Here is a 123,989-nt window from a genome sequence, read left to right as displayed (position 1 = left end):
TTGAAGCCGGTAATTATTTTTCAAGTAATATGTTTTATGTACAAGAGAGGTTAAATTTGCCAAAAATATGATAGTTTGATAAGTGAACAATAAAATTGCTTTAGATTAGTTTTAAAATATTTATTTATGGACAAGTTTTGGGCAAATATTACTTTAAAAATGCCAAAATATTTTTTTTTTAAAATATAAAAAAATATCTGGCAACACTTTTACACTCCGATTGTCGGATTTCCAGCCGAGTTGGCGATCCCTATAGTATGAATCCCTGGTCCAATCTCCTCATCCCACGAAAGGAGGGGGGTCATGTGTCTTCCCCTAGCAATTGTTAGACTAAAATTGTCAATTTTCTTTGTAAAGTACATATCTTATAACCACACACCTATATATTATTGCATCATGTATAACCGAGTTATTGTAATAACTTATTACTTATGTTATTTTTGTCGTAAAGAGGGAAGTGTGTAACATGTTTTTAACTAACAAATTTAGATTTTAACATTTAACCGAAATCCATCATTATTGCAAAATGCATTTCAATGCTGCAAATTCAAAACCTAACGTTCTCACAGAACATAAGTCAAGCTTCCTGTAACAAACGCCACTCACACAGAATCTAGCTCAACACATCTGTATTTCTAAAGCGACATAACTATGAAACCGGTATAGCTTTTCCCTTGAGTCTTACGATAGCTGTTATTGATGAAAAGGCTCTACCGGTATATTAAGAAGAAAGCGGGAAATTGAAAAGGACAGGCATTCGAAATTTGACTAGCAAAACGAACGGACTGAATTTTAGAACAAGAAGGTAAAATTCACGACTGGGGAATGTCGCTCTTCTGACACCGGTCGCACTAAATTATATTGATTAGAGATATTTTTCAATTCCCGAATAGCAAATTTGAAACTTTGATTTAAATAAAAAATGATTCATTCTATTTAATTCGTTTGCTTTTTTTGTAGGAAGTCATACCCCTAGACTAGACAGCCAGAAGCCTAAATTATCCTTTTTTAATTAGAGACTTAGAGTCTCTCAATATTTTATTTTTATTAACAAAATTTACGACAACTAGACAGCCAAACCTTAAGCTGGGGTCGTAAGTTAAGCAAAACCCTACAGTTTCTTTTTTTTATTTTCCCTTTATATCTTAAATTTTTCTGAAGGTGTTGCGACCGTGCCAAATTTCTCAACTTAATAACTTACTTCGGTCACAAGCACGTTTTAACGTTCGCGTTTTGTCGCTTCTACCTTTTTCTCGACCTTTGCTATGTTGACGTGTATTGTTTTTCTGATATGATGGTCAGAAATAAAAAACAACTGAACTGGATCCGTACTATTAATCCAATTATACATTGTATCCAGTAAAACATCCCATGTGGGGGCACCTTGACTTAGATAACCGCATGGTTTTTTCGGTGCCTCCATGGTGTAGTTTCCATATCAAAAAAGCGATTTGTTATATCTCCTGATGTGTACATTGAAAATGAATGTGAATGTGGAGCTATGCCGAAATAAACTTGATTGATTGATGTCTTGGTGCAGATGCCTACCACTTATTTGTGTGAAGAAGGATTTTCCAGTCTTGTTGTTTGTTTGTTCGTTTTATTATCTTTATCCTGCATTGCGGGAAAGCGGACTTGAGCGCTATGCATCGGTGTACGCCTTCTGACGTACACCTGACCCAAGCTGCAGCCGACTGCAATGTCTGTTTCCGGTTGTCTACTCTACTTATGACTGAAATTTGGTACTACCCATTACTCGAAATCGATCACTGGGTAGAGGCAATTATCGTAAAGGTTCTTGCCCAGAGAAACAACAGCAAGTGCGGGTGGCTGGAGTCGAACATGCAGGCTCTCAACTGCGAGCCCAACGCGCTAACCACTCGGCCACGGCTGCTGTTGAGATCAAGTCAAACAAACGAAACTCGATACTTGACATTGATTCTTTAATGCGGGGAGGAATAGAGAAAGAGCTAACACCACGCTATGTCCAACTTGCCGAACAATGCAACAACAAGCTAGCCATTAAATCAACTTCAATTTTGACGTTTTTTGCACTTTTGCATGCGTAGTTTCTTGTGCCCAGTTCAAGACTACTATAAGCACTTTAACAAACAATTAATTAATTATTAGTTCTTTTACTTTTTGTGCACAATTAAACATTGCTATTTGTGAGGTATATGAAGTTATTAAAAATTGAAAAAAGGTGTACCACGGACAAAAAGGTTGAAGAGCACTGCCCTAGGATCAATTTGATGTGGCAGCCTATTCTCTATTTCTTCAATACAGAATATCTGCATTCTTGGTACGCTTTAGCGCATACGCATAGTTATGTGCACCAATCGAAATAATCACTTTCCCGTGTTTTACGACGATCCAAGACCAGAAAAACTGTTTGCGGCCACATTATTAACATATTTTAGTACAGTACGGTACCAAATAATGTTTGAACTTTAAATGCCATAAAAAAGTGACGTCAATGCAATACAAGTTAATTTTACAAAAAAAGTAATTTTCAGAATTACGGAGGTTTTTGGACCAAAAATTCAATTTTTTTTAGAGGTCTTAGAATGTCCTGTTGTATCCTAAAATCAGAGCTAAAGTTGGATTTGAAATTAACCCCTATCGCTATTTATAGTAACTTACATAACTATTTTTAAATTTTGTGACAGTTTCAGTACGAAAATCGAAGAAGTAAATTTTGAAAATACTTGCGACCCAAGACATGGTTTGTTTTATCCATTTCCGACTTAATCCTCACACATGACGAGTATCGTTGCTTCGAGAACGTCATAAGGAGCCATAACCGCGCATTTTATTTGGATTGAATTCAATTGTAGATTTTTTTAAAGTTTGCACTACGCCAGCTGTTTTAATGATGTCGACGTTCACGTGGCAAGCTTAAACTTTCCTTCACGCTTTTTCATTTCAGTTAACAGCCGATCGCGAACGTTGTATTGATTCGCGTATGCACGTGATGAATCAGAATTAATAAGATTTGATTGGCTTACTAAATTTTCGTAATCAACACGAGCTCGAAATTTGGTTCGGCAATGTTGTTGCCGACCCAGTTCATATTTTCTTCGACTACTTCGGCATTTACCTCGGCAATTTCCGACAACAAATTCGAAGGTTGCTGAAAACAATGTCATGAGTACGAAAAGCAAAAAAATGAATTTATTTCTGACAAAGTAAGCCGACTCAAGTTAATCACATGCATGTGTTGCTTTAAAGCAGGGGTCACCAACTGGCGGCCCGCGGGCGTTGTTCGACTAATTTTGTTGCTGCGGTATTCTAAGATAAATATTAACAACATGTAACGCTGGATACTGGGTACGTAATGCGCTCTTTTCTAGTATTATATAAGAGTCCACCTACCTAATATTTTATTAGTGCGGCCCGCCACAGCTCTTCATAGTGCCAAAGTGGCCCGCATGCAAAAAAGATTGGTGACCCCTGCTTTAAAGAATTGAAATCCACGTTGCAAAATTATTCCGTCATAACAGTAAAACATGAATAACTATCTATTCTTCCTGTAATGTTACAATGCATCATATATGCGACAGTTCACCGATATCAGTCGTAACACGAACATGAAAGTCGTTCAAAAAGCCAACGGCAACAACATTAAACAAGTAACTGGTGCTCACATAACGTGAAAGTAACGTTATATAACGCTATTAGCTTAACGTTAGTAAGCCAGAATGTCGCAACAACGTCTATAGCCACGTGGTATTAATGAGCTGTTTAGGAAAGCAACTGAAGGTTGACCCACTCATAAAGCAAACGTCATTGACCTGGACACGAAAATCCACCATCAGTGTAATGGCCTTCTTTTTCTTTAAGAAGTCATGGCCACCTAAGTCATGGCCATCTTCAGGTGGCCATGGAAGAAGTGTAATGGTGTTGGCAAATGTAAGTTCAGTTTGTCATGCTGATCATCACAAAACGATACATGTCATCATAGAAGAGTTCTAGTAAAAGGTAGATGCGACAAAACGCGAGCAATAAGACTTTTGTCGCATCCACCACCATTGGACAAAAGTCTCATTGCTCGAGTGATGATGATACGTACCGTTGATGCTGTAATGATCAGAATGACAAACTCAACTAAATGCTTTATGTGCTACATACATTTACTAACACCATTACATGATGTGGATTTTGGTCGTTTCAAGGTCAACCAATCAACACAGCGTTCAAATGCAAGAGTTGCCATGTTACTGAAGAGGCGGCGGCGAAAGTTTTATCAATGAATTACATAGGCCAACAAAACAATTTTGGCACAAAAGGTGAGAGTCATTTTAGAGTATTTTAAGGCAAACGAATTCATTTCGAAAATGCACTTAGTTTTTTCGAATTGGCTCTTGCTTTTGAGATATTGGAAAATGGAGGTATTTTTGAAATTGTTGCCCAAAAGCTTTTAATGCAAAGGAATTTATTCTCACACGAGTCAGTTCAATCATAAATAGCTGAAAATCGATTTCGATCAGCTAGTACCTAGATCATCTTCAGTTAAGCTTATTCAAATAGAAAGCTTTTATCAGCAAATTACTCATTTTTAGCCCTGTTCACTATTATGATGTCATAATTGCGTTTGTCTCGTTCAATTGCTGGACAGTAAAGGAAGTTTAAAACACAAGCAAGGGTTGTAAATCTGTACATCACAAAAAACAACCTGAAAATCACATGTTAATTTGTGCAGCCTTGTATTGAAAAGGTAGACATATTGAAATGATACTTTTACAAATGAAACTTTATTCTACAGAATCTATGCCATTGCTTATGTCTATGCTCTGCTGCAAGAATTTTTTTCTGATCTACAAGCTGATAAAATATGCCTTTAACATGTAAATAAAATATGCCTTTAACTCCAATCTAGCCTGGAAAAGACCTGCTCATACGTCGATGATGATCATGTGGGATGCTGTCCTAACGATTCGGATACATTTACTGCAACTGTGATAAGTATATATCACAAAGGAAAGGCGCTTCAGTCTGACTGATTATATTAAAAGAGGTTACTAAGCTTATTACTTTGACATGAAGCTGGGAGATTGAGATAAGTCCTATATTCATCATAAAGTATCAAACATTGTACCAAAGTCCGTTGCTAATATACTTGTCAGTTGTCACAGTTGCAGTAAATATATCTGGATCGTTGAGATAGCATCCTACATGCTGAAGGCATATTTTATCAGCTTATAGATCAGAAAAAAATTCTTGCAGCAAAGAGTTTGTCGTATCCAAGCTTACGCTCGGTGATTGAAGATTTAGTTTAAGTGGACGGAAAAGCAAGGAAGCCAATCTTCGTGACCACCTTCAGGCATGCCTTTAAGTGCCTTACCAAAGACACAGCCACATGCTCTTGAGCGGTGTTGAACCGGCGCCGTTTCGAACGTCGTTCCAGGGCTCTCACCACTCAGCAATGCAGCCGTACAAAGAGTAGACATTAGCAAAGGCTTAGAATAAAACTTTATTTGTAAAAATATCATTTCAATAGGTCTAACTTTTCAATACCAAGCTGCATTAATAAACACATGATTTTCAGGCTATTTTTCTTGTCATGTACAGATTCACAACCATTTTCCTCCACCCTTTCATAAATAACAGTTCATTTCAACCCTTGCTGGTGTCTTGAAGTTTCCTCACTGTCAACCAATTGAACTAGACAAGGTAAATATGACAATATAGTGGTAACCAGGGCTGAACATGAGCAATTTGCTGATTAAAAGCTTTTGAGAAACGATTTCAAAAATACATTCATTGTCGAATATCTCGAAAACTAGAGCCAATTTCTGGAATCAGAGCCCTTGAAATACTCTAAAATGACTCTCACATGCCGTGACTTTTAAGAAAAAAATGTTTTGTTGGTATGGGTTATAGAAGTTTTCGAACCTGACTGATTTTGTTTACTTGTTAAAGAAGGGAATTTACAGTAACCGTTCGTACAGTTGTATCCTAAATGAAGGATCCTGGTATAAATTTTCGTCTTCAATAATATAAAGGAACCAGAACAGAGGTTGAGTGGCATCAGCACCTACTTCATTACTTAGATTGTCTATTGTCAAGAGAGTAACTTACTTATGTTCATTGCAACTTGAAGATACGCACGGTGCTCATTCAATAATAGTCGCATCGAGTTAACGTTAGCGCACTCAAAGGTAGTCAAACTTCGGAGTGTGAAGTCAACTAATCCCCCGATAAGGAATGTCACCTCATTTAAGCAGCGCAAGGCCTGTACGATGTCACGAGCTTTTATTGTATTCTTCGGCACTATAAGGATTCCCGCTTTGAGCGTAGCTACTGCCGAGGCCGTACAGATAGCCGCACTGCTTCGGTAGATCCGTATCACTCTCAAAGAAAGCCTGAAATTACAACGGAGCTGAATGTAACAACAGCAAACATGAGCGATGTCAAAAAATGTGGTTAAATTAAGCTCCTTTTGAAATTGGATAATGTGGCGCAAACGGTTCGTAACCTATTAGTTGAAACTCTGATGCTGGGCGGTGTACAGTACTGGGCCAAATTATTAGCCATTTTTTCGTTTATACTTTTTTTCTTTTTTTCGTTTATAGTTATTAAATGCTCATGAAACGATTACAGCTTTTAATGCGCATTCTATGAACATTTAATAACTATCAGTTTGTGTAGACTTTAGTTTTAAAAATGGCTAATAATTTGGCAAGTACTGTGACTATTCAGAAGTGACATCAGCCCAGAAGTTACTGACAGTTCAGTGGAACCCCTATAAAAGAGGTCTGGCTACGGCTCCAGCACTGTTGAAAGTGAAAGCACAAAACCTCCAACTTTGGAATCATCGGTTAAATACTTTTTATGCCACGTGCCTTACAACAGTAAGGTTTAGTTTGAAAGTGATTTGCAGCAACAAAACGCATTAGCGAGTCAGGCATAGGACATTTTACTCTTTCACAAAGTTACCTTCTTTGCATCACCGCAAAATAATAGAACTGACCTCTCTCATCTTGATAAAAGTGAGTCCAGTGAGGAGACTGTCACTACCAGCCTGGTGTTGGGTTCCCACTCTCTCCACTTCTAATTGCATAGCCACTTCTTGAAGTCCCCCCTACAACAAATGGGGTGGTAACAATGCAAAATCACAGATTAAAAAGAAGAAATCTTTGAGCATTGAAAACATGACAAACTTTATAACTTTCATATGAAAAAAAAACGACAAAAACGTTCTTCTCCTAGAATCGACATAGTGGCCATGGAAAAGTAATGTACAGTTGCAGTTTAGCAGGCCATGGCCCTCAGAAGGGCCATAAGCATTATTCCCTGAAGCAGCATACTGTTCATAATCATGAGACAAATCAATTGCTATAAACAAAGGGGCATCGCTACACAATCGACGAAATGCTTTTAAGTGTCTTGCCAGACATGGCCACATACTCTTGAGCGGTGTCGACTTGGCGTTTTTTGGAACATTTAATTAGGTTTCTCACCACTTGACTATGCAGCAGGCAAAGTTAAGTATGGGTCATTTCATTATAATAGAAACAATGGTTGGCACCACCCAATTTTTTTATTGGCTTAAAACATGCTTCTCACTTTTCTGAGAAGAATGGTGCGAATTTGATGAAAATCAGATAAGCGGTTCTCGAGTTATAAGTGAAATAACCTTTGGCCACTAGGTGGCTTCATAGATAAGGAGCTATAGGAAAACGGCAATATCTCAAGAACCGCTCAACATATTTGGATAATTTTTAACTCTACCCCAATGTTTTATGGGGTGGGCTATCTGTTCATGAACACTAAAACAAGTTTTGGCTACAGCTTTTTGAGATAAAAAGAAACTGACCTCTTGGGGTTACTCACCAATAAAACCATGATGCGTAACTTTAAAAAAAAAGTTAATTGGGTAGAGGAAAGATTGACTAAAAGTTTGGCAAAAACAGAAAAGTGCTAAAGCCTTTAAGTCCTGCAAACTAGTCAAAATTAGATGGATTAAGTGCAACCATATTTCTATTAAAAATGTCTAAGATGACAGCACAATGGTGTGATTAAAAGAAAACAAACATGACTATGACATCACAAAGGAATATTGAACCTCTTCAGGGAACCATCTTTCACTACATTTAAATGTGATTTAGGCTAAAAGTTGGGACTTTAGCACTCCACTGTTTTTGCCAAACTTTTCATCAATCTTTCCTCTACCTAATTATTATTATTTTTTTTTTTGAAAAGTTACGCATCATGGTTTTATTGGTGCGTAACGACAAGAGGTCAATTTCTTTTTATCTTAAAAAGTAGGAGCCAAAACTTGTTTTAGTGTTCATAGACAGATAGCCCACCACATAAAACATTGGGGTAGAGCTAAAAATTATCCAAATATGTTGAGCGGTTCTTGAGATATTGCCGTGTTTCTATTGCTCCTTATCTATGAAGCCACCTAGTGGCTAATGTTATTTCACTTGTAGCTCGAGAGCCGCTTATTTGATTTTCATCAAATTTGCACCATTCTTCTCAAAAAAGTGAGAAGCATGTTTTAAGTCAATAAAAAAATTAGGTGGTGCCAAAATTTGAAAATTTTGTCTGTATTTAAAGAAATGACCTGTATGAGTGTTACAAAGAATTTGACGTTATTTAAAACAAAATTTTGGCTAAAAATATTGATTCCAAACAAAACTACAGTATGACAAAAAGCTGATGCCTAAGTCTGAAACGGATGCGAAGTATTAATATGGTTAGTGGGTTGACAACATTTAAGTGCAGATACTCAGCTGCAAAGCACAATTACAACAGTGAGCCACAAACAATATAGCAGTGGTTCTCAACCTTTTGTCTTGTCGAACCCCTTTTGGTGCTCTCAGAACAATCGCAGACACCAAAACATTGACGAAGTTATTTTATGAACTAGGCCTAAATCTTGGCATACAGAATCAAAAAGCAGGAATCTGTATGTTGATTTAAAGTTTTCCTAAAAATTTTACCAAAATTTATGAAATTTCTGCAACTTTTACCAAAATTTTCTCTTTTTTTCACTTGCAATCAACAATCGTTGTTATGAGTCATCACAAACTGTGAGTGCTAATAGGCTGCTGAAGAGCGTTTGCATTTCATATTGATAAACAATCTGCTGCCTCAAAAGAATTAAGTTGAACAATGAACAATTGAACAATGAACATATAAGTTTATAAAAATGTTAGACTAAAAAAGTATATGTTTGTAAGGAAACTGAACCGTTGTGCAACTCGCTTTGAAATTTCAAACAACGCATCAGGGCATTGCGATGCAATTTGAGAATCAATTTTTTGTGAATTTTTTTATGAGTGAATGTAAAAAAATTTCTTTGCGCCGTGTCGTTTATTTGTACCAGTGTTGATTCTAATTAAAAAGTTCATCATTGTCATACCTTTGTGTAACATTCACCCTTGAATAACAAACTTTTTCTCAGGCTTGCTAGTATTTTCACCTATCCAATATGTCATTACCAATCTTTGCTAGGATATGCTCAATGTTACACAAATGAAACGCTTCAATTCGTACATATGCCACTTGGCCTAACTGCTTTGCCTGTTTTTATTCTGGACATCACTCTCTTTACATAGGCTACTCTACTGTAATTTCTTCCACGGGCTCCATATTTTGCTTTAACTCGAGAGTGTTATCCCACTAGTTCTCTTGACTCGATAACATCTTTTTCATCATCATCATCATAATCCATCATCGGTTTGTTCCCCACTAGTGGGGGTGGCCGATTGTTTCCGCGCAGCAATTGTTTTAATCCCTTTTCTCCATTTCACCCTGTCCCTTGCATCTTCCTCCTTCAGTCCGACTTTTTTAAATTCATCCTTCACTTGTTGTTTCCACGTTCTTCTTGGACGACCGCGTTTCCTCTTCCCATCCACCTTTAGATCTAATGCCTTTCTAAGAAAACTTCCTTCCTCCCTCCTTATCACATGTCCATACCATCTTACTCCATTTGCCCTTGCCAGTTGGTCTATGGTCTCTCTCATCTCTAGCATATCCAACAATTCTTCAGTCCTTTTTTCCCTTCTCGTTTTCACCCCACACATTGCTCTCACCATTGACCTTTCCGTTTTTCTCAGGATTGCCAGTTCACTCTCTCTCAATACCCATGTCTCGCTACCATATAGCATTGCAGGCCGCACACAGCTCCGATATACTTTTCCTTTCATCCTTAGTGAAAATTTTCTGCCATACAACATTTCCCCACATTCCCTGAACTTTGCCCAGCCCAATCTTGCCCTTGTTGTCACCGCTGCTTCACATCCACCACTTCCATTTATCCGATCACCCAGATAACAGAAGTCTGTCACTGTTTCGATGCCATGGCAGAACTCATCATCATGGCCTTCCACTACATTCCTTCCTTTACTGCATTTCCCACAAACAAAACACTTCGCCAATCTTGTTGCGGCTCTCTTGACATTAGCACATCTTGCATGTACCCACTTTCCACATTCCTTGCATTGCATTGAATTTCTCATCACTCTCTTGTCACATATTCCACAGGGATCTACTTTGTTCTCAACAACTGTTCCTTCTGCTCCACTCACCATCACTTTTGTTTTTTCAAGATTCACCTTCATATCCTTGGTTTCAAATGCTTCTTTCCATTTCTCGAACTTTCTCTCCAGTCCCTCCATACTATTACTTGTCAAGACCAGGTCGTCTGCATAAAAAATTTCACTCAATAAGCCCTCCCTCACTCCTTCAGTTACAACGTCAACCACAATAGCAAATATCAGTGGTGACAAAACTGATCCTTGGTGTACACCAACCTTCACAGAAAACTCGTTTGAATAATTTGATCCAACTCTCACTTTTGTTCTTGCATCCTCATACATAGACATCACAGCTCTCACTAATACCTCTGGTATACCTCTTTTCCTCATTGCCCACTCCATCACTTTCCTTGGTACTCTGTCAAATGCCTTTTCTAAGTCGACAAAACACATATATAGTTTTCTCTGCTTCTCTCGGTATTCCTCCTGCATTCTTCTCAATATAAACAGAGCATCCACTGTACCTTTTCCTGGCATAAATCCAAACTGCATATCATTTAATTTCACCAATGTTCTCAACCTCTTTTCTAGTATTCGCTCCACAATTTTCATTCCATGCTCTAGTAGTTTTACACCTCTATATGCACTGCAACTTCTCACTTCAATTATTACATACATACAGCTCGAGAATTTGAAGCGCTTTAACTCGAAACTCTTTGTACCTCGAAGGAGGTTGACTGAAACCTGCAAAACGCCTATCAAATGCACACAAAAAAAATATCCCTACCTCAAGGCTCTAAAACTCGAACCTTTGGTTAACTCAAAGTGTTTTTGGTGGCCCCAAGGAAGGCATATGCAGCTCTCACTATTTCGACATGACTGAAAAACGAAAATAATTTTGAAACATTGCACAACGCTTGATGAAGCTTGGATAACAGTTGAGGTGAAAACAGTGAGCAATTGCTTTAGACATACCAATTTAATATCACTGCAAACATTGAAGTCACAACGGACATACTTGACGAAGATGACATCCCCATTGCTGAGCTCACCGAACGTGCAACAAATGCCAGTGTGATAATTGATGGGACGTACGATGACGCTATGCAATAGCGGATGACAGCATTGTAACCACTACCCCTCTCTGACTGACAACGCTATTCTTGAGGCTACTTAAGGCAGTAAAAAAAACACAAGATAGCTGACACTGCTGCAAGTGATGACGATGGGCTAAAAACCCATACGTATAGCAGGCCTCGAAATTCACGGCAGACACGGCGGTCATGTCCGCCGTCACAGCATGTGATGTCCGCGGGAAGTACCATCTAGATCGGTCATATTTGTCCGCCGAGAAAGAACACAGGAACTAGCGATACAAATCGTCATTGCATACCACGAACAATTGTTGCGAGAATATAATTTCCCTCGCATTCTAGCACGCATCTAGAAAATGTGAATATTGTATCGTAACCCTTAGTTTCCATTCAATCAGGAAAACTTTCGATTTTTACGTTGCTTCAACGATTGATGACATTGAATCAGCGTAACAAAGGTGAATTCTTCGCCAAGAATCGATGGGAGTACGGTACTTCCTAGTTCACGTCTTACGTCACAATCTCTGGCTTTGATCTCCGAGTAATATTGACAAGGCAAGGTTGGTTACAAAATTTTTTAAGCTTTGATATTACAGTAAGAAAGAAAAGGCCTAGGGAAAATTCACTTTCGCTCACATGACACGCAAAAATAATAAACTTAAATAAAAAGCCTAGTGAAACTTTGCACAGCAGAAAATAGTAGCGTTAGTGTAGAAGTTTTCCGATTCGTGCCCAGAGCATTGTGACGCAAGAAGCCACACGACGCTTTAGGGCGCTTTGGGCTCTTCAAGCGCAGGTCGTTGGTCTGATAAAAGCCTTTCAGAGTGACTTCACTGCAATTTTAACAAGCCTTCTAAACCGTAGCTATAGTTCTCAAATGGTGAAGAATTATCAAGATAAAGTGATTAAGCATGACGATCGACGCTAAAACTGGTGTGTCCGCCGTGAGACTTAATTTGTCCGCCGAGATAGCTGCTCAGACCGGACACGTTCGTCCGCCGTCAACAAAAACGAATTTCGAGGCCTGGTATAGCAACAAAAAGGCGTGATCAGTATCGTACATGGGAATACAAAACTTTTAGCAAATTTATGCAAGAAGATTCTGCTGAAGCGAAAGAACTTGAACACTGCAATGCTTGAAGAAAGTGAAGGCACTGAGACAAACTGCTGCTGACATTTGCGTATGTAAGTCTATCATATATACTGTAGGAGTGTACGATATGGTACTTGTTGTTGCGTCATTGTAACATGTTTTAAGCAAACTCTGGATCAACTCAAAGTAATTTGGTCGGTCTCTTCAACTTCGAGTGAACGAATTTTGACTGTATACTGTACAGTGTACAACTGTACCTGTATATACAATATACAATTATACATATATAATTTTTAAACTTAAAAAAAAAAGTTTCTGAAAGGGGAACTAAGCTAGAGCTGTGTACTGAGATAATAGAGGTAAATCAATTGAAAATGGAAACTTGATGAGCTCTACACCAAGCTGCTAAAACAAAAGTATGTATTTGTTTTCCATTAAAAGTCATAGCATAAAACAAACTTTATTACATTTCCTAGTTCCATACCTAAGAAATGCTAAGCAGTATTTTAGATGCCTTAAGTTACATTAGGGGCTGTTCATAAAAGATCTGCACTTCTGCAGCCAAGGGGAGGTTGCAAATTTTTGTGGACAAGGGGGAAAGGGTAGTTCTTGGGATGCGGGCATCCTTTTAACAGTACAAACAACAAAAATATTTTAAATGTATCAAGATGAGAATATTGTTTACACAAATAAGCGGTGCATAACTGGAGCAGGAATGGAAAATTTGCTTAATGAAAACTAGAAACTGAATAAATGAAAGGATGTCAAATTTATGATAATTGCGCTTTGCTAATGGAAAATAGTAATGTACATTATGGGTTATTCCATGTCCATTGTCCATGGCAGACAAATAAAACCTAACAACCAGACGGCATTTAACATAATAACAAGAAAACAAACTCAAAATTACAAACATTTTCGGCCATACTCATCTTAGCCCTTTTTAAGTCACCAACTGACTGCTGTTCTTCACAAATTGAAATTACAGTTGAACAAACCTATTTACACAGAAATCCTAACGTTTAACCATAGGTTCAAAGCAAATATCTATTATTTACTGTGTTAATTTTTACATTGCGATTCCTGCAACAAAACAAATTAATGCTGCCAAAACATCGTTACACTTTTTAACCAGAATTAAGGACATAAATATAAAGTAAGTATGTCGTTTGAAAGTTTTATCTTGCTACGTCATGCTGAAGTCTCACTTTCAAAGTTTTGCAGCTCTTCATCAGGTATTTGACGTCATAAATATTTGGGAAAAATAATTTGAGTAACTCGAAGAATGTGTTTTCGTCGGTTGGGAGGTTATTGTTTGTCAGCAACTTCAATAAATAGCCGAAGTCATAGCCACTGAAACATAAAGAATATTTAACAGGATGAACATAAAATGTTTAAACTACAGTTTATAGTACAGTTGATCCTTGAAGACCAACTCCACTTCCTCGTAGTAAGGATCGAGAAACGCTGGGGCAAAGTCCTAGTAGGCCAACGGAGCTCTGGCACTAGCAATGGCCTGTGCTAGTCAAATCATGGCTCAACATACCTCATGAATATTACAAAGATACTTCAGGCAAGGCAATTGAAGAAGAAGATAGTTATTACATAGAACTTTGCTAAAACCTCAACAGCCTGTTTTACCCTAAAAGGGTCAGAAGGTCTATCATCTATATGGGTCTATCATCAGAAGGTTCTGAAAAATATGCAAAAGCAATAAATCGGTAATATTAGAAAAGATATTAAATACTGTAACTGTAATTCAATCTGTAAAAAAACCCTCTGAATTCCAAAGGGCTCCCTCCATTATCATTGGTTTTCCAATTATGCAAACCTGGTTCGACTCCCGGCATCAGCTGGTTGTTGAAAACGCCGCTCACTTCTACCAAGAGTGTAATAAATTGGATGGGTGTTGTTGCTGAAGTTAAGGCAGCCGAGAGAAAGGAACTAGCCACCTAGGGATGGGCAATTCAGAATACCGAATCCAGAAGGATTCGGATCCTAAACTATCCGAATCCAAAACGGCAATAAAACCGGGTAATAAGATTCGGTTTTAAAGATATACATAAGTCTTGTGCGACCTGTCAGCTGGAGACAGTGAACTGGAAAAAAGTGTGGTTTAATCCCTTTTTTCTTTGCACTGACACCATCCGCAGTTCCGCACTTTCAAAAACATTGTGCACGCGTTGTGCGCGCACGGCTCATGCAACTCTACGTTACTCGCTCGCACGAGCAACCAAAGAAACTAAGCGCGCAATTTTCTTCACGCTTTGTTTACAATATGCACAATCGTGCAATGCTTTTTTTCAATCCACGTGCGTATGCGACTCTGCGATAGTTTGACTGGTGGGCGTAACAACATTGAGCAGATGCCCCTTGCTAAAGGAGTTGGCTCTGAAACACCTCAGCATCTTTCGAGCGATTCTTTTCGACTGCGGCTTGACGGAAGCTAAGCTGCGCTCCCGTTCAGCGTTGCCAGATGGGGAAATAGAATATCAAATTAAAAAATTCTGGTGAAATTTAGAGGTCTTTATTGCCAAGCTTTTTGACCTTGGAACCAGATAACTTTTTGGTGAAATCTGGTGAAATTTTTCCTACTCAATTTTTTTCAAGAAAGTTTTTTCAATTTTTTTAAACTTTTTAGCAAATAATCCCTGCTCGTATAGAAAACGTTTTGCAAGAGCTCTGCATATGGATGATGGCAGTGTCTTAAGTCTTAAAAACTATTTGTATTTAAGCGAAATTGCTTTATTTAGGGTCAGGGCCGTAGCCAGACCGCAGAGCAAGGGGGGGGGAAATTTTTTTTAGGGGGGGCCGACAATTTTTTTTGGGCAAAATCATTATAATTGCTGTTGCTCGATGATGTTGCTCGAGAATGTTGGGATTTTGCCAGGGAGGGGGGGGCGGAATTTTTTCCGGGCGGGGGCGATGCCCTCCCTGGCCCTCAGCTGGCTACGGGTTTGTTTAGGGTGTTTTAAATATCTGATGAAATTTTAGTTACTTTTTGTTGCCAAGCGGCTTCCATCATCTGGCAACACTGCTCCCATTTGGCTGGAAGTCATTTAGAATGCCTTAATGTGTTGCATTGCAACAAACATTTACTTTGATTGTGTAGCTTTTGTGTCTGAAATTTTTTACTTTTTGTGTTGCTGAAGCCTGGAAGTTAATAGGATTCAGTATTCTGGATTCGATTCTGGATTCGGTTTAGTATTCTGGAATAATTCTAGAATAGTGAATTATTCTGAATTGCCCATCCCTATAGCCACCCTACTCTTCTTAGTGGTGATGACTTCAAGTACAATGAGAACCTTATCGTCTCATACCCGACACAAAAATCAAGTATGGGACCACTTCTACCTTACCCTCCAGGCCTCCATTAGACACGGTACACGACAAGTGGGCGAGACAAAGTGGGCGATACCCACTTGGGCGAGACCAGGTGGGCGACGAGACAAGTGGGCGACGGACCAGGTGGGCGACGGACCAGGTGGGCGACGAGCCAAGTGGGCGACGGACCAAGTGGGCGACGAGCCAAGTGGGCGACGGCCAAAGTGGGCGACAAAATCGAAAGTTTAGCCGTTCGGAAAAAATATGACTTTTAATTTTTACTTTAAAATACAATGGTTGATTTGTGGAAGGGAGGCAATGAGACTTCTCACGCTGAGTTTCACGAAGCATGAGAAGCAACATTTTCATTATTTTTTGTGTAATAGCGCTTTGCATTGTGACATCATCTTGTCACATTATTTTGCAATTTGCGGCATCAGGGTTTATCGTGAAGCTTAAGAGAAACCTCTCACAAAAGAGACAAACAAATGGCCAAAGAGTGGTTGAAGTCAGTTATGAACATTCCCTAACCGTTATCAAAGCTTGTCAGTATAAAATATGACTTTTAATTTTTACTTTAAAATACAATGGTTGATTTGTGGAAGGGAAGCAATGAGAGTTCTCACGCTGAGTTTCACGAAGCATTGGAAGCAACATTTTCATTATTTTTTGTAGTCTAGCATAGTCTAGTAATAGCGCTTGCTGTTTGATGTTAATTTGCATTGTGACATCATCTTGACACATTATTTTGCAACACACAGTCCAGTCTCTGAATATTATAAACACTTGCAGTAGCCTAGTAGGTCACTAGGTCAGCCAGTGGTGAGATCGTAACTACTAAGTAGCTAGTTTGGTAGGTACATGCATTAGACATTTGAATGTTTGTAGTGATTTTCAAGCGAAACAGAAGTTTTTGTTAGTTGTTCGAGTGTGTTATTGTTTAAAATACATGTAAAAACTTACATACGAATCATTAACTACGGAGATTAGCATAAATTTGATGCTCTAAAAATAATCCATTAAAATAAAATTTTTGACAGAATATCTAAAACTAAAGTCATATTTTTCAATTTTTAGGTCATAAACAAAATGGCCCTAGTAGCCTAATGACTGTCAGTCACAATGTGTTCTGTAAACTGCTGATGCGGCTACGCAGCGTCTAGACTAGAGCATACAAATTAAAGTTTTATTGGTACTTTCACATATACAACATTGTAAATGTAAGTTAATGGCAAGTCTCTATGAGACATTGGATTTTCCGCGCACATACGATTTATAGCGTCAAGAACACTCATTGTGCGCTGTTTTTTTTTCGGTCATTGACCGATTTTTTAAAAAAATGTCCGAAAAAAATATAGCCAATTCGGTCAAAATGTGCAAACAAATATATAGTCAATTCGGCCAAGTGTTGCAAGGTTGAGTTTCGCTGATGAACGTTGAAAAAATGTTTGTCTGTTCCAACTTTTCTCAGGTAAAACACGACAACGTTTCTCAGCGAAACTTAATGTTGTAGCGAGTCAGGAAGTGCAAATTTTGGTTTGTATCAGCTACTTGAAAGGAAATATTTTCATCAGAAAAAATGACCGAAATAAATAAAAAATGACCGAATTTTTACAAGTAATTTCGGAAAAATGACCGAAAAGTCTCAGTGAAAAAAAAAAACAGATTGCCCGTGCTTTGTTGGTGGCTGTAGCGTTTTCATCAGCGTCGATGGTGACCGGAAGTTTTTGCAACATACTCCATCGATAAGGATGTTTGAAATTCTTGATGATACCTTGGTGTAAATGATGGACAGAAGAAGTTGTGTTTGCTGGAAATAAAACACAACTTCTACTTGCTGAAGGTGAGTTTTGTCGATGTTGTTGTTACAATGGTTGTTCAAGAGCTTTTCCCGTGCCTTCCATATCCGTGAAATTTGCGCCTGTGCCACATCAAATTTTGCTGCAACAACTCTCTGCGGCGTTTCCCTCTCTAACTCTTTGATTACAATTAGGCTACTCTTACTACCACTCTTTGACCTTTCGTTTGTTTCTTTTCTGAGGGGTTTCTCTTAAGCTTCACGATAAACCGTGACGCCGCAAATTGCAAAATAATGTGTCAAGATGATGTCACAATGCAAATTAACATCAAACAGCAAGCGCTATTACTAGACTACAAAAAATAATAAAAATGTTGCTTCCAATGCTTTGTGAAACTCAGCGTGAGAACTCTCATTGCCTCCCTTCCACAAATCAACCATTGTATTTTAAATTAAAAATTATATTTTATACTGACAAGCTTTGATTAACGGTTAGGGAACGTTCATAACTGACTTCAACCACTCTTTGGCCATTCGTTTGTCTCTTTTGTGAGGGGTTTCTCTTAAGCTTCACGATAAACCCTGACGCCGCAAATTGCAAATAATGTGTCAAGATGATGTCACAATGCAAATTAACATCACACAGCAAGCGCTATTAGTATTACTAGGCTACAAAAAATCATGAAAATGTTGCTTCCAATGCTTCGTGAAACTCAGCGTGAGAACTCTCATTGCCTCCCTTCCACAAATCAATCATTGTATTTTAAAATTAAATTAAAAGTCATATTTTTTCCGAACGGCTAAACTTTCGATTCCGTCGCCCACTTTGGCCGTCGCCCACTTGGCTCGTGGCCCACTTGGTCCGTCGCCCACTTGGCTCGTCGCCCACTTGACTCGTCGCCCACCTGGTCCGTCGCCCACTTGTCTCGTTGCCCACCTGGTCTCGCCCAAGTGGGTATCGCCCACTTTGTCTCGCCCAGTTGTCGTGTACCGCATTAGACACCACAAAAGCCTCAATTAAGACGTCCAAAAAGAAACCAAGCAGATTGATAACAACATTTGTGACATCATAGAGAGGCAAAATGCAATAAAATTAAGGTAACCTGTAGAAATCAAATTAAATTTATGTTATTTTGAAGTATATTTTTGTATATAGTTTAAATTTGTTGCAATGATGACATTTACCCACCATTCTTGACGACTTCAATGAAAGAGTCGGACAAGAATCTGAGATATGCAAAATTGCAAAAGGCTATTAGGGGGACATGATATTGGTAAATCCAGTCTTCAAAATTAGCATATTTTTACTTCAGCAACGTTGCCGAGGCCAAACGGCAAAAGTTGGAATTGCCTCGGCAATTGCTGTGAACGTTTATTGCAAAAAAATTGTACCAAAACATGTAAAACGAGAAGCAAAAAATATGCTCGAGTAGTCTATCACGATCGCACTGTTTGATTTGTTGTGATATAATAATACCAAAAGTAGCAATAAAGCAAGCAACGCGATACGCCAGCTGTTACGGCAATTCACCTTAAATAAGTCACGGGGAGGGGGGAACAAAGTTAATTTTGGGTTGATTCAACGCTCGAGTCAGCACAAATCGATTTAATTTTCCCAGCGGGGTATATTGCGTAACACAATGCCCAATGAAAAATTTACGTTTGTTTCACTTTAATTCGACATCTAGCGACGTTCAATTATCATAAAATAACGTTAATTGCTAAACCAGGTACCGGTAACAAATTAATAGCTCCCCGCGAAAGGATTGCGTCGATTTACGTATACACCAACATAATTTCGACAGTATTGGGATTCTGCAAGCAACACAAAGTTTGTTTGATAAAGAACTAGTTGTCAGAATCATCGGAGGGTGAGGTTGTCACGTCATCAATGGAATCAGACACATCAAGAGGTTCATCGCTTAGTTGTAAATCTACACTGTCTTCGCCGTTCGTAATGAAGCGTCCACGTTTTTCTGCATTCGTGCTTTGACACCCATCTACACGCCTCTTTCGCAGAGCTCCATCAGGGTGTTGATTAAGGATCAAATCAATTTTGTTTGTCGTATCCAGGTTTACACCTGGTGGTTGAAGATTTAGATTAAGTGGACGGGAAGGCAAGGAAGCCAATCTTCATGTCCACCTTCAGTCCTTCAGGCATGCCTTTAAGTGTCTTGCCAAAGACACAGTCGCATGCTCATGAGCGGTGTCGAACCGGCGCCCTTTCGATTGCCGTTCCAGTGCTCTCACCACTCGGCTATGCAACCGACATCAAATCAATGGCTGTGGCATAACGACTGGGAGAAATGTCTAACCGCAACCCCAACGTTACAACCGCTCGTGTGGCCTCGGCATTTTTATTGCCAACTCTAATGCGCCGTTCATGCATCTGCGTCGGCAATCACCTCGGCAATTGCCAAAGCTAATTTCGAAGACAGTAATCCAATGATAATGGATGTTGTTTGTTATGGGAGTTCTGTGCTGAACACCAACTCACCATAACAATGACTTTGTTCCAGCAGAAAGACAGGATAAAGACAACTTGGATCCACACTGCCATCTCATTGACTACTTCCTTGTGTGTCAATGTGATCATAGGGATGTTTTACACCGGAATGGCCCGTTTCGGTGAGTCCAATCCCTTAACGGCGGATTTTTTCAATTTTTTTTTTTAATTATCGGGTACCGTAGCCTAATTATCATTGCCGTTTTAAGGTTAGGGGTTAGGAGTTATGGTTAGGGGTTAGAGGTTAGGAACTCACCGAATCGGACTCACCGAATAGTAGCAGACCCGTTTTACACACACGTGTAATGCCTAGTGCAGAATGTTACACTGATCACTGTCTAGTTCGCTGTAAACCAAAGCTCCATCTCAAGAAAACTTCCCAAGAAAAAAATACAACATTAGCAGGTTGCAATCAACTATATTAAATGCAAAATTTCAAGAGAGTTTGCAATCAAAGTTTGCAGAACCCAAACTTCCTCTCACTTTATCATCTCCTGACCACTTTTGGAAACATTTAAAGACAGGTGTGCAATGTGCATTTGTGCAACAGTCATATTATGAATAAATACTTGGATTTACCTCTAAAAAGAACCAAGACTGGTTTGACAAAAACAATCACTTCATCAAAATGTTATTAACAAAGAAAAGATCTGCATACCTAGCACATTTATTCAAACCAACTTGCTCCATAAAGGAAGCAACCTTCTGCTCATGGTGTGGCAAACTTCAAAGCAAACACAAAAAAATAAAAAATATTTGGTGGACAAACTAGGCAAAGAAAATAGAACTGTCAGCTAACACTGGAAACATCAAACAGTTCTACACCATGTTAAAATTTGTACATGGCCCATCTAGCCAAACCCTCAGCTCTTTGTGTAGTTCCGATGGTCACCCCTGATAACAGATAAAACATCCATTCTGAATTGATGGTCAGAACACTTCCAATCCCTGTTTAATACCGATCGCATAGTTTGAGGACACAGTTATCTGTCGTATTCTAATTAGAACTGAGCTGGACAATGTCATCACGTTAGACGAAACAATCAAAGCAAACAACATGGCAATGATCTACTGTATTTGCATGTTTTAACATATCAAATGGTGTTTAGCACCAATATTATTTTTAGCATCTTCTTAACTCCAATGCTCCAAGAAGCTTTTAAACGTCTTTCAAATGAGAATGGCATCTACATACACTACCGTACTGATGGCTCTCTGTTCGACCTTCGGCGTCTTAGAGCATGTACAAAAACACAACATCCATGAATTGCTGTTAGCTGATGATGCAGTCTTGCTTGCACACACAGAAGACACACTGCAACGATTAACTTCTTGTTTTGCAGAAGCTGCCAAAATGTTCGAGTTATTGATTAGCCTAAAAAAGACGGAAGAACTACATGAGCTTGCACCTCAGGAAGTATTCTTCCATCCTCAATTCCTCACGTCTTTGTCGACCAATCGGAGCTCAATGTACCGGTAGTGAAGCAGTTTCCATACCTAGGATGCACCATATCTTCAGATGCCAAGATTGATATGGAAATAGAGTGCAGAGTGGCCAAAGCAAACTCTGCCTTCAGAACTTGGAACAGTCATGACGTAGAAAAGGAAACAAAAGCGACGGTATATGAGGCAGTCGTTTTAACATCTCTCCTCTATGGATCAGAATGCTGGGTAATATATTGCCAGCATGCATGACTCCTGAAACGTTTTACCAGCGTTGCCTCAAATTTATTCTGAACATTCACTGGAGCAAACATGTCCCAGACACTGAAGTCCTTCAACAGGCATCGATCTCTCGCATTGAATTATGTCTTTTAAAAGGCTACGTTGGGTCAACCAAGTTTCAAAGATGGACAGTCACAGACTACCCAGTCCCACAAGATCACCTTATAAAGAGAGCTTTCTACAAGCCACTGCAATGTTGGTGCACGTAGGAAGCACTTTAAAGACACTCTAAAAAACACTGAAATTATGCAACTTAAACATTCAACATTGGATTAACCTTGCAGAAGGTAGAGATGCGCGGAGGCTCGCTAAGCATGAGACCGTCTCCAAGTATGAAGAACACATATCACCAGCCAAGAGTAAAAGTGTCACAATTGACAAAAATATCGGAATTTGCCCATCACCAGTCACCACCAGCCAGTTACGCATTGGACTTTTTAATCATAGGATTGCTTGCAAATGACATGATTTTTCAACTGCGTTCCGACTTCCGAAGTACTGCCATATCCACCAGCAACACTGTACAATACTTGTTGTTGCGTCATTGCAACGTGTGTTTTTAGAACTACGCATAAATCGAAGCAATTTGGTCGGTCTCTTTAACTTTGAGTTAACAAACTTTGACTGTATTTAAAAAAACATTTGAGGGGGCAATGACTCTCCTAAGCCCCCCCCCCAGTGGTTACGTCCCTTATCTAAGATATTTCATCCCAAGTGTGGCTAAGTTTCATCTCAAGTTAAAGTAAATATGTTTGCAAATTAAATGTCCTCAAGTGTGTTTTTTTTTACTACTGTACAGTGTACATAAATGCAAAAAACAACATAATACACTCAAAATTAGGCATGATATGAATATTTGATCCCCGGGTGAGATTTTTTGAAACAACGTTAAAACAAGGGTGAATCTTTTGTTTTGAAACAAAAGTTCACTGAATGATACCAGAATGTGAGGTTGTGATGTCATACAAGATGTTATATATACTGTCAGTGACCCTAGTGTTCATGTCAAAATTTCATTTTAAAACTGTCACGATTTCTTTCTATCTCTTACCAGGAAAGAGACTTGGAAAGGTTCAATAACGTAGTTTAATGGGATATAACCGAATAGCAGTCAATCAAATGGTCAGAAAGTTCTACTAATAAAATGATAAGGAAAATTCTTGAAGAACTTTAAGTCTTTAACGAATGGCTCAACACAGCTTCTCATGTAACTCTAATTTCGATCACAATTTATATAACCACCAATTCTCATCTACTCGTATTCAATTACTTCAACTCTCAATCGGCAATAATCTCTGCATCTATTACCCACTACCACAACAACAACAATCTGCAACTCATAATAATCATAATAAATCATTTACGCAAATTACACCACTATTTATAGCAGGTTGTTTGGTCTAGTAACTTCGAGAAGGTTACGTAATGTGACAGAACTCATTGTTCTGTTAAGTTGTACTACACATAAAGCAAGTTAAAGAAGCAAGTTTGCACGTAGCAGTAGAATGTTCTTGAAATACGTCACATAATAAAGATTTCGCAATCAGGGGTTACTACAGGACAGTATATAACCGATAATAACATATCGCTCAAGAATTCCACAATCAAAACAGCACGTTCGGTAAAGATACAAAGCAGCCCGTCACGAGACCTCGCACATTGATTGTGTCAAAAACAAAATAGCAACATCCATAAAATTATTAACCATCAGCAACTGCATTATACCTGTGGAATGAGACCCATTTCACATTTTCCATCAACACAACTCCAGATGTCATGAGTAACTCCGCAAAGTACAAGGGTTCAATTCCATCGGTTTCATGTTCACGAAACTTAATGCCGGAACTTTGTAGAAGATCAATGGAGTCTTGAGCATACATGTCCTCACTAGTGTTGAAAATAAATAATAATATTGCATACAAGTACCAGTAGTCAAAAACTACAGTAATTAAGTGCGGTGATGATGATGAACGAACCAATTTAAAACAGTTTTGTTTGGGAAAAAACATTTGTTACCATGATACAGCCATGATAGCCTACTAGAGATGTACCGATACCACTATTTTGGCCGATACCAATATCACTTTTTTAGGCCGATACCGATATTTTGGCCGATACTTTAATGTTACAAAAAGAAGCAATTTTGGTATTTGCAAGTAGGCTAATTATACCAAATGCTAAGTTTTACCTTATTTGCATAAAACTATTAAAAAAAGCTTTGAATTGGCATAATATGCCAACTCAAAGCTTTTTTTATTAGTTTTATGCAAATAAGGTTAAATTTAAAGCACAAGAGCACAAGATCAAAAGTAAAACTACAAGATTTTGTGCTAAAACACAAGCCGTGGCATCAGTGCCGGATTAACCAAGTGCGGGCCTGTAGCAGATTGATTTGGTGTACAGATAATGACTGGGAAGTAATTGAATATTTTATAGATTTGATATTTTGTGATTATAGTGTAGCCGCTCATGCCCCATCGTGTTTCGCAGATAGGCTAGTTTTAATCAACTTTAATTTTGAAAATGATCTCTCTCTAGTACAATTAGTTACCATCATACATAGATAAATGCATAACAAATTGTCAATGTTAGGAAACGTGGTGTCAATATTGTTTTCTTTAATCGAAGTGAAATAGTTGAGTTCTGGAGAGGAGCAATCAATAGCAATGTGCTTTACGAATTGGTGTATGCCTTGATACGTTGCTCCAGCGCAGATTGTAGGCTGTCCAATACCGCAAGGAAAACTTCCACCGGGAATCTGTCTTTGGTTGATATCCATTGCATCTGAAACTGAACGGCCACTGCCTACATTCTCATCGTGCGTTCGATTTTGGACAATTCTTCTTGTGCTTGTTGGTCGGTAACCTGGCACTTGAGTCAGCTTCTGTGCCTCTGACTCAAACTTAAGCGAATTGTTCTCTGAAACACTATAAGGATCCTGCCAAAGAGGCACACAACGCTGAAGCAATGTTGAGATTTTGCCGCTATGTTTGAAGAGAGGCTTGACTTTTCTGGAAGCAATCGGGTAGCTATTTCAAAAAATCACTAAGATTCCAATTTCGAGCAACTCCATTTTCTCGAGGAGTCCATTTGCCTGCTGTCGACATTCTGCCTTTTGCACTTGGTCATTTGCAAGTTTCTCCAGTGCCTCCTTTTTGAAAAGAAAACGTTCTTTAATTACGTTAATGACATCAGCTCTTCCGGACCATCATGTTTCAGAGAGCTTCTTTAGCACTCCACCACCTGAACACTCCAGAACGGACCACCGGTGTGTTGAAGCAGCAAAGAATAGCCTACATAGATATTTTCAAAGAAGTCAAAGAACTGAATTGTTTCTGGGCACGATTGTGCAGCGCATACACCAACTAAATTCAACGAATGAGCATAGCACGGAACATATATTCTGCAATGGCACCATTTTTTTTTTGACAAGTGCCTTGTAGGCCTACTCCGTTACATTTTCCGCTCATGTTGGACCCGTTGTAATCACTCTGTCCAGGGCAATCGGCAAGATTGATACTCTTCTCACTGGTGTACAGTACAGTCGAATAATCTTTCAAACAACTAGTATGGTGGGCTCGTGGCACTCGGTCAGGCAGTTGCCTCCAGCGGAAATTACCGGTTTTTAAAGTTTATAATAATTAGGAAGGGATAAGACGTTGGGACTAAGTAATTTAATCCTACAACTATAATATTCTCCATGTCATTCCAGTTTGCAAGTTGTTTGTAGTTTGCAGTCACTCATTATGAGTGACAATGGACGGATTTGGAAGTCCTTGGCACTTGAAAATTCAAGAATCTAATCCTAACTCATTGTTGTGTCATAATAGTAGGTTTTAGTAATGAAAGGCCACCGTGATTGAGGACTAGGGTATAAGGGAAAAAACATTACATCATGATTGGGGTGTCTGAAAAATTTATAAAGGGTTTGCTCAAACTCTCCAAATAGGCTATCATAATTGATAATAAGATGTAAAATGTAAACCAAGTCATTTGTGTAGTCGTACAAACACTATTCGACAAGTAATGTGCAACCTAAGGGCGGTAGGCACATTGACATACTGATATCCCATTGAACCACAAACCATCAACCAATCAGAAGCTATGCTGTCCATGACGTCATCAAGGTTGCGTTTCTCGGAACAAAGGAAAAATGCAACTTCCCACCACTGCTATTGCTCTCGTTTGTTGTATAATTACCAAAAAAAGTTTAAAGTAATAATCAACTCTCTGGCTAAATGCTGAAATGGTCACAATTGGACGGACAACCTAACATCTGATGGTTCGGGTTTGTTCAATTGGATATCAGTATGTCAAAGGTCCTACCCTTAAGGGCGCATGTCGTTTGGTTGAGAAGCTTTTGCCAGGCCAAGACTACCCAGGTAGCAAAAATGTATAATTTTGCATCGTTTTTACGTTGCTAAACGTTTAAAAAACCCATGTAACTTGGTTGTTTTTGAGTAAGCTGGTTCTATCAGTTTGTGATTTAATTTCAACCTTTCGTTGTAATAAACTCATCAAGCTTAAACAATGTCAGAGTAAGCAGGCTGCGCAACGAACTCCCACAGGCAGCCACAGCTATCACCACTTGTTGCTGACAAGTCAAAGAACATCTATGTTTTTTGATGTTGCCTATTTGCGTTACACTTTTGTATTTTTTTTTATAGTGATACTTGTTCTTCACTATTTCTATTACGTTTAGATGATGTCACGTCATTATGCCGATTTGAGATATAATAATTTAATTCATGATGTTGTGTGGATGAAACACTTTTACAAGTTTTATACTCTGCTGAGAGTAAAAAAGAAACACAAATGATAAATATAAGAAAATTGAGTCTCCTTACACAACTTAAGAATCGAACAACGCAAAACTGCTGAAACAAAACGTTTTGTTTAAGTGAAAGAATCACTGTAAGCAACCAATGTTAAAACGTGCGCACAAAAAGTCATGGGAGTGTGACGTATCAAAAATTTGAACAGGTTGTTATTTTTCTACATCAATGTGAGGTTAGTTACTACTTTAAAAAATTTAAATCTTTGCTTCTGTAGAAAATCCGCAGCAAACGCCTTTTTTAGGTGTTTAGTATCAGCCAAATTTTGCCGATACCGATACTAAAAAATGGCCGATATCACCGATACCAATATATCGGTACATCTCTACACAATACATAGAAAATTATCAAAAAATTAAAAGAAAATTAACAAACCACTTTTAATGCAGACATTCTTTGGATTATTGCCTGACAGGCTTACAGTTTAAGACCTAGCATAGACAACCTTATTGTTCTTTCATATTGTTTCATGTCCACCCCTGGCAAGACGGGAACAAAAGACAAAAAACTGTAAAGTAGTTGTTGATGCCTGTGAAGGTGCATGATCGCAATAATTTCATGCACGCTGAAGCTCCATGCCAAAGGTCATATAAGTTAGTTAATAAAAACTGTATGCAGACCGTAAAGAAAAATGCTGCAATCCTGGATAGGCCATGTGACACATTTACAGTAGGATGGTCCTGAAAAAAACTTTTTAGAATTTTTCTGGTGCCAGACGGTGGTCAGTACTCCTATTAACCCCTATAATTTAAAAACAAAGAAATGGGATGTTAGGAAAATCATGTCATATCTGTAAAAGTATATCATAGAGTATACTATACAGACAATAGAAACGTCATTTAAAGCGAAAGACATATCTGAATAATTTTTAGGAAAAGTCAAAACTCAAAAGATTTCAAAGATGTTGATCGCATAAGCTTTTAATGATATTGCTTTGAAATGTAGAAAGCCTCCACCGACCCTAAAGGACAAACGGTTAAACAACTGGCACTAGACCTGTTCAAAATCTTTTAAATTTTTAAGCCTTTTACATTGTTTCTCATGATTTTGATGAAAAATCTAAAAATAACAACCATTTTGTTCCAAGATGATGGGATACCCTAAACCTAAACATCCAGAGGCCTAAACACTTCCATTTTTGCCAAAATCACCAATTTTTGACCTGTTCAGCCATGATAATGACAGAAGTCTTTATTTCAATTCAAAATATTTTCATCTAATGCATTACTTCTTCTTCTTCGGAATGCTTTACTGATCACTCACAATTGAAAATCAATTTTTGGATATTTGGCATCATTTTGAGAAGTGTGGTGGGAATAAAAATATTAAGAAGCATCACTTAGCATCACTAGTTGTGAAAAAGCATTTTGCTTATTTCAAGCAACCTATACACATCTTTTGAAATTTTTTGATGGGTCTGGTCTGACATAAAGAGATCTCATATTTATTTTTGACAATGACATCAAAATTTCATCATAAAAGTCATGATAACGTCATTTGAAATTTACACTTGCGCTATAATGGTCTACTAGAGAGTATGAGAATAGTTTATTACTCTGTAAGACAAGACAGATAGAGATTTGACTGATAACTGCCATGATGACAAGAATGTTATAGAATGCAACTCTCACACAATACTCGCCAATCATCCAGTAGTAACTATTTTGTATCAAGGGTGCGTACTGAATTGGGTAAAAAGCAGATGTTAATCAGGGGTCCTAAAATATGGCATGAGGTTCCAGGTGATCTCAAAGGTCTTTCTCCAACTTCTTTTAAAAGAAAATTTAAAAGCTACCTTCTTGATTTAAACGACACTGTATAAATAATAACTGTTTTGTCTATATATAATTACATTATTCTATTTGCTCAATGCTCACCTCTTTGGTATACGTTACTTTTGATTTTTTACTGATTAAACTTGTCAATTGATATCTCTTAAACTCCACAATTAATTCATGCAGTTGCCTAGCACGGTAGTAAACCTGCTTAGTTTTTTTTTTGCCTAATAAAAACATGTGTATCTATATCAGCAAATGCTTGATTTTTTGTATGATTGTTTGTGTATTTATTGTGTATCATGTTATTTAGACCTACATCACCTAGCTTGAGGTGGCTGCTGACTAGATGACCGCTTGGTCTTTTCGCAGTCTCCTCATCATATGACACACAGCAGATTATTGCATATTTTGTATTCTTTTCATGTTTGTGTTTGTGACAAATAAATAAACTGACTGCAAGCCATCAACTAGTTCAGAAACAATTGTAATGGCATTCCCAAAAGCAAGTATCCAATCGCCAACAGAAAAGTTTGCACCACAGCTGATCGTCTTTCGATGTCAGACAATCAAACCATACGCGCCCTTACGGGGGGGCTGGGGGGCGCCCCCGTAGATGTATGGTTGAGGGGCAACAAAAATGGCTATTACAAGTGATATTTTAAAGATAAAATACTTTGCGAAAGAGATTTAGATCATTTAAACGAACTTGCACGAAAGAATGTCGAAAGCAAAAAACAGCCTACATTACTCTTGCCTGCAAAACAGCAGCTGATAGCAGGGCATTCTCTAGAACGTAAATTACTACTGAGATGCGTAGGGCACGCACGCTCACAGTCACACACTGCTTATCTCCCCGAGAGTGAGGAGCAACATCAAAGTCGAAACGCGAAGTAGCGAAAAAGTGAATGCGAGGTTGAATGTTTAATTGTTTATTCTCATTTCACGATTTATCCAAACGTCCGATAGTTTAGAGTTTTTATGCATTCAAACATGAAATCGTTTTAGAAAACTTTATCAAGTTGAAACTACGACACAATGAACAATTACGTGAATACAGCTTAAAGAAATAATGCATTTTTCAAAACTGTCATCCGTGTTTTGCTTTGCAATAAGCACTGTATTGATGTATATATTGTGAAAATGTATAGGCTACATCTCATACACTCTTGCACTACCGTATTCGATAAAAGACTATAAAGACTTTTGATAAAAAAAACAGAAGAGAAAACACTTCGCTGTTAAAACTTTGAAGGTAGCTAATTAGCAAAACGAGGTTAATAAAACTGATGGCGGGTTTCCACTCTGCTTGAGATCATAGTTTTCTTTGCGTTTTATTTCGATAACCTCACTGTCTTGATCGTTGCTATCAGGGCTTTGGAGCAGGCGGAAATATTAAGTTGCTCCAGCTCCGGAGCTCTCTTCTATCATAAATTAGCTCCAGCTCCGGAGCTTATTGATACCACTGCTCCGCTCCAGGCTCCGAAAAGCGCTTTCATTAAAATAATGGCAACATATCAATTTAATTTCTAAAGCTTAAAATTGCTTGCAGTCGACTGTTTCTAAAAAATGGCACAACTTTATGAAACTTAAGGTACTTACATGCATAGGCGCTTAAGCCGTGGGGGCCTGGCCCCCACGCATATTTCTGTGTGGGGGCAACTTTTTATGCTGTATTGATACATAAAACAATAGATGAACTAGCGATCGGCAGCAGGACAACATTTTTTGAATGCAAACCGCAACAGCTTCGCGATAATCACTACAGTCCTCGAAATTAGCGGCGGCACGCGGCAATTGCTGTGGTAAATGCTGCCGCAAACGTCATAATGGCCATTCTGCTACGGCAATAAAAATGCCGTCGCAAAATGAACACTTAATTAGGACACAAATTGTTCAAAATTTCTCCCTGTGTTATTTACTCGCAGCGGGAGTTTAATCAAAAGAAACATCGCACCAAGACCTCACCTCGGACTATTTTACTTGCTGTGAACACTCGCGCAGTGTTTGAAATTAGCATATTTTTACTTAGCAAAAACGTTGCCGAGGCCAAACGGCAAAGGTTGAAATTGCCTCGGCAATTGCTGTGAACGTTTATTACAAAAAAATTGTACTAAAACATGTAAAAGGAGAAGCGAAAAATATACTAGAGTAGTGTTAATTTTATAATTGACATGAATATCATGTCAAGTAGTCTATGTATCAGCCGAACAAGCAATTCTTTGTTGTTTTAAGAAAATCTCTGAAGCGTCAATCATGTTTGTGTGTTGATGGAATTATTACGTTACTTTTACAGAGATAATGCTTGTGTCTACTTAAATCCTTATATCTCTTTCCACGGAGTTGGTGATCTATCGAATTGTACGAAAACAATTACATTTTTAGCAATTCTTTATTCGTTTTAAAAAACAAGTTTAAAAATTGCTGTCAGTTTTTAGACGAGAAACTGAAGTTTGCAAGGGATTGACTCATGAAACGGCACCAGAGTATCTGTGGTGTGTTGTTTTAAAGCACTATTTTTACCTTCTATTGCTCTAAAAAACAATTTATGTCATCTTGTGGGCTGAAAATTAATCGGTGTTTTTCATCATCCATTTAAATGTTGGCATAGCATGGCCAACGTTAATTCAACGTATAAATGCCGTGGGTCTGTATGTGACTATAAATATTGGCTAAGCGCGTTATTTCTTCGAAGCCTTTCGCCGCATCTTGAAAGATGTTGTATCAACGTTGGCGAACGATTGTTATCTGCTTGCTTGCTTTAACCAAGGCATATTATTGAAGCTATTTTTTCTCCTCGTTGTCTTTATATAACACATCTTCTCTGTGTTTTGCTGCATTCAGCATAAAAGCTTAGCAAGGCGAAGTCTGTTTACTTGTGAAAGCATAGACGAGCAATTCTCTTTGAGTTTGTACTAGCTGCATTCTGTAAACGAGCTGTTTAATGTTAATTCTTAAGCATAAATTGAGAAACTTTATGTTAAATATTTCTTGACCATTTACTAATTGTAAATTTTGTGTTCTATTCTATTTGAATAAGATGCACTAGTAGAATCAATTGCCGTATGACTGTTGCGACTTATTATTATTTGGATTATTGTTTGTACGGATTATCACTTCAAGCCCTGCTTCTGCTGCATCGGTGAGTCGACTAAACTGTCCCCCATCAGCTCTGTATAGGATTGAAGTAGCCCATATCTGCGGACTAAATTTGTAAAACAAACTTGCGACCTGCAAACTTGTGGCTGAACTTGCGACCTGCAACCCCATAAACTTGCGACCTGCAAACTTGTGGCTAAACTTGCGACCTGCAAACTTGTGGCTAAACTTGCGACCTGCAACTTGTGATCCTGTGACTTTGTGACCTTCTGATCTTGCAACCTTTCTGCCACAATAAACTAACAGAATTCAAGACCGTGTTCAGGTTCAATCTACTTGGCTTGTTTCTCTGTCTGTTGTAGGCGCATAACCGTATTAACTAAGCGACGCATATAATAATCCAATCCACTGTTTGGCGCCAGTGAGAAAGATATTCTTTAACAAAAAATTCGCGTCAAAATTCTACGGAGTAGTCTATCACGACCGCACTGTTTGATTTGTTATGATGTGATAATATCAAAAGTAGCGATAAAGCGAGCAACGCTGTTGCGGTAACTCACATTAAATAACTTACCGGGGGAAAAGTAGGCTAAGTTAATTTTGGGTTGATTCAATGTTCGAGTCAACACAAATCGATTTAATTTTCCCGGCGGGTAATATTGCGTTACAACAATGCCCAATAAGAAATTTACGTTTGTTTTACATTAATTCGACATCTAGCGACTTTGAAATATCATGAAATAATGTTAATTGCTCAACCAGATACCGGTAACAAATTAATAGCTCTCTGCGAGAAGATTGCCTCGATTTACGTATAAGCTAACAGAATTTCGGCACAATTGGGATACTGCGAGCAACACAAAGTCTGTTGGATAAAGAACTAGTCAGAATCGAAATCATCAGATGCTGTATCGGAGGATGAGGTTGACGCATTACCACTGGAATACTTGAAGACGCAACACTGCCCGTTCATGAACGCGCGATGCCATATGATCGGAAGCATTAGTTTTCTTTACTACCGAAGAACCATTTATCCAATTTTGTAATACTTTTTTAAATACTTTTTCGTTTGATTAAAGCATACGGCAACTGCCGCCGCAATTCAAGGTTTGTTGATTTGGCGACGGCAGTGTTTTTGCTGTTGTAGATGGAAGCTAATTTCGAGGGCCTGCCACTAGAACGAGTAGGATGCTACATCCCACACCAGACAACAAAATCTGTCATTTTTACATTGATTTAACGTCTGTAGACGTTGAATCAATGACGTCTGTAGACGTTGAATCAATGTAAAAATGACTGATTTTGCTGCCTGGGACATAGCAAAAATCTACCATTTTGTGTCGATTCAATGTCATCAGATGTTGAATGCACCCAAAAACAACATAATTTGCTACGTAGACGGAGCATGCGTTTAGCTTTATGCGCTTGCAAACAGACTCGATGTCGCTTTCGAAAGTCGAAACCTTTGCAGTGAATTGTCGCGGCAGTGAATCACTCCCTGTGAAAATGAACTTGAAGTCTCGGCCCGAGGTAACCACTAACCAACGCAACAAGGGCTGGTACAATCCGCATTGCGCATACGCGGCATAATCAACACAACAACGGACTTGCGCAAACTGCAGGCGCACACACGACCGTTGCCATAAAAACTCGATCAAAGGCGGGAATATGTGCATCTTTTGTTTCATCTGCAACACGAAAACGGGCGTTTCACCGCGAATTGAAAGCAGGTCAGTCATAAGTTGCGATATTGTAGTGAAAAGGGAGCAATGTCAAGTCGAAAACTCAATCAAACGTCTCCGTAACTATTTCTCAAGGGCTGTTTAGTGTTCATGGATGTCAGCAACTTTTAAATTTATTCAAGGTGACGTGCTGTTGAATTGATGTAAACATGAATGATTTTACTTTCAGCAGGTATATTTTCAAGCGTATGATCATTGATTAAGTTAGTAGCCTATTTGTATTCCATTTTCAAAACATTGTCATTCCATTTACAGTATACCTTTTAGTAAACCTTTTCGTCTCTTGCTTTATGCCAATAAATCTAGTTCGTTGCTAAACTTTATGTTGTGCTTTGCTTAAAGAGTCGCAGTCCATCAACCGCTAGCCAACGCAGACGCATGGCATGTGTTTGCTGAACCGAATTGGTCGAGTTTTGTTTATAATAATTAAGGGTAGGTCGAACGTAGCGATAACTCCGAGTGTGGCAATAAAAGCAATCCTATTGTGACGACATAATGGTGTCATCCATCTGCGTGACATTTTCCTGAATTTACGTTGCTGCTGATGAAACACGCTTTCACCCCCACGGCCGAAAAAATAGTTAGGCGCCTATGCTTACATGGCTACCTAAAGATACGACCTGATTTGTCACATTTTGCAGAAATTTCCAGATTTTGCTAGCGTTGGGCAAATTGTTAAATAAATTTTTCTAAAAATTAGATTTTTACGCTTTCTTTACTGTTTTCCCCAGATGACACAATAGGTTTTAACATCCTCACATGTTGAAAAACAAAGAACATTTGATTTGTTAGTTTTTCAATAACAGTCTGATTCAGCGTTTTTCAACTTACTTTTTCTCATTTGCTATTGCCTCTCCAAGGTCACAGAAAGCTTTTATATCATTAGGAGACACCAAAATGCAAAAAAAAATCTTAGAAAATGTCAAACACTAGCAGTACCGTAGCTGTAATCAAAATCTGCAAAATGTGGCAAATAAGGCCGCATTTCCAGGTGGCCGTGGTACTTACATCAAAATGTCATGCGGAACTGCGTTTCAAAACAAATATTATATATTTGTTAATTCGACGTCTGATTACACCAATAATTTCTTAATTTTGTCCAGGATTGCTGTTAAATTATATGAATTCAGCCAATAGTAGTAGCATCTTATGAAATACATCGGAGCCGGAGCTATTTTTCAAATAACTGGCTCCTGCTCCGAAAATGCACTGCTCTGGCGCTCCGGCTCCAAAGCCTTGGTTGCTATTCACTCGCACGAAAAAGAAATGAATCGGCTTGTTTTCCAACAGCTCCAATTATGAGCTAACAGTAGGCCTATCAAAATTGTAAATTTTGTGTTCTATTCTATTTGAATAAGATGCACTAGTAGAATCAATTGCCGTATGACTGTTGCGACTTATTATTATTTGGATTATTGTTTGTACGGATTATCACTTCAAGCCCTCCTTCTGCTGCATCGGTGAGTCGACTAAACTGTCTCCCACCAGCTCTGTATGGGATTGAAGTAGCCCATATCTGCGGACTAAATTTGTTAAACAAACTTGCGACCTGCAAACTTGCAGGCCTATCAAAATTTTTACGACTTGGCATACTGCATGCATAAAAATAATCGTTTCAAGCAGCGGTTCTTATAAATTTGGTTTGCGATCTAGGCGTCAATATAAACCAGACAGTAAGCTTAATCAAAGACTATTTTAATTGAGTAAATTAGAGTTATGGTTATTGGTTATGACGTCATCACCTTTCTCGCCCCCCCCAAGGTTTTTTGAAAAGTCGGCGTCTATGAATCAAACCTATGTATGCCAGACAATCAAACCACTGCCACAGTCGCTGCTGTATTGAAGGCTGGTGGTAAAACCTTGACAAATTTCAAATCTCAACATTGACCGCAAGAAGAAAGCAAATCAGTTTAAGGCAACGCTCCAATCGAACACACATGAACCAATTTGGAGAGGAGCAAGCATGAAAGCATTGTGTTCTTTATTGGGTGGCAAACTTTTGGAAGATATATTAGGTTGAAAGCCAGGTCAGGCTTTAGAAACTTTGGCAGTATCAGTGTCTGAGACACTACGATATGAAGAAAGGAAACTCAGAGATTGGAATGAAAACATTTGCACCATACCTGATCATCTTTCGATGTCAAACAATGAAGCCACTGCCATAGCCGCACTACTGTATTGAAGGCTGGTGGTGCAGCCTCGGCGCGTTTTAAATCTCATTATCGACCAGAAGCAGAGAATCAGCTTAAGGTGCCACTTAAGCCTACTTCATGAACCAATTTCAAGAGCAAGTAGGCCTAGTAAGCACCAAAACATTGTGTTCTTCATTGAGTGGCAAACTCCATGGACTGGAGGTAATTGTTGGTGCAGTGTGAGATATCAGGCCTAGAAATTCGTTTTTGTTGACGGCGGACAAACGTGTCCGGTCTGAGCAGCTATCTGGGCGGACACACCAGTTTCAGAGTCGATCGTCATGCTTAGTCACTTGATTTTGATAATTCTTCGTCATTTGAAAACAATAGCTACGGTTTAGAAGGCTTTTTAAAATTTCAGCTAAGTCACTCTGAAAGGCTTTTCTCTGCTGCGCAAAATTTCACTAGGCTTTTTTCTTTAGGTTTATTTTTGCGTGTCGAGTGAGCGAAAGTGAATTTTTTCTGGGCTTTTTCTTTCTTACTGCAATACAAAAACTTAACCTTGCCTTATCAATATTACTCAGAGATCAAAGCCAGACATTGTGACATAAGACTTGAACTAAGTTACCCTTGATTAGCGTAGAAGTACCGGTGTTCACATCGATTCTTAGCGAAGAATTCACCTTTGTTACGCTGATTCAATGCCATCAATCGTTAAAGTAACGTAAAAATCGAAATTTTTCCTGCTTTAATGGAAGCTAAGGGATACAGTATTCACATTTTCTAGATGCGAGCTAGCATGCGCGGAAAATTATATTTTTGCAACAATTGTTCGTGCTATGCAATGACGATTTGTATCGCTAGTTCCTGTGTTATTTCTTGGCGGACAGATATGACCGATCTGGATGGTACTTCCCGCGGACATCACATGCTGTGACGACGGACATGTCCGCCGTGAATTTCAAGGCCTGGATATTGTTTTTGATAGAGTAAAGGGTCCTGAAAATCCATGGTGTAAAGAACTTGCAAATGATCAAAAACCTACAAAGAATGCCCACAGTTAATGAAAGTCATATTTAACGAAGCTTATGGCTCAGTAAAAAAAGAAAAGAAACACCATCTCGTCTGCCTGTAGGGATGGGCAATTCAGAATACCGAATCCAGAAGGATTCGGATCCTAAACTATCCGAATCCAAACGGCAATAAAACTGGGTAATAAGATTCGGTTTTAAAGATATGCATAAGTCTTGTGCAAGCTGTCAGCTGAAGACAGTGAACTGAAAAAAATGTGGTTTACCCACACAAACGTTCGAAAACATTGTGCACGCGTTGTGCGCGCACGGCGCATGCAACTCTACGTCACTCGCTCGCATGAGCAATCAAAGAAACTAAGCGTGCAATTTTCTTCACGCTTTGTACACAACTACACATGCACAATGCTTTTTTTCAATCCACGTGCGTATGCGACTCTGCGATAGTTTGACCGGTGGGCGTAACAACATTAAGCAGATGCCCCTGCTAAAGGAGTTGGCTCTGAAACACCTCAGCATACCTGCCACATCAGCATCTTCCGAGCGATTCTTTTCGACCGCGGCTTGACGGAAACTAAGCTGAGCTCCCGTTCAGCGTTGCCAGATGGGGAAATAGAATATCAAATTAAAAAATTCTGGTGAAATTTACAGGTCTTTATTGCCAAGCTTTTTGACATTGGAACCAGATAACTTTTTGGTGAAATCTGGTGAAATTTTCCCTACTCAATTTTTTTCAAGAAAGTTTTTTCTATTTTTTTAAACTTTTTAGCAAATAATCCCTGCTCGTATAGAAAACGTTTTGCAAGAGCTCTGCATATGGATGATGGCAGTGTCTTATGTCTTAAAAACTATTTGTATTTAAGCGAAATTGCTTTATTTAGGGTCAGGGCCGTAGCCAGACCGCAGAGCAAGGGGGGGCCGAAAAATTTTTTTGGGCAAAATCATTATAATTGTAGCTGTTGCTCGAGAATGTTGGGATTTTGCCAGGGGGGCGAATTTTTTTCAGGGGCGGGGGGCGATGCCCCCCTGGCCCCCGGCTGGTTACGGGCCTGTTTAGGGTGTTTTAAATATCTGGTGAAATTTTAGTTACTTTTTGTTGCCAAGCGGCTTCCATCATCTGGCAACACTGCTCCCATTTGGCTGGAAGTCATTTAGAATGCCTTAATGTGTTGCATTGCAACAAACATTTACTTTGATTGTGTAGCTTTTGTGTCTGAAATTTTTTACTTTTTGTGTTGCTGGAGCCTGGAAGTTAATAGGATTCAGTATTCTGGATTCGATTCTGGATTCGGTTTAGTATTCCGGAATAATTCTGAAATAGTGAATTATTCTGAATTGCCCATCCCTATCTGCCTGACATTTTGCAGAAGCCCTCATCCCCAAGAACAGCAGGGATGTGGCAGAAACAACCATGATTCTGCTGGGTGAAAATTTAACAAGAGTTGTCCTCTAAAAGATATTCCTAGCCTATTTGCCTAAGCTACTTGTTTGTAGATCCCATACGCTGAGCAACTTAAGTGATGCTTTTGAAAAGTTGATTGGTGGTACAGAACTTACAAATACCACGTACCTGGAAGGTTGGTCATAGCTCGTGTCGTGCAAAGGTTTCGATTTACAACAGTTGGTATGGATTCCGTAACACAGTCATCACGATGGTTACCAGTCAAATCTCTATCTTTTCTCACGAAAAATTCAACGGCCTTATCTTCAATCATGTTTCCGTGCACCAACTTACAAAGCAATTTACAAGTTTGAAGCAGTAACACAGTGTAGCATTGCATATCATTGTTTTTGTATTTTAGTAATGTTCAGCTGCAATTTATTTTCTGAGCTTTATTTATATGCAGGAAATTTGGGTCTGCTACTATTCGGTGAGTCCGATTCGGTGAGTTCCTCACCTCTAACCCCTAACCATAACTCCTAACCCCTAACCCTAAAACGGCAATGATAATTAGGCTACGGTAACCAATTAAAAAAAAAATTGAAAAAATTCCCCGTTAAGGGATCGGACTCACCGAATCGGATTCACCGAATCGGACTCACCGAAACGGCCCATTCCGAGGAAATTTAGTCTGTTTTGAAAAACAGCAGTAGGCTATCAGTATTATAGCAACAGTTTTGTTTCTGAATGAGGATTCTCATTTGCGCAGTACAATTATTTTTACTCTTGCAATGTGACAGGGACAGGAAGTAGCAATTACACAATAGGGAGGGCCGTCAATGCACTTTTTTTGTCAAATCACTTACCAACTCAGCTCAGATAGGAGGCTTAGGTCACAAACAAATAATCTGTAAACATTTTTTAGATCGGGGCGCGGGAAAACGCCGCAACAAAAAAGTCAATATTACTCCAAAAAAGTAAAAATACATAAAAATAGAAAATACGCAAAACGACGAAAACAATCACAGAACGTAAGCTTTTTCTGACTCAAAACGTGAACGATGTGAGCGAGCAGCAGTTCGTGTCAGCTAGTTCATGTCTGTTGTCATGGCCGATGGCTTCATCGCTTACTTCGGTGACGAGTTTGATTTCGCGCTCAACTGCTTGTGTGCCGGACGGAAAACTGTCAATCGATGTAGGAGCATCGGTCTCGACGAAAAGCTCTGTGAGCTGTTCCATGCTGAAATCGTGTAGAATTAGTGGCTCAGTGAGTTTCCGCTCGTTCCACCGGAGCAACGAGTTTGTTGTCAAATCTGTGTACTCAAAGTTTAGTTTAGGAATTTCGTAGCGACGTATCCCACAGGTGTACTCGTTCCTTGCTTTCTGGATCCGATTTAGGCTACGCATTGGTTTAGAATCGTCATGCAGAAGGGCCAACACTACATTCTCCGAATGCGCAGCGAAGGCGTTTAATTGTAGGCCACTGTCAACGACTTTTTTAATTGGCCTGTCAGATAGCGAGTCAGCTTAACCAACCGAAGGAAGGACCGAGCAGCAAAGTGACCTTCTTGTTTTGCTTGGTAGTAAACCAGATGGGAGCGTAAACTTTAACGATGTACGTCGTCATTTCTATCAGCGCCTCTGTTGGTTCTGGCTCCGAGATATAAAGTCGGCATATCCTTGAAGCGAGATTAAGCCATCGTGCATGACCCTGTTTTCCTGGATCACGGAATCAAATGCTTTCTGGAGGCAGACTTCCCTCGATGACCAACACATCGAGCAGATACTTTTGATCGCCACTAATTCCCATCACCACATCGACTTCTGTCAGATTGGATTTTATCTTCTCGAACTCGACGACTGCAAATTCTCCCATTTTGCACTTATCATTAACGACGACACGGTCGATAAATCCTTTGAAGGTTTGCGGTCCTGATGATTTCCCTTCCAGCTCGGCAAAGAGATGCCGAAGCAGGAGTTCATTGAGATGAAACTGGCAAATCGATCATTGTACCGTACTTCCAATATGTTGCTCAATGGTGGTGATGGCTCCTGTGTGCATACCTGCATTGAGGGCAGTTCCGTCGCATCCAACGACCCAAATGCCTTTTACGTTAGTCCCTTGACTCCAAGAGCAGCCAACATCGTTTTGGCAATGTTCTTCCCAGTTGAACACCCTTAAATGGAAACGTGGTCGATATATTCAGATCCTGGGTATTTCAGCATCTCGTTGCCTAGTGGGCTTCGATTTATTTTCGACGATAGCTAGTTATGCCATTCAATTTAAGGTTTTTTTCCTTTCTGTCGTCAAAGTAAAGGCTTTCAATTATTGTGTCGAGCAAACTGGAAGTGAAGTGACTCGTCTCTAAACGGAGGCGTTTTCGTGCACGAACGAGCTTGTTTTTGTCGACTATCATCATCAGATTGAAATCATCTTTTGTGTCCAGTAATGTTGCGGTTGCGAGGGCAGCTGCTGCTCGACTTAGAATTCCATACCTTTCCATCTCACGCGCATCTGTACGAAGATCGAAAGTACATCACTCTTGCTCTTCTTCGAGTTCTTCTCTGCCGATCGAGCACTCTAAAAGGGAAGCGCCTTCTGGGAGTTTCTTCTGTATTGTAGTCATCCGAGCCGTGAGTACATTCTTTGCGTTCTTTCACTCGTTTTCTCGCGAAAGCAGTTGCTCCTTCCCTCGTCCCTCTTCTTTTCAGATTTTGCGCGTCCGAATCGACGTTTTTAATGAAACCAATGCGTGCTCCACGTTGGTCGATAACGAAATCAACTTCATGTGAGTACAGCAATTTGTCGTCAACGACGTCAAAAAGCATGTGGAGGCAAAGACTGGCATTCAATGAAGTTTTCCATTCAGCCTTCTTTCTCGCCGTGGGGATTTTTTTCTTCATCTTAACCATGGCCCATTCCTTCAAAATCTTCTTGATCACTCCCTCATACGTAATAATCGCCACTGTGGCGAAACCGTAGATACTTTTTTAGTCGCCACTGCTTCCGCCAATTCGTGCAGCTCCATTTCCTTCTTTTAATCTCCGGTGTCCTTATTCTTCATGATTTTATTTTTTTCACTAGGGCGCTTTTGCGGAGAACGTCAGCACTGGTGGGGGGTAATATCCATGAAATGGGGTGATTTACTGATTATTTGGACCGTGTTCTACACAAGCCCGGATTTTAGGGGGGCAGAGGGTGCATTTGCCCTGGGACAACCTTTTGAAGGGCCTCTCGACGTGGAAAATGTGATTTTGTGTTATTATTATTATTTTCTCTCAGCCTTTGAAGTTTCTGCAAAATGCCTCCTTTTTCAAGGTTAATTTTAGTCACAAGGTGGCGACTGAGCTTGGTGTAAAGGCATTAGCAACCGTGTGGGTGACTTTCAAGTTATTTTGTAAAGTTTTTCGCGCCCTACGCGCAAAAGTTTTTTTTGCACGGACCCCCGGTCTAAGAGTTTCCCGAGCCCCTATCAGCTAAACTCGCCCCTGATTGTGCGCCGTCTTCCTGGCGTTCAATTAAAAAATTGTTTTCGATTTCGCCATTTACTCGACAAACCTCCTAAGAAACTCGAGTTGCTAAGCGATCTGTTTCCGACGGCCCTCCCTATTACACAATGTAGCCTACTAATTTCGTTGTCTTGTCTTATAGAAGAATGAGCAAATCTCATGCCCTTTAATAGATCATTATAGCGCAGTCAAAAATAAATCTGAGGTCTCTTTATGTCAGACTAGACCCATTGAAAAATTTCAAAAGATGTGTATAGGTTGCTTGAAATAAGCAAAATGCTTTTTCACCACTAGTGATGCTAAGTGATGCTTCTTAATCTTCTTATTCCCACCACAGTTCCCAAAATGATGCCAAATATCCAAAAGTTGATTTTCAATTGTGAGTGATCAGTGAAAGCATTAGATGAAAACATGTTCAGTTGAAATAGCCTTCTGTCATTATCATGGCTGAACAGTGAACAGGTCAAACATGGGTGATTTTGGCAAAAATGGAAATGTTTGGGCATCTTGAAGCACGGTATCCCATCATCTAAGAGCAAAATGATGGTCAATTTCTGATTTCTTGTCAAAATCATGTGAAACAATGGGAAAAGCTCAATAACTTAAAAGTTTTACATTTTTGAACAGGTCTAGTGCCATCCCCGGGGTCAGTGGAGGTTTGGTAGTTTTCAAAAGTGTTTTTTTCATGATTTGGACAATCTTGATTATCGCCTCATTTGAAATCCTTTTGAGGTTGCTTCCAAACTTTTCCCAGATGGCTTTCACAACGATTTTTGAAACTTCTGAATGGTTTAACAGCTAAAGTTTTGAAGTCTCTTCCATACAAACGTTTTGGTCTTCCATGGCAAAGTTACACTAAGCAGTATCAAAAAAATGTTTCGACAATCTTTTGCTCTTCCCATCCAGTTACAATTATAAGTAGAGATGTACCGATACCAATATTTTGGCCGATACCGATCCCGATATCACTTTTTTAGGCCGATACCGATACTGATACCGATATTTTGGCCGATACTTTGGTGTTACAAAAGAAGCAATTTTGGTATTTGCAAGGAATTATATCAAATGCTAAGTTTTACCTTATTTGCATAAAACTATTAAAAAAAGCTTTAAATTGGCATAATTTATTAAAGATTCAAGAATCCAATCTCAACCGCATTGTTGTGTCATAATAGTAGGTTTTAGTAATGAAAAGCCACCGTAATTGATGATTGGGGTATAAGGGAAGAAACATTACATCATAATTGGGGTTTCTGAAAAATTAATAAAGTGTTTGCGCAAACTCTCCAAATAGGCTATCATAATTGATCATAAGATGTAAAATGTAAACCAAGTGATTTGTGTATTCGTACAAAAAACTATTCGACAAGTAATGTGCAACCTAAGGGCGCTTGTCGTTTGGTTGAAAAGCTTTTGCCAGGCCAAGACTACCCAGGTAGCAAAAATGCACAATTCTGCATCGCTCCCACCCCGCCAAATGCTCAAAAAACCCGTGCAACTTGGCTGCCCCCAGCAAGCCGGCTCCACCAGTCGGCGATTCAACTTCCACCCTTAGCCGCAACAAACTCACCAAGCCCAAACAATGTCACGGCAGAATAAGTAGGCCCAAAAAGAAAGCAATGGGACCACGAATCCTCACCAAACCAATCAAAATGGTCTTGTTGCGCCCAAGATGACAACCTCATTGCGAAGAAAGGAGCGTCCCCCCGGCACAAGGCTGAGCACTCACCAGCACAGCGAGCTGCCGCGACCCCCCAACCACAACGGTGGAGCTTCCACACTAGCCATTTCAATTCTTGTCGATGTCAATTCTTGCTACAAAACGGCTGCCGAGAAACATGTAGTTGATTGGATGGTCTAAATGGCTAGCGTGGAAGCTACACCTTTATGGCCAGCGAATCGCAACAGCCCGCCGCACCAGTGAGCGCCCAGCCCCGTGCCGACAGCAGCGAAGGAAACTCCCCCCCCCCCCACAATGAGGCCGCCATCCCAGGTGCAACAAGACTACTTATTGATTAGTTCAGTGAGGATTTGCAGTCCCACCGCCCCACCCCGAGCCCACCCACTCCGCCACAACATTGTTCAAGCCTGGTGAGTCCACCACAACGAAAGGCGGAAACCAAATCACAAACTGACAGAACCAGCCCACCAAAAAACAACCAAGCCACACGGGTCCCTCAAACGTCCAGCAACGCAAAAACGATGCAAAACTACACATTCCCGCCACCTGGGTAGTCTTGGCCTGGTTTTATCCTCTGCTGAGAGTAAAAAAAAACACAAATGATAAATATTGGAGAAATTGAGTCTCCTTCACAACTTAAGAATCGAACAACGCAAAACTGCTGAAACAAAACGTTTAGTTTGAGTGAAAGAATCACTGTAAGCAAACAATGCCAAAAGGTGCGCGCATGATGTCATGGGACTGTGAGGTATCAAAAATTTGAACAGGTTATTTTTCTACTTCAATGTGACGTTAGTTACTACTTTAAAAAATCTATATCTTTGTTTCTGCAGAAAATCCGCAGCAAACGCCTTTTTTTACATGTTTAGTATCGGCCAAATTTTGCCGATACCGATGCCGATACCGATACTCAAAAAATGGCCGATATCACCGATACCGATGCCGATACCGATATATCAGTACATCTCTAATTATAAGCAATGTAATGTAAGCAACTAAGCATAGTAAGCAAGGTTTTTCAAGCATGTGTAATGTGTATAATGATGAACAAATCTCATGTTATACTTTCAGTTGAGCTTAATTTACGCATTTGACTTTCCAAAACACTTCCCTAGAGTAAATTTACTTGTCGAGAAACACCAACCTCATCCATCGCATAAAGTGTTTGAAATGATGGTTGTAAGTGCAAACAGGTAGTTTGTTATGTTTTGTCTTTTTAGTAGGATAGGCTACATAAATTTTAGAGGTATATACGCCATACATGCAGAAAAATCCAAAGGGTCTTATTGCATTACATCTAATGATAATCATTATGCTATTATGAACTAGGATCAACTTACGTCAGGTTGAACTTGAAGTTGAATTGCCAGGTTGAGATGCCAGTTGGTGTTTCACCTTTTTCATTCATGAATGTCAACCCAAGCTGAATAATCTTCAACATGTCGACATTGCAACGAAGAAGTTGATACTGATAGTCTGAGTTTGTACGAAACTCTCCTATCGGTCTGGCCACTACACCAGGAAATTCTGTGTCCTTCAAAAAGAACAATCATATGAAGTTCTTCAAAAGGAAATAACAAAGCTCCACTACGGTACTACTACTACACATAATATTTACAAAAATAGTAAAATGTTGTTACAGCACCATTGTCCATTACCAACATCAGACAATAACAATAAATTACTACAATAGACGAAATCGGTGTAGCGCATGCTGCTTAAACGTATCAATCGATAAACGGATAATTCCATTTATAACCAAACACCCCACTAGTCACAAATTTTGCTGATTGTTACATATTTTATACATAGGCTACCGTACTAAAAAAATAGCAAAATAATTTTTGAAATATTTTCATCAGGGGCCGAGATAAAGCACTTTGAATTTTTGGCCACTAGTTGGATTTTGGGAGCTGAGCACAGCAATTTTTTCATTTTGCGCCTTTATTTTTTGGCAATTCTTTATCTTGAACAATTTTCATAATGAAACCAATTTAGGACTCAAAGAAGTCATTTTTGCACCTAAAATTATACTAAGTTAAACATTTCAACTTGGTAAATTAGGTTTAAACTTAGTTTTTTTATTTTACTTTTTACGTGCCACCTGTGGGGAAAATTTTGGGGCATTGCCAAAAACAAAGTATTGACCTAGAGAAGGCATATGATCGGGTGCCAAGACAGAGACTTGGAACTGCCTTAGAATAAAAGAAGTGAAGAAGAAGTATGTGCGTCTGATTCAAGACACGTGGTACCAAGGAAGTAGGACGCGAGTGAAGAATGAGGCAGGAATCAAGGATGGATCCAGGGGTGCGGGGGGTTGCGCATAGGGATGGGCAACATAGAATACCGAATATAGAATAACCGGTTGTGAAGCCTAACCGGTTTCAAAATGCATATGAAATCGGATAATTGAAACCGCTTTAACGATCGACTCTGTACCACTCCGTCTGGTCGCAACGAATTCGCTGCAGCGAAAGTAGAATTGTTTATCGATTTAGTGCAATCCGGCATAGGAAAAACGTACGATTTTCGTTGTTCGCATTAAAGAGATCTTTCTTGTCAAGCGCAATAATTTTGTGTAACTGCCACATCTGCTTCTTCAGAGAGATGTTTTTCAAGTGCAGGTTGAACTGCCACTAGTGTTGGGCGACATTGAAAAAAACAAAACGATACGATATTTGAAAAAATACTCGATATTTCGATACTTTTGTTCTAATTACGAAAAGAGTTTCTCAGTCTTTGAAATTAGCGTCAGCAATAAAAATGCCGAGGCCACACGAGCGCTTGTAAGGTTAGGGTTAGAAATTCCTGCCAGTCGTTATGACACAGCCATAGATTTGTTCCTTAGTCAATACCCTGATGGAGCTCTGCGAAAGAGGCGTGTGGATAGGTATCAAAGCACGAAAGCCGCAAAACGTGGACGCTTCATTGCGAACGGCAAAGACGGTATAGATTTACAGCCAAACGATGAGCCTCTTGATGTGTCTGATTCCAGTGATGACGCGACAACCTCATCCTCCGATACAGCATCTGATGATTCCGATTCTGACAGCTAGTTCTTTATCAAATAGACTTTGTGTTGCTAGCAGTATCCCAAATGTGCCGAAACTATGTAATTGTAAGTGCATACGTAAATCGAGGCAATCTTCTCGCAGGGAGCTTTAATTTGTTACCGGTACCTGGTTGAGCAATTAACGTTATTATATGATAATTCAACGTCGCTAGATGTCGAATTAATGTAAAACAAACGTAAATTTCTTTTTGGGCATTGTTGTTATGCAATATAACCCGCTGGGAAAATTAAATCAATGTGTGCTGACTCAAACGTTGAATCAACCCAAAATTAACTTACTTTTCCTCCCCGTGAGTTATTTAACGTGAATTACCGTAACAGCGTGCGTATCGCGTTGCTCGCTTTATCGCTACTTTTGGTATTATTACATCACAACAAATCAAACAATGCGGTCATGATGGACTACTCTAGTATATTTTTCGTTTTACATATTTTGGTACAATTTTTTTCGTAATAAACATTCAAAGCAATTGCCGAGGCAATTTAACTTTTGCCGTTTGGCCTCGGCAACGTTTTTGTAAGGGTTTGCAGTTACGAGTTAGGGCTGTGATAGTTAAAACATCGGACAAAATTGAAATAAATATCGATATTGAAAAGATATTGTATCGTAAATTTTAATTCGATATATCGCCCAACACAAACTGCCACCAAGATGAGATCCCGTTTGACTGGTGAACATTTAAAAAGCCTAAATTTGTTACACTGCAATAAGCAATTTTGTGATGTTTATTGTTTTTGTAAAATCATTAAAATGTGTTGATGGTAAAAACGGTCAATTATTCTAGAATAGATATCTGTATTCTATATTCGGTTTCAGTATTCTAGAATATTCTAGAATAGCTAATTATTCTATTTTGCCCATCCCTAGTTGCGCACCCCCCCCCCAACAAATTTCAAACTGCTATTATATTACTTTATATTTTGATAGATCATAGCATTTTATATCAGCATGTAACGAATTGATGCTGTGTAGATTATGGAACGTGTACCAATGGAAATAATAATGTGTTTTATACTGCTCATGTTTTTAAACTTAACAATATTTCCCAAAATTTCATCACGTTCTTGAATTTTGTTATACCATAAGTGTTTTTTATTCATGCTTGTTTTTAAGACTTGATTTTTCATGCACACTTTCTCCGTTTTCAGGTCTTTATTAATTAAACAAAAACATCTGTACATATTAACAACATGAATGCTTATCAGTATGCCAAATATAGCCGAGACACATTTTGACAGTGCCACACTGATGGACCTCCTTGAATGAAAATAGATTTCAGCAGCACCCCCCAAAAATTAGAGGCTGGATCCATCCCTGGCTGGATCCATCACCCAGAATTTTGAGGTAAGGATCGAGTTGCATCAAGGATCTGCACTTAGCCCGTTCCTCTTTTCTGTTACCATGGATTGCTTAACAGAAAACATCTAGAGAAAAGCACTATGGGATATGCTGTTTGCAGACGACGTTGTGGAAATAAAATACAGTGACATAACAAACAAAAGACAAAGGTGGAATAGCCGTTATGGTTTAAGACATAAGTGGCAAATCTGGCAATCGCTTCCTTAAAATGTAATAAATTAATTTTATTAGCCCAGGCAAGCTTGTGGCTGGTGGACAGCTTAACAGAAGGTAAATGTGTACCTACTTTTTGCATATGAAGCAAAATTTTTTTTTGATGTTCAATCAACCTCGCCTTGAAGTAATGATCTAGCACTCACATTTGTTGTAGTCGCTCTGGCCAGCTATGCTAAAAATGGGTCTGCTACTATTCGGCTAGCCCGATTCGGCTAGTTTCCTATTCGGCTACAACCCAATTCGGCTAGTCTGATTCGGAAAATCCGATTAGTCCCTATTTTAGATCATAAAATATGACTTCATTTTTACTTTAAAATACAAAGATTGAACCCGAGTAACTTTGTAAATGCAGTTCAAACAGCTGCTGTAGACATTAAAATTTGATAATTTATCAATAAGGTAGAAAGATATATGTTCATTGGCTGCTGCGAAAAAAAATATACAATAATTCAAAACACAATGTATTATACATTAGTAAAACCATACGCGCCGACTTCCGGGGGGGCCGGCGCCCCCCATAAATTCATGTTTGAGGGACAACAAAAATGGTTATTACAAGTGGTGTTTCAAAGATAAAACACTTTGCAAAAGAGATTTAGATCATTTAATTTTAAACGGACGTAAAGAATGCCAAAAGCGAAAAATAGCCTATTTTGCTCTTGCCCGCAAAACAGCAGTTGATCACATGGCTTTCTCATACGGTATGAAAATTTCAAAGTAGATGGTAGAGTAACTTACGCTGCTGGAATAGTCACGTAACTATTCACTGCAATATTTAGCAAACCAGCTAAATTAGACATGCTATTTTCAACGATGTCTTCCCACTGTGAGGTCAATATGATTCAACAGAACGCATTGTTTTGTTCGCAATGTGTGAGAATTAAATCGAAGACCGATAAAAGAAAAGGTGTTTAATGGTCTTGGTATATTGCCTGCATTAACGACGTCTTTTACCGCTATTATCATCTAGCCAACCTGACATCATTGTTTTATGCGGCCGCTAAGGTTTGACATCGACTTCAACGATCATGGAATGTTACATACTGGTAATAAGAACAATTATATCCTACACTCAAAAATAAAAAAAATAATTTCTTTAAACAGCTCTTTTTGCTGTTTTGTCTCGTGAGCTTTAAATATTGCTCAAGAAGTGTGTAAAGTTTAGAGTTGACAAGAAATCATTAAATTTGAAAATTAAGTTTAAATCACTGCAAATAAACGTTTGTAAAACTTTTACTTCGGCCGACGCCACTTCACACTCTGTAATCTACGTCGGCAATGATTTTGCCGCAACAAAAATGCATTCATTTTGAAAACTTTCGAGCTGGAGACAACAGCTTGTCCTATGTATAAGTTGAACCTGTCTTTTTGAGGTGAAAATCACTTGCGAACATCTCCACCTATACTCGAGTATTTATACGGTATTTGATAAAAGACATAAGAGAAAACACTTGGCCGTTGTTAACGCTTTGAAGGTAATTAATTAGCAAAACGAGCGAAACGAGGTTAATAAAACTGATAGCCGGTTTTCACTCTGCTTGAGATCATGATTTTTTGCGTTTTATGTCGATAACTTCACTGTCTTGATCGTTGTTATTCACTCGCACAAAAAGGAAATTAATCGACTTGTTTTCCAACTGTTCCAATTATGAGCTAACAATATCAAAATTTTTACGACTAGGCTTACTGCATGCGTAAAATTAATCGTTTCAAGCAGCGGTTCTAATAAATAAGGTTTGCGACCTAGGTGTCAATATAAACATGACAGTATGCTTAATCAAAGACTATTTTAATTGAGTAGAATAGCGTGATGGTTATGAGTATGACGTCATCACCTTTCTCGCCCCCCAAGGTTTTTTGAAAAGTCGGCGCCTATGAGTAAAACTGTTAAAACTGTTATGAATCATAACACATGACTAGGGAACTGTGTTCCGAAAGCTTGCGCAACTTACTAATATTGCCACAGCAAACTCGCAGCATCAGGCTAAGACAGATCGTTTAAATCTACCTTGTGAAGTAAGCTACGATCATGCTGCTAAAAGCGAAACTCAATCAATTGCATAGTAATCTAGGTTGGTCGAGTTTCGAGTAGTAAAGTTGTGAATTTCGTTGCATTTTTAAAGTAGTTTTGAAAAGTACCGGGTACGGTAATGAGTTAAAACTAAACTGGTACATAAATTTAGCAATATCAAAGCTGTACAGATCTTTTAACTTTAATAGGATATTGAGTTGTTTATAAAAGGGTGTGACATGAATAGCCCATTTGACTTTTGTAACAGCTTTGACTGCCTTATTTTGCAAAACACTACGCTTTTCAATATGTGTTTTGTATGACGACCCCCAAATTGTCAGTCCGTATATTAGGTAAGGATGCACGAGAGAATAGTAAAGCTGAAGCATAGCTTTGGTTGATAAACAATGTTTCAATTTAGAAAGTATGCCAACAGATTTGGAGAGTTTGAAAGATAGAGCTTCAATATGAGGAAGAAAAGAGAGATTCTTGTCAATTAAAATACCAAGGTATTTAGCAGTGTGACCGTTTTTTAGTTGGGTATTGCCGTAAAATACTTCAACAATAATTGATGTTTGGTTGGTCTTGGGTGCAGTTATTAAAAAGTTAGACTTAGAAGCATTTATCGTGAGTGAATTGGCAGTGATCCAACGTTTGATTTCTTTCAGTTCAAGATTAATTAAATTTTGAAGACTTAATAAATTATCGGCTTTAATGACAAGACAAGTGTCATCAGCAAATAATCTAGGAACAGAAGAAACACAGTTAGATATATCGTATGCGTATATGTATAGCAAAAAGAGAAGTGGTCCTAATATGGACCCTTGAGGGACACCAAATTTTATTTCTTTTAATGTAGAATTTTCTTGTCCTATAGATACAAATTGTTTACGATTTTTCAAGTAGGAAGTAAGTAAGGCATTGGCAACTCCTCGAATGCCATAATGATCAAGTTTATGTAAGAGATTTCCATGATGAACTGGGTCAAATGCTTTTTTAAGATCTAGTAAAACAAGTCCAGTCAATTCATTGTTCTCCATGTGCTCATAATGCGGATGTAATAATGTCCAGAGCAGCATGACTCGTGACCAAGGGAGGTAATGAGAGTTCTTACGCTGAGTCTCACGAAGCATTGGAAGCAACATTTTTATTATGTACTTTCTGTAGCCTAGTATTAGCCTTGTTGTTTGATGTTAATTTGCATTGTGACATCATCTTGACACATTATTTTGCAACACACAATCCAACGCAATAGTTTGCGTTGCATACTAATCGATTCCTCTGACATGATAAAGTAACAAGTAACGCCAAAACCCAGGTTTATTCTAAACTGCCACTTAGGTTTTAACTTCATCTTTTATGTCTAACACTATTTGGTAACTGTCTTATTTTCATTGACACGTTTTCGCTGAGACTTTATCTCATTAACCTCTATTGTTAATCATGAAAAATGTTATTTTGATGTAAAACACTTATTTTGAACGAACCCAGACAACAAAATTTGTCATTTTTACATTGATTCAACGTCTGCAGACGTTGAATCTATGTAAAATGGGTTGTCTGGGAAGGCACTCAAAGGTAAACACTGGATAAAATGCAAGAATGCAAAAGAAATGATATGTGGAATTAAATACAACATTCTCTAAATAAACAGAAGGCGTCGTTGGATTTTGAATTTTGTAATAGTTGAGGATTCTAATATATTCTAAGTTTGCATACAGACGGTGACGTAGGATACATGTCGATTTTATGTGGGCAAGCATTTCAATTTAATAGTTCAAACATTTTGCGCTAAATTTCATTTCAATTTATCTTTCTTTGCCGGAATGCAAAAGAAACGATATTGTGGAATAAAATACAAAATACAATTCAAAACAGTAGCCGAATAGAGAACTAGCCGAAATGGGCTATTCCGCTAATAATAGTGCAGTTTAGAAGGCAATGCTAACATGTTTCAGGGCCTTGTTCCGGGTCCACGTCTATTAGGCGCTGGTCAAATAGGCACGCACACTGTGGCGGCAGGATATTTTAGTGCGGAGCACTGTGGCGCTCGTTCATTTAGGTGCTATTTGTAGTAAAGTTTGCAGATTGTATCAGCTCAACTTTGGCAAAACCTAGTCGGGGGTTTGATGGAAAACTAAGTTACTCTTCACTCAAGCCTACCACCCGCTTGAATATAGGCTACAGTATATTTTTTACTGATGTTTAGTGCAAGTATTATTTGACTTATATAACTAAAAGCGAACTCAGACTTTATGTTCGGAAACTTGAATAGTTTATTGATAAAGCTTTCGCCAACGCAAACCTGGACTCACAACAAACAAATGCCGAACACGCCCATTGAAAAACAATATATTCTTCTGTTCAATATAAGATTTTGTGTGAAAAGCATTGCCGGTTTAAGCAGCTTCACTCACGGTACTCACCGATGCCATGACATATCTTTCTGTTCAATACAACATTTTGGGTGAAAAGCATTGCCAGATAAAGCAGCTTCACTCACTGAAGCCATGACTAACAACAAATAAATGCACGCGCATTAACAAAACAACATATTTTTCTGTTTAATATAACATTTTGTGTGAAAAGCATTGTCCTACCTGCCAAGCTGATACAAACTGCAGACTTTACTAGGATTAGCACTTAAATGAACGAGCGCCACAGTGCTCCGCACCAAAATATCCTGATGCCACAGTGTGCGCGCCTATTTGACCGGCACCTAACTGTCTGCACCTAAAGGACTTGCTCCCTTTGTTCCTACCTGACCAGAATTCAAAATTAGCATATTTTTGCTGCGGCAAAATCATTGCCAATGTAAAATTACGAATTGTGATATGGCATTGGTAATTGCCTAAGTAAAAATTATAACGTTTATTTGACGTAATTCAAACTGCATTTTCAAATTTGATGATTTTTTTATGGATTTTAATAATTAATTTATGCGTTTGCTAAGCAGTACACAAAGCTCACGAGACAAAATAAAGGGAGCAAGTCTTTTAGGAGCAGACAGTTAGGCGCCGGTCAATCCGGTCAAATAGGCGCGCACACTATGGCATCAGGATATTTTGGTGCGGAGCACTGTGGCGCTCGTTCATTTAAGTGCTAATCCTAGTAAAGTCTGCAGTTTGTATCAGCTTGGCAGGTAGGACAATGCTTTTCACACAAAATGTTATATTGAACAGATAAGTATGTTGTTTTGTTAATGCGCGTGCATTTATTTGTTGTTAGTCATGGCTTCAGTGAGTGAAGCTGCTTCATCCAACAATGCTTTTCACACAAAATGTTATATTGAACAGAAAAATATGTCATGGCTTCCGTGAGTGAAGCTGCTTAAACCGGCAATGCTTTTCAAGCAAAATATTATATTGAACAGAAAAATATATTGTTTTTTTAATGCGCGTGTTCGACATTTATTTGTTGTTAGTCTAGGTTTGCGTCGCCGAAAGCTTTATAAATAAATTATTCAAGTTTCCGAACATGACTGAGTTCACTTTTAGTAAAGTCAAATAATAGCTACACTAAACATCAGTAAAAAAATATACCATAGCCTATATTCAAGGGGGTAGTAGGCTTGAGTGAAGAGTAACTTAGTTTTCTGTCAAAACCCCGACTAGGTTTTGCCAAAGCTGAGCTGATACAATCTGAAGACTTTACAAGGAATAGCACCTAATCTTATCTTACATTTTTTCGATTTAATTCTCACATATTACAGGTATCTTTGCTTCAATGACGTCATGGGGAATCTTAAATACACATTTTACTGGCTTAGTTCTATTTCAGCAAAATCTGTGACTAGTGGTTTCAAAATTAAAACATCTGATAATTATAAACAGGGCTGCGATTTTTCCTTTCTTGTGGAACGACCAAAAATTCTGCGTTTGTTTGTTGAATAGTAATATGACGTCACAAGAGTCAGATAAGCGTTTGGCCACGAATTACCGCACAAGTAGTGTGGATGTACGTCAGAGTCACGTAAGTTTTTAATCACATGCTGATTGAGTGATTGCACAGGAGTATCAAGCACTAAGTTGTCTACCATGTATATTATTTGTTTTGCTCCGGGAAGAGAACTGTTTTAAACGCGAAACTGAGGATTGCAAAAGAAAAAAGCCCTTAGGCTATACCGCTAACGAAACCTACTGCGTGACAGAGATTGAGATTTTTCTTTGGCATCTTTTTAGTCTCGCAGTCTCGCTTAGTTCGTAAATAGTTATGTACGTACCCGGTCCCGCACGCAAACCCACTTAGAAGCAAAATATGCAAGTTACGAAGAAACACAGCGAAGATAAAGCGAAAAATGAACTACAGATAAAAGAAAACAGAACAATACTATGATAATAAGAAACAACGGCGTAATGTTACAGCACTTTAGGTGTGCCGAGATGGCAGACAAGCCTCTTCGTACAACAATGCAACAAACTAAATGCAATCACGTACGAATCACGAAATTAAATGCACACAAGAACGAATTAATTAATAACAGTGAAAGGAACGAACATTCGTAACAAGACAAGCATTAATACCAGGGCATGGTTGCTACTAGATCTTGATTTTGCTGCCTCTACATGACTTTAGACCGAAGATTTGCGTTAAATGCCAATCGTTTCGAAACAGACAGTCAAGTGCTTTTCGCAACAATGGTTTCGCCAGTGAATTCGGTGGGCCGCACATGCCAACGATCTTGAATAGCTTCGTCAGACAGCGGCCCTAATCGCGAGTCGTGCAGTGCGTAGCTGGACCAGAAAGACTCGACGATACATTCGTTACAACAGCGCAACAGGTACTTCAAGCAGAAGTGCACGATAGGGTGGAGTGAAAAAAGTTTTTTGTTTAAATAAAAACGAGGTTCTTAAATCCCGACAAATGACCTAAAACTTCATTAAAAATTGACTTTAGGGAGTTGCCCCTATTTTCCAGCCGGCAACCCCCCAATTTCTGCGGGCGAGGGGGTAAAATTGTCTATCTCAGTAACCACTAGTTGTAGAGTCATGATACATAGCTCAAAAGCTGCCAAAACATCATGTTTCTATCTGTCCTAAGAAGAAAGTTTGCTCTATTGTGAATACAAAACGAGTTATAGCCAAAAAACCAAAATATACACACATTTTTGTTAAAATTCAGCATTTTTTCTGACAAATTGTGATCTCATAAGTTTTTTGAAAAAAAAATCTGATATGTTGCACAAGATATAGTAACACACTGATAATACCGAAGATTGGGCCCATAATCCAAAAATATTTACAACATAGTCCTTTTAACATCAGTTCAAAACATCATAATGAAGCACTCACATTAAGCATAATGTTAATTGCAGCAGTGCAAAAATATCACAAGTGTTTGGTGATGAACTTCAAAGAACTCATATTCATTTTGCAAAACCAAGTTGCTTTGCCTGGTGTGACATGTTAGCGACATGGCCGAGCGGAACTGCTCGTGGTTTTCAATACTGCAACAGCAAAGCACGAGTTTGATTACGGCTGGAGGCAGATTGTGTTTGACATATATTTGGGGGGCTGGAGACTTGAAGAGTGGTAAACTCATATCCCAGTCGCCCCCAAACTTAATGTTTTTTCATAATTTCGTTGATTTGTAATTCTTCAGTTGAAATATTTCAAGTGTAAGCTTTGCTAATCCTAAAAGGCTCTGTTTTTAAAACGACAATTCAGGCTTTCTGATGGCACAATAATCACAAAAAAAATTGAATAGGTATGTCAATTGGATTAAAACGGCTTATGTAAAATGCATTTTTGTGTCAAATTTTTTCATCAGTTTACGAGACTTAACTTTTTGGCGAATGAGTCCATCTCGTCTTTCAAATCCTGAAACTTGTGCTGATGCTTCTGTTACGAGCTTCACATGTCGTTCCACTGTTTGATTGTGGCATGGATAAAACAAAATCAGAGGCTTCTCGCGGCATTCTTCCAACTCTGCATCGGTTAAGTGCTCAATTGCTGGAGAAAGTTGTTGATAAGGTTCAATATCAACTAACTCGTGGTATGCCTTTGCTTTCAAGTTCAACTTTGGAACAAAGAACAAACGAATTGGACTGCAGTTCAATGGGTTGGAACTGCTATGACTTTCAATGTCCATAAGTGAATTTGTTTCAGCGGCATGTTTGCGAATTGCAAGCACCTTGGTCACACCCTTATTTCGTATGTCTTCATTATCATCCCCCAGCATTGCAATCAGAATATTTTCGGGCTGTGCGAAATAACCGTTTCTTGTCACCACATTCAAAGCAATTTTCCGAACGTTCTGGTCAGAAAAATTCAAAACTTGTTAAATCAAGTTGAAAAAGTTTATGGATCCATTTGTTATATGGTTGTTTAGCTTGATTTCAAACCAAGTCGGAAAATATTCTTCAAGGCAAAAACAAACCAGAATCTCCAGGTTCAAAGGCGGTTCATCCACTGTCACATAATAACGTAAAATTCTGCATCCCAAAGTTAGCCATCTTGAATGCACAACTGGTCCAACCTCCAAATAAGCCATCTTGAATGCACAACTGGTCCAACCTCCAAATAAGCCAGATCATCATCAATGTTTCCTTCAATAATTGCCCAGCAAATTTTATAAGCATAGAACTGGTCCGTACTCAAGTCATTCACAACTTCGGATGGGAGCTTTGGAAAGGCCAAAAGTGGTGGCGAGAGCTCTTTGGATTGAGTAACTGGCCAACAGGATACAGTTCCATGTAGTTTTTTCCAATTGGACCTGCAAATGTGTCTGGGCCACTTGTAGCACCATCGAGACCTGCAAACACATGTCCCAAAGGCAATTCATTAGTAGCCTATGTAGCAGACATACGATCCATTGAAATGGCTTATTCAGCAACTCTTCCAGGCCTCGAATGCATCCGTTGTGTTTTCCTGTCATTGATACAGTGCCATCAGTACCAACAACTGCCAGTTTATTTTGCAATTCTGTACCTTGTAATGAATTGAATAGGTGTTGAGCTATGGTTCTGCCCTTGCCATCTTCAGGTGAAAAGTGGGTGAGGTAGTAACTCCTCGGCTCGCCAACTGCAGTATAGTGTTCTTCCAATTGAACAGATCTGTAGTGCTTTTCGTTTGGACCTTGCACAACCGTTTGTGTTGTATCTTTACGTCCATCAAAGTATAGACCATTCACTATACTGAAATTTTGTTGCTCTTCTTGCCATAGTTCCTCCCTGCATCTTTCACATTCGGTATTATCAGTGTGTTACTATATCGTGTGCAACATATCAGATTTTTTTTTCAAAATACTGATGACAGATAACAATTTGTCAGAAAAAATGCTGAATTTTAACAAAAATATGTGTATATTTTGGTTTTTTGGCTATAACTCGTTTTGTATTCACAATAGAGCAAACTTTCTTCTTAGGACAGATAGAAACATGATGTTTTGGCAGCTTTTGAGCTATATATCATGACTCTACGACCAGTGGTTACTGAGATAGGCAATTTTACCCCCTCGTGCGCATAAATTGGAGGGTTGCCGGCTGGAAAATGGGGGCAACCCCCTAAAGTCCGATGTATTATAAACTCCTAAACTACGATGCACTTTAGTTCAGCTTTGTAAGGTTGCTGTTGTGACACGAAATTGAATAGTAACAATTAAACGGCCTCAGATAATTTGGACTTACCCAAGATGGGCTTAGGATGTGGATGGCTCTAAGGCAGGAGTCACCAATTATTTAGATGCAGTGTGGATTTATGCCTGGGAAGGGAACGACAGATGCTATTTTTATTTTGAGAAGGTTGCAAGAGGAATATCGGGACAAGGGTAAGAACTTGTACATGTGTTTCGTGGACATGGAAAAGGCGTTTGATAGAGTTCCAAGAAGAGTGATGGAATGGGCAATGAGAAAAAAAGTAATGCCAGAAGCTCTCGTTCAAGCCGTAATGGGTCTTTACGACGGTGCAAGGACGAGAGTTCGCGTTGGATCTGCCCTCTCAGGTGAGTTTTCGGTGAAGGTCGGTGTACACCAGGGTTCTGTCCTCTCTCCTCTAATCTTTGCCATTGTGATTGATGTGATTACCGAATGTGTAAGAGAAGATTCATTAATGGAGATACTGTACGCCGATGATTTGGTTTTGTTGAGTGACACAATGGAAGATCTGAGAGGGAAATTTGAGAAGTGGAAGGAGTCGTTTGAATGTAAAGGTATGCGTGTGAACATCAAAAAGACAAAGGTCGTAATAAGCGGAACGGAAGGGGAAATCACAATGAGCAAAATTGACCCATGTGGCGTCTGCGGAAGAAGAGTGATGGCAAATTCTGTTACATGTACGAAATGCAAGAAATGGGTGCATGGAAGATGTGCAAAGATGAAGAGAGTGACATGCAGATCTGGAGATGGTTTTGAATGTGAAAGATGCAAGAAGATTGAGGAAGGAATGATTGGTCCTGTTGAAAAGCTGAATGATGAAGTTGAATCAGTAAATGCCTTTTGCTATCTAGGAGATAGATTGAATGCCAGTGGTGGTTGTGAAGCGGCAGTGACTGCAAGAGGAAGGTTTGGTTGGGTGAAATTCAGAGAGTGTCGAGAGTTGTTATGTGGTAGAAGATTTCCGTTGAAAATGAGAGGAAGAATTTATACTAGTTGTGTGAGATCTGCAATGCTGTACGGAAGTGAGACATGGTGCTTACGGGAAAACGAATTGGCGATTTTAAGAAGAACTGAGAGAGCGATGGTGAGAGCAATGTGTGGTGTAAAGCTGATGGACAAAAGGAATACCGAAGAACTTATGAGCTTGCTTGGGTTGAATGAGAGTGTTGATAAGTTGGCAAAAGCGAATGGAGTGAGGTGGTATGGGCATGTTTTGAGAAGGGATGAAGATGATGTTTTGAGAAGAGCGCTGGAGTTGCGAGTGGAGGGTCGGAGAAAACAAAGAAGACCAAAGAAAACATGGAAAAAGCAAGTTGAGGAAGAAAGCAGCAAGGTGGGCTTGACAAGAGAGGACGCGTTAGACAGATCGATGTGGAGGCAGGGTGTGAAGACGATTGCGGCACTTGGAGGTGAATCCGGCCACCCTCGGTAACGGGGACATCACCGGATAAAAACTGGACTACTACTACTTTTAGGTCATTTGTCGGGATTTAAGAACCCCGTTTTTTTTAATTTAAACAAAAAACTTTTTTCACTCCACCCTAGTGCACGAGCTCACTTAAATCCTGGTAAAATTTTTTCTTTGTGAAGATGTTGTACCACAAACTTTCAATCGCAAGAAACGGCTCTTCCGATACTAGGCGCTGATGAAGCGTGCGGTACAGCGAAATGAGGCGTTCCTGGTTAAAATCCGCACCCGCGGACTCTAGAAGATGGCGAATACCAGAGAGCTCATCACTTGTGGGTGTTGAAGAGCGTGCTGACGTGCTGCTGTTGCAATAAGTATCTCACAGAGTCAATTTTGTTAATTGGCTCATACGGCGAAATGCAAACTGGCATAGACGTTCACAACTAAAAGTAACCTACTTCGGTTATTTTATCTATAAAGAAACCCGTTGAGTCGAAAAACACAAAACGTGTGTGGTGAAATGTTTGATGCCAGGCGTTAGAAATTCGATCGAAGCATTTTCCTGTAGTGTTCAAAATGTTCTTCTGGAAGAGAACTTCTTGCCATAAAAATAGCGGCTCTTTTATCTGTATTTCTGAACATCTGGTTGGAAATTAAGCTGTTTTCTAGATGTGAAAAACTTTCGTAACAAGTAGGCCTATCCAACAGATTCATTTTAACAGAGCAATATTGTTAATTGGCTTATACGACAAAATACAAACTGGCATAGACGTTTACAACTAAAAGTAGCCTAGGTTATTTCATCTATAAAAGAAACCCGATGTGTCAAATAGCACGAAACGTGTGTGGCAAAATGTTTGATGCCAGGCGTTAGAACTTCGATCAAAGGATTCTCCCGCAGTGTTCAAAATGGCGACGCGGACGCCTTGGGAGTTTTTCGCATGAATCGTCGCTTTTAGGCTTTGCCTTGAATTACCTGGAGCAAGACAATTTACGTAAGTCGGCACTCTTATGATGCCCCCCCAGTAGACCGCTTCAAAAACAGCCCAAAATTTTTTTTTTTGGAAACTTTCAAGTCTTACCCCCACAAAAGTTTCCATTTACTATAAAAACACCTTGTGTGAAATATTTTTTAAAAATATTAATGTTTAGGGGTTCCCCTGCTCCCCCAAAGTTTTGGCTTTTTTAACGAAAAATGTCAAACTTCAGATGGCTGTATCTCAAAAAATTTTCATGCAAACATATAAGTAAAGTAAACAATATCACACCAAATCAGAAGAATCGGTTTATTTAAATACAGAGCTTTCGCCACACAAGTGTGGCTTCATCAGTATAAACTGCAACAATAATAAAGAATGATATACTATTAAGATGGTTATAAAATTTAATGAAAGTGTTAAAAAAGTAGATAATATAGTAAAAAAATAGAAAAGATCAAATATTATACATAACTATAAGACTTTAGGTCAATACACTGGATAATAAGATGATAATCAACATGTAAAAATTCAAATCTATTAAAATTGTAATTGGAGAGAACTTTTAACTATACAACTAGTTTCTACGTATTGTAGCTCCTATCATTTGTCTGACTTGTCTGACTTCTAACGATGACATAGCCTACACTATTTATTATCGTGATAGCAAGGAATAAAAACAAACTGAACTGCTAATTCAAAGAATGTTGAGATGCAAACAAACTGAACCGCTAATTTAAACAGAACTAAATTCTAAGAATGTTGAGATGCAATGACATTGGCATAGCAACGATAGGTTAAAAGTAAAAATGCATTTCAATAATGATGTCATAATGAAAATTTTATATTAGAAATGAATTAAAAATGAACAAGGGAGTAGTAAAGAAAAAACGTATTGAAATGTTTAAATCAATTAGTGAAAGAAAAGAACATCTAAATCTAAAACGAGAGAATTAGGAAAATAGACAAAACAAGAAGGTCTAAAAAGTAGTAAGTAAAAAGATCGTCAGTAAAAGAGTGATAAGATAGTTTATTCTCTAATATTTATCCCAGTAGGTTCTTGTGAGTAAAGTGTTTTAATCCAAAATTGTTCTTTAGTTTTTCTATATTCACACGTTTTGTTAAGTTTATCAATGGCAATGGCGTGAAAATCAACAGTGGTATGATTTTGTTTGTTGAAATGTGAAGCTACAGCTGTGTTTTTATTGTTCTTGATGTCTCGTAAGTGTTCACTAATTCTGATTTTAAATTTGCGTCCAGTTTCTCCGACGTATTGTTGGAAACATTTTTGGCAAGTAATTAAATAAATGATGTTAGAAGAATCGCAATTAACTGACTGGAAAATATTAAACTGTTTATTTGTAACACTGCTGGAAAAGTTTTCGCAAGGATTAGAATGAGCACAAGTGGAACAACTTTTTCTGTTACAATGGGTGAAACCAGGTGGGGTCAAGGTGGAATGTAAAGGTTTAAGGTTAGTTTTGACTAGAAGATCACGAAGAGTAGGGCATCTTTTGTAAGCAGGAAGTGGAGGATCCGGAAATAAAGTTTTCAAATTTTCATCAATTTTTAAAATGTAATCAAATTTATTAAATACTTTTTTGATGTTAGGAAGTGAGGGATGATATGTGGTGACGAATGGTATACGTTTAGAGTTAGTGGTTTTTATTAGACTTTGTTGCTCAAGAAGACTTTCACGATTCATTGCTTTAGCTTTATTAATGGCATCAGTTATGATTTTAGTTTTGTAATTTCGTGTTTTGAGATGAATGCTTAAAATTTGGGTGTGTTTATCAAAAAATTGAGTTGTCGAGCATATTCTGCGAAGGCGTAGTGCTAAACTGTATGGAATATTTTTAGTGACGTGAGATGGATGGCATGAGGTGGGTAAAAGGTATTGATGTGCATCTGTAGGTTTACAATAAAGTTCTGTTTCAATTTTGTTATTAATAATGTGTACAGTTGTGTCTAGAAAGTTTATTTCATTTGAAGAGTAGTTTAATGTGAAGCGAATAGTGGGGTGGAGTGAATTGGCAGAATTAAAGAAGTCTAAAAGTGATTGTTCTCCCGTTGTCCAAATGATAAAGATGTCATCAATGTATCTTAAGTAACAGAGTGGCTTGTGTTTTGTAGATTGAAGTAGCTGGTTTTCAAAGTTTGCCATGAAAATGTTAGCATATTTCGGAGCCATTTTAGTGCCCATGGCTGTGCCTTGAAGTTGTAAGTAGTTTTTAGAATCGAAGGTGAAGTAATTGTTTTTTAAAATGCAATTAACAGATTCTTTTAATAATGTAATGAAATCGTTGTTAACATTTGTGCTTTGTAACATTTGGTCTAATGCATTGATACCATCTTCATGCGGAATGTTTGTGTACAAAGATATAACATCAAGTGTGACAAGCAATGATCCTGTAGGTATAGATTTGATTTGATTTAAATACGAAAGAAAGTCTGTGGTGTCTTTAATGTGGGAAGAAATGAAAGATCTGTTCATAAACTTTGAGAGATGAAAGTCAACAAATTCAGATAGTTTTTCAGTTGCTACACCATTACATGATATAATAGGTCTGCCAGGATTATTAGGTTTGTGGATTTTTGGTAAAAGGTATAATCGTCCTGGATTGTTATTTTTTGTACAATTTCCTTTGAAGACTTCTTCTGAAATAAAGTTTTTATTTTTTAGTTCAGTAGCAATGTTTTTGACTTTTTTAGTGACTTGTGAAGAAAAATCTTTTTGAAGAGGTTTGTAGACTTGGGTATCATTAAGCTGCCTTTGTCCTTCCTTTATGTAATCATTTCTAGACAAAACACATGTTCCTCCTCCCTTGTCAGCTGGAACAATAATGATGTTTTTACCAGTTTGAGTTTGCAAGTCTAACAAAGCAGTTTCTTCTTCAGAATTTAAATTCCGGTTGAATTTATGAAATTGATCGGGTTTGGTAGCTTCGTGTTTTATTATATTTAAATAATGGTCAAGGTTAATGTTTCTACCAGAAGGTGGGGTCCACGTGCTTTTGGGTTTTAAATTAGGTGGTTGTTCAATGGAAGAAGAAGTTGTTTCAGTTTTTGTTTCATTATGGAACGAATCATTGAAAAATTCTTTGAGCCTGAAAGATCTTGTCATATTGTTAATATCAGTAGTAAATTGAAATTTATCAAGCTTTTTTGGAGTTACGCTAAAACCTAGTCCTTTACTAAGTAAGTCAATTTGATTTTCAGTCAGTGTTATATCTGAAAGAATGTGAACATGTTTTTTAATCGGGGTCTTTTGCTTTTTAAAATTTCTAATAAATCGACGATTTCCTTTTTTAACTGTGTTAGAAGGGGAAGAAGAAGATGTTGAAATATTCTCAAGTATGAAGGGTCTTGTACAATTTGCAGTAACAGATGGACGATTTTTACGATCAGATGGATTTAAACAATTCGTAGTAGACATAGGTGAAAATGATGGTTTTTTATTAGTTGTTGAGTCTGTCAAATTTTCTTGCAGCTTTTTGTTGAAATTTCTTTTACTACAGTATCTGCTGGCTTCAAATCTCTTCATGTTTGTGTTTGATTTCATATTTGTTGATTGTTTGACTTCAAAATGATTGGCTTTACATTTCTGCAGCTTTGCGTTTGATTTCACATGTTTATACTGTTGATCAGCCACTAAATTTTCTAACTTGATAGAAGCTATTTTCCACGAGTCTTTGTATGTATCTTTGCATAAGGAAATTGCAGATCTAATTTGTTTTTCAAGAATATTCAGTTTCTCATCACATTCTTTAATGGAGAGGTAGATCAGTTTTATGGAGAGTTCTTGATGAGCTAAAGACCATTCTTTTTGAAAATTAAAACTTACATCGTGAAATAGATGAGGCTTGTGCTTGATAAGTAGTCCTTTAGGTATGTGTTGATAATCCAAAAATAACTTAAGGTTTGAGCAGTGATGTTGCATTCTTTCTTGTTGAAGGAGAAGCTTTTTGAGGTGGTTGAAACATGGAAGATAATAAAATTTCTTGTTGCTTGATTTAGGAAAATTATGATGAAACATATAAGTGTTGGGGTTCATTTTCATCAGCATGGTGAGCACTATAAGTAGAGAAAGTCAAACAAGGCAAAATTTGTATTAAAAATATTTTCATTAATTTTTTTTTTGTTTATCGTAATATGGAAAGGGATGAGTTTATAAAATTGAATTTTACAAATTTACCTATGTGAAATTAGTAGCTTAACAGGATTCAAATCCCTCAACAGTATACACACAAGGTCGAAATGGGTCCCCCACTCCAAAAGTGGGTATTATCTGTTTAGAACAGGGGTTTCATGGTGACCAACCACTCATTGCTGCCCAGTTAAGGTGTTTTTAACTGGCTGGGGAAAGTCCTTGCGGTGACGAGAAACAACTTGCAAAAGATACTGTAGCTGATCTTCATCCTTTGTCAAGTGCCCAGAAAAGCTTTGCACAAGGGCAACGCCTCTTTCTGCATGGTCATTTATTACAACAAGTGACTTGCAGAAAGCTCTGGCAGTCTGGTAATATTCATTTCCTTCCCACTGTGTTGCTGGCAGCTGAAGAAAAGAATCAGGAATCTTCAGTTTTTGGATAGTGATTGTGTATTGGAAGTAGCAAAGGTTTGCAATGTTTTGCTGTCGATGCTGTCTAATGCCACAGTAACTCTTTTTGCTGGGCCCTCTTTGTAATAATTATGGAACATTGCTTTTACCATCTGGTCCTTGATGTTTTGTAAGACATCCTCGTTAAAAAGGGAAAGACCAATCAACTCTTCTGAGAGATACCATAAATGGTGAGCCATCTTCTCTGTCGTCACCACAGAAATCGCCTTATTAGTGGTTGCATTTATAACCCTTCAAACTTTTCAGAAGGAATAAATCATTATTTGGTGCTTTCACTGCAAGTGAAGCAGTAACCCACACTTTGACATAAATGCAGGAAAAGAAAATGCAGAGATCAAGCAGTCCCTTCTCTTCACTGGACGTCAAAGGAAACTGGCCCCGGAACATCCATACCTTGAATGTATAAATAACTTTAGCCATCCACCGTGCATGATGGTTAGCACCAGGGGCTCGAAACCGGGTTTCTCAAGATGATAGAGCTCCAAGAATTAGCAATGCTAACTCCACAACCTCCCGATAATCATTACGGGGTTGCGATTTCATGGTCAATGCTTTGTTGAGGAACTCTATTAGCTCTTCCTTAACGTCCTTTACACCATTATCTGCAACATCATCCATAGAAGCATCTTCCCACTTTTCTTAATCTATGAATTTCCACTTCACTTTAAAACGTTTGAAGAGCTGGATCTCTGGTGCAGAAGGTGATGTCATCACTTCTTTAAATAAATTCCTGTATGTGATGTCGACACGCAAAGTATAACAAATCTTTACCAAGCATTTATTTGATATTTACACAAGCACCATTTATGCGGCCAGTGTTGGTCTGTTGGAGCTTGTAGTGTCAAAGCAAATGGCCTCAACAAGTGCATCAACTACCGTACTGCCTGGCTTTGAGCTTTGCCTGTTCCGGATGGAAGCTTTAGTACCGACAGTAATTGTGATTCTCCGTCAAAAGATACAAGAATGGGAAGACGATCAACATTATTGTCCCCAATTAAATCTGGAAGGAGTTTTCCGTCACAGTGTACAGTTGGAGGAAAAGTTCTTTAAAATTTCTTTTGAAAATGTCTCCGTATGTTTACGCCTATTGCGCCGTATGTTGGATGCACTCAAGGTGAACTCCTGCATATTGCAACCAAGGCTCTTTGCGGTTTCACTAACTATAAACATAGCAGCTCGATCCGACATATTTGCACAGTCAAGGCTTTCTGACAGATTCGCTGATATTATTTCTTTCCTTCATTCTTCTTTCTTCCTTCTTTTATGGGGTGCCCGAGAAGATGGACCAGCTTTATGTTCATCATCGCAGGCTGATTTCTTCAGTAGTTGAACTGCTGTCCTCTAGAATAGTCACTGCCTGAGATTCGTCAGCAGTTTCAAGCGCTATTCGACGTCGCTTGCTTTCATTTTGTAATGCAGAGCAACGTCTTCTTTGCTTTTGCAGAATAGTTGCATCAAGTTTACCCATACATCCACCACTTCCTTTTCCCACTGGGCCAAGAGAAAAGCTTTATCTTCCTCAATCGTCATCATGCTTAATACATTAGCATGAGCAATATCAAACAAGTCATCGAAAGATTCTTTAAATTCTTCCTCAAGTCTTACTTGAGTAACTGTATCCCTCTTTTTGTGTTTTTGCAAAATCAGTTTTATTTCTTGTTCTTCTTCATTGGGTTGAAGGAGACCAGGTATGATCATGCACAATTAGCTGCATCATATGGACTATTGGACTTTTATAGAGTTAATCAACATTTCTGGAGTGTTTGTGACAGTGGCCACAAAATATAGACTAATAATTAAGAAATTATCAAAAATACCCATTTCTTAAAAAATTGTGATAAAATTTATAAAATCGGATATTGAAAAAGTAGATATTTTGAACTGTTACTCTGTTCCAACCAACAGTTCTCACCATGCTGATGAAAATGAACCCCAACACTTATATGTTTGCATGAAAAGTTTTTGAGATACAGCTGTCTGAAGTTTGACATTTTTCGTTAAAAAAGCCAAATTTTGGGGGGGCAGGGGAACCCCTAAACATTAATACTTTTTAAAATTATTTCACACAAGGTGTTTTTATAGTAATTGGAAACTTTTTGGGGGGTAAGACTTAAAAATTTCAAAAGTCGGTTTTTTTGAAGCGGTCTACCCCCCAGGTTGTTCCTCGACCTGACGACATTCAATCCTCTCTCAGTTTTTTTTTTCTGTAAGGCACGGTGTTTGTCGAATAGCGACGGCGTGTGTCGAGCAACGTCGTCGCCGAAACAGGCAAAAATTGCAGCCCTGCTGACGACGTTTAGTCCTCAGTTTTTTTCCTTTTTTTTTCCGTAAGGCACGGCGTTGGTCGAATAGTGATGGCGCATGTCGAGTGACCTCGTCACCGAAAAAGGTAAAAATTGCAGCCCTGATTATAAATAGAATGCCCTGTTTCAAAATCCAAATTCCCAAACCAAATTCGATCTAATGTTATTGTTAAGTAAAACTGTTGATTTAAAATATCGCACTAGAATATGAATGTTTTAGGCCTATATGAATGTTCTAACTATAACTTGGTGCTCCGGTCTACATTGCTGTATTTTAAATATTTCAATATTCGCTTTATTAATTAGATTACTTGGTAATCAAACGCCTCTAAAGTCTAAAGTTTTTTCTAAAATTTTTTCTTTTTTTGTATAGGTATAATATAGTTTTTTTTTTTTTTAGTTTACTCCTTTTCTGAACCTAAATGAACTGCAAAATGATTTCTATGTTTTGTCAACGTCCTGCTCCATTTACTCTAATAAGAAAAGGTGCAATCTGAGCAAACATTCAGCAAGGCTACATTGCTGTTTAAAACATGATCAAGTCGCAATAAATCATTAGAAAGTGTAACATCATAAACGTTGTCTATGATACTGAACAATTTTGCTATGCATTGTTTTCCGCTAGCTCCAACAGGTAAAGCGCTGGAGCCGATTGAAATTAATCAAGTTAAGTACCAAAAAAAGACGCCGCACTGAGAGACACGCTTTCGACAATTCACGCTGCAGCACGCAACAGGTTAAAAGAAATCTATTGGCTAAATGTATCAGGATTTACTTCTAGTTTGCATGATTTATTCATTTAATTATATCATTGTCTTTGCCCAGATGTTTGTAAGCAAAAAAAAAGAGTTATGTGCCAAATGTTTACTGGAAAGAGAAAAAAGAATGTCCTTTATTCTTTTGCATAACTGTCTGCCACGTGCGAAAGTGAAGGGAAGAAAACAAGGTCATTAGACAGATCCATTAAAAGAAAAACAAACAACTGTAATCCTGTGCTGTGATCTCATGCACAAGACATCGCGCCACAAACATCTAATCTTTGCACAGCTGGACTTTGTTAAGGCAAAAGAACGAACAAAGAAAATAATTACACTGTGACAGATCTAAAAATAGTACGCTTGAAACAAAAGACGCAAACAGGCATTAAAGTTCATTTTGTAACATCACAGAGATTGTTAAAGACAAAGGAAATGAAATATCTTCTGACAGGTGTCATTTTTCTGCCGATTCTATTTGAATAAGCTTAACTGAAGATGATCTAGCTTCTAGCTGATCGAAATCGATTTTTAGCTATATATATATGATTGAACTGAGTCATGTGAAAATAAATTCCTTTGCATTAAAGATAAAGGGAGTATGATTGCTTCAGTTTCCAAAAAAATGCTTTGATTGTTCAACCCATCACTGACAAATGACAATACACTGTATTGAGTAACAAAGCACAAATACACTTCTCCGAGTTTAATTAGACTTGCAAAGAGTCGTTTGATTAAACCACACAGTTCCAATGCAACAGAGTTAGCACATTCCCAACAATAACAGCTGTTCACAATAAACCTTTTTTTTAGCAAATTGGTTAAACACATCAATCGGATAATCGTATCAAACAAAACATCTAGCAAATGGGTGATAGGATTTACTGATTTCGTGTGTACAGTATTAAAAACCATTGAAACATAACTGAACTTACCATTGAAACATAATTGAACTGTTTAACAACACTTCGGATTTTTTTGAATTCCAAATCCACATTGCTTGCCCATACTTCAACAATAGGGTCCTCTGCTTGTTGGGTAGGCATAATCAGGAACATTAATCAAAAATTAAACCCCAACCAACTGCAAAAATAAACCACAAATCAACTGCACAACACTCATAAATGTTAATTGTCGGTGAGTAAAGGAGGTGGCTCCATATGGTAGACTACGGATGCAACCTAGTTCGTACCATGAACAGTTCGTACCTTGAAAAGATCGAGAGAAAAAATTAAAAAAGCTAAAGTCGCTGATCGCAGTTTCCGCAATCATTTTAAAATTTTCCCTTTGAAAAAGTCGTGAGAAAAATTAGCTCAAAGCCTAAGTCCGCTGATTGCAGTTTCCGCAAACATTTTTCCGCAGTTTCTGCTAACCCTCACCCTAATTCTAACCATAGAGTAATCTATGCTCTTGTGGTTATAATTTTATTAAGGTTATATTTAACGTATAAGAATGGTTTGTTTATATTAAGGCTGTCTGACTGCTTGATGAAATTTCTATCTATCTAATTTATCTAGCTTGGCTATCTGACTCCATGAAATAATTTCCACACAATTATTGTTATTCGAATTATAATTTTAAGTTATCAGAAGGTGTTCATATAATATTGTAGGTCTATACACAAATTGAATTTAAACATTACAGAATAGTGAAATTGTAAAACAAGGAAACGTTATTAAGAATTATTACATTTTTAACTAAACAATCAATTTAATGTTTTTCTCAGCTGCGCTGGTCTGACTGTGTTGTTTAGATCTGAGCTCTCGTCAAAGGACGAACAAACCATTTTATTGTCAGTCCCCTTTTTCTTATTGACTTCGGGAGCAGATTCCATGGAAAGTTACAGAAACACTAGGAAATAAATCTAAGTTAAAGTAGCTCACTTTAGTAAAAGAAAGGGAAACTTACATGATGAAATAATGGATCGCTACACTCTAACCCTAACCCTCGCTGATCGCAGTTTTCGCAAACATTTTTCCGCAGTTTCCGCTAACCTTTACGGGTACCTTAACCATAGAGTAATCTATGCTCTAACCCTAACCCTCGCTGATCGCAGTTTCCGCTTACCCATGGACCACGGAATTAGAAATTAATAAAAATTAAAAATACGAATTAAAAATCTAATTCAGTGATCCATGGCTTACCCAAACTCTAACCATAGAGTAATCTATGCTCTAACCCTAACCCTCGCTGATCGCAGTTTCCGCTAACATTTTTCTGCCGTTACCGCTAACCCTAACCCTCGAGTTTGTTTCAAATTGTTTGGGGAAACTCCGATCACCGACTTCGGGGTTGTGTTATTAAACTGCGATCAGCGACTTCGGCTTTTTTTAATTTTTTCTCTTGATGAAAGGGTGCAACCTAGTTCGTACCCTGAACAGTTCGTACCCTCAGTTCGTAACCTGAAAAGATCAAGAAAAAAATTAAAAAAAGCCGAAGTCGCTGATTGCAGCTTAATAGCACAAAGCCGAACTCGCTGATCGGAGTTTCCCCAAACAAACTCGAGGGTTAGGGTTAGCGGAAACTGCGGAAAAATATTTGCGGAAACTGCAATCAGTAAGGGTTAAGGCATGGGTCACGGAATTAGAAGGATTGGAGTGTCCGCTTTTCCGCTTTAAGGATCTTTCAGCAGTAGTCCAGAAGTTTCATTGCTTGTGAATTGTGATTCATGACCATGCGCAACCACATACAGTGGTTTAGGTTTAGGCTATTCAAGTGCTTGCATGCAATGTACCGTACAGCCAGGCAGTAGGGTAGTTTTTTACATTATTTTCAGAAATATATTTTTGTAGATTTGTAATGAAGCTATGTTTTTATTTTAACCAAGCTGAACAAACAAACAAACTGAAAGAAGAGCAAGAAAAGATTGAGCAATATTCTAGAAGAAGCTGTCTCCTCTTCCATGGTATTCAAGTCAGCGAAAACGAAGACACGGATAAAAAAATTGAAGACTTTTGCAGCAGCAATCTTGGTTTTGATCTTCGTAATCATGAGATTGACAGAAGCCACCGTCTAAAAGGCACACCAAAAAAAGTTGGAAAACCTCGCCCAATTATTGTGAAGTTCACATCTCATAATGTGAAACATGAAATCTTCAGAAGAAAGAAAGCTCTTAAAGGAAAACAACTACTAATCACGGAATCATTGACCCAGGAACGAATGAAAATAATCAATCAACTACAGAATGAAAAAATGAAGGAAAAATATATGCATATTGGACAATGGACGGTAATATTTTCTATTCAAAAAGTGAAGACAGAAGCAAAAGGTATTCTTTGTTGCCTTTTCAAACCCTTGCTCTCAATTAACTTTAATACTGTTACTGTATGCTACATTTAATCTTCGTATAATTATGTACTGTTTTAAAAGTTAAATGATGGTACAAGTTTTGATGAAATTGCCTTGACCAGTCCTGTTGAAGGTGCCATGCCCTTAAAGTACCCATGTAGTAAATGTTTCAAACCCTGTAAATCTAACCAGAACTCTTTGTGCTGTGATGTTTGTAATGAATGGATACACTTAAAATGTACCTAGGCCTATATGAAATATGAAGACTTTGTGTCCCTTGGGGCTTCCACTGATCCATATTTTTGCTGTCAATGCTATCCAAATATGTTTCCTTTTACTTCAGTACCTACCTGTGAACTAACTAGCTTATTTTCTGATCAATCTCATCCCGATGTAAATGATTCATCCAAAAGATTACCCCAAAAATTTGACTCTAATTACTGCAAACCAGATTGTCTAATAAAAACAGTTGATTTAAATTTGGAAAAAGCTTTTACACTACTGCACATAAACATTCGAAGCCTTTCAAAAAACTTTGCTAGTCTGGAAGAATTATTGCTTCAGCTGCAAGTAATGCCTGATGTGATTGCAATATCAGAAACAAAACTTCAGCAATTTACATTCTTTCAATTTTCGCTACCTGGATATAACTTTGTGCATAATGATTCCCCAACCTCAGCTGGAGGGGTAGGTTTGTTTATTAATAAAAATTTTGTCTTTAATATAAACAACGATATTAGGTTTGATGTTACTGGTTGTGAAAACCTATGGGTTGAGCTACAACTGGCAAATCAAAAGAAGTTGGTCTGTGGTGTAGGCTAATATACAGACATCCAACTTATGACTTTAGTGAATATCAAAGTCACCTGTTAGCATCAATAGATAATTTGAATCAAAACAACAGCACTTATTACATATGTGGTGACATGAATATAGATTTACTAAAGATAGAACACAACTTAAAAGTTAAAAATTACTGGCAGTGCTTAGAAAGTGCTGGTTGTATCTCCCTAATTAACAAACCAACAAGAATTTCATCTCACAGCTCCACTCTCATTGATCACATCTACACAAACGATGTAGTTCATAATAAGAAAGCTCATATACTGCTAAGTGACATATCCGATCATCTTCCAATTATTACAATAATAAACTTGACTAAACCAAAATGTAATGCACACACTAGTCTCATTCGTGATATAAAAAAATTTAATCCTGACCAGTTTCTGTGTGACCTTGATGAAAATCTGAAAAAAATGACTGATATTAATTGCACTTCTGTAAATACCTCTATGAGCAAATTCATTAGTATATTTGAAACAGTCTTACAAAAGCATGCACCACTAAGGAAACGTACCCGTAAAGAAAAAAAATTAACAGGAAAACCTTGGATTACTAAAGCAATCTTGGTGTCTATTAAGCACAAAAACAAACTATTTCAGTCAAGGTTAAAAGTAAACACTATCGAAGCATTAAATGAATACAGAGTGTACAGAAACAAACTAACACATATTAAAGAACAAGCTAAAAAAATGCATTATAGCAGATTAATTCATAGCACTCATCATAACACATCTAAGCTATGGCAAACAATAAATGACATAACAAAATTTAAAAAAAGTTGTAAACTACATACACCTACAAGTATCAAGAAGGAAGATGATGAAATCATCTCTGATTTTACTGCTATTGCAAACTCGTTTAATGAATACTTTGCTAACATAGGCAATAAAATGGCATCAAAAATTTCTGCTCCATCTCAAGATTGTTATCATGACCCTGTCTCAGTTATTCCTAACCACCCTAAAACATTTTTTCTTAAACCTATTACCACAGAAGAAGTATCAAAACATTTAAAAAACTTGAATGCAAATAAAAGCACTGGGATGCATGGAATACCAATTAAGTTTTTAAAAATGTCCTCTCCAATCATTTCTCCAATCTTAACTACCTTATTTAATGAATGTATTGTACAAACCACGTATCCAGACCAGCTTAAAGTAGCTCAAATTGTACCAGTTCACAAGTCTGGTTCATTTGAAACCTGTAAAAATTATAGACCTATATCACTTCTCTCCCCAATTTCTAAAATATTTGAAAAATGCCTCTATGAACGGATTTACAGTTATTTTGACAAATCAGATCTTCTGACTTCATGTCAACATGGTTTCAGGAGTGGTCATTCTACCTCACTCGCTGTCTCTCACATATACGATGAATTTATTTCAAATATAGATAAAAAAAAACATAACTTGCTCAATATTTCTTGACCTTGCAAAAGCATTTGATACAGTAAATCATGATATCCTAATCAAGAAATTACAAAGATATGGAATACGTGGACTACCTTTGAAACTATTAGAAAGTTATCTCACACTCAGAAAGCAATACACAATAATTAATGGTATGGCATCAGGTCTGCGCAGTGTAACATGTGGTGTTCCACAGGGTTCCACTCTTGGACCGTTGTTATTCATTATTTACATAAACGATCTTCCTTCCATTTCTTCTTTCCAGGTGAGCCTTTTTGCTGATGACACCAATTTAACTATGTCCAACAAAAATCTTTCTTCTCTAGAACAAAACGTCAATACAGAATTAATCAAAATTGACAACTGGATGAAAATGAACAAGCTCTCCATTAACTACAACAAAACTGAGTACATGATACTAACTAAACAAAAGCTCGATGTAAGGATGCACGTTACGATAAACGGAATTACATTGCAAAAAAAAAAGTGTATTAAATATCTTGGTGCATTAATTGATGACTCTCTCAACTGGAAATGTCACATTCAAAATGTTTGTAAAAAACTTGCTAGAGGCTCCTGGGCCATTCTTCAACTTAGAAATTATGTGGATACTAACACACTGAAGACTGTGTATTACAGTCTTATATATTCTCATCTTCAATACTGCATATCCAGCTGGGGTGGAGCTTGTGACAATGCGCTGGATCATTTATTTAAGCTGCATAAAAGAGTTGTTAGAACCATGACATTCAGCAACTATACAGCTCACACATTGCAACTCTTTTAAAAACTACAGCTGTTAAATATACAAGAAATTTATAAACTAGAGATAGCAAAATACATGCACAGAGTCCATTTAAATCTATTACCAGAAACGGAATGTAATATCTTCCACAGACTATCTGAATGCCACTCACACAATACGCGCCAATCATCCAGCAGTAACTATTTTGTTTCAAGGGTGCGTACTGAATTAGGTAAAAGGCAGATGTTAATAAGGGGTCTTAAAGTGTGGCATGAGGTCCCAGGTGATCTCAAAGGTCTTTCTCCAACTTCTTTTAAAAGAAACTTTAAACACTACCTTCTTGATTTAAACGCCACTGTTGAATAATAACTGTTTTGTCTATATAATTACATTATTCTATTTGCTCATCTCTTTGGTATACGTTGCTTTTTATCTTTTTTACTGATTAAAATTGTCGATTGATATCTCTTAAACTCCACTCACAATTAATTCATTCAGTAGCACGGTAAACCTGCTTAGTTTGTTTGCTTTTTTTTTTTTTTCTCTGTTTTGCATAATGAAAACATGTGTATCTGTATCACCAAATGCTTGATTTTCTTTTTTTGTATGTGTGTTTGTGTATTTACTGTATATATGTTATTTAGGCCTACATCACCAAGCTTGAGGTGGCTGCTGACTAGATGACCGTTTGGTCTTTTCGCAGTCTCCTCGTCATATGACACACAACCGATTATTATTGTATACTTTGTATTCTTTTCATGTTTGTGTTTGTGACAAATAAATAAATGAACTGAACTGAACTGGTTAAGGTCTTCATTTAGGTTACTATATTTGCATATGATTTTGTCCTGCTAACCAATGATAGTGTAGCGATCCATTATTTCAACATATAAGTTTCCTGCCTTTTACTAAAGTTTCTGTAATTTTCCATGCTACTGCTCCCAAAGAAAATAGAAAAAAGGGAACACAAAATAAAATGGTTTGTTCGTCCTTTGACGAGAGCTCTATCAAATCGGACTAGCTCACATCAAACCAGCTCAATTAGACAAAGAGCTCTATCAAATCGGACTAGCTCACATCAAACCAGCTCAGTTAGACCAGTTCAGCTCTCAGAAAAACATTAAATTGATTGTTTAATTAAAATGTAATAACTCGTGATAATGTTTCACGATCCTGTAATTTCATTATTCTGTACTGTTTAAATTCAAATTGTGTTATAGACCTACAACATTATACGAACACCTTCTGATAACTTGAAATTATAATTCGAATAACAATTGTGTGGAAATTATTTCATGGAGTCAGATAGCCAAACTAGATAAATTAGATAGATAGAAATTTCATCAGGCAGTTAGACAGTCTTCATCTTAATTCAACTTATAAACAAACCATTCTCATACTTAAACTCATACTTAAATAATCTAAATAAAATATTACTACATTGGTTACCCCGCACGTAAGTAGGTTTTTAAAAATACAGTAAAAGTAAGTTTAACAAGATAACCAAAATATGGAGACTCTGGTAAGTACATTATGCTACAAAACTTTTATTTCTACGTCAATAATAAAAAAAAACACGAGCTCACAATTATTTTGTAAAAACATGTCACCTTTTATGATTTCACGCGTCGATTTTTTAACAATTTTTCTGTAGCGTATTGTAGCCTACTTTTTTAAAGCACCATGCAGGCAATTTATTGCTTGTTAAACGTAACTGATTTTTCTTGTTCGCTCAATAAAGCGAATCGTTCAACGGCAGACTACTCCTTTCAGCAGCCGATGTCGACAATTTATTTAATTTTATGCCGAAACGCCAATTGCCAATGTAATGTTTTTAAACGTTGCTTAGATAAAGCCTACTAATTGCCAACAAGTTGCCGTTGCAGGGAAACATAATTATGTAATTTTTTGTAGATTTATCGCAGTGTCAAATGTTACTTAAATCCTTAGCTCATTTTAATATATTTTTTTTTATTTTTGCCTTAACCTAAAATAGCCTATAGGCTAGGCAATAAAATTATTTCTTCCAGAACTAGTGCAACTTAGGCTGACTTTGTGATTTAAAAGTGCCATATTGTTGTTCAGCACTACATTGTAAAATTGGTCATGGAACTCCATTATTTAATGATAATGAACTTCAATGATATAGGCTACCGTAGGCAATAAAGTTATTTCTTTATTCCATTTCCAGAACTAGTGTAACTTAGGCTAACTTTGTGATTCAAAAATGCCATATTGCTGCTCAGCACTAAATTGTAAAATTGGTTATGGAACTTCAAAAATTCCTTCTGGGGTTTCAATTCATAGGTATCCGATAAACAATCCAAGTTTGTTGTGGTTGAAGAATAGCAGTCGTGAGAATTTTGCTCCTACCAAAAGTAGTCGCATATGTTCATTGCACTTTCTACCCAGTGATTTCATTTCAACCAGTGTAGATAAAAATGTTACAAGGCAGAAAAAACTTAAGAAGAACTTGGTTCGCAAAATATTGAAACCTTGCGCCATTCCAACTGTGTTTGAAAATCTTCCTAAATATATTGTGTCTTCTCCATCAACTTCAAGATCAGGGAATTCTACCTCTACATCTAGACTTAATATAATGGAACAACGTCACATATAATCTATTGCTGAAATGTTTGAGAAGGATCGTGTCTATACCTTAAGTGAGATTGAAGCAGGACTCAACAAAGAGAAAACACCTAAAGGTTAGCTTAAGCATTTTATCATTTTAGGTTTATCAAAATGCAGTGGCTATTTGACCGGCTCCGGTCTTTGAATCTGAAACACTATTTGACCGGTCATGACGTCACTACATTAGCACTTTTTTTTCTTTCAAAGCAAAAGACGAGAAGCGCTTGTATAAGTTCTAAATTCGACAAGTTCCATTCAACTCGATTCGTGGCACGTACGATACGTCTCCGACTGCTATTTAGGCGGAATGAGTTCGATACTACCCGAAGCGTTCTTTCCTTTTTTTTAACTTAATTTTGACCCGAAGTGCATTTTTGTGGTCAATTTTTAATTTGAGTAGCCCTTAATTCTCGTCTTTTGCTTTAAAAGAGAAAAAGAAAAAGTACTTATGTAGTGACGTCATGACCGGTCAAATAGTGCTTCATATTCAAAGACCGGAGCCGGTCAAATAGCCACTGCCTTATCGAAATAGACCCTTGTCAGGGCAATGGCATATTAATTCTGACATTTTATTCAAACTAAAAATTGTTTTTTAATGCAGTGGTAAAAGGAGGTGGCAATACTTATGATGCCGTGCATATAAGCCTCATTGGTCACATATCGATTAGTTTGAAAATTGTTCAACACATCATTGGCACTTTACTATAACTCTGCAGAAATACTTGTAGCCTATATTGTTGGCTTCAATTTTACATTTAATATTTTAATTGTGCCTTTTAGGATTTCATGGCTGGTTGGAAGATAATATTCTCTATGTGTGCTACATTCAATTGAGTGATGTTTTGATGCTATCTATTTCTGCAATTGTCATTATAGAGGAAAGTATGCAATTGAAAGTTTTTGTTGATAGCAATCCAATCAGTTCCAAAGATTTTAAGCACTCACTGACAAATGGAATTGAAACATTATCTCAAGTGATCAATATAATGTCTTTAATCAAAATATAAAGTATTGACTAGAACTGTTTAAAGCATGCAAACACTGTTTGTATGTTTATTTTTACAAATTGTGTATTTTTTGTATTCAGTGTAATATCTTATACGCTTTGACCCTTGTTGGCTACTATGTATTACAGTAATTTGAGTAACCAAAGGTGCTCGTTGACAAGCCTACCGATAACAGGCTATTTGATGATTTTAAAAAATACATTACTAACATAGTATTTTCATTTGCACTTTTCAGCTATTGTAACTGACAATTTTGCTGTGAATCGAAGGTTTATGGTAAATTTGAGTGGGACGAAACATCTTGAACCATCATCATAATCCATCGTCGGTTTGTTCCCCACTAGTGGGGGTGGCCGATTGTTTCCACGCAGCAATTGTTTTAATCCCTTTTCTCCATTTCACCCTGTCCCTTGCATCTTTCTCCTTCAGTCCGACTTTTTTAAATTCATCCTTTACTTGTTGTTTCCACGTTCTTCTTGGACGACCGCGTTTCCTCTTCCCATCCACCTTTAGATCTAGTGCCTTTCTAAGAAAACTTGCTTCCTCCCTCCTTATCACATGTCCATACCATCTTACTCCATTTGCCCTTGCCAGTTGGTCTATGGTCTCTCTCATCTCTAGCATATCCAACAATTCTTCAGTCCTTTTTTTCCTTGTCGTTTTCACCCCACACATTGCTCTCACCATTGACCTTTCCGTTCTTCTCAGGATTGCCAGTTCACTCTCTCCCAATACCCATTGTTGTGTGCGACGCGAACACAACAGGTGCGGTAGTTAATTGCGCCGGTGACGTCACGATTTTCCTAATCCACCCGGCAGGACTGAGCAACTGTTAAAGCACGCCAACTTGAAGAAATCACTCGGTTTCCAATGACTGCTTCGCAGCAATGAAGTTTATACGGTTTTTCTGTCAAGAAATAACACAACATAAGACACTAGTCACAATTCAGCAAGCACAACAGTCGAACTGATAAACGTACCAAATTTGTTGACAAACAGTTCTCAATCCACTGTACGGTACACAAGTTCCACAGGTTGGCCAATGACGCACTGAATAAATAAATTCGCGATGTTACCTTACACAATTATTACGTAGGCTACCGTACCGTACAACCATAACGCTAGGTCAATAATCATTAAAAAACAAAGAAACGTGGCAATTCACTTGGCCTAGTTAAGATCGGTTTACGAGAATTAATTTCCATTAGGCTGACAAATTATTGGTCAATAATTCAGTAGTGAACATGAATCCACAATTCACGACACAAATCAATTGATCATACAATTCAGAATAACAAACATACCGGTAGTATGACCGGATCAGTAATGCCAAATGATGCACTTGTACGCGAAGGATTCTATAGTGATTGACTCTGCAATATTTAAGTTTGAAGTATTAGCCTAACAACAATTTACGCACATCAGAGATACGTTACGTTTGTTTACGGTAGACAGTCAACATTCAGCTACAAAACATTATTACATCACAAGTAAGGCTCACCAGTAAGTTGAACTTTGAGAGATATTGAGCTGCAAATATGGAATCAGACAGCTTACACGAAAAATAGGGATCACCCTAACAATTGTCAAACTTAAGTCCTGTAGAAGTACATAACAGAGAAGCAGCTAACAAAGCATAAACATCAATCAATCAACTTTCAGTCACAAACTACAGTAACTAACAAGTTCGGCTAGCTGGCAAACTAGCAGCAAAAACGAAAACGTCTCGAAAGTTCCATAGACAATCTCGTGGTGAGTGTTGCCATTTGCAAAGAGCGATAACATAACAATGAAGGGGAAACGACGCTAGGTGGCGAATACACAAATTAACCCTAACCCTAACCCTAACCCTAACCCTAACCCTAACCCTAACCCTAACCCTAGTGGCCATCGTTGTCTGGGAGCAGAGTCATCAATCAAAAGGACGATGTCTCCTCTTCGGACATTCTCCTTTTTGTGAAGCCATTTTGCTCTTGACATCACAGATCGTGGGTATTCCTTAACCCACTGCTTCCAAAAGGTGTCTGCCAGAAACTGCACATGGCGGTATCGATCACTTGGTCGGTAGCCATCTCTGTCGCAGCTTAACATTGGCGGTAAATTCGATGAAGAATTCAACTTCAACAAGTGGTTAGGTGTCAGGGGTAAGTCGCCATCAACTTCCAGTTTCACATCGGTGAGTGGTCTTGAATTGACGATGTCTTCTACTTCAAGAAGTAATGTGTGCAATGTGTCATCATCGAGTGGTTGTTTTGGTAAGATGTTCATGAGAATTTATACTGTGAAACTGTCATACTGTGCGAATCATTCTCTCCCAGGCTCCACCCATATGGCTGGCTGTTGGGGGGTTGAATGACCATTCTATTCCTTGTTGTCGAAGGCTCTGGAGGATCTGGTTCTGATTCCACTCATCGATGGCTTGCTTCAAGATTCTTTCACAACCCACAAAGTTGGTTCCATTGTCAGAGAAGATTTTCTTGATGGGGCCTCTGCGAGCTATGAAGCGCCGCAAGGCATTTATGAATGCGCCAGTTGTCAGGTCTGGTGCCACCTCCAAGTGAATGGCTCTAGTTGTGAGACATGTAAAAAGACAGCCGTATCTCTTAATGTCACTTCGTCTGTTTCGGACATTTAGCGGCCCAAAAAAGTCAACGCCAGTCTGTGAGAATGGTGGCTGTGACATTTGTAACCTTGCTTCTGGCAGTTCTGCCATGAGCTGTTGTCTAGGTTTTGCGGTCCTTCGCCGGCAAGGCAGGCATCTTGCAAGTACCCTTTTAACCGCAACTTTGGCATTAACTATCCAGTATTTTCGGTTAATATTGTTCAGTGTATGGCTTTCACCCATGTGCTTCGATTCGTTGGTATGACAATGTTCAATTATCAAGTCCGTTAAGTGGCGCTCTGGAGCTATGATAGCAGGATGTCGCGTTTCGAACGGTAAGTCGGATCTGTCGATTCTTCCGCCAACACGTAGAACATCTTTCATTAGGACAGGGCTGAGTTTTTCGAGTGGGATCCTCTTGGCTTTGGGCATGTTTGGATGTTTTCCTTTGGATAGAGATTTGATCCAAGCTGGAAAACTCTGACGCTGCTCGTATTTGATTAACTCAATTTCTGCCTCATCAAGTTCTGGCACACTGATTGGTCCTTTCAGTGTAATCTGGGTTTCGTTCTTCATGCGCATCAGTAAGTACGATTTGAATCTCAGGAACCAAGCTACTGATAGTTTCAGTCGGCGCAGAGATGAGAAGTAGGAGATTAACCTATTGGTTCCTTGGCTTTCAGTCGTAGAAGCAGTAAAGGTTTCGATTTTTCTCTTTGGTTTGTAAGCAGCAAAGATATCTTCAGATTGTGGTTGCTGAGCGGTTTGATTGGGCCATTCTTCTGGGGGTTTCATCAGAAAATCTGGGCCATTGAGCCACATCCCAGAATGCATCAAGGCTTTGGCCGTCATGCCCCTTGATGCTTGGTCAGCAGGGTTCTGCTTCGTGTCACGGACAAGAAAATTTGAAATGTCGGATTCAGTATCGAAATTATCTAAGCCTGTCTCCTTTGGTCGAGTACCTCTAAGCAACCAGCCTAAGGGCGTCCTGACTGCATCAGGTCCTTGCTTCGGGTTAGGTGCAAAGCGGCTTTCAATGCATCGGTGGGAGACAGCATGATCATTTCCGATCAACAGTGTAACTGTACCATGGTCCAGTTGCTTCAAGTCAATGCCTTGGAGGTGCTTGTGCGTTTGCAGATACTCCGGAGAAGGCGCTGGAGTTGGCTTGGTAGGTATCTTGTCAACGACGATCACATCTGTCAGTTCTTGCACTTCGCCGCCAACTACTGGTCGAACTTTCAACGCTACAGTTGAAGAATTAAAGGAATATGGTCCACTCGAAGACAGTGTTTGTACCTGGAAGTCACCAGATGGCTCAGGTTTCAATTCAAGCATGTCTACAAGCTTTCGTTCACAAAAGGTGCGGTTTGAACCAGAATCTAGGAGAGCATAAGTATGTATTACCTTTCCTTCTCCTGTCACACGTACGGGAACGATGTCCAAGTAAGTTGCCGAGTTGCTTGTTCTGGAATGGAAGGTTTCTACAACTTTATTTGTGTTCCTTTCTGATGGTCTTCTTACGGGATCATCTGGCTGGCTATCATTTCTTCTATTAGCAATGGGATTAGGGTGTCGTCTCTGGATTTGTTCTCCAGTTGTGACCAGATACCGATGTAAAAGAGAATGATGTGATGAGCTTCCGCATTCAGTGCATTTACCTCGGCTTTTGCAGTCGGCACGTATGTGATCTGGTCCAAGACAGTTTAAGCACAATTTGTTGTTCCTTACAAATTGCTCACGTTCAGTGACGGATTTGGCTTTGAACTCTTTGCAGTGTTGCAAATAATGTGTATTATCGCACAGGATACATTGTATGAGTCGCTTGTTGCCAATTCGGAGCTGTCCAGATCTTTCAGTAGGTTTTGTCACTACGTTAAACAGTGAAGCCTTTTGTTTCCCTTTGGTGTCAGGCTTGTTAAGTTTGTCGACATTTGATGAAAAGAGTTTCACGCCATAGATTGAATTGGCAATCCTAGATTCGTTCGTTATGAAGTCAGCAAAGTGTTGGAATCCAGCCACTTTTCCAGTGTCATCATTGATTTTCAGAGCTTCAATTACCCACTTTTCTTTCAAAGACACTGGCAGCTTATTCGCAAAGCAGGTGATAAACTGCACGGTATCCAAGTTCGAAGCTTCGGTGTTTGAGTTCAATGATGAACAACATCTTTTCAACAGGACGGACAACTTCTCCAATTGTTCGGGTTCGTGGTGAGAAATTCTGGTAACAGCTCTCAAGCGTTCCTCGCAAGCATGCGCAATAACGTGTGGTTGGCCATACCTCCGTTTTAATTCTTCCCACGCTTCATCATAGCAGTTGTGACCTTCGCTGCTATCGGCAAGGTGCCTTATTTGTTCACAGACTGCATCACAGCAGTGCTGCATGAGGTAAGACATCTTCCTGTCGGGTGTCAACCAATCAGAAATATGGGACTTAAAACGGTGCCAGAAAGCCCAGAAATCGAGTGGGTCACCAAAGAATTTCTTAACATCTGGTTTAGGTAGAAGTCGTTCTGAAAGATCAGGTTGTCGGCTAGTATAATAACAAGGGTAATTTACCTTTTGGTCTGGCATTCTTGCAGATGTTGCAGTTGGTTCTTGTTTGTGCCGCTCATCACCGTGACGCAGAGGTTCCAGGTGTGTGTCTTTGTGAGTGAAGGTTTGCTGTGGCAATCGTACGGGTGTCATTGATCCAATATTGATAACCGAAGAAGAATCATCTTGCCAGAGTGCGGCTTCAGTTTCGGCAGCTTTAATTTGACGCAGGTCTTCTGCTTCGGCTCTCTCACGTTCAAAGCGAGCTTTATCCTGCTCCAACCGAGCTTTATCCTGTTCCAACTGAGCGAACAAGCGAGCTTTATCCTGTTCCATCTGAGCGAACAAGCGAGCTTTATCCTGTTCCATGCGAACTAGTTCTTCTTCCTCTCGTCGCCTGGCATCATTCTGTTCTTTTGTCAAACGAGCTAGTTCCAATTTGGCATGTGCTTCACGTTGACGCAAACTGTACGTTGTACTCGATGACCGAATGCTTCCGGATTTGGAGCGGTGAGAATGGGTACGCAAAGACGAGTGATGTGAGCGTAGTGGAGGAGTTTTAGTGTCTGTCCTCTCGCATTCCGAGAACCACTGTTTGACTCTATCAGCAAATTCTTCTTTACCTTGAATGTAATCCCGTTTGGTTGAAAGACCCCCTGGAATTTGTTCATTGTCAGGGACATCGACACAAAGCGCCATTAAAGAGGCATAATTTTTGTCAATTTCTAACAGGATAGTCTGTACTTCTGTGAGGTTTTCACGTTTGCTCATCAGCTGTTCACCACGCTTGTAGCTGTCTCTCAAAGTATCAGCTGCTTGTTGAATAGCTTCGGCTTTGGAATTCATAACTGTGTATGCAAATCCGCTTCGTAACAGCATAAGCTAACTTCAGCAAATGAGAGATGTCACGTAACGCTGATGGGAACTTGGTAAGTAAACGCAAATTTGATCGTCAGGTTGGTGAAGATCAGCAGTTCGGTACAATTGACGAAATCAGCTTCAGTTCAAAGATGGTTAAGCTTTGATGTCAAATTTGAAAAACGATGTTGTGTGCGACGCGAACACAACAGGTGCGGTAGTTAATTGCGCCGGTGACGTCACGATTTTCCTAATCCACCCGGCAGGACTGAGCAACTGTTAAAGCACGCCAACTTGAAGAAATCACTCGGTTTCCAATGACTGCTTCGCAGCAATGAAGTTTATACGGTTTTTCTGTCAAGAAATAACACAACATAAGACACTAGTCACAATTCAGCAAGCACAACAGTCGAACTGATAAACGTACCAAATTTGTTGACAAACAGTTCTCAATCCACTGTACGGTACACAAGTTCCACAGGTTGGCCAATGACGCACTGAATAAATAAATTCGCGATGTTACCTTACACAATTATTACGTAGGCTACCGTACCGTACAACCATAACGCTAGGTCAATAATCATTAAAAAACAAAGAAACGTGGCAATTCACTTGGCCTAGTTAAGATCGGTTTACGAGAATTAATTTCCATTAGGCTGACAAATTATTGGTCAATAATTCAGTAGTGAACATGAATCCACAATTCACGACACAAATCAATTGATCATACAATTCAGAATAACAAACATACCGGTAGTATGACCGGATCAGTAATGCCAAATGATGCACTTGTACGCGAAGGATTCTATAGTGATTGACTCTGCAATATTTAAGTTTGAAGTATTAGCCTAACAACAATTTACGCACATCAGAGATACGTTACGTTTGTTTACGGTAGACAGTCAACATTCAGCTACAAAACATTATTACATCACAAGTAAGGCTCACCAGTAAGTTGAACTTTGAGAGATATTGAGCTGCAAATATGGAATCAGACAGCTTACACGAAAAATAGGGATCACCCTAACAATTGTCAAACTTAAGTCCTGTAGAAGTACATAACAGAGAAGCAGCTAACAAAGCATAAACATCAATCAATCAACTTTCAGTCACAAACTACAGTAACTAACAAGTTCGGCTAGCTGGCAAACTAGCAGCAAAAACGAAAACGTCTCGAAAGTTCCATAGACAATCTCGTGGTGAGTGTTGCCATTAGCAAAGAGCGATAACATAACAATGAAGGGGAAACGACGCTAGGTGGCGAATACACAAATTAACGGGAGTAATGCGGTAAAACGAAAGGCAGGCCTATCAAGGACCTGTTGAAAATCTAACACCCATGTCTCGCTACCATATAGCATTGCAGGCCGCACACAGCTCCGATATACTTTTCCTTTCATCCTTAGTGAAAATTTTCTGCCATACAACATTTCCCCACATTCCCTGAACTTTGCCCAGCCCAATCTTGCCCTTGTTGTCACCGCTGCTTCACATCCACCACTTCCATTTATCCGATCACCCAGATAACAGAAGTCTGTCACTGTTTCGATGCCATGGCAGAACTCATCATCATGGCCTTCCACTTCATTCCTTCTTTTACTGCATTTCCCACAAACAAAACACTTCGCCAATCTTGTTGCGGCTCTCTTGACATTAGCACATCTTGCGTGTACCAGTTATTGCAAATCCAGCCAATCCTGAAAAAATTCACTGTTGTTTTCATTCGCCGTATCTTAGAAGTTTAACTGTTGCTTTGTTTCGGTGACTCGTTTCACATATGATGGGACGTTCATTGTTTACTTTCATTTAGTCTATTTTTTTCGAAACAGCAAATAAAAACAAAACAGCAAAATGTTGCTTCTGGCGTATCCATATGCGTATGAATTATGATGCATTTAATTAACAGGCTGACAATGAAAGAAAAATAAACATTTTCTGTCATGGTGACACTCTATTATGTGGTTCCAGCTGTCTACTACAGTGCATCTGTAATTATACTGTAGATCGAATCCGAATGTGAAATAAAAATCTGGTATTATTACAGTAGGCCTATTTGCACTTTTTTGAAATTGCGTGCATCGTTGACTATATATATTGTGACGTCACATTTGCAATGCATCCTTTATGACGTCACCTAATGACCGACGTAAAACAACTCTGAATTTCAGGGTTTGAATATTGTAACAATTTTAAAATCTTGAATGATTTTAAACACCAGTGGTTGGCCGAGGTAACGAACGCAAAAGTTGCACCACTCATGAAAAGCCGCATTTAAAGACTCCAATCCTTCTAATTCAGTGATCCATGGTTAGGGTTAGAGCATAGATTAATCTATGGTTAGGGTAAAGGTTAGCGGAAACTGCGGAAAAATGTTTGCGGAAACTGCAATCAGCGAGGGTTAGGGTTAGAGAGCATAGATTACTCGATTGTTAGAGTTAGGGCCGAGTTAGGGTAAGCGGAAACTGCGGTTTGCGAGGGTTAGAGAGCATAGATTACTCGATTGTTAGAGTTAGGGCTGAGTTAGGGTAAGCGGAAACTGCGGTTTGCGGAAACTGCGATCAGCGAGGGTTAGGGTAATCCCTAGTTAGGGTTAGAGCATAGATTACTTTATGGTTAGGGTAAAGGTTAGCGGAAATTGTCGAAAAATGTTTGCGGAAACTGTGATCAGCGAAGGTTAGGGTTAGAGCATAGATTAGTTTATGGTTAGGGTTTTCGGCTTTCTGTTATCTTTTTCTCGATCTTTTCAGGGGGAAAATTTTAAAATGTTTGCGGAAACTGCGATCAGCGACTTCTGCATTTTTTAATGTTTTCTCTCAATCTTTTCAGGGTACGAACTGTTCAGGGTACGAACTAGGTTGCATCCGTGGGCTACACATATACATGGAATTTTGAAAGGGGGGGGGGCTTCGGCAGACGAAGCCCGACGGCATGTTTGCCTAAGACGACACCCAGGGGGTCTGCCCTAGAAAATTTTGAAAAATTATATTGAATTTGGTGCATTATGAGAGCATGTTCAACAAAAATGTGGGTATGAATATTTCTGTAAAATGGTGCTGTTCGGTGACATAGCAAAGGCAAGCCTTAAAAGCAGCCGGCGGCCATGGCCGCTAAGTAGTGCTTGAATGACCGCCGGTGCTATACCTCCTCAGTTGGCCATTTTGGCCGCCGGATTCTTCTAGCTAATTATTTAATTTCACAATATGGATGAGCGTGGATTAACTGTCGAAAATATCTAGGGGAACGTTCAAATATTACGTAACGCTTTCGAGGGGGAGGGGGGGGGTTTATGCAAAGCGTTACGTTAAAAGAGTGACGCAAAGGTATGTGGGTGTGGCTTCAAAAGGAAGTGTCCGGCCGTTATTTTGGATGTTAATTTCCCTGTTTGAGTCTCTATTACATAGGTGGAAGGCAGAAGTCACGGTCTTCGCTTCACTCAGCTTGAGGCGCCATTGGTGCAGATAGGAAGATAGAATGTCCATATCCTTAGTCAAGGTGTTCTGCACTGTTTCCCATTTGTGGTGAGAATAAAGAATAGCCACGTCATCTGCGTATGCGTATTTATTAGAGGAAGTATTTGGAAGGTCATAAATGTAGATGTTGAACAACATTGGGGAGAGAACAGATCCCTGCGGAACTCCATTTCTTAAACGCCTCTGTCGGCTTTTCTTTCCGTCGCTGGTTTTGAGGATGAAACTGCGGTTGGAGATTAGTTCGACAATAAACTTAACCATGTGTATATCTGGGATTATCTGCAGCACTTTGTAAGAGAGGCCCCTGTGCCAAACCGTATCATATGCCGCAGTAAGGTCGAGGAAGACCGCTCCCGACTTCAAGTTGGCCTCAAACCCATCTACGATGTTTTGTGTGAGCAAGGTTACTTGGTCGACTGTTGATCTTCCTCTCCTAAACCCCGCCTGTTCTTGTGCGAGTTTGGGGTCAACAACGGGTTCCATTCGTCGGTGTAAGACGCGCTCCAGTAGTTTGAATGGTACGCACAACAGGGAGATGGGGCGATAGCTCTTTGGGTCAGTTACGGTTTGTTTGGTTTTGGGACTGCAACAATCAATGCTTTCCGCCAGACTTTAGGGATCTTTAGGGTTCGCATGCAATGAGAATAAAAATTTCGTAGCCAATTAATTGTTTCCTTTCCTAAGTTTTGTATGAATTCGGGTGAATCAGGTCTGGACCTGGAGCCTTCCCTGCTTTCAGTAACTTTATGGGTTCAGTCATTTCTTCGGTCGAAAAGTCTTCAGTTAGTTCGTTGTTATGTGTGTCATCCTTCCACATTTCTGATGTGAGGCTTGAGATTCTACGTTGAAATTTGCGGTTTATATTTTGTTGGTGTCGTCCATTTTCCACAACCTGCGATGCAATGGCATTAGGTGTTACAGGGCATTTCGAACGGGTACCTCTAAATACCCATTGTCAGGCATTGTCGGCTTTTTGAGGGGTTTTGTAGCATTTCTAGGGGTTGTCGAGCATTTTCAGGGGTTGTCAAGCATTGTACGTAGAGTAGCTACTTTCAGGCATTGTCTGTAATTTAAAGGCATTGGCTAGGATTTCGAGGCATTGTCGATCATTATCAGTGGTTGATGGATTTTTTAATCATTATGGAACATTTTCAGGCATTGTTGAGCATTTCCAGGGGTTGTCAGGCATTGTACAGTAGCTATACTTTCAGGCATTGTTTGGAATTTCCAGGCATTGTCTAGGACAGTGGTTCCCAACCTTTTTGTCTTGGTGACCTCCTTTAAAAATTTTCGTAGGTATCGCGACCCCCCACTTCTTTCCTAAATGCAAGCATACTATTAACAAATAATACAACAAAAGGCAGCACTAAAAATGTTTTTCTTGCATTTATTGACAAATCAGTGCGATGGTTGACCTTGTAGGTCTGCAGCTAACCGTTAATAGAGTTTCAATTTACACTTTTACAGCGAATAGTCCTACACAGTATGCGTCCACTGTGATGTAATAAACGTGACTGTAGGACCTACAGTCACGCATATTACATCACAGTGGACGCATACTGATGCAATAATGTTGTGCTACAAGCAATCCGAATGAACTGGCTAGCGGACCGGTACCTCGTCCTACTTACATTCACTTTTGTTGTTGCATGAGCAACAGCTTCGCGACCCCCTATAAAATGCTCTGCGACCCCCTTGGGGGTCGCGACCCCCAGGTTGGGAACCACTGGTCTAAGATTTCCAGGCATTGTCGATCATTATCAGTGGTTGACAGGCTTGTGAGGCATTGTCGAACATTTTCAGGCATTATCGAACATATTCAGGGGTTGTCGAGCATTTTCAGGGGTTGTCAGGTATTGTAGAGTAGGCTAACTACTTTCAGGCATTGTTGTGGATTTCCAGGCATTGTCTAGGATTTTCAGGCATTTTCGATCATTATCAGTGGTTGACAGGTTTGTGAGGCATTGTCGAACATTTTCAGGCATTATCAAACATATTCAGGGGTTGTCAGGCATTGTAGAGTAGCTACTTTCAGGCATTGTTGGGAATTTCCAGGCGTTGTCGATCAATATCAGTGGTTGACGGGTTTGGTAGTCATTATGGAACATTTTCAGGCATTGTCGAACATTTTCAGGGATTGTCGAGCATTTTCAGGGGTTGTCAGGCATTGTAAAGTAGCTACTTTTAGGCATTGTCTATAATCTAAAGGCATTGTCTAGGATTTCCTAGGCATTGTCGATCATTATCAGTGGTTGACAGGCTTATTAGGCATTGTCGAGCATTTTCAGGCATTGTCGCACATTTTCAGGGGTTGTCGAGCATTTTCAGGGGTTGTCAGGCATTGTAGAGTAGCTACTTTCAGGCATTGTTGGGTATTTCCAGGCATTGTCTATGATTTCCAGTCATTGTTGATCATTATTAGTGGTTGATAGGTTTGTCAGGCATTGTCAAACATTTTCAGGGGTAGTCATCAGGCATTGTAGAGTAGCTACTTTCAGGCATTGTTGGGCATTTCCTAACATTGTCTAGGATTTCCAGGCATTGTCGATCGTTATTGGTTTTTGACACGTTTGTTAGGCATTGTCGAACATTTTCATGCATTTTCATTCCCAGCTCTGCATGCGCAGCAGAATGACCCCTTTCTATTTTGCGTAGGTTGTAAACGTATTTACGGTATACACAAACACAGCAGCGTTTAAATGACCTGGCTATCATAAGTACTTATTGAGATCATGTGGAAGCCCTCGATCTCATCAAAACCGTAGATGAGTTTGTTTCCAGAAGTCAAAGCCGTCGCAACAAGTTTGGATCGAGTTTGTGACTTCATTTCACAGATAGAACGCAAAAACTGTTCAAGCTAGCTTATATATCAGGATTGTGTGAAGGGAAAATTGCTAATAGCAGGTATTCAGACAAGTAGTAACCAAAACTGTTGTGCACTGTTGTCATTCTATCTTTACATCTTTGTTTTGTGGGGATTGTTTGTTGATTGACCAACATGTTTAAACCTGGACGAAAGACATTCATTGGGTTGTAGTATTTATTAACCCAGTCCTAAGCATGCGAGGGTTTCACTGCTTGTCTTCAAAAGCGTTTGGTCAAAGTTACGCAATTACAGCCAAACTATACATGGTGCACAAAATGTTGCACGACAATCGCGACATTTGGGTTCTCAAATAGTGCATAACAATCGTTTAGACTGAAACTCGGCAACTTGAAAAATCACTTTCAGGATTAGTGGGAATTCTGATCCCCCTGGAATTACCTTACTTCAGTAAAACATCCACGCCTACGTGTAGGCCAAATTTTTTTTAAGCAGGTGTTTTTATTCCAACTTTTCTTGTAAATACTTTTTTTGTTTTGTCGGCTGTCAAACTCACAAGAATGCTTGATATTGTGGTTATATTTTATTTAGGTTATTATTTAACGTACATAAGGATAGTTTATATTTATAAGTTGAATTAAGATGAAGGCTGTCTAACTGCCTGATGAAATTTCTATCTATCTAATTTATCTAGTTTGGCTATCTGACTCCATGAATTAATTTCCACACAATTGTTATTCGAATTGTAATTTTAAGTTATCAGAAGGTGTTCGTATAATGTTGTAGGTCTATAACACAATTTGAATTTAAACAGTACAGAATAATGAAATTACAGGATCGTGAAACATTATCACGAGTTATTACATTTTAATTAAACAATCAATTTAATGTTTTTCTGAGAGCAGAACTGGTCTAACTGAGCTGGTTTGATGTGAGCAGGTCCGATTTGATAGAGCTCTTTGTCTAATTGAGCTGGTTTGATGTGATAGAGCTCTTTGTCTAATTGAGCTGGTTTGATGTGATAGAGCTCGTCCGATTTGATAGAGCTCTTGTCTAATTGAGCTGGTTTGATGTGATAGAGCTCGTCCGATTTTATAGAGCTCTCGTCAAAGGACGAACAAACCATTTTATTGTGTGCACCCTTTTTTCTATTTTCTTTGGGAGCAGTTGCATGGAAAATTACAGAAACTTTAGTAAAAGGCAGGAAAACTTATATGTTGAAATAATGGATCGCTACAGAGGCCCCCCCAAATTTGGGCTAAATTGGAAACAAGGGTACCAAGTTTAGTTCAAATTTAAGGAGTTAACACGTTAACACAATTTTAACAGACATAGTATGAAATAAGTATGTTTAGTGTGTATGATAATAATGTGGTGTTGTGTTTGTGATATCGTGTCGCGAAGTGATTCTGCGTGGTTCCACCGCCTTCCGCAAAGGAATGTCTGAGTTTGTGCTGTGTTGAAGAGTCCACCTCGTAGAAACATTAATTGTTTTGTAAGCGCCGTTGCAAACCGTATCAGGCATTCATTGTTTGTCTGACTTTTTCTGTTGAAAAGCAGACCATGCCGATTGACTTGATACAAATGTAGCCTTGTCTTGCTTTTTGCTTGCTAGAGATCATCGCAGTTGGAGATCATTGACGTAGTCGTAGCATTTAATTGTTGGCATTTGGCTTTCGCATTCGCTGTGAGGCGCTAGAGAGTCGGTTGCAAGTGGCTCTGAAGCACTTTTTTCGTTGCAGGCGGTGAAAAGGGCAGAACACTTGCGTTTTTGATCTTGGTTGTTCATGAGGATTTCTGAGAAAGGCAAAGCAAATTGATTACAAGTTCAACTTTGAAATATTTTAGCGACTTGGTTTATAAGTTGACCTGTACAAAATGTAAAGAAACGATTTGAAAGGCGAACAAAACTAATCAAAACAAAAGAACATAGGCATCGACAGGTCTAAATACCATTCACAAAATCGTAAATGTTCATAAGTCTGAACAGTCGTTCAGCAACTGCAAACAAAACACAGAAATAAAAAAAGATACAGTAGGCTTCTTCTTCTTCAACAGATTGATCATGTTTGATCAGCTGTGATCTCCCTTATGAACTGCCTCCATTTTGTTCTGTCCTTTGTTTTTATTAGTGTTTCCGGTGTGCTTTTTATTCCTGTAGTTTGCTTGATATTGTCAAAATATTTTATTTTTTGTCGTCCTTTTGTTCGTTTGCCTTGCACCATCCCAGTGAACATTGAATTTCCCAACGAGTTGCTTCTTGCTATGTGTCCGAAATATCTCAATTTTCTAAGGTTAATGTTATTAATCAGACTCCATTTATCGTTTATTTGTTGGGAAACAAATTCATTTGTTTTTCTTTCCATCCAGCTGATGCGTAATAGTCTTCTGTGACACCACGTTTCAAAACTTTTTAACTTTTTAATGTCACGTTTTTTGCATGTCCAAATTTCATATCCATATGTGGCAATTGGGAAAACGAGAGTTCGCAGCAATCTTAATTTTGTGTTTTTACCAATTGACCTCTGTTTCCACACCGTTGTAAGTGATGTCACAGCTGTTTTTGCCATAGCAATTCGCCTTCTAATTTCCGTGCTATCATCATAAGTGTCAGTTATGACACTGCCAAGATAGCAGAAATTACTTATTTTGTTGTTTCATTTCTTCACTGACTACATTTAATTTGCCAGGTTGTATTAAACTTCTTACGTTCCATGTTCCAAACATTAAATCTTTTCTTAGTCTCACACGTTCATCAGTTACATTTTCCGTGACTAGACTTCCAGAAGGATTTAATCTAGCCACATCATAAATGGCATGCTTTGCATCACCATGTAAACCAATTTCACCAGTGTGGATCTCTTCCCCAGTCGCTTTTACAGAGCTGGCCGACAGCCTGGGGGGCCTACTATCTGACCAACTAAAGTTTGCTTTCTTATTTATTTTGTTCATAATAGGAGATAGTCTGGAGGTATGAAAAATTATGGTGGTAGAGCCTCCAAAGTTCTTTCCACCATCGCAGTATCTCGCTAACTGAGATTTTTGATCTTTGTCTTGTCCACATGTAGGGATCTTCCGCCAAACATCTTATTCTGACCTCATCGTTGAACTCATCTTGGAGCACTTCCGGTGAGACAAGAAATCCATCACCCTGCTGCCAGCAATTTCGCCAATTTTTTCGAGTTGGCTTCTCTAGATCCGCCCAGATTAGCATAGCAGGCTCTCCTCGTGCGGGTTTTAGCTGGGACGGTCTTGCTACACAGACAGAGGCTGAAGTTCCCTTCAACATGTTCTTTCGCCTGGGTTGTGAGGACCAGTAACAGACGAGAGGCTTTGTATTGCGCATCAGTCAGTAAAAGGTTCTACCTCTCCAAGAGTCTCTCCAGAGCCCTTGACAGTAGGCTACATGATTCAAAACCATGCGGTTGTTTCATGCAGTAAGGAAAGTGATGTTTCGTGGACATATGCATGCTTGCCCAACATAGGTTAAATAGGTTAGTAACATGCCATGCCAACCGTTAGATGCGCGCATTTGCATGCCACTCGCAGTCATATTCAACCATACACAATAAACAAAAACGCTTAGCAGACAACCTATAAAGAGAGAAAGGTTGAAATAGACAACCACTGGATCTGCCTTGGAAAAGATGCAGACAGTGGAGAAAAAGACAACGATTTCGTATTAATGCAATATTTGCATTTTTCTTGCGATGAAGCTATATAACCTACAGTGTATAGGCAAGAGCTTTTGAAACGCAGGTAGGCCATCTTATATAGCCAGACATCGAAGAACTGCCGAAGTGGCTGAGGTGCACCTCATTTCAAAGTACATGAGATGGCTATACTGGAAAAAGCTGTAACTGTCCTGCAAAGAACTGCATGGTTTAAACACATGTATTTAGAACAAACAAAAATAACCTACATTGCTGCGATTACTGCAGACTGTAAAATAAACAAATGGACGAATGCTGGAGTGGTCAATCCTTAAGACCATTCGTCTTAGCACAACAGCTTGGCGCTGTTAAAAATACACAAACACTACAGTAAAAAGTTACGTAATTACAATATTAAAATACAACGTAAACGAAAGATATTGCAGCTTTTAATCACATGAGCTGCCCATCGACTGTTCGCCGGATGACGTCACTGATTGATGAGGTTGTTGTTTAGCTACATTTCTGGGGTTCGAAGGTCCATCACTGTTGTTCACAGCGTGTGACATCATTGGTGGCAATAATAGCACTGTTGACGAAAAAAAAAACGTTATACAGCAACATAACTAAAACATCGAAAACTGTTCATGCAACGTGAACACTGAACACTAAGATTTGCAGTCAACCCTATGGGTTGTCGGGAAGATTTTCAGGGATTTGCTACAAAACGGTTATCCAACGTTGATCAGCCATATTTCGATACAAAATTACAAATGGAAGAAATTATATAGTGTCAGTTGAGTCGATGCGAGTGATGTCATCAATGGATAGTAAAAGTTTAAGTGTGATGGATAGTGCTGTTTTGTCGATCTCAGCACCAGAACACGTGACAGCAATTCTGCCTTCTCAAGAGACAAAAGAAATTGCTAAATGCCAAGCAAGCTTACACAAAACGTTCCATTACAGGGTAAAAAAAAACTGTGCATCTACAGTAGTGCAATGCAAACAAAAAACAGAAACAACGTTTCTTAAATCATGTTAGCTCCTAGTAATATTAAAAAAAATTTGGGGCACACGAAAACTACAACCTCTTTGGGTGGCTTCGCATAATTTCCCCTGTCTTTGCGCCACAGAGTTATACAAACTGATGCTTCAGCTGAGAACATAAGGGTGGCAAAGTTGTGAAGCAAAGTCTTCACAAGAATTTCTCCTATTTGGAGATGCTCCTTGTTGGAGTAAAAAGACGCACAAACTCACGGATGGTTGCTTGGAAGCGACACCATAACGCTTTGCAGAGCTGTGCCTGCACGTGTACGTCTGTATAAAAAGTGAGATTGAGGCTCGAACCTCGTAATCTCGCATGCTAGTTGCATGTTTAGGTTAAGGCAAAAATAAAAAAAATATATTAATATTAAAATGAGCTAAGTATTTAAGTTACATTTGAAACTGCGATTATTCTACAAAAAATTACATAATTATGTTTCCCTGCAAAGGCAACTTGTTGATAATTAGCATATCTAAGCAACGTTTAAAAACATTAAAATTGGCAAATGGCGCTTCGGCATAAAATGAATTGTCGACATCGGCTGCTGAAATGAGTAGTCTGCCCTTGAACAATTCGCTTCATTACTTCCATTGAGCGAACAACAACAAAAATCAGTTACGTTTAACAAGCAATAAATTGCCGGCAGGGTGCTTTAAAAAGTAGGCTACAATACGCTACAGAAGAATTGTTGGAAAACCGACGCGTGAAATCATAAAAGGTGACATGTTTTTACAAAATAATTGTGAGCTCGTGTTTTTTTTTATTGACGTAGAAATAAAAGTTTTGTAGCATAATGTACTTACCAGAGTCTCCATATTTTGGTTATCTTGTTAAACTTACTTTTATTTTTAAAAACCCACTTACGTGCGGGGTAACCAATGTAGTAATATAAATGTTGTTATATTTTATTTATTATACGTAACTTATAAAAATGTGGTTATATTTTATTTAGGTTATTTAAATATGAGTTTAAGTATGAGAATGGTTTGTTTATAAGTTGAATTAAGATGAAGGCTGTCTAACTGCCTGATGAAATTTCTATCTATCTAATTTATCTAGTTTGGCTATCTGACTCCATGAAATAATTTCCACACAATTGTTATTCGAATTATAATTTTAAGTTATCAGAAGGTGTTCGTATAATGTTGTAGGTCTATAACACAATTTGAATTTAAACAGTACAGAATAATGAAATTACAGGATCGTGAAACATTATCACGAGTTATTACATTTTAATTAAACAATCAATTTAATGTTTTTCTGAGAGCTGAACTGGTCTAACTGAGCTGGTTTGATGTGAGCAGGTCCGATTTGATAGAGCTCTTGTCTAATTGAGCTGGTTTGATGTGATAGAGCTCGTCCGATTTGATAGAGCTCTTGTCTAATTGAGCTGGTTTGATGTGATAGAGCTCGTCCGATTTTATAGAGCTCTCGTCAAAGGACGAACAAACCATTTTATTGTGTGCACCCTTTTTTCTATTTTCTTTGGGAGCAGTTGCATGGAAAATTACAGAAACTTTAGTAAAAGGCAGGAAAAATTATATGTTGAAATAATGGATCGCTACAATATGAACGATTCGGTTGCATGTGTTGTAATGGACTGCAACTACAAATTTATTTATTTGGACATGGTTGAAAAATTTCGATCTGTCAACCAAACCTCTTTGATAGAGTTTATTCGATTGTAGATTCTGTCAAAATAATAAAGTACTTTAGAAATCAACATTTACCTGCAATGTAGGCCTATACCCAGACAACCACTTTATTTGGTCTAGATCTTTACCAGATCGGGTACGGATTTGACCAGATCTAGACCAGATAAAGTGGCTGTCCATGTAGGATTAGTCTGTCACAGCAAATCTTCTGCAACACTGAAAATGTCATTGTGCATTGGCTCTTATGCCTGTACCAGGGGACTAGACGAAGAAAAACAAGGCTACTGAACAGGAATACATTAATTTGTGCGTTTTTTGTTGCACCAGTGACTCGCAAAATCTTGCCGAAGCATCAAAACAATAAATCATAAGACTAGCATTTGCCTAATTTGTCACCTCAAGTGGATTAGAAAAATTTAACAAATTAAGCGAACTGACGAATTATGCAAACAGATCAAAACTATAACGACTTGTATACATGGCGCATTTATTTGTATTTATAAATGACCTTTTTGTTCATTTGGGACCGCACGTGTGTTGATCTAACTAACGAGACTGCGTGAAATAATCTATGTTGCTGTAACTAACAAAGCTGTGAATTTATAGGATTAAGCGAAGGACGAAGTGTGAGACGCGTTCTAAATCCTTACTGTGAAGCAGATAGAAAATGTGTAAGTTTAGTAAACATTTGAGAAGTGTTAATTTTAAATAGAGCGACATAAAATATAAGAAGTAAATTAAACAGGTTTTTAGCTTTAAAAAAAGCTTCCTCACTTGACAGTACGAATCGGAGTTACGTTTTCTGCGTTTCATTTCAGGATTATAGTCAGAGCGAAGTCAATGCCAAACAAACGATCTTAGCACGTAAACACTTGAAAGCATTAATCGAATCTGCGAATGGCAAATTAGCCCAACAAAATGGTTTTCGGGGATATAAATATAGCTGACAAGTTGAGCGAATTAGACGACGACAAATTAAACGAACTAACATACTGAAAAAGATAAGAATTCTGCCGGGACAGTATAAAATGTGACGAATAAGGCAAACTGATAAATTAAACGATGACGATTTCTACTTAGCGTGATAGGTAGATTTCCTTTGTGAAAGTATTGTAGGCTAATCAAGATTGAAAAAAGTCCAAAAAACTTAATGTGAGATTAAAATAAAAATGGCTTTAGGCCTACTACCAATGTGGTAATCATTCGGTGAAATAACAACGAAAATGCAATATACGAAAACAGGTTAGGCCTTCAATATTGAAACACATTTTGCAAACACAAGAAAAAACTATCCTTCAGTCAACCGCCAGTTTAGGCAGAAAATGTGAACACAAAGAATTACAGAACAACATTTATAGTCAGGCATAGGCTATATCATTCTGCACATGAACTGTCTAAGAACGATAATGACATTTTTCAGGCCTTTTACGTTTTCTCTGCCCTGGCTTTTTACCACATGAATTGGGAGGAGGCACAGTATGCAGCCTTCCATCTGTCAAAATGCACGGTTTTACCGCTTTTGGAGCAAATGCCATGAAGCGTTGAAAATGACTTCTCCGATCTGCCAACGACCAAGAACACCAGTTTTCGTATGACGTTTTATATGTCATATAAGGTTCACATAAACTATAAGGCCCAAGACCAATCACTGCTTTTTCAATTTCTTTAAATTGTGATGCCACTTGTTCATGAATAACTTGTATTAGGTCAGATAATTTCATTTGTTTCCAATTTGTTTTGATTTTGATTACGTTATTCATGCTTTCAGCGTAGTTGTTGCTCCATTCCATGTCCACTGTAGGCCTATGTCTGTTTTGCCACACTTTGTCTTTCAACAGTGGTAGAAATCTCCCTTTCAAATATGGTGTGACAGTAGAACAGTGCAATGTGCAATATTCCAAAAAATTCTTCCCTTCTTCTTCGTATTCTTCGTGATCTTTTAATTGCAATAATGAAAATGCACCATTCAACACTTTATTTCTGTAGAATGTGCCTAAACCAATCTTATCAGCTAAATACTTTTGCAAATTTTGTCTCAAATGGCGACAGCACAACACATGAGTAGCATTTGGAAAAGCATTCAAGATTGCCTGATGCATCGCCCTCTCATCGTCAGTTCCAAATATCAAGCGATCTCCTTTCAAAGAAAACTTAAAATACAAAAAACTCTGTAAACGTCTGTAAATCAGATTTGGCATGCAGAAACGATGGTCCTAAAAAAAGAGGAGCTTTTCCTGATGTACTTCTCACCACTGACACGTTATGATATACCGTTGTGGTGAGAAATGTTTTCCCAAATTATACGTCTTGTCAACACACAATACCACATATTGGTTGCAGCAAAATCGTTCGATGTCCAAAATTTGATCCTGAATAAACAAAATCATGGAAATTGGCATTCCTTTAGAATGAGATACTTTTTGGACAAATGGACGTGTTTGAGTCATGTCTATGACTTTTAGAACATCGTCGTTGTAATTTTGGCCGTAAACTGTTGGTTTGTAATCAATATTTTTTTTCCTATTAGATTTCAAATTATGGAGCTGTTGTTAGTTTCTGGGAACACGAGACATATCATCTGTTTGCATGGCTTCATCATATACATTTTTGGTTGTTTTCAAAGGAACCTGTTTTCGGAAATCGTTAAAGATGTCTGGTTTTACTCTGATGTAGTCATTTGTATTGAGTTTACTATTTCCATGTGGAATATAGCCAGGAAATAAACCGAGATATTTAAATATGCACAAGATTTGAATGTTACATTCTCCAAAATAGTTCAGCCACGTTACTCTCCGCTTGTAATTACCGTGACCCGACAGTTTATCGAAAGACAATTTATCGAACGACAGTTCATCGAACGACAGTTTATCGAAAGACAGTTTATCGAACGACAATTCATCGAAACGACAGTTTATCGAAACGACAGTTCATCGAAACGACAGTTCATCGAACGACAGTTTATCGAAACGACAGTTCATCGAACGACAATTCATCGAAGGGGCTAGAGGCTAGGAGTTAGGGGCTAGGGGCTAGAAGTTAAGAGTTAAGGTTAGAATTAGGGGTTAGTGGTTGGGAGTTGGAGTTTAAGGGTTAGGGGTAGGGGTTAAGGGTAGGGTTAGGGGTTGGGGGTTAAGGAGTAGGGTTAAGGTTAGGGGTTAGGGGTTAGTGGTTAGGAGTTAGGAGTTAGTGGTTAGGAGTTAGGGGTTGGGGGTTAGGGGTTAGGGGTAGGGTTACGGTTAGGGGTTAGGGGTTGGGGGTTAGGGGTTGGGGGTTAGGGGTTAGGGTTAGGTTTTAGGGGTTAGGTTTTCGATTAACTGTTGTTCCAGGCCCCTAGCCAGCAGGGAGCCAAGGAGGCCTCGCCCCCCTTAAAAACAAATCTGCCCCCCCTGGCAAAATCCAAACATTCAAGAGCAACAGCTACATTTATAATGATTTTGCCCATTTAAATTTTTTCGGCCCCCCTTAAAAAAAAGTTGGCTACGGCCCTGTGTCGTTCGATAAATTGTCGTTCGATAAACTGTCGTTCGATAAACTGTCGTTTCGATAAACTGTCGTTTCGATATACTGTCTTTCGATGAATTGTCGTTCGATAAACTGTCGTTTCGATAAACTGTCGTTCGATAAACTGTCGTTCGATGAACTGTCGTTCGATAAACTGTCGTAGTACCGTAATTACAATCTGCTGCATGAAACGATGTGTATTTTGTCATTTTTACAATTTCGCTCTGGTTTGGCTGTGGATCCATGGTTGTGTATTGATTTTGTGTAGCTTTTCGAAACGAAAACGTATTTTTGAATACATATATTTGTCGTAGGCTATCTTTTTTGCAGAAGGTTGAATAGTAAGACCCTTTTTTCCAACTGCCGCAATCATCATAAAACTGCTGCGTTTGCCCAATTTTTCGTCTTTGCACGTTTTTCATATTTTTTGTCACAAAGTAGATATTTTCTTTTTTGCCCAGTGGAATATTCTCCAATCCTTTAGTTTCCTTGTTACTTAATGTTTCAATAATTTGCCTACTTTCCAGAAACTTGTTGTCTAGTGGTTGACCTGTGGCACCCGAGAGCTAATTTTCTCTGACGCAACGCGCGTCACTGTGACGTCATGTCGTATTCCAGAATCTTCCTTCCCAATCAACAAATACCGCGTACTTTCGGAATGCAGTCTTGTAATTAATCTTTGCATTGTGCCTGAATTGCAGTACCACTGTATTTCAGCGACTAGTGGATCCACCGTTGTATTACGTTAGATGATCGCATGTAGAATTGGCAATGCCTGTGGATGCGCCTCTCCAATTTAAACAAGAGTTCTTTTCAGTAGCAACTGCAACTATGATCTTTCACTCTATTACTACACTAGACGATACTGCTATACTAGACGATACTAGACGAGACTGCTATATTAGACTTTACTATACTTTACCATGCTGTTCGAGACGGTTCGAGGATTATTCAACTCAGACTCGCTATTATTCTGTTTGTAATCAAGTCGTAAACGAAGCTTCTTTTTCCCAAAGTTGAAGTTCTTTTTGTTGTGATGAAGTTCCTAATGTAGTACGCCAGCATGCTAGTATTTCGGTAGTGGGATTGTCAATAGTTCGGTGTTTTCTTTTTGCTATGTTTGGATTTTTGTTCTTCTGGAACTAGTGGTCAAGTTAATAAACAACGCAGTCTTAAAGAATTCTATCTTGTGTCAAGTATTATTCCGTCAAGCCAGTCAAAAGATAAGACAGTGAAGAAGACTATCGTGTCCTGGTCATTCCTCGCCAGTTCTGATCTCGGTTCTGCCAGGAATGTCGCCGTCAGCACGGACGGCTGCATATGAGCGCGCGTGCTAACTACCGCGTCCGCTACAGACCTTTTTGTTTTTTCTTTGAGTTCAATTGAGGTTCCGATGCCTTAGCGCCTGCTTTCTCATTATTTCTTTGTGGTTGGACATTATCGGGCAAATTCGCATGTTCTTCATCTTCTTCGTCATCATCTAAGTCGGTTGTATTGAAAATTAGGGTTGAAGAACAGCTAAGACTACAAGGTACATTGAAATCGCTGTGGTCACCTTCCAGTAAAGCACTAAAATGATTGGGTATCCAAACGCTTTCAGGCTTATGTTCGGACACCCTTGTCCATATGAGATAGACAGGCGAAAGAGACGATTGGATGGATGGTGATATTTTTTTGTTTAAAATGCCGTACACGAGATCGCATGGTCCGTTACATTTTGGATACACAGAGTATATGTCCCGCTGTATTGCTTCCGCAATAGCTAGAAGATCCAAGAAGAAGAATATCCCCCTTCGAGGATACAATCGTGTACAGAAATCCAATAATCAGGAGACACTATCTTAAATGATTTTGCAAACTCATGGTTTTGATACATCTCTGCATTTAATATCATATTTAAACTGCATCTTAGTCGAAGCTCAGTTGATAATGATTCGTTTCCACTAGGGATTGTAGATCATAGGGATGTGAAACTTCATCCGCTTTTGGCTTATCCGCAACACTAGAAGGGTTACGTTTTTTTGTAATTCACAAAATATTTTACTTTTTATGGGTTATATAAGAAGAATGAAGTTGGTTTTAAAGTAATTTAAGGTTTTTAGTTGAAAGCAAGCCTGCAGTAAAGCGTAAAAAAAATGTCAAATTGGCAATTGACCCTTCTATTGTTGAAGGAACAACGGAGTTGCGCGTCCCGTGATGTACCGTCCCTAGTTTCCACACATAGCTATAGAAACAGCATTAAACAAACAGTTTCCATCTGGAGTTGTTTTAACTGCTTGTTTTGATTTTAAATGTCGGAGTTGTTCCAAAAGTTTGTTGGTGTAGTCATCCAACTGTAATTTGCTCTTTGACTGACTTTGGCTTGAAAGAATTCTTAAACTGGAAAAGTTCTGCCGCAGGAGATTTTCTCTTTGCGCTCTTTTTATCAACTTGTCTTTGTCACAGAAACCACACTTAAAATAAATGAATTGTTTTTGTTGACATTTTTTTATCACGAACAAAACAAATTCTCATTTTTTAAAATATGTTAAGCTGCTTCGAGAAACAACATTCTACTGCAAGATGATCATCCATATTCTACCTGACGCAAACTCATTCCTTAACATTACTCGTTTGCAGTTGCAACACTAAAAGTCTTGTTTTATTTGAATTAAAGGTGTACTGCAACGAAAGTACATGGCTTTTGTATTTTGTAGATCGTTCTGAAATAAAACGTTTTTCAACAATTTTTTTATTTTTTGTGTTACCATTAATTAAAAAACCTAAAAAAAACTTTTTTGAATTGAATGATTTTGATTGGTCAAAATTTTCGATGACCTCATTGGTTGGCAAAGCCGCATCCAAGGTCTACTGTTTTGCGTGCAAACACAAGGAACAAATCGCGTAGGCTACCGAAACAGCGAACAATTTTGTGCTAAGGGAGTTTTTACGCTCTTAAAATGGTGGCTTCTTGTATGGCTCCCGGTTGTACTAACCGGGAAATCGTCAAAGGGGTATCCTTTTATCATTTACCTCTGAATAATGACGACAAGCTGAAGAAATGGATCTCAGCGATGAAATTCAAAAACCCACCTGTAAACAAGCACTGCTGTGTGTGCAGCAATCATTTTCTGGCCAGCGACTACCAACGTGATCTACAGGCAGAGCCACAACGCACCAAGTCCAGATACCTGCTCATCCCTGAAGCTGTTTCTTCTGTCTTTGATTTTTCAAGATATGTGAAAGCCACTGTCAATACAGTAGCCTACCCACAAAACTCGATCGACCAAGGTACAGGTCTGCGAGTACGATCGGGCGTTTGGATCGAATAGCAAAGCGAGAAAACAACAAGACTTTGAAACAGGTCAGTAGGACAGTAAAACATTGGCAGGGTAGGCATATTAGGCAACTTTGAATACATAGGCTACTTTTAGTTGATATAAACCACTTGGTTCAAGCAAATTATTTTCCTGTATTTTTTTCAATGCAAATTTTCCATCCGACTGCTGTCCGAACTGGTGTTGTCAGAGCACGAATCAGAATGATGTTCTTCGCTGTCAAGTCGCCGTCTTTTTGGTTCAAAGAAAAATCCTTGTCTTGTTTCAGACATCTTGTTTATGCTCAATATACAATGACCTATGCGACGTTTCTAAGGCAAATGCATGAAGCTGTTTACTTGGTTGCCTGCCGATGACGTCACAAAACACATAGCGCCATCAGGTGGCCGATTTTCATTTGGTTATATCTCCCAAACAAAAACGCATATCAAAAAAAAATTTCGAAAAATATATTACTTAAACACTAAAGAATTACCAAAAAAATTTTAATTTTTCATTTTAGGTCCCCTTTAAGTCATAAATCGGGGCTGAGACTGCGCTGAAGAACAAGAGCAACCTGTATTTTGCACTTTTGTGCATTTGGTAGGCTACCTACTTGGAGTATAATACATTCCTACCAATTTAATTTATCAAATTCGCTTTGCTGTGATGAGACACAAGGAAGATACAATCATTAATCAAAGTTCAAATAGAAAGTAGAAATTTTAGTCTACTTTGAAACGAAATATTTCCACGTAAGCTACAAGAATTTTTTACTCGGGTGAGTGTTTTATCAACGTTTGTTGGAACCAATTCACAGAAGAGTTGTCAAACGTCCAAGACATAACCTTTTTTAAATTATCAATTATTTCAAAAACGATTCAGCCTGAAAATAAAGAAGCAGGTACAAGCATTCAATATTTATATTAAAAGCAGTAGGTTTAAACTTTGGATACTAAACAAGCAGTAAATAACGACCTTTAATCGATATCTCCAATCTTGAAAATGATAGAAAATACAAATAGTGAGCCCGAAAGAAAAAGAATATTTAGGTAAGAGGAAACGAAGCGGTTGCTCTTGAGAAAATTTTCTATAGGCAATTTCGGTCGAATGCTGCGCATTTTCTTACCCTAATGTTGTTTTGTTTTAAAAATAAGATGTAAAGGCCTATACACATTTCAAGATATTCTCATTTCTTTTTGCAATACGAGGATTTGTAAGGTATTTTCGGTGGAATGATCGTCATATATGAGCACCTATTCGAAGAATCAAGTCCAGTTGGCTACTGTGTCTTCTTATTTTTTGTTACTATTGTATACAGTGGCGCACGCAGAAAGTTTTCACGGGGGAGAGAGGTAAAAATTTGCATGAGACCATATTAAGCTATGGTAACTTACATTTACTTCACGGTAGCAACAAAAATAGATTCATGATAGGTCACAAAACGTAGGCTTGTAGTTGTGCTAATGATGAGGGCTACAAGATGGTCGAGCAAGCTTCATTAGCATCAGTTTTTTCGTTAAAATTAGTAGGCTACATTTGTTAGTTAAGCTAAGTCTCAAGTGGCCAATGCAATGTAAATTATGAATGTGATCATCTGTCCACAAACATTGCACTCGATATTTGGCGGTCTTTTCTATCGATTACGAAGACGTTTTTCATGCAAGTTACGTTAAGATTGCATCTCGTAGCAAAAGAGTATTCTAAATACTCGTTGTAGTAGGGGAGATGTGCCACCTATGGGACAAAAATGACATTATTTCTAATAAAACGCTATTTTAAAGCAAATTATGAACTTAAGCAATTTTATTGTAAAGTTTAGTCATTGTTTCATAACATGAAATCAAAACAGTGACGAATGTAATATTCTTTACTGTCTTTTTTATCATTAAAAAGTGTCAGTCAACTGTCCCATAGGACATAGGTTGCTTACATACATGACCAATGGGACAAGGGGGTATGTCCTCGTACGTACACCCCGTGAGCTGAATCAAAGAACCTTGCGGTTTCTATCGTGCATAAAGGGGGGGGGGGGGTTAACCAACTGAGCTATCGGGACGGACCGCAATCTGAACATACTTTTAAAAAAGCGACACGCAATTTGAAGGCAGACTGGTGATTTGAGAGGATGATTTGATTTTCAGACGTCAGCATAAATTGTCGGTCGGAGGTCCTATAAAGTTAGTTTTTTGTGGGCCTACTGTTTGTTTTCCAGATTTGAATATGGAGAACTGTCTTGAAGTAGCTACATTGCTCAAGCACATATAGTTACATAGCCTACTCCAAAAATTAAAAAATACGTTTGTTTGATCTTGCTGTTTTTTGTTTATTTTACTAAAGTATGATATTTATCCACAGACCATTCGGGGCAGACGTTTTTACCATTATTGAAGAACAAAAAGATTAGGCTTAAGTTCCATTTGAGCCTCATACTAAAATTCCGAGGCAAGGTTTGTCAGGTTGTCTTTGTTGAACTGACGGAACTCAAGGATTAAAGTTGTTTCAATACGCTATATCACTTGACTGTTTTTGGATTCCTGTTGAAGAAAATATAAGCAAACTTCGGAAGCAGTTATTACAATTCTGCTCTTGTTATACACTAGGCCAGGGATGGCCAACTTCTCATCGATTGTGATCGACTAGAAAATTTCTTAATCACTAGCGATCGACCGGTTGGTGATAAAGTCACTAAACAATTTTTTCCAGTGACACTTTTAGGTTACTGTAAATGCATTTACATTTATCAATTATCACACATTCACCATCGTCACATTCGTCAGCACAGAGCAGTCTATTCGTGTTTCAGTTAACTTGGTTCTTTACAATAAAACACGAAAAGAATAATTATGTTCTGCAACTAAATTTACTTTAAATTTCTTCTAATGAGTCAGTGAGATATTAAAGTCATCATGTTGTAGGTACTTCAGCTTGCCGTTATCAGAACATCAGGTGTCTAAAGCAGTGGTTCTCAACCTTTTAACAGTGGGGGACCGGCAAAATTTTTAAAAAAATTTTGCGGACCTGCAACCAAAGATCGTAGTGAATAGAATGAATATTTGTTAACCAAAGTTGTCGTTGCGCACCATAATGCAAGGTTTTAGCATATGATTTGTATTCAGGACAAAAATTGGAATAAAACGGCAATCAAGTCAACTCAAACAGAAAAACGTCAATCCATTTGCATACAAAATCAATGTCAGTGGGAAATTTGCTACTGTTCCGCTGCCAGTAGCCTATGTGGGGAAAACGAGATATCAAAGAAGTTTCTAAAACACCTAGCTCTGTTTCGGCATCCAAGCGATTTCTTTGCGTTGTTTTAATTAAAGCTAGAGATGAAAAAGAATTGTCGTTTCTGAATAGCTAGTTGAAACAATTACAATCAAATCGATTGTTTTGAAAGTTAGGCACGAATTCGTTTGCAAGAGATAACCAGAAGTGCGACAATGATGTTTTTCGAATCTGGACTGCAAAGTAAAAGCACAACATATTGTAATTCAATCAGACTTTCTTTTTCGTGAAGATTAAGGTCGCATGTGTTGACATCATCGATGCATGGATTGTTTATTCAAAAGCTTCCATGTCGAGGATCTTCATGTTACGGTACGCAAAATGATCGTCAAAAATGTTAGCCAAATCTTTCAAGTGTTGACTCACAATGCTCAGCACCACGTTTTACTATTTTCACCACTCCATTTCACCAGCATTTTCCACAGCAAATCGGCTTGTCTTCATTCCATTCCGAAGCGCTATTTTCCGCATAGTCTTTGAAAAACGAGATCTTTGCTTTCTCTAACTCCGGTTCTGGCAAGTTTCTATTGCAGGCCTGACTTTATCCCAGAACTTAAAATTTATCTAATTCCAATTTTCGTCTCAAACGACTTTGAAATTTTTCAAAATCAAGGACAAAATTCCCTATTTGGTTATGTGTTTCTGTGTTTCAAAACTTTTTGAAAACTACACGCAATTTGTCACAAAACATTATCAACAGCACAGAATTAGGTTATCAAAAAGTTCAACTTTATTATCAAACAATTTTACGTGGAGATATGTCAGTTTTACAGCTGTGCATGTGATCGACAATGATAATGATCGACAATGCCTGGAAATCCTAGACAATGCCTGGAAATTCCCAACAATGTCTGAAAGTAGCTGCTCTACAATGCCTGACAACCCCTGAAAATGCTCGACAACCCCTGAAAATGTTCGACAATGCCTGAAAATGTTCTATAATGCCTAACAAACCCGTCAACCACTGATAATGATCGACAATGCCTGGAAATCCTAGACAATGCCTGGAAATTCCCAACAATGCCTGAAAGTAGCTACTCTGCAACGCCTGACAACCCCTGAAAATGTTCGACAATGCCTGAAAATGTTCTATAATGCCTAACAAACCCGTCAACTACTGATAATGATCGACAATGCCTAAGAAATCTTAGACAATGCCTGGAAATATGCAACAATGCCTGTAAGTAGCTACTCTACAATGCCTGACAACCCCTGAAAATGCTCGAAAACTCCTGAAAATGTTCGACAATGCCTGAAAACGTTCTATAATGACTAAAAAGTCTGTCAACCACTGGTAATGATCGACAATGCCTCGAAATTCTAGCCAATGCCTTTAGATTATAGACAATGCCTGAAAGTATAACTACTCTGCAATGCCTGACAACCCCTGAAAATGCTCAACAACCCCTGAAAATGCTCGACAATGCCTGAAAATGTTCTATAATGACTAACAAACCTGTCAACCACTGATAATGATCGACAATGCTTGGAAATCCTAGACAATGCCTGGAAATTCCCAACAATGTCTGAAAGTAGCTACTCTACAATGCCTGACAACCCCTGAAAATGCTCGACAACCCCTGAAAATGTTCGACAATGCCTGAAAATGTTCTATAATGCCTAACAAACCCGTCAACCAATGAAAATGATCGACAATGCCGGGAAATCCTAGACAATGCCTGGAAATTCCCAACAATGCATGAAAGTAGTTACTCTACAATGCCTCAAAACCCTTGAAAATGCTCGACAACCCTTGAAAATGTTCGACAATGCCTGAAAATGTTCTATAATGACTGAAGAATCTGTCAACCACTGATAATGATCGACAATGCTGGGAAATCTTAGACAATGCCTGGAAATTCCCAACAATGCCTGAAAGTAGCTACTCTACAATGCTTCACAACCCCTGAATATGCTCGACAACCTTTGAAAATGCTCGACAACCCCTGAAAATGTTCGACAATGCCTGAAAATGTTCTATAATGACTAAAAAATCTGTCAAATACTGATAATGATCGACAATGCCTGGAAATCCTAGACAATGCCTTTAGATTATAGACAATGCCTGAAAGTATAGCTACTCTACAATGCCTGACAACCCCTGAAAATGCTCGACAACCCCTGAAAATGTTCGACAATGCCTGAAAATGTTCTATAATGACTAACAAACCTGTCAACCACTGATAATGATCGACAATGCCTGGAAATCCTAGACTATGCCTGGAAATTCCCAACAATGCTTGGAAATTCCCAACAATGCCTGAAAGTAGCTGCTCTACAATGTCTGACAACCCCTGAAAATGCTCAACAATCCCTGAAAATGTTCGACAATGCCTGAAAATGTTCGACAATGCCTGAAAATGTTCTATAATGCCTAACAAACCCGTTAACCACTGATAATGATCGACAATGCCTGGAAATCCTAGACAATGCCTGGAAATTCCCAACAATGCCTGAAAGTAGCTACGGTACCGTACTCTACAATGCCTGACAACCCCTGAAAATGCTCGACAACCCCTAGAAATGCTCGACATCCCCTAGAAATGCTCCACAACCCCCCAAAAAGCCGACAATGCCCGACAATGCCTAATAATGACTGACAATGCCCGACAATGCCTGACAATGCCTGACAATCCCCGACAATGCCTACAATGCCTAACAATAGGTATTTAGAGGTAGCGTTTCGAACAGGTTCTGGAACTTCTTCCAGTCAGGCGATTGACCGTGTTCCATGCTTTACGACTGGAGTGGGTAAAGTCTATAGCTTCGACTGTCTCAATCCATCGCTCCTGGCGTTTGGTGTTGAGGTGCTGCATCAGGCTTTCAGACCTTTCTTGGAAGTCTTCAGGTGTTTCGGAGTCATTCAGGTCTTCGTACATACTTTGACACGTTTCGTCCCAGCATGGTATGTATTCCTTGCGTTGGCCACATGTTACTATTTGTCTGGTCATACAAGACAGAAATTGCAATTAAATAGTGATAAACCATGAAAATATCACATTTTGGCTATTATCTCAAAAAATAAAAGGTCTAAAAGGTTTGGCTATTATCTCAAAAAATAATAGGTTGAAGTGATATATAAACTTGGCTATTCCGAGTGTTTTGACACTAACATTTTGATGACATCCAACGCATTCAGCGATGGATACAGCGCTATATAAAACTAACATTGTTATGATTATTATTAATTTTAGCTCTTTACGGTACGACATTTGTAGCCAGAGTTAGACCGAATTCGTGAAATCGGGCCAGATTGCCATGGAAACGAGCCGTGGGGCTTGCTCAAATGACATAACTTTTCAAAAAAAATTTTCCATTCTTTTAGTTAGACCAGGGGTTCTTAACCAGAGGTACGTGTACGGTGTACCCCTTGGGGGTACGAAGCACAGTGTAAAATTATACTCTATTTAGGCATATGTGTAAAGAATGCGTAATGACTAAATGAAAGACTATCTTATTGAAATGAAGGCTAGTAGTAAAATGAAAAAGAAGTTTGATCCAATGCAGTTGGATGCCTTCTGGTGTGCACAACTTAACAGATTTTCCCAGTTAACAAAAAAGCTTTAGAAATCCTTGTGGCTTTTGCGACAACCTATCTATGTGAAACTGGGTTCTCAACTCTTGTACTGTATTTTTAACATCAAAACTAAGCCGAGGAATCGTTTGGATCCATGCGATGATACGTGTGTGTCCATTTTTGGGGAGGCTCCCTAGACTCCCCGCCGCTGGGTGTCGCTTTCGGCGACCACGCCGTCAGGGTTCGCCCGCCGGCCATCAAAAAAGCCCTCTCCTTTCAAAGTCTGACTGAATTGGATCATTGCCATTGGGGCCCGCAAAAGCATATTCCGCACAGAGCCCGAAATACCCTAACACCGCCACTGACAGGGGGTACGAGAAAATTTCATGAAAGCTCAAAGGGTACGAGCGCTAAAAAGGTTAAAAAACACTGAGTTAGACCATTTGGCATTAGAAAATTGCTAACCAAAAATAAACTTTTTTTTAGTGTTACACCCTACTTGGCAGTTGGCTATATAGGCTACATCTCAGTGGATTTTAAACTGATTGTCCTGATTTGGCATCATGCACGGTATAACGTACGCCTTTTGTTGCTTCTACCTTTATCTAGACCCCTGCTATGTTTGACATAATTATATTGTTTTTCGTTGTGATGGTCAGAAATAAAAACAAACTTCACCGAACTGAAGTCGACTCAGTCAGTTCGACTCGACTGCATTTTCATGCAAATCTGAATCACTTAGGTTGCAAGGGTTGCCTGACATTAAAGCTTAGACATTCATATTTTTGAAAATTGGCATCTTTACATCAAATCGGTAACCCTGCCTGACCGAGGCCTCCTAAAACGTTGCTCCTCAATGAAATAACTACAAATCGGGTAAAAATCCTAAACATGATATAATTTTTAGATAAAAAGTTATATTGTATTTTTAAACAAAAGTATCCCAATTGGGCGCCTGGAGAAATCTAAAGTAGCCCAATTGGACGTAAAAGTGCCCAATCTGGCAACCCTAGTGTCTGATGATATTTTTTTTCAACAAGTGCACAATTTTGCCTTCAGAGCTGTAGGCAAACGCTTGAATTATTTGAAGAACAGGCTTCACTCTCCAAGATACTCCATGTTGCGGAGTCCATTGGGTTTAAATCAGGAGAGGATAGAGGTGTGGCGCTCGAGAGCTATTTTCTCTGACATAAACCGCGTCACTTCACTGACGTCAAGTCGGATTCTGGAACGTTGTCTGTGGCGCTCGAGAGCTATTTTCTCTGACGTAACGCGCGTCACTTCACTGACGTCAAGTCGGATTCTGGAATATCCTGCTCCAATTAACAAATACCGCGTGCTCTCGGAGTGCAGTCTTGTAATCAATTTTTGCATTATGCCTGAATCGCATTCCTACTGTATTTCATCAACACGTAGATCTACCGTTGTGTTGCGTTATATGGTCGCGTGTAGAGTTTGCAATGCTTGTGGCTGCGCCTTTCCAATCAAAACCAGAGTTCTTTTCAAGAAACTGAAACTATGATTCCTGATGTAGCTTGTAGGATGTAACTTGTAAAATGTAGCTTGTGAAATGTAACTTGTAAAATGTAACTTGTAAAATGTAACTGGTAAAATGTAGGCTAATATGTAAAATTCTATTTGTAATCAAGATGCAATTGTGAATGAAAGTGAAAACGAAGTTCTTCAATTCCGAAGTTAAAGTTCTTTCCTTTGAATACAAGTTAATAATGTAGTTCGCCAGTATGCTGAACTAAGTTTTGGTGGTGGAGTTATTAGTCGTTTGGTGTTTTTATTTTTAATATGTTTGGATACTGTTCTTCGGAAGTTAGAAGTCGAGTTAATAAATAACGCAGTCTTGAAGAACTCTACTTGTGATCAAGCATTATTCTGTTTAGTTCAGTCGATAAACAAGGCAGTAGAGAAGACGACTTCGTGTCCCGGTCATTCCTCGCCAGTTATGCCCAGGAATGTCGCCGTCCTCATTGACGGCTGTATATGAGCGCGCGTGTTAACTACAGCGTCCGCTGCATATTTATGGTGACCCCAACGTGATTTGCTAACTGTGAATTAATGACGTGATTTAACTGTGAATTGACTGACTGTGAACTGATCATTGGTTGCACTGGATTATTCTGGTTTACATCACGGATTACAACAAGCCTGCCTTTCATCGGACGCTCCTTCAACGACGACGCCGTGGGATTCAAGTCAAGTGACATTAATTCATGATGTTTGAATACTATTTTTACATTACCGTAATGGCCATAAGCCTCTTAATCTCCCTCGCCGTTGCCGTGTTTGGTCGTCGCCTCACTCGTGGCTCGCGATCGGGGCGTCTTGACAGTAGTGATGACAACGTGTTTCGCCCCGTCCGGACGACTCCCTCTAGACACTGGACTGTGGTGTCTGCAGGCATTATATAAGGCCCTCCGGCATATCATTGCCGAAGTTCTTTGAGACGGACGTACCCCTTTGGATCGAGTTAGTCGAAAGCTTCTTTAGAAATAGAACCATTGATGATACTGACGATACGATATGACTTAGTTATACAGGCACTCAACGAGCAACAATTGCATAGGGTCGCTGACGCCGTAGTCGACCGTGACGGTTGTGACGACTCCTATGCTGTGCTCAAACAGGCCCTCCTACACGAGTTTGGTCTCACCGAGGGGGACCGTGTGAATGCCCTATTCCACAGGACTCCTCTCGGAGCCGAAAGGCCTTCCACTCATTTAGCTAAAATAAGACGACTTTTGAGTAATGCAGCTAGAGAAAATACATCCTTGTTGCGTGAATTGTTTTTGGGCAAGTTGCCGACCGACGTTAGGCGCATTCTAGCTGCACATGCGGGTGATAATTTGGAGACGTTAGCGCGCCGAGCGGATAAAATTGTTAAAATTTTAAGGGGCGACGATGCCGTCGTACAGGGTCCACGCAGTCCTTCCTCGCAGGCAGACATTAATCAATCTTTGGATAGGCATGTCGCCGCATTGTCTGAGTCTGTACAATCATTTGACCGCAGGATGAGCTCTTCCGGTAGCGAGACCTCTGGTAATTTTAGGACGCCTGACTTTCGGGCGTCCCCCTCTCTCGCCGCTCTGAGGCACACGCCCCTACGTGACGATCTTCGAGATCGCCCCTCATTCTGTTTCTATCACAATAGGTTTGGTCCTATGGCTTGTCGATGTGCCCCTCCTTGCAATTGGGAAGGAGCAAAAAACGTGTCAGGTCCCACTTCAGCAGAGCGGGCGAAGTGGGGACCATCAGCTTAAACTCCGTCGCGATGCTTCGGCTCTACGACCCGTACACGAATCTAACTTTTCTTATTGACACTGGTAGTAGTCTAAGCATAGCCTACTTCCTTGCCGCCTCTTTAATCGTGCTAAACCCTCTAGTGTTCTCACCGCCGTGAACGGCTCGCCCATTCAGGTGTTCGGTAGCGTGCGCAAGCGGTTCTCACTCAGTCTACCCGTCGAATTTGAATGGACTTTTAAGCTCGCTGATCTACCTGTAGGCTACCTATAATAGGCATAGACTTTTTGTTACATTTTGGCCTGTCCATTGATATCCCTAACAGGAGTCTGATCATGCCAAATCGTGATAACCATGTTAATCGCGTGCGACACACAGCACCCTCTAGCGGATTGAAAGGCGAAGATTCCAATGCTGCCGAGCTGGGAGCCTACGCATTCTTAAACGTCGAGTTCCCAAAGGTTTGCTCTGGAAAACTATCATCGTCCGTCTAAACATGAAACGTGTCATCACGTTCTCACTTCTGGTCCTCCCACAGCGTCGCGCGTGCGCAGGTTATCGCCCGAAAAGTTAATACATCTGCGCGAGGAGATACAGCACCTCTTAGATCTCAGTGTCATTCGCACTTCTAACTCTCCCTGGACCTCTCCTGTTCACATGGTCCCAAAATGGGACACAGTTTGCTACCGCATCACGGGGGACTATAGAAATCTCAACCGTCAGACCCGGCGCGACACTTATCTGCTACCCTTCTTGCACGATTTCATCGACGCGTTGCATGGTTCTACCATCTTCTCTAGTTTGGACTTGTTCAAGTCTTACCATCAAATTCGTGTCGCCAAACGGGACATTCCAAAAACTGCCATCGTTACGCCCATTGGCGGCTTCGAATTCTGTAAATTAAGCATGGGTCTGTGTAATGCTAGCCAAACGTTTCAACGCTTCATGAACGAGATTTTGCGTGGATTGGACTTCGTGTTTTGCTATGTCGACGATGTGTTAATCTTTTTCAAAAATAAGGAAGAACATGTGATCCACCTGAAGACAGTTTTTCGACGCCTGACTCACTACGGGCTCATTCTGAATAAGAGAAAATGTGTGTTTGGTGTTCCAAAGGTAAAATTCTTAGGTCACGAAGTCAACTCTGAAGGCATTCAACCCTTTTCCGGAAAGGTGGAAGCAATCCAGAAGTTTCAGCGCCCACTCCAGGTGGGGCAGCTCAGGAGGTATCTTGGCATGATAAACTTCTATCAGAAATTCATTCCCGACTGTGCACGGCTCTTGCAGCTGCTACACGGCATCTTAACTCCTAAGTTATCCGGTCAGAAACTGATACCCTGGACCGACGATGTAACTTCAGCCTTCGATAGGTCTAAGGAAGGTTTAAAGAGCATTTCACTATTAGCGTATCCAGCCCCCGACGCCGCGACCTCTCTCGTCGTAGATGCATCCTCCGCCGCCGTCGGTGCCGTGGTCCAACAGAAAATTGATGGCAAACAGAAGCCCTCACCACCTTCTTCTTCAAATGTCTGGATAACACTCAGCGCGGCTACTCTACATTCGACCGTGAGTTGTTAGCAATATACCTCGCCAAGGCACTTTAAGTACTTCCTGGAAGGTCGCAAGTTCGCCTTCAACACCGCCTTCAAGAGTACGCTAGCCCATGCTACAGGTAGGCAGTGTCGACATTTCTCCTATATTTCGGACTTCACGTCTGATCTACAGTATATAAAGGGAGAAGATAACCTTGTAGCTGACTGTTTAAGTCGCCCCCAGATAAACGCTATCTTCGAAAACTTTCCGGGTATTGACTTACTCTACCGGGTATTGAGCATTGAGCATTGAGATACCGGGTATTGAGCAGAAGAATGACAAATCAGTGGCTGAATTCTGCAGATCCGAACACTCCTTGAAGTTAGAAAGAAAAACTCTACCCGACCACGGGGTGGTCGGGTAAATGCTCTTTAAACTTAATTTGCGACATCAGTACCGGGAGGTACCGACCTCCAGTGCTCAAGTTGTACAGACCCCTCGTGTTTCAAATGTTACACAACTTGACCCATCCGGGAATTAGAGCAACTCGTAATCTTGTAGCCGAACGGTTCGTCTGGCCGAAAATGAGGTCCGATTTACGGCAATGGTGTAGGGAATGCTTGCCCTGTCAGCAGACTAAAATAGGACGCCATAAAGTTGCCCCATTGGAGCACTTTAACACTCCTGATGCTCGTTTTCTCACATGTGCACGCCGATCTGGTAGGACCCCTTCCGAATTCAGGTGGATATTGTTACATCTTAACCGTCATCGATAGATTCACTCGCTGGCCGGAAGCCATAGCCCTGCCAGAGGTCAGCGCGAAGATCTGTGCCGACGCATTCATACTGCATTGGGTCTCCAGGTTCGGAGCCCCCCCCGCGTAATATCATGGGATCGTGGTAGGCAGTTCACCTCTGTCCTATGGCACGAGATGGCCACATTCTTGGGAAGTAAGATTGTGCACACCACGGCATACCACCCTGCGTCCAACAGCATCAATGAACGCTTCAACCGGAGTCTAAAAGTTTCTTTAAAAACTCAGCAAACCTCCGCTGTCTGGTGTAGTAATCTGGGTCTCGTTATGTTAGGACTGCGTTCTCCGCTGAAAGAACCCCTATCCTGTTCGGCCGTGCAAATGACTATGAGCACTTCACTGAGGCTTCCCGGCGAATTCTTCGAATTTCGTGACGGGGAAGACATTCAACACTCACTGTATGCTCAGAACCTGTCATACTTCATGCAAACAGGGCATCCCAATAAGCGAGCCACCTTTCAAGACGACGCCCTGTTCTCATGCACGCACGTGTTCGTCCGAACCGGCAGAGTGTTGGCCAGCCTACAACGGTCATATCAAGGACCGTATCTCATCCTCAACCGCAATGATAAGTACTTCACCCTGAGCATCAATGGCAGGACTGACACGGTAGCGATCGATAGACTTAAAGCCGCGATGCTTCACCCCATAGTAGGAATAGAGAACTCGGAGGCGCTCTCGCCTCAGACCGGACCTGATCCCACCGTAGAACACGGATATGCGCCACGCTCCGGGGTCCCGCTTGTGGACGTTGGCGAGCGTCATTGCAGTTCCGTCGTCTCCCATGCCGGTAGGAACATCGTCGCGCCCGCATACTTGAAAGACTATAATCTATCTTAACCAGCTCTCCGTCCTGGGCACGACGTGAAACTGCATCCATTCATTCCATCTTCCTTTAGCTAGTCACCGTTCTTGCACACAGTTATCGAATTAGTTACAGTAGTTCTCCGTCCTGGGCATGACGTAAAAACTGCAACCATTTCTTAGTCCTGGGTAAGACTTGAAACTGCATACATTTCCTCAGTTAATCACTCCCTCGTTTAGCAGTTCCCTGCTCTGTAGTTGTCTTTAGGAGCTGCGTTTCCCTCATATAGGCGTGCGACGTAGAACACTTCCTTTACATAGTACCTTGTTATACAGTAATCCTTGTCTGACCACTGATCATCCGGAGGTCAGTTAGTTCACGTCGCACATTGTTGTTCATCTTTGTATCCACTGTTAGGAACTTGCTTGTTAAGTTAAGGCTTATACGCTGTTTGTCATTGTCAATAATTGTAATCTTCCACATTTTTTGTGTTATTAAGAAATCATCGTAGCCGTATTTCCGCCGCACGAGACCTCTGCTTCAACCAATCAAAAGCCGACCAGCCGCTCCCTGGAATCAGAGGAATTGTTAGCTCTCGCGCCTCGCGCCGTGCGGAGGGGATCCGACCCCGTTCTTGTTTTCGGTGTTTGCGTGTTATCGATTTAATTTAGACATTATCTTATTATACATATACATACTGCGGCTTGTACTTGCACGTTTCTTCTGCCTCACATTTTTTGCTTCAGACCTCTTCATCAGAAGCCAAATGGTTTGCCCCGTTTGCCTTCTTGCGGGGGTGTCTGTGGCGCTCGAGAGCTATTTTCTCTGACGTAACGATTTTCACTTCACTGACGTCAAGTCGGATTCTGGAACGTTGTCTGTGGCGGTCGAGAGCTACTTTCTCTGACGTAACGCGCGTCACTTCACTGACGTCAAGTCGGATTCTGGAATATTCTGCTCCAATTGACAATACCGCGTGCTCTCGGAATGCAGTCTTGTAATCAATTTTTGCATTATGCCTGAATCGCATTCCTACTGTATTTCATCGACACGTAGATCTACCGTTGTGTTGCGTTATGTGGTCGCGTGTAGAGTTTGTAATGCTTGTGGCTGCGCCTTTCCAATCAAAACCATAGTTCTTTTTAAGAAACTGAAACTATGATTCCTGATGTAGCATGCAGGATGTAACTTGTAAAATGTAGCTTGTGAAATGTAACTTGTAAAATGTAACTTGTAAAATGTAACTGGTAAAATGTAGGCTAATATGTAAAATTCTATTTGTAATCAAGATGCAATTGTAAATGAAAGTAAAAACGAAGTTCTTCAATTCCGAAGTTGGTGGTGGAGTTATTATAGTCGTTTGGTGTTTTCATTTTTGGTATGTTTGGATTTTGTTCTTCGGAAGTTAGAAGTCGAGTTAATAAATAACGCAGTCTTGAAGAACTCTACTTGTGATCAAGCATTATTCTGTTAAGTTCAGTCGATAAACACGCCAGTAGAGAAGACGACTTCGTGTCTCGGTCATTCCTCGCCAGTTATGCCCAGGAATGTCGCCGTCCTCATTGACGGCTGTATATGAGCGCGCGTGTTGACTGCAGCGTCCGCTACAGAGGCCATATTTCCTTTTGCCAAAACCCTGTCATATTCTCTTTACACCAGTCTTGGAAAATATTCGCTGTGTGAGTCTGAGACATAATTCCATCTTGTTGAAGAGTTATTCCATCTTCTCCAAATGTTGCATTGATCCAGGGCATCAATTTCTCTTTCAACATTTTCAAACAAACATGTTGATTAACTTTTACTTCTTCTTCAATGAAGAGGGGAGTTTTTTCACCAGTTGAAATTACCCCACCCCAAACCATCACAGAGGATGGTTTTTATGACTGGAGCATCAGGATCAGCCTTTCATTTAGTGGGATATCTGCTTTATTCTTTGCATAAATACGGTTTTGCTGATGATTATGCACAGCCTGGATAGTGAATAACTTTTCGTCTGTTCAAAGAACTGGTGGCTGCGTCCCTCATGCAGTCAAGTGCACAACAGACTAAGGCCAAGGCGTTTGGTAAAAGCAAAGGGAGGATATTGAAAAATAAACGGTTATTAAACGTTGGTCGGCCATATTTCGATACAAACGGAAGAAATTATACTGGTACAGTTTCAGTTGGGTAGAGGGAGAGTGACATCACCAATGTATTGTTTTTCTGAGCAAAAGCAAAGTGTGATGGATGATTGGATGGTGCTGTTTTGTCGATCTCAGTTTCACAGCACGTGACAGCAGTTCTGCTTTTTCAATAGATACAAGAAAAGATATGGACAAATGCCAAGCAAATTAAGCATACACAAAAAGTTCCATTATTATCAGGGTAAAGAAAATTGTGCATACACCATATAGTAGTATAGCTTTGGTAGAGAGGTACTTTTTAAAAACCATAGACAGACAATCGATAACAACTTAATAACATTGAATTGCATAATTCAAAATTAATACAGAAATGAAACAGATACATAATTTCAAACGTTTTCGGCAAAACTTTCTGCCCTCTTCAGGAAAATATCTTAATTCATTTAAACAAAACAAATTTTCATTAAACTCCTCACGTTAGCCACACAAGGCATGTTTTTGTACAAAAATAATTTATATAAACAAATCGATGGCGTAGCAATGGGGTCTCCATTAGGCCCTACCATTGCTAATTTTTTCCTAGCACATATTGAAACAAAAATTCTTGAAGAGTCTAAAGATTTCCATCCGAAACTTTATCTTAGGTATGTAGATGATATTTTTGCTGTTTTTGATGATGAAGATTCGTGCTCAACTTTTCTAAATGTGCTAAATTCCCAACATAAAAACATAAAATTCACAGTGGAAAAAGCTAGAGAAACTATACCATTCTTGGATGTTGAACTAAAGATTAACGAAAGTACTTTTGACACATGGGTTTGGCGAAAACCTAGTAACACTGGATTATTATTAAATTTCAACGCAATGTGTCCTATGAAATGGAAATTTGGGTTGGTGTTAGGTTTGCTTAATCGTGCTCGTTCTATCTGCTCAGACAATTATCACTACATGAATGAAATCACCAAAATTAAATCTATGTTATGTGCGAATGGATATCCCGGGCAGTTTTTTGATAAGGTTTTACAACGTTTCAATTCAGTATCTTCACCAAATACTGACGTCATAAATTTCCAGAACTCTATATCCATACCTTTCCTAGGAAAGGAATCTCTCGTATACGCTAAAAAACTATCTAAACTCTTTAAGTGTAAATTTGATATCGACATTGTTCCTCTGTACAAAACCTTTAAAATAAGTAGATATTTTTCGCTGAAATCTCCCGTTCCGCAGTCTCTTCGTTCCAACATTGTCTACAAATTCACTTGTTCGTGCGACACGAACATGACATACATAGGTATGTCCACAAGACACTTGGTAACAAGAGCAACGGAACACCTAAATTTAACAGACATCAATAAACACAGTGCAATCAAAGACCACATTTATGACTGCAGTATTTGTTCCAACATCAAATTTACATTAGATTCATTCAAGATAATTCGCAACTGTCAATCAGAGTTTGAAACTAAAATTCATGAGGCACTCCAAATAAAGCAGCACAACCCCAGGCTCAACAAACAATTATTCGCTAAAGGGGCATCTTTTTTGTTGAATTTGTATTAGCTTACGTTTATTTTATGTTATGTTGTCCGCTCATTATCTTGTCTCATGACCACACTCCCGCATAATTATGACAGATTGCTACCACCTTTTGTGTTTGTTCGTCAGTTGTTGCTTGTACGCAGGTGAGTGCAGTTTTATTGAATTTTCAGTCATTTATTATTAACATTTCACGAATAATTTTGTTTTGTTTAGATGAATTAAGATATTTTCCTGAAGAGGGCAGAAAGTTTTGCCGAAAACGTTTGAAATTATGTATCTGTTTCATTTCTGTATTAATTTTGAATTATGCAATTCAATGTTATTAAGTTGTTATCGATTGTCTGTCCATATAGTAGTGCAATTGAAAACAAACAACAGCGACCAAAATGGCTAAACAAAGTTTCCTAAATCATGTTAGCTCCTGGTAATACTAAAAAAAATTGGGACGAACGATAACCACAAGCTTTATGGGCTCAGGCGGCTTCGCATGATTTTCCCTATTTTTGTGGCACGGAGTTATATGAACTGATAGTTTCAGCTGAAAACATAAAGGGTAGAAAAGTCGATGTCTCCTAGTTGGAAATTCTCCTCGTCGGAGTAAAAAGACGCACAAAACTCACAAATGGTTGCTTGGAAGCGACACCATAATGCTTTGCATAGCTGTGCCTGCACGTCTGTCGCAATCTGTTGTGCCGACCCATGTTAGTTGCATGTAGGTTAAGGCAAATAAAAAGTATACTAAAATAAACTAAGGGTTCAAGTTACATTTGACACTGCGATTACTCTACAAAAAATTACATTATTACGTTTCCCTGTAAAGGCAACTTGTTGGCAACTTGTATGTCTAATCAACTATGAAAAACATTAAAAGTGGCAAATGGCCCTTCCGCATGTAAATAAAATTGTAGACATCGGCAGCTTAAATGGGCTGTCTGCCGCGCCTATAAGTTATCGTATAACATTTTGTTTTGTTATTATAACGCATGTTTTATCATTAATAAGTGGTGTCGATCAATTCTGTACCAGCTACACAGGATGGTTTTCTTTCGAGAAGTTTTTCAGTTCATCAGATTTTATCACAAAGTTGAGAAAGCTTTCTTTTCCAAATGGGGCCGAAACAGTATCACAACCGGAAGATGTTCTTTGGTTGTCTCCATTGGTGGTGAAACAGTTTTCATGCTCCAACCTTTCTGAGCCCTTTCTTGGAAAAACACAACATCTTGAAAATCTTCCCTCCAATGATAGAGTAATATAACAATGATGTCTGTGTCGTTGGCTACAACAACAGAATTTCGTCTGCTTGCTGAAAGATCGATCGCTGTTTCCACAATTTCAATGCCAGCATCACCATCACAGTTAGGCTAGTTACTTGCTGTCCATCTTTCTTCAAACTCTCAGAAATCAGATCAATAAATTGAGCTTTGTTGTGTTCATTCGAAAGAAAACGATCCTGTGTAGCTGGTACAGAATTGATAGACGCCACTTAGGCTAATGATAAAACATGCGTTTGCGTTAGAAATTTAAATCTTAACTTATGACAGTTCAATGAATCATAACATCAAAAGTGGGCACTTTTGGACCACAGTTTTTTTGTGAAATTGATTCAGCATAAAACTATCTTTTTAATGAGGTATAAAACATCAATTTTAGACGATTTCGAATTTTTGGCCTATTAGTGTAGGCATATTTGTAATTTCGTGTTTTTTTTGTTGTTAAAAGCAAAAACTCACTTGTTTTTGAAAGAAAACATGATAAGCTTAAAAAAATGAGGGTGGCATTTTTTCTGCACACTTTTTGGGGCACAAAATCCAAGATGGCGCCCAAAATGGGGCACAACAATAATTATGCAATATTTTTGCGAGTATAGGTTAATTACAAATAAAATATCTGAATATATGTTTTCTGAGACAGGAAATCTAATAGAATCATCGAATTTAGGTTACATATATGACATAGGCTACATGTGTCAAATTTTATGCTAAGCTACCTTCGTAATTTTGTAATTTTACATCAAGGACTGTATTAACTTAAATGCATGCATTTTTCACAAAGAATACGCAACTAGACAGCCAATGAACTGATCTAAATACAATGAAACTTGAATTAATGTTCGTATTACACGCAAAAAGTGTAAGAAGTCTTAGGCCTTCTGATTAAATGGCAGTTATCGTTAACAACCGACATTTACGGAATTTATAATAAGTTATTTATTGAATGTTAAAGAAAGCAATTCATCTTCAAAGTTTCAGTCTTCATTTATCGCTGGTTGGATAGTTTTGTTTTTACAGCTGAGACCACCGCAGCCACAGACGTACATGGAATGTTGTTCTTGTAGCAGCTGCACCTTCCTTCGCATCCACGTTCACACCAGCACTTTATGAGTTGCAATACTGCTTTAGGAGCTGGTGGATTTAAACAACGATCTGGTGTGAAGTAACTTGAACCTGCATCAAACGTCCAACCAATGCAGTTGGTGCTGGTAGACAGGGATGGGCTTTGCTAGCTTTTCTCCAAATCATGCATACATAATGAGCCCGGCGAATGTGCAAATCTAGTGAACCAGAAGTTGGTGGGAGGTTTTCTCCTTCGGTTGCACGATTGGAGAAGAAGAACCAACGGAGGTCATTCACTTTCGTGTAGATTTTGGATCAATGCAAAATACAGACAAAGAGTTCCAACTACGAGCATACATCAGCAGGAAAATCAGTGTCATTCCCGAGCATTGCTAGTGCATCCAAGATCTCATCATCACAAGACATAAATGCATTGAAGCATAAGTCTTTGGTTTTGCCAGCAAATCTCTCAGTCACATCGGAACCAGTCAGAGCATGAAAACCTAGAAGTGCGGAAGCACGCTTTAGTCCCAAGTTGTTGTATGCGCTTCGCACACAAATGTCCTTCTTCAATTGCAGTTCTGTTTCATTGGGAACAGTTAGAGCGTGCAGAACAATCGAAGTGTCTGCCTCTTCTTGGCTGTGAGTCAGAAGCGAGTCTGGAATATTAACATTGCCCTTGGTTTGTGTTTCCGATGTCACCAGTAGTTTTTTCAGTCTGTTGTTGGAGCTCTTGCTGTGATGTACAACTTTTTCAGCTAAATACTCGGTCAGTTCTCCTTTGGTGCGGATATCTGAGAGAATGTCCTTCAGTGAAATATTCTGGATTAAAGTGTTGTCTTTCACGTGGTGATATGTTGACTTTCCCTTGGTCCTCTTTGTCCGCATCTGTTGCTTGAGTGATGTTTCGATGTACCGGTCAAACACCAACCTGATCTCGTCATACTGTGTACCCATGTTACAAATTATCTAAAAAAAGGCTTCGGAAAAGTCTTGGCATGTTTTCATTTGTTCCGTTTTGGTAACTGCGTTTACCATAACCATCCCATCAATGATGGTCACTTGGTGAGTTGTCAGTTCATCAGGTGGGTCCACAGTGGTATATTCAACGGCTGTGTCCGTCATCTTTAAAGGTACTTGGCATGAATGGTTATCAGACAGCTGAGTAACAGTTACCTCATTCCTGTCAACTTGTACTTGTTGTCTGTTACTACCAGTATCCAGCAGCTTCTCAAGATGACGGAGTATTGATGCCTTATCATATGCCAGCAGGTGGGATCCATCTGAAGCAAACAGTAATCGAGGCACCACACCAAACTCATACGTTCCGATGCATTCCTTGAGGTCCAGCTCCGGTCGACTTCTTGATATTACAATGAACCGCTGCAACAGTCCTCGCTCTTCTTTAATTTTGATTACTTTGTCTCCCATGCTGATTTTTGCAATTGCATTGGCACTTTTGAATGTAGACAGTTTCTTCTTGGTCATTTTGTCCCACACGAAAAGTTTTCCTTCTACAAGACGTTCAGTGACAAAACTTTCGAAAATCTGTTGCTCAATCTCATCACGCCGAAGGATGTCGTTGGTAGCAGTTTCATTCATAACTGCTTTGGTGAGCAAATTGTAAATTTCATCTTCGTCAGAGGATTCAAATGGGTTTCCATGCTCGTGAAATAATACGCTGAGTTTGATAGCATTTTGCGTTATTCGAGAGAGTTTTCCTCCTGTAAGCTCATGGTGCTGCGTTCTCTTTGCCTTGCTACCAGAGGAGTACTTTTTCTCAAAGTCATGCTGCAAATTTGAGAGTTCGGGTGCGATGAGAAAGTATTTGTCCAGTGACTTGTGATTCTGTGTAATTCCAACTATGCCTCCAATAACCTTGAGTT

General features: G+C 39.0%; 2 protein-coding genes across 2 annotated transcripts; both read right to left on the bottom strand.

Annotated features, from left to right (window-relative positions):
* Nucleotides 1–3,152: 3,152 nt before the first annotated feature.
* LOC145772879 (CCR4-NOT transcription complex subunit 7-like) lies at nt 3,153–68,605 on the bottom strand. Its single transcript, XM_082584763.1, has 6 exons — nt 68,469–68,605; nt 44,557–44,750; nt 23,756–23,917; nt 13,886–14,030; nt 6,974–7,084; nt 3,153–6,365 (listed from the first exon to the last, which is right to left on the bottom strand). Exons 1-6 carry the CDS (start codon nt 68,589–68,591, stop codon nt 6,246–6,248), a joined length of 855 nt encoding a protein of 284 aa, XP_082440889.1. The 5' UTR covers nt 68,592–68,605; the 3' UTR covers nt 3,153–6,245.
* An 11,141-nt stretch (nt 68,606–79,746) lies between these two features.
* LOC145772604 (uncharacterized) lies at nt 79,747–83,439 on the bottom strand. The gene has a single exon (XM_082584463.1). The coding sequence runs from the start codon at nt 83,437–83,439 to the stop codon at nt 79,747–79,749; it is 3,693 nt and encodes a 1,230-aa protein (XP_082440589.1).
* Between the last annotated feature and the right edge of the window lie 40,550 nt (nt 83,440–123,989).

This window comes from Aplidium turbinatum, chromosome 6 (assembly GCF_918807975.1).
Source record: "Aplidium turbinatum chromosome 6, kaAplTurb1.1, whole genome shotgun sequence".
NCBI lineage: Eukaryota > Metazoa > Chordata > Ascidiacea > Aplousobranchia > Polyclinidae > Aplidium > Aplidium turbinatum.
This window is presented reverse-complemented; position numbering and strand designations above follow the sequence as displayed.

Coding starts and splice junctions, on each gene's coding strand:
- LOC145772879 (XM_082584763.1), bottom strand. CDS start 68,591: ATGTTCCTGATTATGCCTACCCAACAAGCAGAGGACCCTATTGTTGAA. Junction 44,751..68,468: donor AGTTCAATTATGTTTCAATG/GTAAGTTCAGTT, acceptor TTCTTTTTGAAG/GACACAGAATTTCCTGGTGT. Junction 14,031..23,755: donor AAATGGGTCTCATTCCACAG/GTATAATGCAGT, acceptor TTTATGTTTCAG/TGGCTATGACTTCGGCTATT.
- LOC145772604 (XM_082584463.1), bottom strand. CDS start 83,439: ATGAATTCCAAAGCCGAAGCTATTCAACAAGCAGCTGATACTTTGAGA.